Source organism: Rhinolophus ferrumequinum, chromosome 10 (assembly GCF_004115265.2).
Source record: "Rhinolophus ferrumequinum isolate MPI-CBG mRhiFer1 chromosome 10, mRhiFer1_v1.p, whole genome shotgun sequence".
Classification (NCBI taxonomy): domain Eukaryota; kingdom Metazoa; phylum Chordata; class Mammalia; order Chiroptera; family Rhinolophidae; genus Rhinolophus; species Rhinolophus ferrumequinum.
In genome coordinates this window covers 48,349,792-48,471,495 of record NC_046293.1, presented here as the reverse complement: position 1 = coordinate 48,471,495, position 121,704 = coordinate 48,349,792, and the positions used below count along the sequence as shown (strand labels likewise).

The following is a 121,704-nucleotide window of genomic DNA, read 5'->3' as shown; positions in this document are numbered from 1 at the left end:
CCTGCTTGGAGCTTCAGAGGCTGGGCCCCCTTTCTGTTGGCATTCTCACTAAAGCTGGGAACACTGGCCTGAAGAATCCTGCTCCTTAATCTCTCCTTTATTAACTGTTCTGGTAGAGGCAGGAGAGCGCACCACAACGTTAGCCAGAAGCGTGTAGGGGGCCCCTTCTTGGCTCCTTTTTCTATCCTCCACCCACCAATAGCCCCAGATAAGAGCAATGTTGCTTCCCTACAAGCAAAACTCAGCGCAGAACTTTCCAGGTCAGATTTCTGTGGGAATATGCTTACATCATGTGATTACCATCTTCTCCCTTCCCTCTCCAAACCTCCTCTTTCTGTGGTCCCTCAGCGCAGGAAGGGTCTGTGCATGACCCAGTGACTGATGGCATGGGCTTGGGAGACAGAACAAGGTTAAAGTCTCAACTCCACTCCTTCCTCCATATGACATACTGGGCAAGCTTCCTAACTGCTCTGTGCTTCACCCTCTTCATCCATAAAATGAAGATAATAACCACTTTGCAATTGACATGAAGATGAAATGGAATAATGAGTGCAAAACAGTATGCTAGGTCCACAATAAATACTCAGTAAATGGTAGCTAATAGTGTTAATGGAACCACCATATATCTATTAGGTTGGTGCAAAAGTAATTGTGGTTTAAAAGGTTAAAAATAATTGCAAAAACCGCAATTACTTTTGCACCAACCTAATAGTTGCTCAAATGAGACCGGTACCTTAGATAGCATTCGTCCCTTTTTTCTCTGTAGCCAACCTGACCTTATGTGCAACTAATTCTACTTCCTAAATACAGTTGAGATCTATTTCCTCCTCCCCATCCCTGCTGTAATACCTAAACATCTTTCCTACCAGCTTTTCTTTTCTACAGTTATAACCTTTAACTCTACTTACATATCCACCTTCTCCCTATTCCAACCGTTCTGCACATTTCCCAACAGTGTGAATTTTCTAAAATAGACACTTCCTTAATAAAGGTCTTTCAGGGGCGCCATGCAATTACTTTCAGGATTCAATCTCAATTCCTCAGCACAGCATCAAGACCCAGGGCCACATCTCACTGCTCTCACCACTCACCATACACTGTTTTCTCCCAGAACAATGTTCCTACAACAACCCTCATGTCCACGTGCCTGTGACACACTGTTCCGAGCACATGTTTCTTGTTCCTTTTTTCACGTATCCTGTAAGACTCAATGCCTAGAGTTCTTTTCCAAGAAGTCTTCTTGACTCCTCACTCACACATTATATACTATTTTGCTTTCTGTTTATAGGCATACCTCATTTTATTGTGCGTAGTTTTATTATACTTCACAGACACTGTGTGTTTTACCAGGTGAAGGTTTGTGGCAACCTTGCATAGAGTAAGTCTATCGTTGCTACTTTTCCAACAAGTTCAGGTGATGATTAGCATTTTTAGCAATAAAGTATTTTAATTAAGGCATGTACGTTGTTTTTCTAGACATAGTGCTACTGCACACTTAATAGACAACGGTATAATGCAAATGCACTTTTATATACACTGGGAAATCAAAAAGCTTGTGTGACTTGCTTTATTGTGATATTAGCTTTATTGTGTCAGTCTGGAATTGAACCCACAATATCTCCAAGGTATGCTATACTTCTCCATCTCTTTCTCTTTAGAAATGAACTTCTTGAGATGGCGTACCTTGTACCTTGCTGCATCCTGAATTGCAAGCCACAAACACAGATGTTGAATCAATTTATTCAGCAAACATTTACTGAGCACCAGTCTGTGCTGAGTCCTGGGCTCAGAGCTAGACACACGTTTGCGCTCTATCACCACACAGTTCCCTGTGGCTCTGTGACCCTTAGTGCCCCAGGAAAGCATGAGCAGGATTTGACTACCCAGTATCTCCCTCTTCAAAACTCCCACTCAAACTTCAGTAGCTTCCCATTGGTAGATACGATACAAACACTCATGTATAAATGTCATCTAGATTCATTCTCACGAAAACCCTGTAAGACATCATCTAAGTTTTACAAATAAGAAACCCAAAATTCTGGGAGATTTTTGTGGCTTGTCCAATGTCAACCAGCTGGTGACTGGCACGCCCAGGCAATAGGGGAGGCAATGTTGCAATGTAGCAGTTATAAGCTAACTTTTGGAGTGAGCCCAATGAGGGTTCAAATCCCAACCTATCCACATATGAGCTGTGCAGTCTTACAAAAATTACACCTCCTCAAGCCTCAGATTCTAGAGGGGAAAATAATACTTATCTATCTACTTCACAAGGTTGTGTGAAAACTAAATAAAAAATTGAATATAAGCTTGCAGTCCCAGAGCCTGGTAAGACCCCAGGAGGCAAAATCGTCTCAGAGCCCACATTTCTAATCACTGTGGTTCTTTCTGAGGAAGGTTTGGAACTGATAGGAGAAAAGTAGATTCTATCTGAAGTTGCACGGGGAACATGAGGCCCAAACAGAATGACCTTGTTTCTAGCAATCAAGAACACCAAGAAAATCGCCTGTGTGCCAACTATATTATAGATATTCCCTAGAGAATGCAGATCTTGTCAGCCATCAAATGTTGAGACTTCGTAAAATGTGAAAGTCCTTCAAAAACTACATACAGATGGTACTGTTTTCAATACTAAAAGTCTAAGTTGGGAACTTATGACACCAGTGAACTTGTCAAGTTATCTAAAAACCATTTCCTCTTCCATCACTTCTTTGGGTAGTAGAACCATGACTTTTTATTCTCTTGAACACCCACTAAAACCACTGTGTTGTTAATTCTGTCAGGTAGAGTGTTTTGGTCCCATTTGGTAAAAATATGATAATACACTTATAGGTATGGTATAATGGAACAACATTGTTTTTACCATTTATTATAATCTTGAAGCTGTGGACAATTGTAACAACAGTGGGCAATTACTAAGCTCATACTATGTGCTAGGTACTGGGTGTTTTTTGTTGTTGTTGTTGTTGTTTATTTTTTCACTTTTATTGAGGTATGATTGATAAATAAACATCACATATATTTAAGGTATACAACATGATGTTTTGATATATGTATACCTTGTGAAATGATTACCAAAATCAATCTAATTAACATACCCATCTCTTCACACAGTTACAATTTTATGTGTGTGGTGACATCACTCAAGATTTACTTTACTAAGAAATTTCAAGTATAAAATATATTATTAATTATAGTCGCTATGCTGTTCATTAGGTCTCCAGCTATTATATTAATCTTACAACTTAATGTTTGTACCCTTTGATCTGTTTTCCTCCACTTTCACCTCTGGTAACCACCATTCTAATCTCCGTTACTGTGATTTCAACTTTTTTCTTTCTTTTTTTAAGATTCCACATATAAGTGAGATCATGTCATACCTCCGTGTCTGCTTAGTTAACTTAGCATAGTGTTCTCCAGGTTCATCTATATTGTTGCAAATGGCAGGATTTCCTTCTTTCTTAAGGCTGAATAATTATTGATAAGTAAGGACTTATCATTTCCTTTTTGTTAATTGCTTTCTGGGTATTTTGCAGATCCTTGATTTTTTTCTTCCTTTCTTGCTGTCTTCTTTTGAGATTTGATGGTTTTCTGTAGTGATATGCTTTGATTCCTTTCTCTCTCTTTTTTTTATTTTATTACTTTTTTTTTTATTAGTTTCAGGTGTACAAGACAAAGTAATACTTAGACGTTTATCATTTATATCCCTCACACTGTGTGAACCTCCCTCCCCCATCCACTACCCCTCTGACATCGCACAGAGCCATTGCATTTCCACTGTCTCTATTCCTAATGCTGTACTCTGCTTCTTGTAACTATACACACACACACACACACACACACACACACACACACACACACACACACACACATATATATTTGGCATTCATTATTGTTCAGCTTCAGCTTCAGGTGTACAGTGCAGTGATCAGGCATCTACATCATCCCTGAGGTGGTCTCCTTAATGAGACAAGTGTCCACTGGATACCCTACAAAATCTTTATAACACTATTGATTACATTCCCCAAATTGATTTTCAAAATCCCATGGCCATCTTGTGGTTACTGACTGTTTTCTAATCCCCTCACCTTCCTCCTTATCCCCACCCCCCTCCCATCTAGCAACACTCAGTTTTCCCTCTATGTTTCCAAAACTGTTTCTGATTAGTTCATTCACTTATTCTTTTCTTTAGATTCCACATATAAGTGAGATCATATGGTATTTTTCTTTCTCTGTCTGACTTATTTCACTTAACATAATGTTCTCTAGGTCCATCCATATTGTTGCAAATGGTAAGATTTCTTTCTTCTTTGTGGCTGTGTAATACTCCATTGTATAAATGTACCACAGTTTCTTAATCCAGTCATCTATTGATGGGCATTTCGGTTGTTTCCATGTCTTGGCTATTGTGAATAGTGCTGCAATAAACACAGGAGTGCATAAAGATTTTTGAATTAGAGTTTTGGATTTCTCCAGATAAATACCTAGGAGTGGAATTGCTGGATCATAATGTAGTTCCATTTTCAGATTTTTAAGATACCTCCACGTGTTTTCCATAGTGGCTGCACCAATCTGCAATCCCATCAACAGTGCACAAGCGTTCCCTTTTCTCCACATCCGCGCCAGCACTTGTTGTTTGTTGATTTATTGATGATAACCATTTTGACTGGGGTGAGGTGGTATCTCATTGTGGTTTTTATTTACATTTCTCTGATGTTTAGTGAAGTTGAGCATTTCTTCATATGTCTGTTTGCCATCTGTATGTCCTTTTCAGAAAAATGTCTCTTCATGTCCTCTGCCAATTTTTTAATTGGGTTGTTTGCTTTTTTGGAGTTGAGTGAGTTTTTTATAAATTTGTGATATTAACCCCTTATCAGATATATCATTGGCAAATATCTTTTCCCATTCAGTAGGATCCCTTTTTGTTTTATTGATGGTTTCCTTTGCTGTGAAAAAACTTTTTAGTTTGATGTAATCCCACATGTTTATTTTTTCTCTTACTTCCCTCGCTCAATGGGATATATCAGTAAAAATCTTACTCCGGGTAATGTTTGTGAAGTTTCTTCCTATATTTTCTTCTAAGAATTTTATGGTTTCAGATCTTACATTTAAGTCTTTAAGCCATTTTGAATTTATTTTTGGATATGGTGTAAGGAGGTGGTCCAGCTTCATTTTTTTGCATGCGTCTGTCCAGGTTTCCCAGCACCATTTATTGATTAGACTGTCTTTACCCCACCATACATTCTTGCTTCCATTGTCGTAGATTAAATGGCCATATAGGTATGGATTTATTTCTGGACTCTCTATTCTGTTCCATTGATCTATGTGTCTGTTTTTATGGCAGTACCATGCTGTTTTTATTACCGTAGGCTTGTAGTATAATTTGGCATCCGGTATTGTTATACCTCCCACTTTGTTCTTATTTCTCAAGATTGCTGAGGCTATCCGGGGTCTTTTATGGTCCCACATAAATTTTAGGATTATATGTTCTATTTCTGTGAAAAACGTCGTTGGTAGTTTGATAGGAATTGCGTTGAATATGTATATTGCCTTAAGCAGTATGGACATTTTAACTATATTAATTCCATGAACATGGTATGTGTTTCCATCTATTTGTGTCTGCTTTCATTTCTTTTTTCAGTGTCTTATAATTTTCTGAGTACAGATCTTTTACTTCTTTGGTTAAATTTATTCCCAGGTATTTTATAGTCTTTGGAGCAATTGTAAATGGGATTGCTTTTTAAATTTCTCCTTCTGATGTTTTATTATTGGTATATACAAATGCAACTGATTTCTGAATATTAATTTTGTATCCTGCTACTTTACTAAATTCATCTATCAGCTCTAATAGTTTCTTGGTGGAGTCTTTAGGGTTCTCTATATATAGTATCATATCATCTGCATATAATGACAATTTTACTTCCTCCTTACCGATTTGGATGCCTTTTATTTCTTTTTCTTGTCTGATTGCTGTGGCTAGAACTTCCAGCACTATGTTAAATAGAAGTGGAGAAAGAGGGCAATCTTGCCTTGTTCCCGATCTTAAGGGAAATGATTTTAGCTTTTCCCCATTGAGTATGATGTTAGCTGTGGATTTATCATATATGGCCTTTATTATGTTGAGATATGATCCCTCTCTTCCCACTTTCTTAAGAGTTTTTATCATAAATGGCTGCTGGACTTTATCAAATACTTTTTCTGCATCTTCTGATATGATGTGATTTTTATTTTTCATTTTGTTAATGTGGTGTATCACATTAATTGATTTGCGGATGTTGAACCACCCTTGCATACCAGGGATGAATCCCACTTGATCATGTTGTATGAACTTTTTAATGTATTGCTGAATTCTATTGGCTAATATTTTGTTGAGGATTTTTGCATCTATGTGCATTAGCGATATCGGCCTGTAGTTTTCTTTTTTTGTGGTGTCTTTGTCTGATTTTGGGATCAGGGTGATAGTGACTTCATAAAAAGTGTTTGGGAGCCTTCCCTCCTTCTGGATTTTTTGGAAGTGCTTGAGGAGAATTAGTGATAATTCTTTTTTGAACGTTTTGTAAAATTCACCTGTAAAGCCATCTGGTCCAGGGCTTTTGTTTGTTGGGAGATTGTTGATTACTGATTCAATTTCCGTGGTGGTAATCAGTCTATTCAGGTTTTCTGTTTCTTCTTGAGTTAGCCTTGGAAGGTTGTACGCCTCTAGAAAATTGTCCATTTCTTCCAGATTGTCAAATTTGTTGGCATATATTTGCTCATAGTAATTTCTTAAAATTGTTTGTATTTCTGCGGTGTCTGTTGTCACTTCTCCTCTTTCATTTCTGATTTTATTAATTTGGGTCCTCTCCCTGTTTTTTTAAATGAGTCTGGCTAAAGGTTTGTCAATTTTGTTTATCTTCTCTAAGAACCAACTCTTGGATTCATTGACCTTTTGTATTGTTTTTCTGGTTTCTATTTCATTTATTTCCGCTCTGATCTTTATTATCTCCTTACTTGTACTCCCTTTGGGCTTATTTTGCTGTTCTTTTTCCAGATCCCTTAAGTGCGAAGATACACTGTTGATTAGTGATATTTCTTGTTTCTTTAGGTAGGCCTGCAATGCTATGAATTTCCCTCTTAGGACTGCTTTCGCGGCATCCCATAGATTTTGGGTCGTCGTGTTTTCATTTTTGTTTGTCTCGAGATATCTTTTGATTTCTTCCTGATCTTCTGGTTGACCCATTCATTATTCAGTAACATGTTATTCAGCCTCCCTGAATGGGTGTGTCTTCCAGTTTTTCTCCAGTAGTTCATTTCTAATTTCATAGCACTGTGGTCAGAGAAGACAATTGGTATGATTTCAATTTTCTTAAATTTATCAAGACTTGTTTTGTGGCCTAACATATGGTCTATCTTGAAAAATGTTCCATGTGCGCTTGAGAAGAACGTGTATTCTGCAGCATTGGGGTGAAATGTTCTGAAAATATCGATTAAATCCAAGTGGTCCAATGTATCACTTAAGGCTGTGGTTTCCATATTGATTTTCTGTCTGGAAGACCTGTCCCTTGTTGTCAGAGGTGTGTTGAAGTCCCCTACTATGATAATGTTACTGTTGGTCTCTGTCTTTATGTCAGTCAATATCTGTTTTATATATTTAGGTGTTCTTATGTTGGGTGCATAGATGTTTACTAGGGTTATGTCCTCTTGTCGGATCAATCCCTGTATTATTATATAGTGCCCATATTTGTCTTTTAATATGTTCTTCATTTTAAAGTCTATTTTGTCAGATATAAGTATTGCAACTCCAGCTTTTTTCTCATTTCCATTTGCATGAAATATCTTACTCCAACCCTTCACTTTCAGCCTGTGTGTGTCTTTTGATCTGAGGTGAGTCTCTTGTATACAGCATATACAAGGGTCTTGCTTTCTTATCCAGTCAGCCACCCTATGTCTCTTCACTGGAGCATTTAATCTGTTTACATTTAAAGTGATTATTGATAGGTACATAATTATTGCCATTTTAAAATTTGTAGTTAGATTGTTTTCATCTTTCTTCTATTTACAGAAGTCCTTTTAATATTTCTTGCAATGCTGGCTTTGTGGTAATAAATTTTTTTAGCTTATTCTTTTCTGGGAAGCTCTTTATCTCCCCATCAACTTTAAATGATAGCCTTGCTGGATAAAGCAATCTAGGTTGTAGGCCTTTGTTTTCCATCACTTTGAGTATCTCCTGCCACTCCCTTCTGGCCTTCAATGTTTCTGTAGAAAAGTCATTTGATAGTCTTATGGGAGTTCCCTTGTATGGAACCCTCTGTCTTTCTCTTGCTGCTTTTAGGATTCTCTCTTTGTCTTTAACCTTTGCCATTTTAACTATAATGTGTCTTGGTGTGGACCTGTTTGGGTTTATCCTGGTTGGAACCCTCTGCACTTCCTGGACTTGTATGCTGGTTTCCTTCATCAGGTTAGGGAAGTTTTCAGACATTATTACTTCAAATATGTTCTCAATCCCTTGCTTCCTCTCTTCACCTTCTGGTATTCCTATGATGCGCATGTTGTTGCGCTTGATGTTATCCCATAGGTCTCTTAAACCATCTTCATTGTTTTTTATTCTTTTTTCTTTCTGTTGTTCTGTTTGGGTGATCTCTGCTAACTTGTCTTCTAAGTCACTGATTCGATCCTCTGCTTCATCTAACCTGCTGTTAATTCCTTCAAGTGAGTTCTTTGTTTCAGTAATTGTGTTCTTTAGTTCTAATTGGTTGTTCATTATGATTTCTACATCCTTCTTTATGTCATCTCTAAGCTCCTTAAACATTCTTATCATCAGTGTTCTGAACTCTGTCTCTGATAGGTTGGTTACCTCTGTTTCATTTGGTTCCATTTCTGGAGGTTTCTTCTGTTCTTTTATTTGGGACATGTTTCTTTGTTTTCCCATTCTGGCTGACTCTCTGTGTTTGCTTTGATGTATTAGGTAGATCCCCTAGAGTTCTTAGTTCTTGCTGGATTACCTTATGTAGTATGTGCCTTTATATTTGACTTGCACTACTTCGTTCTTCTCCTCTGCGTGTGCTCCAAAGGTGACTCTGTGTTGTGTATATTGTCCTGTTAAAGAAGATCTTTAATTGCTTTTTGCTTGTGAGTAGGTGGGGTTAACTACTAGGCTGACTAGCTGTGAGACTTGGCTCTGCCCACTGCAGGGTGTTCTGCTGCGTGAGGGTTGACCACTTAAATGTGGTTTGGCCTCTATGGGGTCTTGTGCCTGTAGAGAATTCCCTCTGCGTGTGTCACTTGTAGGTCAATCCCGGCAGTACTCTGGTTTGGTCTAGAGTTGGCCTCTGGGTGTGTTGAATCTTGTGCCTCTTAAGCTGGGCCCTGGTAGGGCAATTTCAGAACAAAGCAAATCACCAAGCACAACAACAACAACAACAACAACAACAAAGAAAAAAATCAAATACATTCACATGTAAAAACAACCGACAACCCCTACTCAACAGAGGCAAAGATATCAAAGATATAAAGACAAAACAAAACAAAACAAAAAGCAGCATCAGTCTTGGCTTAAGCCCACCAAGTAATCTCCAGGTTGTCCTCTGCTATACCAAAGAGTGCCCTGCGTATTGTGCAGGCAGAGCTGGTCACCTGGTGCCCAGAGTGATGTTGGGACTGCAGATTTAGATGCGTGGGGCTGAGGGGTCTGGATGGTAGTTTCTACAAAGTCAGTGCAGTTTCTGCCCTTGCCTGCACATATGTGCACTGAGAGTAGCACCACCAGCCCTGTGTCCAGTTCTCCTGAGTCTTAGGGCACTTCTTCCGTGTGTGTGTGTGTGTGTGTGTGTGTGTGTGTGTGGTGCGAGGGAGATTTCTGAGCTGCATCTGCCACTTACTGCTGATCCCTGGGAGTGCCTCTGCAATTGTAATTGCCCTGCCCTAGACAGGCCAGAAAGGGTGGGGGCTGGGGATGGAGGGGTCTTCTCTCTCCCAGCCCAGCCATGTCACACTCTTCCTGCAGGCCAGAAAAGGTGGTGGCTGGGGGTGGAGGAGTCTCTTCTCTCCTAGTCCAGCAAAAATCACACTCTTCCCAGCCTCTTCCCTGGGTCAGAGCTGCACACCAGTCTTCCCAGAGCCTGAGCACTAAGGCTCCTCTGTAATCTGACACTACTCCTCAGTTCAGGGGCCAGTTTAAGTCTCTGGAAGGACAGGGGTAGGATTGGAAGGGGGGAGGGGCCCAGGTATGGAGTTTGTGTCCTTTGTCTGGCCTAGGGCCCAACAGGGGGTATCAGCTGAGGTTATTGCCTCAAATGCTGGATATGCTGCCCCCTCTGCGGGAGAGATCAGCTGTGGGATGCATGGAAAGAGCCCACCTCCTGGGTTTTGTGTTCTCTGTTCCGTCCTGGGATCCCCTGCGTCTCTGCAGCTGTGGATGCCGGCCGCGTTTCCACCACTGCAGATGCGGTCGTGTTTCCACAGCCACAGGTGCGGACTGCATTTCCACAGCCACAGATGCGGGCCGCGTCTCCACTCCGCTCCTTTCCCTCTTCCCCTGCTCGCCCAATTTGCCCACCTTCAAGTAATCCTTGCATGAGTCTCTTAGCTGTTCTGCGTGATGAACAGAGAGTCCTTTGATGGGTTACAAATGTCCCGTTTGTGATAAGATCCGGAGGAGAACTCAAAAAGTGCACCCCGCTGCTGCCATTCCTATGACGTCACAGCAGGTTGTTTTTTTTTAATATATTATTTCATTTAATAAAAGAACCCAGTGAGAGATCTGCAATTTAACGAGATTAAATTGCTTGATGTGGGTCCATATGCTGTGAGCGGCAGAGCAGGAAATCAAAACCTATCAGAAGCCAAGTTCTCTTCAGCCATTCTGTACAGACCACCTATTACATATAAGGCCTTGGACCATCAGGAAACCAGTAAGAGCAACACATCTCTTGTCCTCGAGGAGCTCACCATGGAGTTGCAACAGAAGTCCCATCTCAGACAAAAGAAGGGGAAATAAATACGTGAGTAGACTCAATGGACTAATCAGGCTAACTCTCATGCAAAGCTATGGGGCAAAGGAGAGTAAATCATTGCCTGAAATGAAGTATGAACATAGTAGGAAAGGAAAGCGGAGCCAGGTACTCGGGAAAGGCCATGTGAAAAGATGCCATCCGAGACGTAGGCCTCCACAGCCGTGTCTTAGTTCCACAGCCATTCTGCTATTCTCATTAGAATTTACATTCTATTTATAATTTTGAACTAAGTCCCAGCAACTGTTGTGACTTTATCTCGCAATCAGAGTAAGAGGACCTGGCTTGCCTTCCTCTTCTCATTTTTGCAAGGTTGCTTCCTTTTAAAAATTTACTTTCCCATCCTCTGCCTTTTACCCTCAACATAGTGTGACTGCCGCAGGACCACAGGTACACAGGTTCATAGCTCACCGAGTCTGAGCCACATAAACATTCCAAACAAAGGTGGGAAGTGATGGAAAAAGCTCCTGGCTTCTGAAGGAGTTGTCTTCCTTCTGAGGATGATAGGACTTCAAATCAGAGTGTGTCTTTTGGATTCGGACACCATATTATTTTGTGAAACTACATCTAAAAAGCATGTTTTATATCAAGACCAAGTTTTTAATAAAAGTGAAAGCATTCCATTTGCTACATTTGAAAGTGCCCCTTGAAACATCAACATGAGAGTGGCAGTTCCAACAATCGGCCAGCCCAGGACCACGCTGAGCACTTCCCTAAAGTCCCTCAAAGGTCCACAGACCCCAAAGAAGGAGTGCCTGGCCTCAGCATGCCCTGTACCACTTACTAAGCAGCTCCAAGCCTGGCACTAGTGGCAGCCGACCTCAGTTCCCACCATAACCACTCCCAGGCACCTCCAAGCCCAGCACAGGCAGCTACCAATCACAGGTCACTCTGTTGCTCCAACCAGGTAGCCCTGGGCCAGACACAGGCAGTGGCTGACCTGGGCCTGCTCCAGAGCCCCTCCCCTGAGTCCCCAGAACCAACATATCTGGTGGCCATCTTCAGAAAAACACCAACATTAAGCCGTAGGATTACATTTACTTTTGAGTTGGGTTTAACAAAATTTCACCTCATTGTTAGTTCTTGTGTTGATGGACTATTCAGATGGGTTAATGACGACCTGAAAATGTTTGGTATAAATATACAAATAATCACACTTGTATATAAACCTATATCACTTGTCCAAGATTTAAATTACTACATTTCTGTCAGATGGGTACTAAACTATTGGACTGATCACTTTGTAAAGTATATAAATGTCTAATTGCTATGCTGTACACCTGAAACTAATATAATATTGAATGTCAACTGCAATTGAAAAATAAATTTTAAAAAGATGTTTTTAATAATCATTACATTTCCTTGTGCTAATAGGTCTTCCTGGCTTTGTGGAGCTTTGAGTTACATAGCTTAAAAAACAAACCCTCAAAACTCAGACACAAGTATCCACCCGCTGGAGGTTTGCATATATTTGCAGGATACAGAGACAGCTTTTCTGAAATCCTATTCCCCTTTGCAGGGGACCCTCAAAGGGGACGTTCTCCGCCATAGAACGTGCCCGAAGCACCTGATAGTCAAAACTGTGCACTGCTTTCCTTGTCCTGTCTCTAGGCATCCCCTGCCAACAACTGTCCACTGCAGGGTTGCCAGAGCCGTTTCTCAATAATGCAAATCTGGGTGAGCCCCTTACTCCATCAGAACCTCTTCACCACTTACAACATCAAGTTCGAGCTCTGCCACCGTGTTTCAGCCTGAGTTTCACCGGCTTCCTCACGACCCCCATGCACCTCATGATTTCCAGCCTCCGGAACATCTCACCTCAACCCCACACACAAGCTCTTCCTCACCTGCCCCTCTCGTGACAGGGGCTGCGGCTCTGCATACAGTTGTTTTTCCCTTATGCTTGGGGGATACATTCCAAGACCTCCAGTGGATACCTGAAACCACGGAGAATACCGAACCCTATACAGACTGTGTTTTTTTCCTACACATACATGCCTATGATAAAGTCTCATTTATAAATCAGGCAATTTCACAGATGGAAGACCCGTTCTTATTATAGATCCCAGCAACCTGAGCATATGATTTTTTTTTTTCTTATTAACTTGAGAACTTTCATCTCTTCACCTAAAGGAAGCAGTTTATGTCTTCTCTTTGGCATATCCAAATCTCCAGCATCACTAGTCCTGTGCTTTGGGGCCAGTAAGTAAAATAAGGGTTATTTCAACACATGCACTGCGACACCTCAACAGTTGGAACTGATAACCAAGACGGCTACTCAGTGACTAATGGTCAGGGAGCGTGTACAGCATGGAGATGCTGGGCAAAAGGATGATTCACATCCCGTGTGGCATCGCGAGATTTCATCATGTTATTCAGGGCGGCACACAATTTACAACCTATGAATTATTTATTGCTGGAATTTACTATTTACTATTTGCAGACTGCAGATGACCCAGGGTATCTGAAACTGAGGAAAGGGAAATCACAGATAAGGGGGTACTTAGTCCTACAGGAAATATTTCTATTTGTCTCTTAAGACCAAATTCCACCATCAGTCTCTCTGAGACGGCTCTGTGTCACTCCTCCCCCAACATCCTTCCCCTGCAATTGCACCATTCTTTCTGCCTGTCCCATCTTATAACAGTTTGTACACTGAACTGTCACTACCTATTGACATGGCTGCCTCTCCTCCCACACCTGAACTCCCAGAAGGTATAATTATTTCTTCCCCAGCCCTTAACTCAATCAACAAAGTAGATTCTCAATAACTATTTGTTGAATAAATGAAAAAAATAGGTGAAATTCATCTTTTGCTTTCTTCTACCCTTCCCCCATCACCGGCTGCCTTTTCTCAGCCTTCCCTTTTCTTCCTTTCCCCCTGCGCCTACTTCTCTGCCATGGCCAACCTTCTCTTCAACCCTAGCTGTCCATTTTGTCTCCGCTACCAATATCAGAACTTGCACTCATTAAAGATTTTGATAAATTCATAAGGCTGACCATGTCAACCCTCTCATGGGGTTTTTATAATTTGCTGGGTGACAAATCTTGAGCCAAAGTAATAAATCTCTAACTGTGGGATTGTAGCATGATCAGAGGCTCTCACAGTCCCTGCACCCACACTGTGGCATTTTGTGTAAGAGTTGCCTTTACATGATTGTTAGAGGCACCAAATCTCTGTATACTCTTGGCTATGTGATGATCTAGGGCCCTAGGAAACCAGTGTGCCTCAAGCTGAATGGTCCAGCCATTCTTCTAGAACTACAGAATTATTGAGGCTGCTTGAAAAAATAAATCTTTCAGTTTTTTTAAAATAAGTTTCCATATTTAAAGGATAAGAAAGGCTTTAGCTACTAAAAGATTTAAACTCAGCAGATCTGATTTAAACACTAATTAATTTTATCTTTCTTATTTGGTGAACTATTTTACATGTAGTTATTTGTTAATGAGGGATGGGATTTTAAAACCCTAATAAGAACTGAGCAGAGAGAAACTTTCTCCCAATTATCTTTCAGCAGATAAGTTAAAGGATAAACAATAAGAAAGATGAGCTCAGAAAAGTAAGGGTTTAATAAACATCTTAGGTTGGTTTCCTAGGAATTCAGGAAGCTCCCTCTGAGTGTTTTGTGAGAGACCTTTTTAGGAAGATAAAGGATGGATGGTGAGTTCTACCATGCCTATACATCAAAAGAGGGCTTAAGCTATACGGAAGAGACACACACTCCCCCAATTTCTGTCCACTGGAGTATTTGTGTTAAACACAGATAAATAAGATTCTGCCTGCCAAACCATCCCCACGTCAGAATGGCTCCTCTGACCAAGGCCGTACTACCAAAGCAGAGAAGCCAGTTATAAATCATCCGGCCATCAGTCAGTGAAAGCTCTCAGTCTGCAGTCAGAACTGAAAATAAGGCAGTAAACGCAACATTCTAGAGGTTCTTGTTTTTCAGACATATAACAATATGATACGGTATCAAGGACTAGAAATCAAATAAGATCATGGGTGAAGAGATGCATTTAAAACCCCAAGATACTTTATAAATATCTGGTGGTAGAGTTACTATGATGGAGATATGTGATGCCACTTAACAGGTAGAGGTGATGGCTAAGTTGTCAAACATAGGACCCCACATTGATGGGCAAGTCAATAAAAGCCACTTCTCCCCTGCCCAACTTAAACAGGCTGTGAGCCAAGAAAACAATGCTATATTTGGTTTTCAGATGTTTGGGCCACCAGAAAAACCCATTTAAGACATCTGACTATAATATATGTTATACTAGATTATATATCGGTTTAGAATAGAAAATGGTTCTAAATTCCATCTCAGGCTCCCAAGAGCTTGTCTCCCCACCACTTTTAGTGAGGATGAGATTCCCTTGCTTCCTGACTCCCATCCCCCAGAGTGGAACAAAGGTCTGGCAGCAGAGACATATCTCCTGGGATCATTTAAGCCTGCTAAAGGGATGTGGAATTATTCAGTCTAATCCCCTGATGGAATATAGTGAAGACGGAAAGAACTCATGCATGTAAAGCCTGTGGCACAATAATTAGCATATATTAAGCCCTCAATATAAGTTGCTGTTAACAGTACTAATAGTATCTTGGAGCTGTTTAGTGGCAGGGCTGGGATTAGAACCCACGTCTCTACTCGCAATCTTCCCAATAAGACCAGAAGGCTCCCACTATGGAAAGACTATCTAGAGTGAGAGGCTTTGACAAATTGTTAAAAAGAGCCAATTATTTTCAGACAATTTATTGTATTGTAAATGCCACCATTTATATGCTCAGATAGTCCAGTTTAAGAATATCAACAGATAAAGTTTGATTTATTTTAGATTCCCAAATTATTTTTCCCATTTCTTTTCATAAAAAGGAGTCCAGACATAAAAAGCAAATGTGGTAAAGGAAATCCCTTAATGATTACTTTCATTAAAATTATGTTTGCTTGAGAATTAGACAATAAGCCTTCATATCTCAGGTCTCCAGCTGTACAATTTGACAATAACCCGCACCTACAGATATATTTTAGCAAAGATACTCCTACAAGATGCTCCAGGCTTTACAAAATGCCATGGCTGCTAGAAAACAGCTGGGAACCATGACCTCCTGAGCCTTATCCAAAAACAAAACAACCAAGAAAATTATTCTACCTCTTTCCCCCCCCAAAAAAAACCCAACAACGCCAACAAAAAAACAAACAGTAAGATATTTCTCTCCTAAAAGCAATGCAGGGCAAATCCAGCGTAGTTAATTTTACTTTATTCTGTGATCAAATAAATTGAATGGTTTGACTCTACTAGACCACAAAAGTAAGTGGCCCCATAACCTCTCTGCCTAAAGAACATGATTATGACTGGAAAGAAATCAAACACTGGACATTTAAATTTAAGTAACAATAATAACAATGACAGTGGTCACAATCACAAGGAGGGATTTTGTGAAAAAAGAGTTCCATGGTCAAAATAAGTTTCAAAAACTCTTACTCAAACAAAGTTAAACCAATAAAATTAACCAAGTTTTTTTACTGCAGTATCCTTCAAGGCCTCAGTTCCCTTATGTGAATTGTTTCTCCTACAAAGCAAAATAATGTGTAGCAATTGGCAAACTTATTTCTTTGCAGAGAATCAGCTGGAGCTGGTGTTCTACAGAATCCATTTTGGAATAGTCTGATTTAGGTTATAGACAGGTATTTAAAAGACCCATGTAATACTAGAGTAATCATAATGTACGCAATATATTCTTATATTAAATACTTACTACCTACAGTTGTATAATCTTAAAATATATATTGCTAACCATTATCCATGGGAATTGAATTTACATTGGCAGTGAAAAACAAACACCACTTTTTATCAGGAAGCTTGTTTGTCCCCTGCCTACATTTAATTTATTATTGACACTTTAACATTTGACACGGATAAAATAAACACTTTTTTCTTCTGCAGTCACTAACGTTCACTGCAATCCACGTTGCCCTTGCTGGATTAATATATAAGCATCAGTATGAATTTTTAAACATATTTTAAAAATTATTTTATTATAAAAGTGCTGGATGCTTATTATAGAAAATTTAGCACATTCAGAAAAGATTTTTTTAAAAGAAAACAGTAAATTAGTACCAGTAATTCCACAACCTAGGGATAAACTTTGGTATGTTTCCTTTGACAATTTTATCTCCTAATTTTTTTACATACTGAACATTTTCCCTTGACATTAAAAAATTTATTCAAAAGCATATTACCCATGGTTAAACACGGTAGATTGAAATCGTGTGTTCATCTTCTTTGCTTCCTATCAAAAACGGAAAAGTTACAAGAGAATTGAAGAGTAAGCAATATCATTTTTTTTCAACATGGGTATTTGGTGAAGGCATAGTAACTGCTTTAGCATAAGAGAAAAAGCTGAAATGAAACTAAGTGCCTACAGCTGGGGATTTTATCAAGCTACAAGTAAATCCACTCTAGAATCCTCCCCAAAGGAGTTTACAAAAATTGAAGGTGAGACATGTAGCTGAGCACAGGACAACTGGTTTCAAATATGAATTAGAAGAAGACACACAGGCCCCACTGTGCATAGACAAGGGACTTCCTTTCCCACCCCAAAGACAGAGGATTCATTCTCTGGAGAAAGTGAACCTGAGAACCTCCTAGATATGTGATTGCCCAGCCTGACAAAGGTCAGGAGAGGAGCCAAAGGTAATATAAGAGACTAAAAATGGGGGGAGGGGAGGTGTTGAGTAAAAGTCTATAAATGAAAGAGATGAGATTCCCCCCAGAACACTGGAAGCCAGGCTGACAAAAGCAGTAAAACAAAATGGAAAATCCTTCTATGAAGTAATAAAACTAAGCAAACCCATATGCTCAAAAAAGCCATAGGTACTAATATTCATGGGTCAACTAGCAGAGAAGTTAACTCTCATTTCTATCATCCTACAATGATGCCATGAACTTAGTTCCCAATCAACAGTGTAGTGCCTCACTCTTAAATATGAATGGAGAAACAAAATCTCCAGACATAGGAGGAAGGTTTCCAACATGAAAAACAGACATTAACAACTAGAACTTCATAGAACCTGGATTTCCGGTCAAGATGGCGCAGTAGGTAAACGCTGTACTCACCTCCTCTCACGACCACATCAATTACAACCAAACCACAGAATTCGAATTGAGAATTGCCTGAAGTTTAGCTGAACTTAAGCCCTACAACTACGGACATACAGAAGCCACCTTGAGACTGGTAGGAGGGGCAGAGACATGAAACAGACTGGTCCCACACCTGCGTGTGACCATTAAAAATCGGGAGGGATATCTCGGCTGTGGAGGTCCCTCCCCCACGAGGAGTGAGAAGTCTCAGCTCCTCCCCAGCCCAGGGTTTCAATACCAGGGAGAGAAGTCTGCATAACTTCTGGCAGTGAAAACCAGCAGATATTGTGACTGAATGAGATGGAGGGCAGCTGCACTCCCAGGTACCCATCATATAAGGGCCACACAAGGACTTACCTGCTGACGGAATCACTTGCTCTGAGCTCCAGTGCTGGGGCAGCAGTTCTAAAGGTACCAAGGACACATAGAGAGGAACTGAGTTGTCTGGCGTCAGATTAAGGCCTGGAGGGGCAGCTTTCTTCTGGACGGAGGAGCTGATGGAAGCCATTGCTTCTCTGTTGAGCCCTCCCACTTCTTGCGTACAGACGCACGCAGACGTCATATTTGCATTTCCATCAACAGCTTTCAGCTTTCGTCTGCCCCGCTCTAATGATTTCCTAAGACCACGCCCCACCCAACTTTCAGGCACACCCAAGTCACCTTAGTGGCTTTTCTGTATAAACAGCCTGCCTTGGTTCATGCTTCGGACATTCCTAAAATCTCTCAAAGGTTTACAAAACCCAAACAAGCAGTATCTGGCTTCAGCATGTCCCGTATCTCTGGCTGAGCAGCCTTAAGCCCGGAACTAGTGACAGCTGGCCTTGGTCTGCGGCTTGGCCTCTCAAGGTACCACCAAGCACAGTGCAGGCAGCACACATCTCTGTATTCCTTTGTGGCTCATGCCAGGTGGTCCCAGGTAGGGCACAGACTGCCGCTGAATTTGACCTGCAATGGGTCCCCTCCCAGGAGGCCCCAAGACTGGCAGGACCAGTAGCCAGCTTCAGAATGGGCTGGAGCATCACCCAGCTGCCTTCAAGGACAGCACACCCAAAAGGCAGACTGAGCAGGCACCAGAACCCTGCTAAAGCAAACGTTGCTCTGTAGGGTCAGCCCCTGCACAATAGCTCCTCCACTGTAATTATAGTCAGTCCTCACAACAAATGATCCTGAAGGGTATTGTGCTGAGTAAAGTATGTCAGACAGAGAAAGACAGATGCAATACGATTTTGCTTATATGTAGAATCTAAAGAACAAAATAAACGAACAAATAAAACAGAAACAAACTCATCGATTCAGACAACATTTTGATGGTTGCCAGGTGAGAGGGGTGTTGGGAATGAGTGAAAATTATTAAGAAGTACAAATTGGTTGTTACAAAGTAGTCATGGGGATGCAGGGTATAGCATAAGAAATATAGTCAATAATATTGTAATAACTATGTATGGTATCAGATGGGTACTAGATTTATTGGGGTGACAGATGGGAGGGGGCTTGGGGGACATGGTGGAAAAGGTGAAGGCATTCAGAAGTACAAATTGGTAGTCGAAAAATAGTCATGGGGATGTAAAGTAAAGCATAGGGAATATAGTCAATAATATGGTCATAACTATATGTAGTGCCAGGTGGGTACTAGACTAGTGAGGGGGATCACTTCTTAAATTATATAAATATGTAACCACTATGCTGTACACCTGAAATTAATATAAAATAATACTGAATGTCAACTGGAATTGAAAAGTTAAAAATGGGGGGGAAAGGTGAAGGGAAATAAAAAGTTCAAATTTCCAGGTATAAAACAAATAAGTCATGAGGATGTAATGTACAGCATAGGGAATATAATCAATAATATTGTGACAGCATGATGCAGTGTCAGATGGTTGCTGGACTTATCATGATGATCACTTCTTTAGGTATATAAATGTTGAACAACTATGATGTATACCTAAAACTAATATAACAGTGTATGTTAGCTATATTTTAATAAAAATATTTGAAAAAAATTTAATGGAACCCAACACATTTCAGGAAAGAGGATAAAACTATATACATAAGACATATACATAAGAGAAGATACTACAACCATGAAATAAGAAACAGGATCCGGGCCTGGGAGATAGGGAAGAGGAGGAAGGAAAAGTCAAAGAACAAGAAAAACATCATGGAAATTTTAAAATACCAAAGCAGAAAAAAGTCAATAGGAAGTTTGGAATATAATGAAAAAATGTCCCCGAGAGTAGATTAAAAGACAAAAACCGTAGGTAATTAAAAGAAAAGAGAACAAACTTAGAAGGATAAGCTAAGAGGTTCAATATATAACTAGTAGGAATACCTAAAAAAATGAGAGAAAACAGAACAAGGAATGTGTGTGAGAGAAGAAGAATTATATTTTTAGGTATACAGCTTTTTAATAAACTATTTTTAGAGCAGTATTATGTTATAATAATATTGAACAGAAAGTACAAAGTTCCCATAGACCCCCGAACCCCCACCCATGCACAGACTCCCCCACTATCAACATCCTTCAATACAGTGGTACATCTGTTAAAATCAGAAAGCCTATTTTGACACATCACTGTCACCCAAGGCCATAGTTTACATTAGGGGTCACTCTTGGTGTTGAACATTCAAGGATTATGACAAATGTGTAATAATAACATGTACCGTCCCCCCCCCCAACCCCATCACACAGAGTGGTGTCACTGCCTTAAAAAAAAACCCTCTATACTCCACCTTTCATCTTTCCATCCTCCCTAGCTCCTGGCAACTACCGACCCTTTTATTGTCTCCATAGTTTTGCTATGGGTTTTTTCACTTAGTGATTTGCTAATATTTTGTTGAACATTTTTGCATCTATGTTCATGAGTGATATTGGCCTGTAGTTTGCTTTTCTTGTGATGTCTTAGTCTGGTTTTGTTATGAGGGTAATGCTGGCCTCATAAGACAAGTTGGGAAGTATTCCCTCTGCTTCTATCTTCTGGAAGAGATTGTGGAGAATTTGTACAATTTCTTCCTTAAATGTTTGGTAGAATTCACCAGTGAACATATCTGGGCCTGGTGCCTTCCGTTTGGAAAGCTATTATTGATTCAATATCTTTAGTACATATAGGCTTAATCAAATAGTCTGTTTCCTCTTATATGAGTCTTGGTAGATTGAGTCTTTCAAGGAATTGGTCCAATTCATCTAGATTATCAAATTTATGGGTATAGAGTTATTCACAATATCCTTTATTATTCTTTTAATGTCCATTGGATCTACAGCAGTGTCCCTTCTTTCATTTCTGATATTAGTAAATTGTGTCTTCTTCTATTTTTTTTAGTTAGCCTTCTAGAGGCTTATCAATTATTTTCATCTTTTTAAAGACTCAGCTTTTCATTTCGTTGACTTCCTTTTGATTTCCTACTTGCAACTTCATTGATTTCTGCTCTTATTTTTATTATTTCTTTCCTTCTGCTTACTTTAGATTTAATTTGCTCTTCTTTTTCTAGTTTTTATGGTGGAAACTTAGATTAATGATTTTAGAATTTTCTTGTCTTCTAATATATGTATTCAATACTATAAATTTCCCTCTATGCACTGCTTTCTCTCCGTCCTACAAATTTTGATAAGTTGTCATTCATTTTCATTTAGTTCAAAATATTTTTTCATTTCTCTTGAAATTTCTCCTTGGATTCACATGTTATTTAGAAGTGTGTTGTTTAATCTCCAGGTTTTGGGGGTTTTCCAGATATCTTTCTAATGTTAGTTTCTAGTTTAATTCCATTGTGGTATGAGAGCAGACATTGTATGACTTCTATCATTTTAAATTTGGTAAAGTATGCATTATGGCCCCGAATGTCATCTATCTTGGTGAATGTTCCATGTGAACTTGAGAAGAATGTGATTTTGCTGTTGTTGGATGAAAGTCTATAAATGTAAATTATATCCAGTTGATTAATGGTGCTCTTAAGTTCAACTATGCCCTTATGATTTTCTGCCTGCTGGATCTGTCCATTTCTGTTAGAGGGGTGTTGAAGTCTCCAACTATGATAGTGAATTCATCCATTTCTCTTAGCAATTCTATCAGTTTTTGCCCAGCTATTTTGACACTTGTTAGGTTCATGTACAGTAAGGATTGTTATGTCATCTTGGAGAATTGATCCCTTTATCTTTATGTGATGTCATTCTTTAGCTCTGATGACTTTTCATGCTCTGAAGTCTGCTCTGCTAAAAGAGAATAGATATTATATGCAATTAACAAGTTAAGAAGTGGTAGTATAAGCCTATGTTATTTAGGGGAAGGAAGAAGGTAAATAACAAAATAAATACTTAAGACTTGGAAATTGTTGCTTCTGGAAAGCCAAACTGGGAATTAGGAGGGTTGAGTCAAGGGGCTGTTCTTTTTGTGATAGCTTTTTAGCACTATTTGACTTTTTGAAAATCATACACATGTATTAATTTTATTTTAAAAAAGGTAATATTTTAAAAACACATTCTATAGAATGGATGTACCATGATTTAATTAAATATTCATCTACTTTTGACTGTTTGAGTTGTTTCCAATTTCTTCATTGTCATAAATAATGCTGAGATGAACACCTGCATCCACATCTCAGAATCCATTTGGCAGGAATGATGTCCTAAGTCCCTACTAGCACAATGCACACACACACCAGGTCTGTCAGCAACCACTCAAAACCCTTCTCCAGAGAACGAAGTCAAAGTCTGCATTTTCTATACCCTTATTACAGGATCTAGAAATGGTTTCTTTCAAAAACATGGAAATATTATGGTTACCAGATGGGAGGGGTTTGGGGGCTGAATGAAAAAGGTGAAGGGATTAAGAAGTACAAATTAGTAGTCACAAAATAATCACAGGAACATAAAGTACAGTATAGGGAATATAGTCAATAATATTGTAATAATTATGTATGGTGCCAGATGGGTACTAGACTTATCGAAGGGATCACTTTATAGTTATATAAATCTCTAACCACTACATCGTACACCTGAAACTAATATAAAATAATATTGAATGTCAACTATAATAGAAAAATAAAAAAGAAACCCCCAAAGTATAGAAATATTTCGATTTTTTACCTATTTTTTTAATCACATAGAACCTTCAGAAATTCTTAACCCTTGCATTTTTCTTAATTTTTTTCTAAACTCTACAGATATCAACTGCTTATTTTTTAAAACAGCTTAGAAGTCTAAAACTAAAATGTAGGCAGCAATATTTAATTTTAATACTTCAGTCAAGAGGCCATTTTCTAAAATGATAACATTGGAAACCAAGAAGATTTTTTTGACAGACCCAGGGGTAAATTGTAACTTAGAGCCCCAATTTTATTCTTCAAAACGTGTAGATATAATTTGTCGGTCAAATATGGCACCTGGTACCAAAGATCAGATCGTACTTATGTTGACTCAAGCCCCAGACATCAAGAAAATTCATTCTCCTGCTCAGCCCCAAACTCTCTCGCTTTTAAGCCCGCTGACTATGAGAGTGAGGAAAGGGAGCAAGTTTTAGTACTAATACAGGGTTAAGTGCTTACTATGCCAAGCTAAGCACTTCAAATGCATTAGCTCAATCCTCAAGCAACCCTTTTAGATAAAATCTATTATTATCCCTAGTTTACAGAGAAGGAAAGTGAACTTTAGAGAGGCGATATGTGTTGTCCCAGGTCACATGCCTTGAAGTCGCAGAGCAGAGGTCTGAACCCACGGCTGACTCCAGCAGAGCCCAGCTCTGTTCAAGCACTGCCTTACTCAGTGGTGATTCTGGATCCACAGAAATGCAGGATAACAGGCAGCCTGGATCAAAGATAGCAAAGTTAGAGTGGAATCCCTCTACTTTTGGTGTTAAATATCACTTTACTGACAGGCAGGTAAATTACCTGAAATTAACATGACAATTGTCCTACATCTCAACCCAAAAGAGCTGCAGTGTCCATTACTATTCTTGGAGAAAAGCTGTATTCATGTATTGCATTCTGTACCAATGCCACCTGCTGAGTCATCTGCCTGTTTCCTGATCAACTCCTTTTGCTTTGAAGCCCAGCTCTTTCAACAGGGAACTGTAAGTACTTTGTTATCTAGCCCACTATTAAAATCAAACCTCTGCTATTACAAATTCAGATGGCTCCTCCACTCAAGGCTTCCTGTCTTTAGACAAAGGGGCTGATACTCCCTTTAAGAGCTCCCCCAGTGTCCTAAGCCACAGAGGGCCCCTGATTTTGGCCTCATCCCAGTTTTAAGGATTCTAAACTTACTACAGCAAAATAGAAAAAGGATGATAAATAGGTTTCCTCTCTTTACCGAAGTCAATTAGTGGACTCTACTGGAGTGCCATATTGAAAGAATTCTGAGATCTGTCGAGGCTCACTGGAAAAGAAGGTGATGTTTGGCTAGGGTGTCCCTGACATGGGACAGGAGACATGCGACACATGTAACAGGAACTTGCAATCCCTCATGGGATTGCTCAAGCACTCTAGTTATTTATTGCCTCATGAACTCTCGTGGTTCATAAGGAACACGTTAGCAAAGTGAGATAAAAGGAGCCTGGGTGTTATATGTCACCAACTTCTTTTAAACTTTAACTTTTATTCCCAAGGTAATGAATTCAAAAGTGAATCAAAAACCCTCTTCCAGGATGACTGAAAAGACTTTTCCACAGATAAAGGTCATTGCCACTTTTAGGGAAGACACAGGGCTGAACTCACTTGACTGCAGGGTGACAGCAGCCCCGAGTCAGCTGCAGAGCACATTACAAGTGAAGGAGGGTAATCAGTCAGCATTTTAGGATGTGATTATGACACTAAGCAGAGTGAGCTCCAGAGTCCAGAGTCCTGGCACATATATAATCAGGTCCACAACGTTCAGCAGAAGGAAACAGAACTGATGTGAAAGGCTGACAGACCTGGATTCTCACGCAGGCTCTTTCACTTATTAAACTACTTGTTACATAGTCATAGATTAGAAGACCCAATATTGTGAAGATGTGAATTCTCCCCAAATTAATCTATACAATCCAAATCAAAATCCCAGCATGTTTTTGACAAACTGATTCTAAAATGTATATGGATGGACTAGCAAAAGACCTATCATAGACAAAAAGTTTTGAAGAAATTCAAGACATAGGGTTGGGGCTGAAGGAGCAGGGAACTTCCCTAGCCAGATATGAGGACTTTTTATATCACAGGTGTGCTAATCCAGACAGTGTCATATTTGTGCACAATTAGAACAGACCCACACACGTGTGGAAGGCTGACACATTTAAGTTTATCCGTTCACTCATCAAATATGTATAGAATACCTATCATAGGTCAGGTAATGCTCTAGGAGAAGGAGTTAAGAAGTGAAAAGAGGCAAAAACAGATTTAAAAAAGTCTCCGATTTCATACAAATGTTGTTGTAATGTGGGATAACAACCAAGCTCTTTTCGTCCCAGCAGGACTCCTAACCCCTCCTTCTTTAACCCCCTATACCCAGCCAACCCACGTGACCTGCACTTTTCAGTTAGTGAGCCTGCTATGTCCAAACCCTTGACCGTGGCCACCCACCTGCGCCTTCCTCTTCTGTTCTAGCTGACTTGGTTTCTTGTCTTCTTTCTGACTCTCCGTCTAGATCTCAAAGTAAAAGCCCTTTCCTTTCTTACTGTTTGCACTCTCTTTACTATTTTTAGGGTGAAATTCCCACCAGTCCTCCTCAACCTCTCCCCTGCCACCTGTCTCCATATGGAGAAGCAGCAAATAGTAATAGACCTTCCAGAGGCCTTGGCATCAGATGGTCCTGGGCTCAGACTCCAACTTGCCCATGGACTTGGGCAAGTTATTGAATCTCTCTGAGCTTTGGTTCCCTCATCTGTACAACAGATATTTCAATAGCTACTTTTCAGGGCTTGGGGAGAAATGAATGTATACAGTATCAAATACCTAAATGATAGTAAATAAAAGGAATTTATTATTATTGCTGTTACTTTAATTATTATCATTTCAATCTGCTGGTGATCCCTTTCTGGACTTCCCCTCACTATGTTCCCGATCGTCATCCTCTCCCTTCTCTGTCCAGGGCATCGGAGCAGTGACCCACAACCCCAACTGCTGTTTCTTTTGGCCAAGTCCATTTGGTTACCAAAGAGAGCCTCTCTTCGTCCCATTCACTGGACCCATGGGTCACATTATTCACTGAAAGGCAATTGCAACCAAATGAGACTGGGAGACATTCACAGAACCAAGCCACTACCGTGTTTCCCCAAAAATAAGACCTAGCCAGATAATCAGCCCTAACGCGTCTTTTGAAGCAAACATTAATATAAGACCCGGTATTATATTTTACATTATATATTATATTATATTATAGACCAGGTCTTATAGTAAAATAAGACCCCGTCTTATATGAATTTTTACTCCAAAAGACTCATTAGAGCTGCTTGTCCGGCTAGGTCTTATTTTCGGGGAATCATGGTACCTCTCCTGACCAAAAGGAAAATGCAGAGGGTGTGGGGACAGAGCCCCAAAAAGCAGTTTCCAGGCTCTCGGCCTCACATAGAAAGGTGCTGGCTCAGGTAGTAAATGGCCATCGACTGCGATCAAATGGCCAGCAGCTGTGGCTAGTTGGCCGTCAGCTATAACCAGTGAGCCATTGGCCATGAATATAACTGCTGTGGCTAGGCTAGCAGAAAAAGGGGGAGCTAGCAAGAAGATGGTGGCTGAGTCTGCAAGCGGTGCAGTGAGGGTTGAGAATTGTGTTGCTCCTGGTTCCTGTGTCTCCAACCCAGCCGCCAGTGAGAGTATAGTGGTGTGACTCCCCTACCTATGGCTCCGTGGGTGTTCCTGTTTGGCCTCACCATGTCCTGCGTTCTTATGTGGGGAGTGGGAACAGAGACCCCGCCTGACACCCCGCACGACACTTGGCGTAGTCGGCAGGATTCCCTGCACTACACATGGCGCAGCGAGCAGGGTATGGTGTCGGCCAAAGCTCTCCGAAGGGCGGTGGAGCAGTTTGTGCCTATGAACACTCAGTTGCAGGAAGACCAGGAGGAGCAGCTGCTGGAGAGCTGGAACCCCGTGGAGGGGTGGGAAGACGTGGACGGTTCCCCAACCAGCAGAGGCCGGAGAAAGCGAAGGTTGTTGCGGTCCCGTGGGCTGGGAAGTGCTTGCTGAGGCAGCCCGGATGCAGGACTTGTAGTCCCAGGAGGAAAGGCTTGCTGAGTCCTCCGTGGGAGCTGAGGGTGAGGTCAAGGTCATCCCTCACCCCCAGGACAGCCCTGGCAATGACTATGGACTATGGGGAATTGCCTTCCATCCCTAATTTAATGGACAGCTTGACTGTTTGGGAACATACCACCATGTAGTGGAACTGGGGGATGTTTGCTTTTGTGTCTTGACCGGCCACCATTGAGAATATGTAAGCACCTTGACTGTGAGCCGCTGTTGTTCCAGCACGGTACCCTGAGAGGCCCAGAGAGAGTGGCAGTGCCCTGAGAGCCCTGGCTGAGTCCAGGAAGTCTGGTTGTGTCCAGAGAGAGTGGCAGTGCCCTGAGCGCCCTGGCTGTGTCCAGGAAGTCTGGCTGTGTCCAGAGAGAGTGGCAGTGCCCTGGGACCCCTGGCTGTGTCCAGGAAGTCTGGCTGTGTCCAGAGAGAGTGGCAATGCCCTGAGAGCCCTGGCTGAGTCCAGGAGGTCTGGCTGTGTCCAGAGAGAGTGGCAGTGCCCTGAGAGGCCCTCGTGTGCCCGGGTAGACTAGTGGTACCCTAAGAAGTCCAGGAAGTCTGGCTGTGCCCAGAAGTACTGGTGGTGCCCTGAGAAACCCTGGCTGTGCCCGGGGAGACTAGTGGTACCCTAAGAAGCCCAGGAAGTCTGGCTGTGCCCAGAAGTACTGGTGGTGCCCTGAGAAACCCTGGCTGTGTCCGGGGAGACTAGTGGTACCCTAAGAAGTCCAGGAAGTCTGGCTGTGCCCAGAAGTACTGGTGGTGCCCTGAGAAACCCTGGCTGTGCCCGGGGAGACTAGTGGTACCCTAAGAAGTCCAGGAAGTCTGGTTGTGCCCAGAAGTACTGGTGGTGCCCTGAGAAACCCTGGCTGTGCCCGGGGAGACTAGTGGTACCCTAAGAAGCCCAGGAAGTCTGGCTGTGCCCAGAAGTACTGGTGGTGCCCTGAGAAACCCTGGCTGTGCCCGGGGAGACTAGTGGTACCCTAAGAAGTCCAGGAAGTCTGGCTGTGCCCAGAAGTACTGGTGGTGCCCTGAGAAACCCTGGCTGTGACCAGAGAGCTTGGCTGTGTCCAGGAAATAGCATTCACCTCCAGGCTCCTCGCACAGGGCTCCTCGCGGAAGACGCTTGTCGCGTAGATTGTGAGGCGAGACCCTGTAGGGGTGGAGTGTGGGGACAGAGCCCCAAAAAGCAGTTTCCAGGCTCTCGGCCTCACATAGAAAGGTGCTGGCTCAGGTAGTAAATGGCCATCAACTGCGATCAAATGGCCAGCAGCTGTGGCTAGTTGGCCGTCAGCTGTAACCAGTGAGCCATTGGGCACTAATATAACTGCCGTGGCTAGGCTAGCAGGAAAAGGGGGAGCTAGCAAGAAGATGGTGGCTGAGCCTGCAAGCGGCACAGTGAGGGTTGAGAATTGTGTTGCTCCTGGTTCCTGTTTCTCCAACCCAGCCGCCAGTGAGAGTATAGTGGTGTGACTCCCCTACCTATGGCTCCGTGGGTGTTCCTTTTTGGCCTAGCCATATCCTGCGTTCTTGTGTGGGGAGTGGGACCAGAGACCCCGCCTGACACCCCGCACGACAGAGGGCTTTGCCACAACTGGGAGTGAGGACATCAGGTGCTTATCAGTTATTTCAAGGATGAGGTCCCACTGGGGAATCTTGTCCTCACTAACCTGCTGCCCTGATCCAATTCTCTAGAGAACTCAGTGCCCCGGGGAAGGATCCAGCACAGCTGCAGGCTGCACAGAACAGCTCTTCCGAAAACGGCCACCTCCTCCCTTGTCAGAACAGAGAGGAAAACCAGGCCTCCGGGGCTCTGGGCCAGAGGAATTTCAAAAGCCTTCTCTCTGTTGGGTCAGCCATTCCCCTGAGTCCAAAGACCTCCCCCTCCTGCTTTCCTCTGTCCTCTCTGAAGAGTCACAGCTCCTCGACAAGCTGGCTCGCACTGATTCTGCCCCCTTATCCACCCCAACCCCTCCCATCCCTACCCCCAGTCTTTTACTGGCTCTTCCCTGTGTATGAAAGAATCTAGCATAGCCCTTCTCATTCTGACCTACTGCCCTGATGGGCATGGATGGAGAGAGATCGCTTCACTGAGATTGCCTTGGTACCAGCTACATGTGGAGACAAAGGAGGAGGGACCACCCATTTTTCGGTCTTTTCAACTTCTCTGTGATTGGGCCCTTGTCATTAGGACTCAATTAGCAAAGCTGCTAGTAATACCATGATCAACTCTCGGGCAGACTATACTACATATGGCCACTCTCTTCCAGAAAACCTGCTCTGCCCATTGCCCGAAAGAGGCGGATCTAACCTCCCAGGTGACCCTAACTGCATGAGCCACAACTGATTAGATCATGACTGAACAGTTGATAAAAAGGAGCCAATGGATTGGCTAGGCAATGGCCTATGACACATGTGGCCCAGCTCAGACAAACTGGTCCAATCAGATTTCTCTCACCAATTATCTGTCAAGAGACACACAAACCTATTGCTATCAGTGGTGGATGGCAGGCCACTAAAGTCACACACAAGATGAGCAAGCAGAGTTACCTCACTAAGACAGAGGAGAAGAAAGCAGAAATATGGGCAGAGCACAGATAGAAAGGCCATGTGGAGACTGAGGGACAGAGAACCCTCAGTTTTGGGTCCCAGCTCCCAACAACACCTGTGAGCCTGATATGATCTTTGTCCTGTGAGATTCTTCTACAAACCCTCATTCAAGTCCCTTCTGATTGGAGCTAACTCCAACAAGGTTTTGTTATTTTGCAACCAAAACAATCTTGACTGAAACATAGTTTCCTCAAAATAGATGCCTATGTCTAAAAAAATTCTCCTAGACATGCCTTATTGTAGTTTGAGTCCCCTGTTAATTTGTCTAAAATCAACAGCATAGCTATCACCAAACTCTTTCTTTTGTGCCAGGCAGTGTGCTAAGGGCTTCTCACACATTATGTCATTTCTTCTCATAGTAGTCCTATGATGTGCTATTGTTATTCCTGTTTTACACGTAAGAAAACAGAGCGGTGAAGTAAAATCAACCAAGGTCATGCACTTTCCCCGTGGCAGCCCCAGCATCTAAGTCTAGTTGGTATGATTCCAAGTCTGTACTCCTATCCCTCCCCAGGATGTTGTCTCCTACGTAACCTGACAAAGCAGGAGGAGCCATGTCACTGCTACCTGCAGGCATGTGGTTACAAGCCTCCGGAAGCTCTCCTGGGAATAAATCCCAGTGCTGCAAGCCAACAGGGATGCCCAAGACGGGACTGAGAATTATGGAAACAACCACAGATATTGTTCACAACTTCCTGGTGTCCCACAGGTGGGTCCCAAAGTCATGTACAAGCCGCACCTCTGGCTCACGGCAGGCTTTTGAAAGGGAATGTGGAATTAAAAGCCTGCCATTAGGGAAGGCAGCTATGCCTGCAAAATTATAATCCCTACAGCACTGACGACCTTTTGAGGAACAATTTTCAAATAATACTGAGTAATAGAGAGATCAATTTTGTTTTTGTGTGTGTGTTTTTTTAATCTTCTCCAATTTATCCCCTATTAAACCTAAAAATCATTTAAAATGAACATTTTCTAAAATAATTTCCTGGGGAAGATTTCCATTGTTAGGCTTCTGTTTCACTGATATACAACCCATAACACTTGTTTATTCATGTAGAAAAAGATAAAAAATAAATGCAGGTTGACACTTTAATGAAGTATAAAAGGCAGCATAATATTTACCGAGATGTTTGAGTCCCAATTCTAATCAACCACTATTGATTGTTCCTTCAGAGTATCTTCTAGATAGAAATGGCATTAAATAAGGATGTTTTATTCAAAAAACATTTACCTTTTCAGGGCAGATAAATGACTGATATTGGGGTCAGTGCCTGGGAGGCAAGACAATGATAAAGGCAGATAGTAATTAAACGTGCCCTAGAAGTTGTTGTATCTCTAAACTAGAACTGTAATTACAGAGCTACTAAAGATGGGAAGGACTATGTAGTTAAGGCTTTGTCAGCACTTTCATTGTAAAACTTAGTGAGATTCGTCATTTTAGTTGTTCCCATTCTAGGCCAAAAACGGAAGACAGCTGTTTGTGCTCTAAAAACTGTTTTTTAAAGGATAGTTCTCTGTGTTTATCAAGTGTATTTTGCCACTGGGGAAATGTATTTTACAGCTTTTGCACTGTCAAAATGAAGTGAGTAGGAATGATTGCTTTAACTGTTATTCTTAGATAACGACAGGAAGCTTCAACACGTGGAAAAGCCATGCAGGCATGATACGAAATATCTGGGCACACAAATATTCCAATTTCCATCTCCTCCTGCAAAGAGGTATTCCTGATGGCACTGATAAGTCCCTAAATTCATTCTCTGGGCTGGAGAGACCTGCAGGACCATTTAGAAGCTGTTCTGTAAGGGCTGGTTACCCGTATCATGACTAGCCCACCACCCAAAAACAGAAAGCCAACTTCTTTTGTAAACTGTGCCTCTTAATGAATCAAATCTAAATCCAGGAGTTGTGACTGCACTACATGTATTCATCTTCCAAAGAAGAATTTGTTTCTACCAGTACATTAAGTATTTGCAGGCTAATACACTGAAAAGATTGAAGCTTAATTAAATTTTAAACACAGCCCATGTTTATCATTTGTTCTTAGTTCCAACTTGCCAAATTTCTCCAAGAGAGGTAATCTTTATCTCTCTTCTATGGATGTTTTGAAGACTGCCTTCATTTTTATTCTAAAGGCACCCAGTTATTTTGTCCCCAAATTCAATCAATGATCTAATAGGAAATCTAATGTGCTGCTTTGCAGAAGGGGTTTGGAAAAATCCATAAAACGACCCTGACTTTTTTTCCTTTGTTTCTATCATACATTATTACTTTGCAATTTTTGTTGTTGTCCTAAGGCCCTGACTCTTAGTAAAGTGAGGTAAGATCCAAAGACATAAAACATTAAATGACCAACACAAATCAGCATGCTAAAAGAAGTTGTCACAGATAGAGATGTGCCTGCCCTCAGATTCCCCCTTTGAGAAAGGACTCACCACCAAGCCTCAAGGACGAGGTGACCTGACAGCCTCCAGCTGTTAGCTCCTGCAGCTGTTAAGCAAAGGTCATGCTCTTCTCAGGAGGCCCCCGGCCAGCAACTGAGCAAGGCAGTAGTACGGGGCCTGGCCACGACCACGCAGTGAGTTTTCCTTTAACAGACCGTCTTCGCTCCGGAACTCTCCATTGGGTTGGCAGAGCCATGCAGTGTCCTGGCTGCCTGGGCCCAATCCTACCGTCCCTTCTTGCCCTGTCACAGTGCTCACTCCTCCACAAAAATCTGTCATCCTAACTACGTCTGAGAGACATAACCCAACTTGCAAAATTTTAACAGACATAAAGGAAGAGGTGGGGACTAGGACCCTCTGTGTTAGTGGAAGGGAGAGGGTCTTAGAAAGGGTATGAAAGTTCCACAAGGGAATTGTGATGATTAGTGTACGTACTTTAGATCCCACCTCCTGGGATGATCTCTGTGCTTGGAAAGCAGGGAGGATCAGGAATCAGTGTAGGCCCAGGCGGAAGGGCACCCAGGACCAAGAGCGTCGGCACTCTGTCAGCCCTCTACCGAGGGGTACGGCGCAGGGGGGAGGTGCCTCTCTTGCACTCAGAAAAGCTCACCTTGTGTCCTAGCTCCTCAAATGACCTGTGTGATGCTGGACAGGTCACTTCACCTCCCTGGACCCCCCTCATTCACTGGACATGATGCTCCCGGCCCACCTCACAGAGCCATTCTGTGGGATCCGGTGAGAGGGTGCATATGAAAGCACTTGGTGGGCTGAACGGCCCTAGGAAACTCTAAGGTATTATTACCATGCCACATCTGACAGGCTGGGAGGAAGACATACAGTGGTGACTGTGGGGCACCACTACCTTGTGCCCCAGAGGCTGAAGGTATACAGAGCCCATCCACCCCGTGAGGTCCGTTCCCCCGCTCCCCAGCATCACCACCCCAAGGTTCAGTACCCATGCGGAAGACATACTGAGCAAATCCCCACCTTTCCAGATGTATATTAGTCATTGTATTATTTTCTTCCTGGTATATTTATAATTTAATCTGGGGATCCTGGCACTAAATATACACTCAATAAATACGGTTGAATTGAATTGATCTTTAATGATTTATTCTATTGGTCTCTAGATGCTTTGTGACAGCTTTCACAAACTGATTTTTTATGAGACTATAACATCCTGTTCTTTACGTCAGAGTGAATGATTTAGCCCCTAGTTGTTAAGTAACACGTTAGCTCCTCCCTTCATAGGAGATACTGACTCGAATTCAATATCAATGTATCAGGGCTACATGAAAAGAAATATTTACAGACTTTAGCTTATCTTTAGTGAATTTTATCCTGAAAAAGTTACTAAAGACCCCGAGATATTTCTTATGATGTATAATTTTATAAACAATTGGTTCTGGAGATGGGAAGGGGGTAAATGTTGCCTTTTGCTTTGTTTTGCTTTTTCCTGTTCGGATCCCTTCCCCAAATTTCTTCTGATAATAACACTCCCTCTTTGTGAGGGAACCACTCTCCTTACCTCCACTTAGCTTGGGGGAGCTGCCAATCACAGTGACTGTGGCCCTGGCCTCAGGGTAAGCCCGCAGCCCAGAGCGGGGACAGCATGGTGCTCATTCACCCGCCTGGGTAACTGACCCAGGAAAGTCAATACAACCCAACCTCAGCTAATTGAAGTCATTTACAGATGGATCCTGGAAGAGCAGGGTTCTCTTCCTCTGTGGGGTCAAGCCTGGGCTTCTGTAAACTTGAGCTCTCTAAGGCCACATTCCTCCTTTTCCTCACCACACGGAGGTCTGTGTGCAATGGCAGAAATCAGATCAAATTCCAAAAGAAGCAAAACTGAGGGAGGGAGGATGGAAAAGAGAGGAGAAGAGAGAGATGATGAGAGGAAGAGAGGGAAGACGTGTTGGGGTGGGAAGGAAGAGGAGGGAGAGGAGGGGGAGGGGAAGGGGAAAGATTAAGGAGGGAGAGAAGGAGGAGGAAAGAGAAGAGGTTGTAGAGAGACAAAAGGAGGAGAAGAGAGAAGAGAAAGGGGGTAATAGAGAGAAGGGGGAGAAAAGAGGTGAGTGGGTTAGAGAGAGAGAGGAGAGAAAAGAGGAAAGAGAGGGGAAAAGAGGTAGAGATTACTGAGGACAACTAGATAAATATACTATGGACAAACTGAACTGTTTCAGCATTATCGTGCTGGCTTGCTTGCTAAACCCCCACAGAAAACATAACACACTTTTCTAGAGTAGAGGGTACAAAGAATCACAGAATAATTTTAGAATCCTGACCTTGAAAACTTTTGAAACACTATGTAAAACAGAGCAACATACTATTTTACCATTTTATATAACTTAATAGGTAATTAAGATTCCTCAGTCAGAAATTGTATCTTCTTAGTCCCTCGAGTGCCGTGGATATAGTACTCGATAAATACTGTTAAATTAATATAGGATATATGGACAGAATAAACACTGACATTTGGAAGGTCTTAAATTGCATCCTCAAGGATGCAGCTAAGACCCCTTTATAAAGTGAGAGGTAACATTTGCCTGTGGTTTTTCTCAGCCTCCTCTTTATGGACACTTTTATCCTTTTTTGGCACCTGCCTGGCCCCCCAGTGCTTTTCCCACTTCCCATAAAACAAAACCTGCTTTCACAGGACAATCCAACACTCCTGCTATAGATTTGTAAAGGGTCTGTAGAACTTAATGGTCTCTTCTTCACAGGACCCTTCTAAGGGCATTTTTAAGAGGAGACAAAGGAAGAAGAGCTTTAAAAATCACAAAATGAATGTTTAATTCTGGAATTTCTAGCCTAAGTGAGCCAGTGCTGGAAGCATTTGGGATGACGGCACAGAAAGGCAGGGGTCTCCTTGGATTCCTATGGTCACACAGGTGGTCATTTATGTGCTAGTTCTGGGTGACAGTGGCACAGTCAGGGTTCGGACTAAGAATTCTTGAAATCCTGACCACTGGTCCCCAGAAGTAAGCGTGTCTGTTTGAATCTGATTTCATTTGTTTATGTTTTGCATTTTTCCTGTAGGAAAACATGTAGTTATTTTGGCCATGTTGTACCCATGGAAATCACAGAATGTTTTCCAAAGCTTTTAATGTCCACCCTGGAAAGAACAAATTTATTACTAATCCACAGCCCCAGAGAGTTTCTCGAAACCTATAAACAAAATATTTCTTATACAAGGTGTGATAAGAAAAAAATGGTGAATGTTTAAATAAAAATAATTTATTACAGTAAAAGGCACATTGCCATTAATCCCCCTCAAAATAACCCCTCCCCCCCCCCGCTGTAAACACATGTATTCCATGTTCTTGCCACTTTCTGAAGCAGTTCTGGAAGTCCTCTTTCGTGAGTGTCTTTAGTTGTGCTGTCATGGCTGCCTTGATGTCCTGAATCATTTTGACTTTGGGGAAGAGCCAGAAGTCGCACGGGCCAGATCCAGTGAATAAGGTGGATGAAGACACACCGTCATGTTTTTATTTGACAGAAATTGCCATATACCAGAAGTGACGTGTGACTTGGAGCATTGTCACGATGGAAGATGAAATAAAGACACTCACAAAAGAGGACTTCCAGAACTGCTTCGGAAAGTGGCAAAAATGATGGGATAAATGTGTTCAATGCCGGGGGGAGTATTTTGAGGGGGATTAATGGCAATGTGTCTTTTACTGTAATAAACTTTTTTAATTTAAAAATTCACTGTGTTTGTTGATCACACCTTATATATAAACTAACACAGAGAGAAATGAAAATGGGGGGAGCAGTAACTAAAAATACTCTCACTAATGATCAATTTTAATCTTACTCTAGAATTCTTTCACTCTTTCTGCCTTGATTTACTGGTGAGTACAAACATGACTTTCTCTAAGAATTTCCAGGTACTTTCTCCATCAAGGCAATGTTCATCTTGCCTGCTCACTCTGATGGACTGTTAGTGGCTGACTGCAGCGATGCAATGACAAGGTTGTCAAAGTCATGTGAGAAAATGCACCATGATTATTATCGATGTCTGCCATGGGGGTGGAAGGAGAAAATGGTGGATCACATGCCATCAATTGTTTTTGCCACTGTGCGTTCATTCACTCTTCTCCTGGTAACTGAGCCTAGATTTCCCCTGGATGTACAGCCCGTCCTTCTAAGCCAGCCCATGTACATTGGGCTCAGAGTACAGAATAAGACCAGGACTAATCAGTATTTTCCATTCTCTGGATCATAATAATAGGCTTGTAAGTGGTCAAATGACCTGATCAAAGCCAATGAGACTTCAACAAGAGATGCTACAACAATGACTCACTTTTATAGTTCCTAGTAACTAGCCCGCAATCATGAAAGAAAAATGGAATCAACCCAGAAAAAGTGGCACTGAAACTCACTGTTTGAGAATATAATCAACCCATAGGAAGTAGAACCAAAATGGACAAGAGTGACTCTTCATGACCACATCACTGAGCCCTACGTAAGGCTGTGCTGGAAGTCATAGGTTTGCTTTGCTTAAGCTAGTTTGAGTTAGATATTCTAATACCTGCAACCAGAAGAATCCTAACTGATATAGCCACTAATGCTATTTCCTCCCCTGGCTATAACCTTTAATAAGTTCTAGAATTAGTTTACCATGAGGAAGACATCAAGCAAAAATTGAGGGTGAAGATTTTTCGGTAGAATGTCAGAGGTCTTTGGGGGGTCCTAACTGCCAGAGAACTTCCAAGCCGTCCATACAAGAGAAATATGAGCCTCAAGATCTTGACCTTATCGCCAGTCCACACTACTGGACATCCTCACTCCACTCTGAGAAATAAGAAGTGACTGACTGGACAGCACAAAAAGGAATCCCTAGAAAATGAGGATATCCCTCTGTCAAAGAACCTTGAGACAATCAATGAATATTTACTGAGCACCTGCCACTTACTAGGCCTAGTCAAGGAACTGAGTCTATCAGAGCTGACAATAAAATATAATCTCTGACACCAGGGAGTCCATGAGGAAGCACAGGACACTAACCTATATTAGCCACCTGATCAGCATTCCAGGTATGCCTGCTCCAGCCCTTGTGAGAAGAAGCAACGTGTTCAGATAATCAATCAAGTTTCCACATATATGGAAGGAAAGTGTGAACTAGAAATACTTTTGTTCTCCTAATAACTCATTTGAGCACCCACAGTACTCTGTAAGGAAAAATACATTGCTTCTTTGCCATTGCATCACCAGAAATTTCCCTTGCAAAAGTGGGGAGAGGTCCATGCGTGCTTTAGGTTTGCTTCAGTCTCACTAGTGGTTGTTCTCAAAGGTCCAAAATCAGAAGCTTTCCCTTAAAGAGACGATGAAGACCCTATATCTTTGTAGTGTCACCAATTAGGGGCCCCATCAAGACTCAGAGATTTTGGTGATCACTTTGTAGTGTATACAGATGTCAAATTATAACATTGCACATCTGAAACGTAATAGCGTTATATGCCAATCGTACTTCAATGAAAAACGTGTAAGAAATCACAGCTCTCTTTAATACTTCTCCCTTCACATTCCTATCTACTCTTCTGGATTCCCAAATATGTATCTCCATCCCTGATCGTTTCCTGACCACAAGTCCTGTAACCTTTACTGGACACCTCTACATGGCTGTAACACGAGTATTTCAAGTACGCCATGTCATAAACAAAGCTCACTATTTCTACCCCACACTGCTCTCCCCATCTCAACGACTGGCCCTGTTGCCTGTTGTTCAGAAAGAAGCCTGGCTTCACCTTCACTTTCACTCTTTATTCACCACTTCCCATTTCCCACCAGACAACACATCCTATGGTTCTCTTGTCTTCATTCACTTCTTTCCATTGGTACTAGCACCACTTTGGTTCAGTCCACTGCTCTCTCTCTCTCTCTCTCTCCCTCCCTCTCTCTCTCTCTGTCTGTCTGTCTCTCTCTCTGATTACTGTTATTCTCCTAACTAGTATCCTCACCTCTGGTCTTACCTGCTCTAGTCAAGTCCCCACAGTAATTTTTATAATTAAAAAATATGATCATGTATCCCCTATGTAAAACATTTTAATAAGACCTTATTATCCTCAAAATACAGCCTTTAACATAACTCATCATACCTTTCATTATCTGACCTCTGCTTACCTTTCTAGCTTCACAGAATGACAACTCTCCACCTTATTCTCCAAAATCCATACTATACTAATTGCAGTTCTCCGAATGAAAACTGCCCACTATTGTCTCTGTGATTTTGCACTTTCTGGTTGAAATGTTCTTTCATTGCCTTCTGTCTGTCCTCTTTCCCAACACCCTGTTCCTTCAGTTTCCTTCTTTTTTCTGCTTACTCTTCCAGGAAGTCTTCCCTGACATTGTATATTGTATTGGTGTCTCTGAAATGTACTCCCATAGAGTGCCTGATTGATCCCTAAACTGTAGCTCAAACCTATTGAAATAAATTATCTTCTAGACTTGAAACTCTTTGGGAGCCAGAACCATGACAAGCTTATTGTTGAGTTCCTGATGATTAATATAGAGGTTGACAGAGAATAGGACATCAAGAAAGATGAATGAAATCAGTGAACGAGTTAACAAGGACTCTTGAGTACCTGAGGGTTGAGGGCAAACACAGATTGGGATTTTGACAGCACAGGGCATTTTGGCTTCTATATTAACTCACTAAATATGTCTTATATGTGATTTCCCATTCATGACATTTCTATTCCAATGAACTTGTGGTAAGTGTCTGACAAGAGGGTTGGGCTATACTACTGAAGATGATATTCCTTGAAACCAATTACCTGGTATTGCAATAATTCTCCCTACAACTGTGTTAATTATAGCTACAGAGTATGTATAAGAAACCACCTGATATTTTTATTATATATATATACACACACACACACACACACACGTATATACATATATTACATATATACTATATACATACACACATATATATGCTTTTCCCCAAATCTTTGTATATACAAAGATTTGTATATACAAATATATATATATATATATATATATATATATATATATATATATATATATATATATACACTCACACATCTATATACATATATAGAGAGAGAGAGATAGATATTCAAAATATATCACATAGAACTTGGAAGCTATAATTTCTAAATTCAACACCTTTCACGGTGGTGGCTGCTCAGCTACAGGAAGTCACGTGTTCTCCCTCTCGGGGCCATGCCCACTGTGGTGGCAGGCCCCTAAAAGCCAGATCTGTGCCGTGTGATCCTGCCCCTCTCACCCCAGCTCTTTGATCCTGGTGGACACTGATCCACACTAGCTCATAAGACTCTTTCTCCCAAGAATTGAAATTTGGTGCTAAGCTAGTGTCCCTAGAGGTGAGTCACTTGACATGATTTGTAAATTTTCATGGTGCCTTCCCTTCCCAAAGCCTTCCTGTTCAACTCTTCCTTTGATCCTATGAGAATCTCAGGATCATTTTAATAATTTCTCTGTTTTTAAATCATTTTCTGTCACTTCTCAACAAAAGAAACGTTGTAACTAATGCAGCGACAATACTACTAAAAACTATCAATACTATACGTATTGGTTCAAATTTGTCGATGGCTACGTTCTCTGTTATTAAGGGCATTTTATTTCATGAATTATAGAATGCCTTATCAGATAAAAAGGAAATAATTTGCATCTTGTTAGAAGTCTAAATTTCAAAAAGAGACAACTTCATGAGAAAATCTTTCTCAACCATTTTTAAAGAAAAGACCTTATGCCCTGAAGCTTCACTTTCATGCTCTCCTCAAGACCCATGCTGTGGGATCTAATACAACCCTAACAAAAGAACGTGGCCTGAAAGGTCTACAGGACCTCTCACGCCCGTGGAGCAATTCCTAACATAGCAGCGCTAATGTAGAATCTAGTCCTAAGTTGAAAAACTACGGGGCAGGTCACCAGGTTCTTCCAGCAAGGACCAGCCGTATTTTGAATACCGACACAGTATAGAGTATAGAATCCTTTCTATCCTAGAAAATATTAAGGCAAATTCGGTTTTATAATTTAAAGCAGGCATTGAAAATCACAGTAATAAGCCAATAAGAAATATTTCTAAATTCTAAAGGAGTAATAAGTCTTTATCAGTTTATAATTCTATTCCGTATGCTGCTATCTATACCCTGATGCTGCTAATGCTAAAGGATTTTTAAGTGTTCTTCAAACTGACCTTTTTGCATCATCCCCCAAATCTCTAATTCATTGAAAAAGAGAAACTGAAATTCCAGATGTTTGAGTGCGTATGTTATTTTAAAAACAAATATTCCCTAAAAATCGTCCCTCTATTTCTTTTTAATATATTTGCAAGTAACAAGAGATTACGTTTTTATTAGATGCCTTCTTTGATAATTCAGGTTTTGGTTCAAAAATGCTTTGGACACTTAAAAGGTGATTAAATTGTACTGTGCAGCAGAAAATGACAAAAGGAACTTGACGCTCGCAGGTTGTGCGTGTTAGACTGGTGCTCAATTCATCCATTAAACTGTTCTGCACACAGTGGATGTAGCTTCATCACCGGCACCACCACCTGCCCAGCCTCCACCACGTCCACCTGTTGGCAGCTCTGAGGCCTCCCAGAGCAAGTGAACTTTTAACAGCACTCCATGGGATTAGCAGTAGAATATACATGTAGCCAAACAATCTCATCAAAGGTTTTAGAGAGGGGAATGGGTCTCCTTCTGGGTTAATGGTAGGAGTTCCACGGAAAGAGAATTTGCCATAGATTTCCCAAAGATGAGGATGCTCTTCCATTACCAGAGATCATGAATGCCCCCAAACTTTTGAAACATTAATGTCACTTAAATTTAGGGAAATGGGTGTTACCACAAAGTCCCAGCAAAGTGAGTCTCCTTCAGAGAACAGTGATGATGGCTAAAACCATGGTTTACATTCCATTTTCACAGTGAGATAGTGCAAGAATGCCAAAAATTCCACAGAGCCTTCTCAAGTAACAATCTTGTCCTTGAGAGAGCCCTGGGATTTTGAGTTGTGGAATTTTCCACCCATTTATTTATTCTTTTAGTTTCCATCTTCTTTGCCTTCAAGTGTCAATTGGCCCCTTCAGTCACAGCTGTACAAATGACGGGAGTTTTTAATTGGCATAAGACATATACGTTATTCATCTATTCAGTTTCATCTGAAGGAAATCCAATAAAGACACAGTTTTACTTTCCGATGAAATATTTAAAGCTACTTTTTCCCCACGAGAAATTGGGCTGAGAACTCCATCCATGAGCTATGTAAGTACCAAACTTCTGGCCTCTCAGAGCATTCTGAATTTGATTTTATTAAAATATAGGGCTGCTTTTTTCTTGTTATGCATCATAGAACTTATGTATAAATATGTAGCAAATTCAATGTTTTATTAGTTTGTGAAGCTTTGTATACCGTAATGATACCAAGAACACTCTGTGCTTTTCCTAGCAAATATTGACTTAAAAGGATACTTTGTTTACATTTGTGCTACATCCTTGATAGAATGCATGGACATATTGTGGGATTTGTTTTTCTGTAACTGTAAGTACAGTGAAGCAGAAAATTCAAGTGGTGATTACACATCAAGTAACTACCTTTGCCTCTGGTTATTGATTGAACTAGAACCTACATGAAGGTTAATATGACCCTCACTGAGCAGGCCCTTCTGCCACTGGAGGCAACGACCTGAGCCAAACTCAACAGGCACACACCTTTCTGTGCTGCAGAAGCCAGTGCTGCGTCACAAAAGTCTCATATGAAAAGAAGGAAGCCAGCGGTGTTAGCATTGGTACTGGGGTAGCCTTGTACATTTGTCACAATGAAAGGTTAATTAGATGATATAAGAGACAGTTCACCACCTGCTATGTAAAAGGGTTGTGGGAGACACTTATAGAGTAGCAGAGAGAAACATCCACCTGTGTCCCCATCTTCAACCCAGCTCTCCAGGACCGAAGAATTAAATCCTTGAATAGTAACCATCAACCACTAATGAAAAGAATGAGATGTGAGAGCCAAGCTTTCTGTCAGATGTTGAATTATGAAAGAAACAGTCATGGTTTTATAAGCAAAACAGAACTTTCTTAACATGTCACAGCCATCTCATCAACCAATGGTCTCTCATCATGAGCGATCGTGGTTATTTAGAGTCAGAAGCAAAATATGGAGAGATCTGTCTGCAGGCAAGTGGAGACAAGGCATAATGACGGAAGAGCTAGGCGTGCAAAGAACATGATGAAGTGGACATGCTTTAGTGCTTAGTTCATAAGGAAGAAAAATGCATCACCTCCTGCACAGATTTAACCCCTTCTGGCTCGATTGTCACATAAGCAATTATTTCTATTCCTTTCAGCGTCAATCCACTCTCGGTGGTTTGAACTTCTCTTTTGCCCCAATACTTGGGTTAATTTCAAAGTTTGGTAAAGGCACCTCGTAAAACTCTTTTACGCATAAAAAGGGGCAATTTTCAACATCTTTAATTGTTTTTTAAAACTAATAAGCTGAGTCAAGGTAGTTATAATTTGTGACAATTCAGTTCTGAGCTGCACTGACGTGCACCATTGAGCTCACAGGTAGCCATCTCAGATGACAGGTGGAGAGCATTTCTGGACATCACACGTTAGAGGTGGGAGGAAGTTGGCACTGCAGTAGCTGATGTTGAAATAGACCTTACATTCAAATGATACAGTGCACCCGGAGCACACTCCACCCGCGTCATGGATGTGAGGAGCCTTATCTCTTCTGCAAAGACTTGTACACAAAGTATGACGTTTATTTGGTGATTTCACCTTCCTATTTCCCCATTTCAGGTTGCCCTTATGTTCATTTTCACCTTATTTGTCTGTTTAAACATGTTGGGATACGGGAAAGAACTGTAAGATTTTGGACTTTATGTTCCTTAGAGGAGGACTTTGTATTACCTTTGAGGAAAGAGTTCACTAAAATGAATGTTTTAAGAAGTAAAATGGTAGAGAGGAGCAAAGGAGTGGTTATTTCCTTTTCCTGTTTTGAAGCTAAAGTGTTTTAAAGAGTTAGCATACCTGGTGTTTATATATAAATAAAAATGATAATGCTATATGACTTTTGTTTCTCGCTGGAAATGAGGTAAGGTAGAGGAGGAAAGGTAGAATAGGGTCTGAAGGATAGCCTGGGTCCACAGAACATGAGGTAGGCTGTGCAAGGACGTGGCAGACCACTAGACACGCAGAACTAGAGCAAACTCTCAAGATGACTGGTTCAACCCAATTGTTTTAGAACTGAGAAACTGAGGTTCAAGGAGGGAAGAATCTTTGCCCCAAGACAAAGAATTGAATCGCTAAGGTCATTATATTAAAATAATAACTGCAAATTCCTAATAAGAAAAACAAAAGTACAAATTTTACATATCGGCCATTTGCTAGCTGTGTTACCTGCAGCAAGTTACTTAACCTCTCTGTGCCTCAGTTTCATCATCTATAAAACTGAGATAATAATGGTGCCTACCACATAGGCTTGCTGGGAAAATCAAATCAGTTAGTACTTGTAAAGCACCTAGAAACAATAAGTATTTGATAAACATCAAATTATTGTTGTTATTATTATCATTATTATTGCTGCTACCATTGATAACTCAGTCAGGCCTTTCTCAAGTAAGTGAGGTTTTACTGATGAACTCAGCCTAATATGGATTGGCATGTCACAATGACATGGATGTCAACCCCTAAGGATACACTGGGGTGGAGCCTAGCTTCAGCTCAGAGCCAAAGTTGGGTGGTAGGAAGCGTCTCATCTCCATGACTAATAATCACTCATATTTAAAAACACTTAGGTAACAACATTCATGTAGCCTGAAAAATCCCTAAGGATGGAATTGAAAAACGCAACCTTTGTGGAGTCCCAGTTTTGATTTTCAGAAACCTTGACCAAGCCACGTCCTCCTACTGATGGTTTCCGTATCTGGTGTTAATAACAGTTTTCATCTGAATTGTTGTAAAGGTTAAATGTATTTGAAAGCATTTTACGACCTATACCTTGTACTAGAATTGTACATTCTTAAAAGCACAATGTATTTACAATTACAAAATGTTTCTCTCATTCTGAAATCACAGGGAAAAAAATCATTCTTACTTTCTTCCAAGGATTTACCACTGACCATGAAAATAGACTATGTAGTCAGAACAGTCATGGAAAATGTATCCAAAAGAAAGAACACTGAGCTGGGAAGCTCAGAGGGTTGGATTTTAGCCCCAGCTTTCCCATGGACACATCATAAAGCTCCAGGCAAGTCATTTAGACTTCCTGGCACCCAGTTTCCTTTCCTGTAAAACACAGGGTGCATTAGATGATTTCTCACCCTCTAATTCTATAATCCTAAATGTCATGCATACGTTTGCATGAATCCATGAGTCACTAAAACCTACAATGTTTCTGAAAATTATTTAATAAATAAAATATCTCATAAACAATTCTACAGATCTTGGAACTGCCTCTCAAAACATTGCATAATCATGTTTAGGCAAAGACTTCAAACCCAAGGAGAACATCTTGGAATGGCGCCTCTTTTCACCACCATTCACGATTCACAGAAGACAGGCTGTCAGTTCACGTGTTCACACTCTCTCTGCCCTAGAGGCTCAGAGCACTTGAATGTCTCTCATTAATTTTGGAGGGTGCTTCATAAACAGAAAACGGCATTGCCTCTTTCAAAATGAAAATAAAGCCTAAGAGCATGTTTTATTCCTATAACATTTTCTGCATCTCAAAATGCTTTGTTGACAGTTCTAGCTTCGCTTTTTTCCCCATTCTTCTTCTCATTTCTGATTTGATCAATGTAAAAACTTTGTGAAGTAGGCTGGGCCTAGGAATTATTGTGCCCATTTTACAGATGAATATCCTGGGGTAAAAGAAACAGAAAAATATGCTTCCACTTAGAGCTGATGGTCCTCACTCTTAGATCTCCTGACTCTCAAACAAAGCCTGACCTAGTAAAGGAGTCACCTGTAGTCCATCTGCCTGCAGATCAGGCCCTCGGCACAATGCCTGGCTCAGCTCCCCTCAAGAACAAAAGCTTGTTCCCTTCCCCACTACTGCCCAGGTCTCTGTCTGGGACTCGGTACAGAACTGAAGTGGTGCTCTGAATGCTTTAGCCCTTTTTAAGGACTTCAATGGAAAAATAAAATTGCCAGATACAAACAATGGACTTATTGATGACTGAATTAGACCCTGCTTCCCGTGCCTTGTGGTTCTTCCCCATAAATGTTTTTCCCGTAATTTAGTGACTGCTTTGGGAGAGTTGTCCAGAACTCTTTCATCAGGGTTATTTTTTCATCCTAAGATTCTGGCCATCTCTCTCAGTTTATTTTTAAAAAGTGGAATGGGTGGATCATGTCCTAGAGAGAAAGCTCCTACAAGGTCCTAAACATTTTCGAGCCAGGGGGATAATTAGGACGATTTGAGAATTATACCCCTCTCCATTAATTGACTGAGGAGTGGACCAACTTCAAATCACAATAACAGGATTCTGAAAACAAAGTGTAATTTTATATAACTCACTTCCCTGCCACTGTGGTAGAAATAGGGCTGTGATATGTTTGAAGAGCCTGCCCTGGGCTTGGTTGGCAACTGGAATCCAGCAGAACCAGCGGGTTGGGAACAAAAGATCACGCAGAGATTAGCACCACAAGAAACATGCCTACGTTTGCACAATATTCATGTTTCCCCCTCCATAATGGCTTAATTTCATTTATTCCCCAAACTGAATGGCAGAGACAGCTACTCATTGTGGGGCATATGGCTAATTGCTCCTTTTGTTGGTTCTGTAAGGCGAGCATTGTTGCTTTCCCTCTGGTTATGGAAGCAACAGAAACACAGCTCCCAATCTTTGACTCGTTTTTCACTTATGATGGAAGATACTGGCAGTCACCTGCATCACTTCACCTACTTCAGGTCCACAAATATTGAGAAACTACTGTGGACATGGCATCATGTTAGGTGCTTGAAATGAGCTACATCTGAGTAAGATACAGCCCATTTCCCAAAAAGTTACATTGAGTGAGTGAATACTGGGAAGAGATTTTTGGGGGCATTGGAGACCGGGAGTGTCATGCAGGAGACCCTGCTTGCTGCGCCATCTGTCGTGCGGGGCGGCCTGCGGGGTCTCTGGTCCCACTCCCCACACAAGAACGCAGGACATGGCGAGGCCAAAAAGGAACACCCACGGAGCCATAGGTAGGGGAGTCACACCACTATACTCTCACTGGCGGCTGGATTGGAGACACAGGAAGCAGGAGCCACACAATTCTCAACCCTCACTGCGCCGCTTGCAGGCTCAGCCACCATCTTCTTGCTAGCTCCCCCTTTTTCTGCTAGCCTAGCCACGGCAGTTATATTAGTGGCCAATGGCTCACTGGTTACAGCTGACGGCCAACTAGTCACAGCTGATGGCCATCACAGTCGATGGCCATTTACTACCTGAGCCAGCACCTTTCTATGTGAGGCCGAGAGCCTGGAAACTGCTTTTTGGGGCTCTGTCCCCACAGGGAAAGATGGCAGGTCTTCAAATTACTGTTTAGAATCAAAGGGTTTATAACAAAAGTGCACCTAATGATCAAACACACCATAGATATAAGACGAGGAACCATATCTCCCTGGAAATTTCCCTGCACCACACTGTGGTACTTCAAGAGAAGAAAAAAAAAAGACGAAACAAAAAGGAAAGAGAGGTAATTTGAAGATTCCAAAAAGATGTGGTTTGTAAATTGAGGGGATAAGAAATGGTTTCATGAAGTAAGTGTCATTTGGAAGTAAGTCCTAAAGGTTGAGTGCACTTTTAATAAACAGGTAAAATAATAACAAAAACATATATAATGCACACTTTTAAGTGGCATTATTACATATATCATCTTATTTTTGAAGACAAGAAGAGGAGGTCCCTCCAGGTAGGAAGCGCTCTGCAAGCACAGGCAGGGACTGGAAGCATCAGACATTTGCAGCAACTAGTAAATACTTTCTCATGTGCACAACACAACTTAAGTGAGCACCTACTATGCTGCATCTGTGAACTACAGGTGATACAAGGATTCTGGGGCACAGACATCTGTCTTCAGGTGTCATGCCGCCTGGAGAAGAGGCTGGAGACATAGGTAGCTCAGAAGTTATGTGTCAGATGGAAGTAGGAGATAAAGATGGGAGGCTATGCCAGAACCAGGTTAAACGGGTCTAAAACTAGGTTAATGTGTAGGACTTAACTCAGTGACAGTAGAAGATTATTAAAGATTTGGGGCTGAGGATATATGATCTAGGTTGAATACATGATTCACTTAGAGCAAATGAATAGGTTTCATTCAGCACAAGAAGAAATGAGGAAGAAAAACTGGCTAGAAGACAAATGCAAAAGTCCCAGGCAAGAGGTAATAGGGTTCTAAAGATGGTAGCACTAAAGAGGATTAAAGAGAATGAAGAGGGACTCAACTGAAATACACATTGTAGAACACTGACTTATTTGAAAGGACAAGCTGTCTGATATGGGCCATGCTGAGCTGGGATGCCAGCAGGATGTAGAGGGGGGGTGTTTAGCCCACAGCTGGACATGCGGGTATTCAGGTGCTGGCAAGAAAAATCCATGTTGGTGCTATCCACAAGGGGGTTGCTGTGAAGACCATGGGTCTGAACAAGACAGCAAGTGTAGCTATAGAAGGAGGAAGAAGAAAATATTCCTGGAGAATATTTACATTTGTAGGGTAGAAGTGGAGAGAGAAGCATGTGAAGAAGGCAGGAGAAAAGAGACAAGAGTTGAGGCTCAACAGTGCAGTGCTGGGGAACCCAGAGAAGAAGCCTGGAGGTGGAGACTGGGATGAGATGAGCCATTGAACCTAGTGCTTGGGCGGTCACTGGCTGCCTTTGAAAAAGAAACTTCAGGGAGGCCGAGAACAGAAAAGTCAGCACTTGAGAGTAAGGGGTGAGTGAGAGGACAGCAAGCAAGGAGGCTTTAGGGAGTTCGATGGAGGGATGTAGAACGAAGATGTAAATGAAGAAGGAAGGATTGACAGGGCAGGGGAGAAAGGAATCAGGTTTGCAGATAGAGGGGTTAATGTGGCAAGAAGGGCACGTACTCCCCAGCGACAAGTTCCAAGGAAGAAAGTATGGGAGTGGGTGGTGAAAATACAAAGGCTCTCTCCCGACACCATCTGGCCCACGCCTATGGGCACAATTACCACCTCTCCTTGGGATGACTCACACATTTCTATCTCCTGTTCTAACCTCTTCCTGAGCTCCTGATCTATATATAAAACAATCTACTAAACAACTCCTCTTAGGTGTCAGAAAGGCACCTCAAACTCAACCTGCCCAAATCAAATTCAGTAGCTTTTCCTCCAAATAATGTCATCTCCCACTGTTCCCTCCTCAAGACATGGTATCGGTATCATTATCTATCAAATTGCCAAAGTCAGAAAGTTAGGGCTTACCTCAGCATCTGTATTGCTCTCAAACCCCCACCACAACCCAAGGGTTTTAATTCACCTGCCAAACTCTGCCTATGCCCCTTCTAAGCTCTACAGTACAGCTAGAGTGACCGTTTCAGAATTCAAGTGTGACCATGTCCACTCCTGCTTAGAGCCCTCCAGCGTCTTCCTCTTGGCAGGGCCAAAGTGTGACAGGACCGTCCAGGCCCTCATCGCACACTCTCCCTGCACCTGCACCCTCCCTTTCCTTCCTCACATACTTCCTCATCTCTTCCACCTTTGTGCTCTACACATGCTGACCCACCTGCCCCGTACCCTCTTCCCACAGTTCTCTTCTCCTGGTTAACTTCTAGTTCATGCAAGATGGGAGACAGTATAGCAGGATGGCTTGGACTCCAGGCTTTGCAATCAAAATGAGTTCCACTCCCCCACTCCTAGGCTCACCAGCTGAAGGATGCTAAACGAATGACTTACTGTCTCCAAGCCTATGTTTCCTCACCTCTATGTTCACATGAGTCCATACCTCTTAGATAATTCATATAAGTCAGTCAAATTTGGGCCTGGCACGTAGTAACCACTTGGTAAATGTCAGCTATCTTGTATTTTTCTTCTTTCCAACCTTGGGTCAATCATCACTCCCTGGAGAAGCCTGCTGGACCAGGCTTCTGTCTAATCTCTGTCTAATCTCAGCCCCCTGCACTCTCCTTCCTTGCACCCATCACAGATTTAATTTTGCATTTACTATAGGATGTTTAGATCATGTCTGTGTTCTCCACTAGATTGAAGTTTTCTTGAGAGCGGGATTTTGCTCATCATATAGCCCACCCCCTAGCACAATGTCTGCCTGGAGTACACACTCCAGCGATATTTGTCCAATGGCTGAATGAACAAACAAGGAAACAGAGGCAGCCCAGCTGTGGTTAAAGTGTATAAGGGTTAGCATATCCAGCTTGTCCTCTATCCAACAACCCAGCGTTTTGTCATTTAGCCATTTCATTTTTTCTTTAGTGAGGGCCAGATTATCAGTGTGTCATCTCATCTATGGATACCAGTAAATTGTTATTAGGAATATTTATTCTTTAGAATCTAGATGAACTGGGATAAAATTCCTATGTATGCAGGCCTCATTGACCAAGGACATTTGGTAATCCATGGTTGAGCGGATGAAGATGATGATGGTATGATGATGACCTAGTAATTCATAAGTCTTATGAATGTTAGCACGTTAACATTGGACTAGTAAGTGGAAAGTACAGAACAGAAGCTCTTGAAGGTCAACTCAGGTGTCAGATGAGAAGCAGAGCCCACCTTCATTTTCCACGTCATAGACACACACACAGATGTCTAACTGGACCCCTCCCTGAAATGTGACCTTCCACAGTCTTCTGCCCATGAACTGTGAAGTGCTCGTGAGGCAGGCCACATGATTCCACATCCTCCCACCTACCACGTCACCTTCCCTCCAGCTCTCTTCCAAGGAGGACCGCTGACTAGGCTCACGTTTTATTCTAGGGAATGTTTTCTGAATCATTCTCTTGGCGTCTGCTAATGGGAAAATACTAAATCCATGGGAAATCCTATACAATTCTGGACTAACACGAGGAAAAGCAGATGAAAGATCCCTGTAACTCCCTGTGGATCACCTTTACCACATGCTGCAAACTCTTTGATTAACATCTGCCTTTGCTTCTAATAACAAACTGTTCTTTCTCCGGGTGAATCAGCTTGGGAGCTTCAGAAGGAATGAGTGAACAACAGCGTCTGTGCTGTCACTAGAATTTATACCATTACCAATGGCCTTTCTTTTATTGAGTGCCTAGGAGGGATCGCAAACCACAAAGCCCTAGGTGCTTTCCCTTTGCTGGTTATTAAATTGAGCAGTAGTTTCAGTACTTGGAGGGTAAAATTTAAAAGCTTTGTACTCTTCATAGAACAAGAAAGGAAAATTGAAGTCGTTTTAGCGCTCAGAGATTGTGGTATGTCCCTTGGTCTCCTATGACTGTTTATCTTAGGATCTCTACTTGGCCCCTGGCAGCCTGTTGCCTTAGTTGAAACAGTAAAACTTCGATTAACCATAATATGGTAATGTTGAGAAGAGCAATGAAAACCTTTTGCTTCCAGAACTTAGGGAACTTTTTTGGAGAAATCTATTATTGCCTGGCAATTCTATTATAAAAGCACATTAGGGTTTCAAAATGCAATGTGGCTAGTGGGGTAAAGGGCTTATGTAACATTAGAAGCAAAAAACTGATTGTAAAATTATGTCTATGCTGATTATCACTATATGAAAATTAGATAACATATTGACAGTAACTGGAAGGAAACATTAAAACAGCTGGTTTTTAGAACGGCAAGGTTAGAGATATGTTTTCTTTTTGTCTTGCTTGATTTCTGTTATTGTTGTTATAGGCTTACTTGTACAATACCAGATTGTCAGCAAAACATACATATTATACTGAAAATATTGTGGAAAACCATAATTCACTTGCGGTCCAGACATTAAAACTTATATTCCACCTTAAACGTGAATATGGAAAATATGGAGCTTTATCCTTATCTTTAAAAAGTATTACTTATTCTACAAAATAAAACAGAAAACAACTTCTAGCATAGTTCTTAAAAGTGACAGAAATGAATTTCGCTTCTCTCCTTTGGCATCACAACAGTCTCAAAAATTTTATTTTCTTCAATGAGAAATGATAAAACAAACTACTTCTTATTCATTTTTTTTCTCCTGATTATCTAGTAGACCAGAAAATCATTCTGGAAAAACTACCACACATTTAAGGAATCCTTAGTAGGTCCAGGTCAGAAAATGCTTGAGCACATATTTGCCGCCTCATGCCTATAAATGTTTAAAGAATGTTGGCTGGCCGCTGACAGCCAGATCTGAATCACTGAATTACATGTCTACAAATTCAACTCGGCAAATAACCACACAGTTTCCCCGTTTCTTCGCCTTCTGTTTATTCAGTGCTTCACCCACAGGGACCTGTTGCCTGTAAACAGCACAATACGGGATTCGGAAAAATCTCGTACTAAGTGGACACTTCCTTCTGTCCAGAAAGTTCCATTTAGTTTTTAATTAAATGATTCCTGTACGTAATAATTGGCTGCCTTTTCCCTCTGGAGCGCCATTAAGAGGTTAAGAGAGTCTGCGGCTAGTTTGGACTTTATCTGCTTTAGAACTCAGGCCTCTCCTTGTGTCTCTTGCATGCAATTCAATCCAACAAAAATGGATCCAGCTGAGTGACTTCCCAGAGCTGCTGGGTCAACAAGCTTTACCAGGAGGCTATGGAAACACCTTATTGGCAATGAATGCTGGGTCTCACCCATCGGTTAGTTAGCAAAGTTCATGATGGACTTCTAATCAGTTCAATCAGGAATCGGTCAGACTGTGTGTTCCTAAACTTCCTCCTCACGTGGTAAGCGTTACCAGCTGCAAAAATAAATAAGTATAACACTACAATAGTAAGCAATCAGCTGAGCAACAAATAAACTACTCGATACTGGTAAATTGATTGCCAGACTAAAGATAATGAACTTGATTCTGGAAGTAATGGGGACCACGCAATCATTTTTTAGGAGAACACGGATAATGTAACCTGGGTTTAAGATGAGAAGTAAACCTAGAGGTGAGAGGAAAATAAACTGGAGAGGGTAGAGGGATTGGCTGGAATCAGGGAACTAATAGGAAGCTATTGGAACAGTTGAATTGGCCCAAAGCAAGGCACAGACGATACACATGGAAATCGAATAGGTAATAGAGCCAAAATAGATAAAATGATACAACAAATTTGATGCCGCTTAATGAGGAAAAGCACAGTGTAAAGACAGAGTTAAGAACACATGAAAGTTTCTACCCTAGGTTATTGAGTTGGAGGTGATGCCATTAATATAACTGAAGAAGCAAGAGGAAAGATTTGGGAGAGGTGACAGTGAGTTGGTTTTAGATAAAAGAGTTAAAAGTGTCTGGGGGACATCCATGGGGAACACCTCAGCAGCCCATTAAGATATGCCAGGGCTAGAAAAAAATATTTAACAGTACAGAGTTTGAAATGAAACCTTGGCTCTGCCACTTAGGTTGAGAGGCCTTGGATAAGATATTTAAACTTCTGAGCCTCTAGTTTCTTTATCTTAAAGGGGAAGATAGTAATTACATAATAGGATTGCTGTGAATATTAAATACGAATCATGTATGGAAAGCACTTAGTGTCCTAAACATAGTAATAACTCAAAAAAATTATCGGTTCTTGGACCACTGCGACAATCTCTTCCTGTGCTCCCTGTTTCATCCTTTGCCTCTCTCAGTTCACCTCTGCATGGCAATCAGAGAGATCTTATTATAATAAAGATGAGATTCCCATCATTCTTCTATTTAAAAATCTCTAAGGACTTAGCATTACTATTCTGAAAACATTCCAATCTTGTTCTAGCCTCAGGGATTTTGCACATGCTGTTCCCTCTACCTGGAGTGCTCGTCTCCAAATTTCTCAAGGTTGGCTCTTTTTCATTCTTCTACTTTTAGCTTACATGATACCATCTCACTGAATCCTTTTGATGATTCTTTCTTCATCCACCCCAGGCACTCTCTATAAACTGTTACTTTGTTTTTATTTTGTCCATAGAAAATTAGCGTTTGAAATGAAAAACTCATGTATATAGTTACATTTTACATCTGTTCTCCCTCTTCAATTAGACTGTCAGATTCTTGACAGCATACCTGTCTTATTCCCCTCTATATCTCCAGTGCCTGGCACGTAGCAGAATCTCCATAAATAATTGTTGGATGAAGGAATGAAGGAATGTCTAAACATGGAAATACATGGATCCTTAAATATAAAGCATGCACTTCTTTCCCAGTAAAATGGAACGGTCTAACTCAGGAACACAATGCTATGACGATGAGTTACTCTAAGTGGACGTCTCACTGAGGTCAACCAATTAACCTCCCTGGCCCCCATTGTCCTTCTCATTATAAAAGAGCCAACAATTGCCACTATCCTGCTGAAGACGGATGTACTAAAGAATAAGCAAGATGAAATCTGGCCAGTTCCTGGAGCTTTACAGGAGGAAGACACTTTACTTAACTGCTCAACCCACCACAAAGATGACAGGCACGGGCCAAAACAGCATAATCAAATTCCCCAAAGTCGCATTCAATCACTGGCCTATAAATCCCCCCAGGGCTCCGAAACAATAGTCAATTTCCACCAAACTGCAGTGATGATGTAAACCCCAGGATCACAATTCAGTGTGGTAGTTCCAGAAATACTACGAAAAACAAGGCCACTCCCCAAATGGATCTGTGATCACAACGAGAATGCAAATGCCTTTTTCCAGAGTGTGGTCAGCACCGCAGGTCCCAGGCCCCTGGCTTCCCTGTCTCTCTGGACGCCACCAATCAACGCCCCTTCCATACACAGGAGCCAACTGCTAGAGCATTCGGTCAGCATCCCCAGGAGGCTCAGTCTCAGAAAACCTTTTTGAGATCTATACTAACCAAATTGAGGAAAATAGCTTAGTCTTTAGCTTCATTACAAGGCCCAGCAAATGGAAGCTGGCTTTCGAAGTGCGGGGCAATGACTCAGTTCAGGACAACTGCAACTTTAGCAGCATCCCTCTCCAGGTACACACTCATCTCTATTAGCACGAGGAAATGGGGATGCTCAGCGTACCTGGTATAGGGATTAAAATGGATTTTTTACTTAGGTGACACAGGATTTTTTCCTTGACTTTGTCACTTCTCGGTGTGTGACTTTGGGCAAATTATTCTGAACTCTCAGGGGCTTCCGTTTTTAATTTGTAAAACAAGGATAATAATGACTACCTTAGTGGGTTGTGATAAAGGAGGTAGAGTAAGATGCTAAACACATGCAGCGAATGCTAGCTATTAACATTAATCAATAGTTAATAAGCAAGGGTCAACAACATCTGCATCCAAGTTATTTCTTTTTCAATCGTTCAGCAAATATTTATTGAGCATCTACTTGAGGCTCAGCATTGTGCTAGGTGCTAGGGCTGCAACAATGAACTTGGTAGACTGATCCCTGTCCTCATGCAGTCAACAGCTTTTCAATAGGTAATTATGGTGGCGTAATAAATACTACAATGGGGAGAGTTCCGGGTGCCCTGAGAACACTGGAAGGGACATCAAACACGGGCCGGGGAGTCATGGAAGTCTTCTTGGAGGATGTGATGCGTAGCTATATCTGAAGGATGTCATCCAAAGGTCAGAGAGAATGGAACAAAGAAAATGTTATGCAGAAGAAACACTATTCACAGATGCTCACAAAACAGAGAGCAAAGCATTTTCAAGTTGCTGAAAACAGGCTTGAGCAAGGCCCATAGGCTTGGAGGAAGGGTCCTTGTAAGTCTTTGTTAAAGAGTTTGTGCTTTAATCTGAAAGCCATCAGGAACACAGTAGGATTTTAAGCCAAAAAGTGGCCGGGTTGTATTCGTGTTTTAGAATGATCACTCTGGCTGCCATGTGAAGAATATATTAAGCAAAGAAACCATTATGAGCCTATGAATTAAGAAAATATCCCATAAGGATGTGGAGAAGTAGACATATTCTAGAGCTATTTAGAAGGGACAATGACAGAACTTGGCCATTGATAGAAAGGTAGAGTGAGGGAGAGGGCGGTGAGGGGAGGAAGACGAATGCCAGCTTAAATGGCGGCGCCATCCACTGAGAGAGGGAGCACAGAGGAGGAACAGTTTTAAATGTTCAGTATGGAACAAGCTGAGTTGAAATGCTTGTGGAACGTTTGGGTGGAAATAGTCCCAACAGGTTGATTAATCAGGCCTGAATCAACATCATCACAGCAGCTTCCTCAGTACTTACTGACTGCCATTACCATCCAGCCACACACGACTTCTCTTCCCCAAGTTCAATACACCAAGTTTATTTGTGCCTCTAGGCCTTTGCACCTGTTGTTCTCTCTACCGGGGATCCTCTTCCCTCAGATGGCCAAATGTGTGGCCCCTTGTAATTCAGATGTCAGCTCACACATTATCTCCACAGAGGGGTATTCCCTGGCCCCCTAACCAAAGCGTCACTCTTAATTACCCTACATAGCATGTGCACTGCCCTTCTCACTATAAGAAATTATCTTTTTCTTTTCTTCATTTACTTTTTTCTTATTTGTCAACCACACTCCAGAACAGTGTTCTCAAATGCCATAGCCAGTCTATATGTGGCTTTGTAAATTTAAATAAATTAAAATTAAATAAGATTGCAAAACTCAGTTCCTCTGTTGCACTAACCACATTTCAAGAGCTGAAGAGCCATGGGTGGCTAGCATATTGGGCAGCACAGCTATAGAACATTTCCATCACTGCAGAAAATTCTAATGGACGGCTCCGCTCTAAAAAGAAAGTTCCATGCCACAGACACGTTTATATCCCCAGAGCCTAGAAAAATGTTTTCCAACCATAGACCACATTTTATTTGTGGATTGGGAAATTTAGTAGATTCTGACCAGTATAAGTTTTAGTGAAATAGAAAGGAAAATAACAAAGCATATCCTATTATACATGTGGAGAATAAGAATTTCTTAAGGGAAATGTATTCATATGCATGTGTGTCCTAGGTAGCATTATCAATTGTACTTCTTGTATGTCACCGTCAAAATAAAATTGTACACAGTACTCATAATATTGTATGGGATCAAAAACATTTTAATAAGTGAAATATTTTACAGAGTTTATCTAATTTAATATACTCCCAACTACACCCCTGTGAGGTGGGAATTATTATGCTTATTTTAAAGATGAGAAAACTAAGGTTATGAGAGTTAAGCGATTTGTCCAGATGACGAAATTTAAAAGGGATGGAATTAAGAGTCAAGTCGAGGTCTGGCTGATTCAGGCTACTATGTTCTTTTTTTTTTTTTTTTTTTTTTTTTTTTTTAAGATATTATGATCTTAACCATGGACGGATTGTTTTTAAAGAGTTGGTTGTGTTATTGTGGCTGGCCCACATAATGTGATGAGAGATGAGGAGATTGGAGAGAACTGTGAGAAAATCCAGCATTGGGCTATGGGCATAGGAGGAAAAGTCTCGAAAACAGAGAGGAAGGGCCATAGAGGAGCCTCAAGAAGGAAAGGGAACATGTCAGGAGAAGGAAGGAAGTAGTCGATGCTATAAAGCAGTCCAAACTTCAAGGAAAATAAAGGCTAGAAATTTCAATAAATTTAGCATTGAGGAGGTTGTTAAAATCTTTGGCAAGAGTAGTTTCAGTGAAGTGATAGGCTCAGAACCTACCCCTGAAGGCTGAAGGCGAAATGGGAGGAGAATGTTAACAGCCTCCAAAAACTTCAACTGTGAATGGGAGGCAACGGTGCAGCCAAAGCAGAGCTTCTGCTTATTTACTTATTCATTCATTTATTTATTTTCAAAATATAATAGGACATTCTGAGCACAATTATACATTGATGCAAATGGAGGGACTGACATAAAGAGAGAGGATAGTTAAAAGAAGAGAGTTCCTGAGCAGATGGGAGGTTAGAAACTCCAGGTAAGAGATGGAGAAATGGCCCTGGATAAAGGGAGGACTGCCTCGTCCTGTTTACGCAGGAGGAAAGGGAGGGAAGAGAAATGCAGAGAGAAAAATTAGAAGCAGTATGTTGCAGGAGCACTTCTCCAATGGTTTCTTTCTTTCTCTGGGAAGAAGGAGAGACCTTGTGCTATGAATGGAGAGCAGAATGGAGTGGAAAAGGTATTTTTAAAAAAATAAACGACAGGGCTTTCTCTACATTCAGATGTGCGTAAATTCTCTAAAACCTGTTCATAGCTCCCCTAAATAGCTTCCCTCCACCACAGTGCACAGAAGGAGTAGAAACACAAAATTTTGATAGAAGTGCACTCCAATTAGGTAAAACAGGAAGGTGGAGCTGACCCAGAAAGCAGGATTGGGGAGCAGCACGGAGGGGCCCAGTGAAAGCTGGAGCCTATGAACTTTCAGTGACAGCAGTCAGCAAACTTCCTGGAAATGCCTGGATAATCTCTTACCCTAATTGGGCTGTTTAATACATCAGACCTTAAGCAATAAGAACCTGACTGCATTCTTCCTATGAACACTAAAAGCTGAAAGGAACAACCAACCAGCCAAGAGAAGAAAATATAATAACAGTAGTCATTTTTGTGGGACTGATCAGTCCCTCAAGCACATAAAAATCTAAACTAACGTGATAGCCTTTTTGTACCCTCCTTTGTGCCTTATGCATTGATTAACAGTTCCCAATTTTGTACTTACAGATGCATAATATAATGTTAACATTACAAGGTTTAGTTGAAGTTAGATGAACATAAACCCTCTGTACTATAACAACTAAGTTCAGTGTACCTTCTGAGCAGGGAAAAACCTAGTTCTTCCCTACTGTGTGTTTCTTTCTTGCCTGTCCCCTTTACTATTCACACAGCGCAATTCAGTTCTGGTCACCAAGTGCGTGGAGGCTTTTTACCAAGCAGTTCTCCACGACACCAACTGGGTGTCCTACAATTTAACCCAAACCTGACACTATTTACCCGGAGATAGCATCAGATTCCACAGCTTTAGGGCTCACCAGACTGTCCCCCACTTTAGATGTCAGTCAAAAGTCCATGTTGTCACCTGTCCTTCTGAAATTGAGTTCAATTAATTTGCTAAAGTGGCTTACAGAACTCATAAAAACAGTTTGTTTCTATTTATTGGTTTATTATAAAAGGATATACTAAGAGATACAGATGAGGATCCAGATGGAAGAGATCCATAAGGCAAGGTATGTGAGAAGGGGCACAGAGCCTCCCTGCATCACGGCATTCGACTCTCCACACACTGGACACTCTCCAAACCCAGTACTACTGGGATTTTGCAGAGGCTCGATCAACTATTAACCCCATTTCCATCCCTTCTCCCCACTCTGGAGGATGGTAGGGAGGGGCTGAGAATTCCCAGCTTCTAATCATGACTTGGTCTTTCTGGTAACCAGACCCCATCCAGGAGCCCACCTCTTAGTCACCTCATTTAGAACGACAGATGTTCCTAGTGCTCTTATCACTTAGGAACTTAGAATGGTTTTAGGAGCCCATGTCAGGGACAGGGTCAAAGACAAATATTAGAAAAAGAGATGCTCCTAGTGCTCTTATCACTCAGGAAATTACAAGGGTCTTAGGAGCTTTGTGCCAGGACCTGGAGGCAGACACCAATATAAATTTTTTTCTAAATCTCACATCCTCATAAACCTATTCAGAGTTGTCCTAACTCAAGTTTTAAAAATTTCCTCCATCATTGTGTGGTGACGTAATAGGAATACAAAATATTGAAATGAATTCCGTTCCCAATGGTAAAAACAACCCTTGTTGTTTCCCTTTATCTAAAATGTTTTTCTGTTCCCTTTACACCACCACCTTCATAGTCTCTCACCCCAGCTCCTTCTCTTCCAGTGAGTCAATATTCTCCTCTTCCCAGAAGACTCTTGGCATTCCCTCTGCAGAGCCTCCCGTGTCTCTACTGCAGACACACGGCAATGGAAAGGCACACTGCTCTGTGCCCTCCACAGCCCGGCACAGTTCTGCAAGGGCTCCATAGTGCAGCCATACCCTGCCTAGCCCGGGGCTGCCCACAACATAGAGCTCAATAAGGATGCAAAGGCCCTCATAACTTTCTGGGGGGAAAGTTGGATCCCTACCTCACACCACACACCCACAGAAAGAATTCCAGATAGATCAAGATTTAAATGAGAAAAATGAAACCATAAAAGAACAAGAGGGGAACATCAGAATATATTTTAATAACCTCAAAGTGGAGAAGGCATTTCTAACTTTTGCCATAAAATCTAGAAGCCACAAAAGCAATGATTGATGGATTCAGCTACATTAAAATTGTTAAATTTCTGTATATCTCAATATACAATGGGCAAGATCAAAAGAAATTTTACTTTACATCACAGACTAAGAACTAATTTCTTCCAAGAATAAAGAGCTCTTAGAAGTCAATTAGAAGAAAAAATGTAAAGGCAAAGTATAGGAACATACAGTCCATAGAAAAGGAAAAACAAATGACTTAGATGTATGAAAAGGTGTACTATACCATTCATAATAAAAAGATGGAAATTTAAGCTACAATTAGAGACCAGATTTCAACAATCAGATTGGAAAAGATCGAAATATTTGAAAATACTATGTTGGCAAGTATTTTCAGAAACCGGCACATTTCTGCATTGCTGGTGAGAATATAAATTAGCATAACCTCTTGCAAGGCAATTTGACAATAAATAATCACTAAAATTGAAAGTATACATGTTGTTCGAACCAGCAGTTAACTTGTGGATATTTATCCCATAAATATATTCCCACAGGTGAAAATACATCTTTGTTTGTGTGGGGACAGAGCCAGGAGTGCCGTTTCCAGGCTCTCGGCCTCATCTGGAAAGGTGCTCACTCAGATAGTAAATGGCCATCAACTATGATTGGATAGCCATCAACTGTGGCTAGTTGGCGGTCAGCTGTCACCGGTGAGCCATTGGCCACTAATGCAACTGCCATGGCTACACTAGCAGCAAATGGGGGCTAGCAAGAAGATGGTGGCTGAGCTAGCAAGAGCGGATTGCAGTTAGCATGGAGGATTGCAGCTAGCAAGTGGGGTTGGTTGGCAGAGAGAAGTGGATGGCAGGTTGAGGATAGTGTGGCTCCTGCTTCCTGTGTCTCCAACCCAGGTGCCAGTGAGACTATAGTGGTATGACTCCCCTATCTATGGGTCCGTGAGTGTTCCTTTTTGGCCTCACCACATCCTGCGTTCTCATGTGGGGAGCAGGACCAGAGACCCTGCATGACTCCCTGCATTGACAGTTTGTAATAGCAAAAGATTGAAAACAATCTAGATGACCTTCCATGGAAGATTGAGACAATGTTATTATGTATTGAGAGGGTTAGATCTCCAAGATATCGTTAAGTGGAAAATAGTATGGTTTAGACAGTATATAGAGTATGCTACCATATATATAGAAAGAAAAAATATATACACATGCATATACACACACACATACATGTATATGTTTGTAAATACGTAACATACCCTAGAAATACATATGCAAGAAACCAGTAAGTGATTTGGAGAGGAATTTGATGGGTGGAAGACAAGAGAAGATTTGCTACTCAACATACTCTATGTAGACCATTTTACATTGTTAACAGACACTAACAAGTTTAAAAATATCAATGTCCAGCAAATTAAACAAGGATACCACCAATTCTCGTAAGCATATACTTAGACAATATTAAAAACTATAGGAAGTCTAATCAGTGACCAGTTGGAATCACCTCTGAAAGATTAGAAACCAAAACATGGAACTCTGAAGTTCTCTAAATCTGAATTCTGGCTGAACATTACAGCTTAACTTTCTGTGGGCACAGAGAACACACACACATGCAGGGGCCGATAGCCCACTGCTCCTGGTGAGTAGAATAGAACCATTCAAATAGCCAATGTATGGATCAAGGATGCTTTCTTGCCAGACACCATTATGTGACTCTGGCTTAGCTCCAGTCTCAATTGAAAGTTAATTTTTAAATAATTTGGATTGATATAATCACAAAAATTTAAATAATCAAAGAAAAAAATTCCCAAATTGTCCTGAGTCAATCTAGAGGAGCACTTCTTCTGGCCCCACTCAGGGAGAAGCCAAATGTCCTCTGAGTTAAATTTGAGCCTGATTAAAACCTTGCTCCCAGGGTTGTACTTAGGTCCTGTGGCGGACTGGTTGTCACCAAAGAAATCTGGCCCGTTATGTAGATGAGAAGGATTAATGTGATTCCCAAGTAAACCTAACAGTGAAATTCAACCATAGTTACTCAAGTTGATGAATGATTTGAAGTACTGGTCCCTTGTTGTAAAACACAGTCGACTGTTTATAAGACAGGGAAGCATTTTCGTTTCTTACATTTTCTCCTCCCGCATTTCTGAGCAGTTACACTAGGAAGTGGCTGTTTTCCCTGGCAGCTGGGCTCCATATCTCCACTACTGGAGAAGCGATTCCCTGTGCTACAAACACCTGGACATCTGACTCATTCCAAAAAAAAAACAACAAAAAAAAACCTTCTATTTGGTAAGAGAATTTAAAGAACATACTTTAGATCATGCATTAAACACTAGTGTTAATAGCCAGAAAGGCACGAGTAGAACACAGGTGGGTTGATGAACTTACATCCAAACTTATTTTGATAAAATTAGGTACCTTGGACTCTAGGTCTTGTAGGAATAATGAGACTATGGGCCCAGCATCCGGCACACACGTGAGTGTCAGGAACTTTCTATTTCCATTATAACTCTAATAATTTATCTGACTGTGTAGGTAGGACATGTCTTCTCTCTGCTTTCTCATCTGAAAAATAAGCCTGGCCTAGAATATTAGGGTTGTGGGCAAACTCAGTTTACTGTGCCTAACACCAAACAAGCTTTGGACGGAGTAGCTCATAAAATAAATATCTCTTAAAAATTACAGGCAAAAATGAGAAAGTGGAAAATATATAGTTTCATTTATCACAAAATTTTGTGGCTCTAAAAGATATCTATTCAACTATACCCACAAATACATATGTAGTAATTTTTCCTAATTTGCTTGCACATTTCCATTCTTTTCTAACAGAAAACAGAAAAAAAAAATTATCTGTGGATATTTCCCAAAGTGGATGCATTTTTTCTTGCATGGGCATACAGCCAATGAAGATTAAACTGGGGAGGGAGGGAATCGATATGACGCTGGGCAAGCCCATTAACCCCTGAGGATGCCAGTTTCCTCCTCTGTAAAATAAGAAAACGGGACAGGTAAGTGCTTCTCAAACCATAGTGGATTTTGGAATCACCTGGGGTTGCTGGTGTCTTGGCCAATGGATAGAGTCTATGCATCTGTATTTTTTTTTACAATCTCCCCGTGAGATTCTGATGCATACCCGTTAGAGAATCTCTAAACCCAATGATTTCTAAAGTCATTTCTGGCTCTAACAATCATCAACCATTTTTAAAACATACCTGCTCTGCATATATAGATAATTTCATAAAAATGCAAAACTGTAGTCACACAGTTTGGGGACTTTTTTTCCCCTTTCCTTTTGTTGTGTGGGTTTCCCTTCTGCTGCTCATCCCTTTCTGCCCACAGTAGTCACCCTCCTCCCACAGGACCCCATGGGAAGTGATCTTAATAAGGCAAGCAGAGGCCTGCCTGATCCCTTATTCTAGATTTGGGATACAAACCTCAAATGTACTTTTTTAAATATCTAACTGAAAATATCAATTATGTACCAATTCTCTGTCTCCTCTCACTCTGTCTCCCTTGCCATCATCCAAATAACGTCACGTAAACAGCAATTTCTCCTGCACAGTCACTACCACTCTGCCTCTGCCTCTCCAGGTTTCAGCTCAGTGCTTGGCAGGCACTTGGTATTATTTGTTGACTAACTGGCTTTGGAAAGAGAAATTTCAATCCTCGTCCCTGATTATTTTGTGACTCTTAGTGATTGTCCTTACTGAACAGATGGGAGTAAAAATGTCAGACATGAATGAAGACTGCAGAAGAGCCAGAAAGCCAGAACCCAGAGTCTCCCGTGATTCCCTCTCCCTCAATTCACAGGCAAAGGAGACTCTGAAACTGGACATTGTGTATATAAAATGAATAAGAAAAAATAATGGCTCCCGTCAAAAGAGGTAAATAGAGTTCTACAAAGATCATACCCAAATCTAAATGAATACCACATAGAATCTCATAAAAGATTTTTACATTCAATTTCATTTGATTACATTTTGTTATGTTTGTACATTTGGCAAGAAATTAATAAATATTGTACTGATGGATGGAAATCTTCATGAGACTGAAATATGATGAGTTTGCTTATAGAACCAAAACTTTTCCTTTGGTTATATCTCTATGGATGGGATGTTGATATGTGATTTATATCCTATATCCAAATTACATCCTATATTTTTCCACCTCTCCCCCACAATGCATTAGTTGTCCCTCTCCATGTTCTACTTTGTGTCCACTCAAATCACCTTGATTTATAAAACCAGGCACAGAAGTAGAAGTAACACTACATTGCCCATCTCTGAGGTGCCAGGAAGGATTGTGCCAAAACCACTAGGACAATGGATTGTGTTGCCTACCTTGGCAAAACAAACCCATGTATAATGGCCCTCCTTCTCAGTCACTCCTCCATTGCTGTTAATGTATAGTGCAAATTTAATTAAGAATCCAGCAAAAGAGCATGGCTGGTGACATGCCCTCAAATCCCTAAAAAATCGATAGAGTCCAAACATTGACCTGTTCTTGAGGACACTTCTGATGTGTCATGCATGCTGGTTAGCTCTCTACAGAAAAGACTTTGATTTGCTGGGTTGTCAGGCAAACCTGACACAAGCATTACAATAAACTTTAATCATCACGGCACTATGAAGTCAGCTCTCTGGACAATCTTCGGACATAATCCAGAACTCCTCAGAACCACATTTTCATGCAACGACCTTCCCACACCTAAGAGCAGTGGTGACCACGTCCAGAATTGAGGTAGGAAGAGTCAGTGGAAGTGCCACAGGAAGGGGACTCATCTATAGCCCTTCCTTAGGTTCCTTTGGTGGTTTATGTCGATTTCTGCTCCTGTTCTTGAGATTCTTCATATAAAATAGCTAACAGTATTGCTTCCTTTACTCTAGGCACACAGTGAACCACACTATTCTCAGATCCTATTATAAATGGGTGTGTATGCACTCTCTACTCCCTTTCGAGGGGCAGGGCTTAGTGAGAAGTGTAAATCTTGGATGTAAATATGTCTGAAATGTTTAAAATGCTAATCCATATTGTTTAGGCAAATTTTCCATAGAGTTGTTCAGTGAATATAGAAATGTGCTTAATCCAAGACAAAGCAAGGAAGTCAAGCAGTTACTGCACGTGAGATCTAAACATAAACAGCGAGATTCTATTCTCATTGGCCTCTAGATATGGAGAAATAAATATGATGGAAACTAATATACACCAATTTTTTAAAGTTCCATAAAACACATCAATACCTGGAACTTCAAAAAACAAACACTAATTATGACTTTTATTAAAATAAACATTAGCTATAATATGCTCTATTAACATGAATTTATATACATGGGCTCCAATCCTTCCATCAAATCACTGTTCATTCTGCTGCTCAAACCCAAAACTTAATAGTCTCCTTGGCTCCTCAATCCTATATCCAACCCACCATTAGCTCTAACACAAATTATATCCTATATGTTTCTACCTCTCCCCTGTTTCCCGTCCACCACTCTAGTCTGAGCCAAAATCATTTCCCTCTTGGACCCCCGCAATAGCTGTCAAAATTTGTTTCTCTGCTTCCCTTCTTGCCTTCCTCAACGCCATTCTCCAAGAGTGGCCAGGACAATCATGACATAACTCAGATTTCCCAGGGCTTTTCCTTGCACTCAGGATAAAATTCAGACTCCTTAGCCGGGCCCCTCACAATCAAGCCCATGTCAATATCTCCAGCTCCGTCACTTATCACCCTCACACGCCCTCAGTGCCCGCCGGTAATTTTGGCTTTCATTCTGACTCTTCAACCCATCAAGCTCATTCCCACCCTTCTCTCTTCCACCAGCTCTTGGAGGCGCAGGATCCTACCCATTACTCATTTTCCCAGGTCTCAACTCAATGTCAGCACCACTTCTTGATCACTCTTTCTAAAGTACCTTTTCTTAACCATTCTTCCTAAAGTTTCTAAAATTCTCTTTTACACCATCCTGATTATTTCCTCCATAGTAGGAATCATTCCTTTGACTGTCCTTGGCTGGAGACAACTGCCTCACCCGTTGCTACCTTGCTACCCCCTTCCTGGGGTAAGTCTGTATCCCCGATTGGTCCAGGCAACAGTACAAAGGAGAGCCCGTTCTCGACAATGAAGGCATCTCTGAAAAAGCAGCCCAGGCTCAGAGTTCCCATGGAGTTGGCTGAGACTTCCCCTGAGAACACTGCAGCCCCGCTTCCCTCTCTGCCCAGTCCTGCATCTGCCCCTTTCTATCCACAGAGAGGTGAGCCTGAGAGCAATACGCCCCAATAACTTCCTACACATTAATGGTTTTCTGGTGCAGCTTCGTGGTATCCCAGTGGATAACAGAAGTGCTCGAGATCTGTCTTGCAGGTAGAGCCAACAGGATTTGCCAGTGGATACAGTGTAGACTGTGAGAAGGAGGAGGCAATGATAACACCAAGATTTTTACTTCAGCAACTGAAAGAACCAAGTTGCCATTTACTGCCATGGGTAACTCTGCAGGAAGGACATGTTGGGTAGGACTCATTGTTTGATTCTGTTCCATTTATGATGCCCATGAGGATAGGATGTCAAGAAGAGCTACGAGTAAGCACTTGGATATAAGGGCCTGGAGTTCAGGGGAGAGGTACGGGCACAAAGAGAAGTGTGGGAATTGTCAGCATGTGGATGATAAAGACTTGCAACTGGAGGAGAACACCTTTAGATCAAAAAATACATCCATTTTAATTTTGGCCAACTTTCCCAAAGTAGCCTTTCTCCATTATTGTTACAGTATTTTAATTTTGAAATTTGTTATGAGATTTGCTTTGCCACTAATTAGGTATTCCATCTTAAACAAGTAATTTAATTAACTTTCTGGGCTCTGGGTTTCTTCATCTGACATGTGATAAATAGCAATTATAAACTCCAACTTCAGGGGTTAATCTGAGGATCAAATGAGAAGATAGATAGGAAGCCACTTAAACATTTCCCTAATAAGACATTCTATTTCTGTTAATTTTTTTTTTTTTACAAATGTACTCTCATTGTTCTTAGAAATAAAAATAAGAAAAGAATTAAACATCCATTGAATTTCATATGGCAGAAATAACAAAAAAATTATCCAAAGGAAAATACAAGTAAGTGAAATAACATTTAAAAAAATGGAAATAAACACTTTAGAAAACATTAAAATTTTGGAGTAGATAAAACTCAACTTTTTAATAAGCCAAAAAATACAGACACTTAGCAAATTAGTGAAAAACCAAAGATGAGCTTACATGTAAAATGACAATTGAATAAAATACAAAAGATTTTTAATAAAAGTGAATATTTATCAAAAATAAATATGCTAATATATTTAATAAACTTCATTAAGATGATAATTTTTCTTCTTAAAAAGAAATTAATTGGAGATCCTGCATACCTAAACAAGATATCATCATGTGTTGTCATTTTTGTTCCATACCACTACTTTTTAAACTAGGGAATAGAATTTTAATTGTCTATGGAAATACCTTTTAAAGAATATTTTTTTAATGGGAAAATATCAAAAGAATAACTTAAAATATAGGGCAGTCCCACTTGTCTGTTTCCCTGTTTCAATTATGCTGTCTAGATGCACCTCATCCTGCCCCACCCATTGCATTCTTGCTGGGGTGGGTGCTCCACAAACTCTCTTACTGGTTGTCTTGGCTCTTTTCAAATGGAGAATATGACTCTGGGGATTGAGCAAGCAGATTGGGGTACAATTTTTGTTGTTGTTGCTGTTCTCAACCTATTAAGATATTATTAGAGTTGACTGGGGCCATTTCATTCTGGAATAATGCACTGTCTTGGCCATGACAAGTCAAGGAAAAAGAGGATTCTGATCATTATCAATAGTTCTTCAAAAAGTGGAAGTCTATTTGGTGGAAACCTTCAGTTGCCATTTCCTAACAGAGTCTATTTCTCCTGAACTTGCCTCTCAATCTTGGTGTATCCCTTGAGGACCAGTCCTCTCCTTTTCTCAGAACTGCACTCAGCTCCTGTGTATCACTCTCGTACCCTACCTGCCCATGGAAGAAAGTCGGGGTTCATGCAGGCTCTGTCCTAATGCACTTCCATTGGGGAGAAACAATATTGGACTATGTATTAATCACCACAGGCTCTCATAAAATACCATAGACCGAGTGGCTTAAACAACAGAGATTTATTTTCTTATAGTTCTGGAGGCTGGAAGTCCAAGAACAGGGTGCCAACATGGACAGTTTCTGGTGAGAGCCCTCATCCTGGCAGCTGCCATCTTGCTGTGTGCTCATATGATCTACTCTTTGTGATTATGCAGGGAGAGAGAAAGAGAGAGTGCTCTGTGTCTCTTCTTATAAGGACACTAATCCTATCATGTCAGGGCCCCACCCATATGACTTCCTTTAATTTTAATTGCCTACTTATAAGCCCTATCTCCAAATATAGTCACATCGGGAGTTTGGACTTCAACATATGAAATTGGCAGGGGGGTGGGGGGGGTGGGGAGGGGAGAACACAGTTCAGTCCATAGTGGACTATGAGAAAACTCTAAAGCTACTCTCAGAAATGAGTGTTCTGAGATTTTATTTAATCCAAATAAAGTTATTTTACTTTCTATTCTTTCTTCCATCTGTGGGATCTTTCTCACTAAACTGGGATGAGGGTATGCAGTATTCTCCTCTCAAAAAGCAGTAGTATTTTAGACATAAAATGACTTTCAAATTCAGAGAAAGATACCCTTCAAACTATGAACAGTGGTTACTTCTCAGATGGAATTGGTAGGAGAGTTGTGGATGGGGGCAGGGGGCGTAATCTGATGTTTCTCATTCTATATACTTTATGAGGGTTTTTATATTATGAAAATAGACATGCATTCCTTTGCAATTGAAAAGAAAAATAAAGTATAAATATAAAAAAATAAGTTGAACTAGAGAGCTGAAATTTAACGATATTTGTTGTGAATATCAAGGCTAAGGAAAGAAACGTTGCCTGCTTTTTGGCATGTTTTTAAAGCAACTCTAAATCAGACTTCTGAATTTTCCTGCTTGTTTTCCCCTTTAATCTTTGTATGATTTAAAAGCTGAAAAGAGATTCCTTAAGAATTTTAATAAACTATTATTTACTCATAAACAAAGTTTTAAATTTTTGGAAATAAGCTTGCCTTATTTTTTTAGTGTAGCTCCTATCTGTGTATTATTTTAAAGAATCTCATAAAAACTTGCCATGGTTTTTAAGAACACCTATTTAAAATAACATTTTAGTTCTTATAGCTAGTTTATGTTATTCCACATCATTGAATGTGACATGAAAATGACTAACGACGAGGGGTAGGTTGGTTAATATTTCATTTGGCTCATCCATGAAATTGCAGTCAGGTGACGCTCACTGTCACCATGGAATAACTCATTTTTCTGGGTTGGTCAGCAGTCATTTTCCATATCTGTAACAGGGGCACTGTGAGGAGTCAGGAACATTTTTCCTCAGTAGAGTATGTACTTGAAAAACTCTACTCAAGAGAGCCTTACACATAGTAGGCATTCAGTAAATATTTACTAAATAAAACATAATTGGTAAAAATTACTGACCAAACTCACAGACATATGACATCTTTTAGGAATTAAACTTCTAAAAATTATGACAGTTCAAAGATAGTAATTCAGAAAGCCACACTTATTCTCAATTGTACTTTTTTTCACTGAATTCAAGAAGAATTAAGAGGATGGAAACTAGCTCTTAGTTTATCAGAGTAGAAGAAAAAGAACCAGAAACATTTTAACAGGCACCAAATCAAATAACTGCTTTTTTAACTGAATCAAACAGTTTGGGGGTTATTTAAATGACTTACTATCTTTTAAACCTCCACAGTTACACACTGAACAAAATCTAGCCTGTCCTTAGAATAAATAATAGATTGCATTTACCCCATGAACTCAGCCTACTTTCTCCCAGTGTATTTTTGGACTGCACAGGAAACACTCAAGACTAAGGAAGTTGGAATGTGACTGAACTTTTACCTGTAATGATACCAGTGACACTGACATTTGTCACCAGTGACGTGGGGACAGAGCTGACAGGAACTCTGCTAGATAACTGAATGGCTTTTTTTTCATTTGACCTGCTATCTATCCCTGTAGTTTTTCAATGTCCTATAATTAATTTGGACACCATTGATTTTAAAACAGGGCATACCACACTTTATATTTACAATCTAATAATTCTTAAAAGAAATCACAACAATGCTATCAATGCTAGTTTTGTTATCCTTGACTGAAATCCAAACAGATTAACAACACGACAGTATAACAAAATTGTCCTCAATATATGCAGCTAGACCATTCTTTGTGCATTGACGTGATGCCTCCCTGTGCGAGGTATCTTATTAGGATAACCTCAGTAAAATGTCTGAATTATTCAAATGTCTGGTCATGTAACAGAAAACAATTAACCAACATTTTGGTCACTGATAGGTAACAGTGCCACATAATTATGCTTTGCAATTCTTTCACACTCAGCCATTAAATAAATGTTGGATAATTTTGGACCCAGTGCATAGAAAATCTTATATAATACCTGCTTCCTTCATAGTTGTAAACCAACGAAGATGACATCATCTTCCTTTCCTCTTATTTAATTATATGAATCAGAATCAGGCTTTTAATTTACACCAGGTAATCAATATCCAAAGGTTCCTACAGATATTTTATATATCTTAACTGAAAAATACAAATTCATTCTATTACCCTAAAATTCCAGAGAGGATTCTGGGGTAGCAAACACCACGTATTGCTGAGGACACCTCCCAAACTGCTTCACTCCCTTCCCAATGCCACTACTCTAGTGGCCCAAGCTGCTGTCATCGCTCATCTAAATTATTGGAACTGTCCACTGACTGCTCATCTCACCGTCCTCTAATGCGTTCTCTGTTTCACCAGAGAGAAACAGAGTCTGAAAGGCAAGTCTGATAATGCCTCTCCCGAAGGGAAAATCCTTCAATAGATTCCTATTGCTCTAATATAGAATTCTGACTCTTGAAGATGATCTAAAAATGATTGGACTCCTACTGCCTTCTCCAGTCTTCTGCCTTATCTTATTGTCAAACCATGGAGTGTTCTCACTTACTATAGCATTCACTAAAGAGAGTGTATGTTCAGATAGCAGCTAGATTTTGTAATAATAAAGAGATGGCTACTTTTCCATTATTATATGAGAAAAATCCATCGTTATGAAACTTATCAGTCCCTAACCAATCAATCACTTTGGAGAAAGGGACATGAATGTGGGAAACAGGAGTAATATTTTAAGTAACTAGATGATTTTATAATATAACAGCTACAACTTTTTTAGTTTTCAGTATTGCCAGACATATATATGTGCTTCACATATGTTAAATCTCATCTAATTCTCCCACTAGCCCTTTGAGGTAGGTAACATACCATGTCTATTCTAGAGAGGAGATAACTGAGTACTGTTATAGGAGAAGTTATAAAGACAAAACCACATCTCCCAGATTCCCTGGCAGCTAGGGTTCTGGAAGCAAATTGGGTTCTAAAAGATGGCTACACACACAATGAGACAGGAAGATACAGGTAGTAGAAGTGAAGCAGTAATCACCTTGTTATGCCTTCCTGACTATTTCTGCTGGCAAGTAAGTTAAGGATCCTTGGCTCTATGTTCCAGTGTCCATTCTATAGATACCTTGGTGTCCAGAAGCTGTGACACCAATAGTAGCAGCAAGTTCTTGATCCTGGCAGAGTTCCGTTGCTGGCCTCAGAGGTAGTAACTTCCCAGTGGGGAAGTTGTATAAAGTTTTGTGGTCATTCCTGGACAACTTTGGAACCACCTAGAACCTGCTTCTTCAACCCTCCTAATGCTTTTGCAAGTGCCTAATCCTCTGTATTATAAATCCCTTCCGTTGAAAATAAAGTGGTTTCTCTTTTCTTGTATTGAATTTGACAATGTGCAAAAGCCTATGTGTTCATCAGACTACAGGTTAAGCCACTGAAACAAAGACACACAAAAAATAAAGTGGTTTAAATAACACCAAAGTTTCATTTTCCTCCGTGTAACAGTCTAGAAGTGTATGATATCACACAGGTGGGCTGGCTCTACGGTCATCAATACATAGCTTTTCTCTATGATCCCAAAAAGCTCTAGTTTTTGGCTATTTCTCAGCCAGGGGAGGTGGCAGTGAAGAGAGAGAGTAAATACCCAGTGATTTTCAAACACATGCAAAACTCCTTTTACATATCATTGGCTAGAAATGAGTCACATAGCAACACCTTGTCAAAAATAAGTCTAAGGGAATAAAATCTCTAGGTAGGGAACCATGTGCCTTGCTAATACTTGGACAGGTGGTGAGGGACTGTACGGGCGGTGGCAGGGGGGATCTGGATATTTTGTAGAAAAAGAAAGAAAAAATGGTTATTAGGGTAACTTATCAGTCTCTGCCATGTCTACCTCTCTGCTCAATATCCATGCACACTCTTCTTTCTGTACATAGACCACATTCACCCTTCCTATCCATCCTTAAGTAGGATTCTAATCTATAGGCTCCCATGCAAAAGTAACAATAGCCAAAGATGTCTCTGGTCACAGCTCTTGAGCTAAGTCTCATCTTTTATTTATCAGCCTTTTCCTCTCTCCTTCAATTTAATATTGGCTACATTTCGTAGCGGCCGTCTGAAACAATTGGGAAGACGATGTCTTTAATCCAGTCTGTGCCCTGGACTGACTTCCATTGTCTGGCCAAGGAGAACACTTAATAAAAGGCCCATGAGAAAGAACTCTATTGTCAAATTTATCTATGGCTGTGTGAGGCTACAAACAGATTTTCCAACCTTGCATGGCCCGAACTTCTAAGTTCCGAGTCATATTAGATTGCTAACCATAAGAAAACCTCCCCTATCAGAGCTATATTCCTTCCTATCTCTGCTTACCGACCAATAATTACATGACTTCCTTTTCCTCTTGTCATACATTATTAACAGTAGAGAGGACTAGCCAACATATATACCTGTATTCTGAGTTGTTCTTCTTGAGCTAAAGGGTCAGTAAGCACATGGGCTGTCTTCCAACTTATGGTAGGTAACTCTTTCAGCAAATGACATGTCACAGAATAACAAGTGTGACCAATGTTCCTAGCTAAAATACTGTGTCCATGTCACTCTTTGCCTATTGCTGTCCAATGCCAACAAAATTTAGGTTTTTGTTATGGTGACATCTCACTTTTGCCACCAATTTCTGTATTAATTAACATATATGCTAAGGTCTCCTTTTTTTAAAATCCCCCCAAATACAATGTCTTCATAGCATAGGAGTTGTTTCTCTTTCCTCCAGCAGCGCAAAGGCCAAGCAGGGAAACTCTGCTACCAACATGGGACTTTCCTCTTTGGGCTCCTCTTAGCTGTTCTAGTGTTATTGTTTCCCAGCCAGCAGAAAGTGTTTTTTAAAAGTAATATTCAGAAGGTGCCACATCACTTCTCAACAGCAAGAACTTAGTTTTGTAGCTACGGAAAATGCTGTGAAATATTATCTAGAGACAATATTTGTCTAGAGACAATATTTGTCTAGAGACAATAGTCTGAATACTAGTGCCTTGCTAGTACTCAGGAATTCCATTATTAGAAGAAACAGAGGAAAAGGGACCCTACCACCATGAGGACGAGAGGAGTACAACTGCCTGACACCAGATCTGCAAGTCAAAACTACTTCCAAAACTGTCTTCCAATACCTGTAAAGAATGTTAAGGCTCTTATTATTGCTCTTTACTCTAAAGGTACATAGTCTCCAGAATAAGAAAAGTTGTGATGCTTTGTTTCTCATCTTGTTTTAACTTACTTAATCATTCATTTATTCATTTATGCTAGCAGCCATCATCTATTGAATACCTACTACGTGCCAGACATTTAGTTAAACAGTAGGAATACAAAGATAACTAAGACAGAATCATCAGGAATCTTTACTCAAGATAATCTATTTATTTGTATTACCTACTTAGAAAATTCATCATCTCTTCTGAACATACCATAAAACCAAAAATTTGTTTAAAAAAGTAAATTCAAGGGAAGCACACAAGAGAATTTCTTTTTCATTTGACTCAATTTTGTATTATTTACATCAATTGGCCTAACTAAAATTTTCAATTTAGTGTAAAATGATTCATTTAAGGTACAAAAATCTTGGCAATAAAGGACATGTTTCAACTCAATTACACCTACACACTCTTACTAATCAACTGCTGTATTGATAGCAGCTTTACATCATGAAAATAAAACTGCCATATGACTTTTTCTCATCCACTTAGGGCCCCCCAAGTTGGAATCCTTCTTGTGGATCTAAGCCAACACCAAAATATTCCCCAAAAGAAGCGAGTCACAATTGAGCATGTATCGTTGGATTCCCTTTATACCTGAAGTACAAAAACAGAAGAAAGCTAATCTATGCCATTACAAATGAGGACAGAGGTAACCCTTTTGGGGACATGCAGGACACTCTGGAATGAAGATAATGTTCTGTGTCCGTGTCAGGGTGCTGATTACATGGGCGCGTTCAATTTGGAAATCTCACTCAACACTCCATACCAAAATTTCTGGTAGCAAGTTTTCACCCTTCCTATCACTGAGAAGGCATCTAGAGAGCCCTGTGGGGTGCTGAGCACGGTACCAGCACTGTGAAAGTTCCCAGCAACATATCATACATGTACTACTTTCCTACTTCTCATCAAAATGAGAAAGCTGTGATGTGGGGAAATAGAGAATCAGGGGCTCTGGCCCTGTATACCGATGAACAAGTCTCTGGGCCTCCCTTTTCTGAGCTATATCTGAATCCTAAGGCTCTTAGATCCATGATTCTCTCTTGGTCAAACAGTCATGGCTGCCATTTTCCTCTTTTGATCTAAAGCAGCTTTTTTGACACTCAGAATATCAAATTAGGTTGACATCAAAAAAACGATGATTATGTCATAACATATCTACATAGCTCCTTGCAAAGGCAGAACCGTATGGCTAGAAAAGCCTGGGACCAGGCACCCTTGACTCCTAGTTTAGGGTCAATGCCCAATCACTAGCTTGCTGCATGGCCTTAGGCAAAGCCCTTCATTTTTCTGGACCTGAGTTTTGTCATTTGTAAGTCAAGGGGCTGGACTAGATAATCCCAAAAACGCCTTTGGGGTCTAAAGTTTAGTTTCTGAGTTAACCTGGTCAAAACTAAGGACCAAGACTGGTTTTATGACGCAAGCCCAGTTTTCTTTCTACAGATATGTATGTTAAAAAGCAAACTAAGTTCAGATTTTAAAATTCTTGGTGCTCAGTATGGGCTGGACACTGACCTCACCCACGTGAGGGAGATATGTTATCCCTGCTTTTCAGGTGAGGAAATGGCCCATCAGAAACTCCAGTGACTCGCCCCAGTGTGTGCACCTGGCTGGTGCAGAGAGAGGATGGAAGGCCGAGTCCTGCAGACTCCGAGTCCTTTCTCTCCCCACAGGGGCTTGTAACATGCCCTAATATCAACAAATAAACCAAAAATAAATCCAATCCCAAAAAGCAAAAATAGTCTTTCTTTTTCTAGTTTCTTCCAGTTGAGACAGAAAAAACAAGAATTGGGAGTTTCATTAGTAAGGATATATAAGGTCTTGCAATGGCTCCAAAAGCCCAGGATGTTTTGATACTTGATATACACAGCTTTGTTTGTACTATAGCTCATATTTTATCTGCAAGATATAAATTCTTTGGGGCATAACAATGCTATGAACCCAGAGTCAAAGATCAATAAGGATTTTTCTTTTCTTTTCTTTTTCTTTTTGTTTTTTCTTTTCTTCGTGAAGTAGAAAGGCTTGCAGGTAGACCAATCAACCTGACATGACATCCCTGTAAGGAGTCAGCTGTAATATTAGGGGCTGGCCTCTTTGAAAAGAACTCCAGGATGCAAAGGAAAAGAACTCTGGGGTGAGGATCTGTGAAGAACACTTAGCAAAGTTAGAAATATTTTTAATGTTGTTTCAACCTGGCTGATGATTGTTTTAGAACAAGTCTCCTGTGGTGGCCTGGCACTTGATCTGCAGAATTCCTTAAAAGACACTGGGCCCAGCAGGCAGTAACATATCATATGCCTGGGAAGATACAAAATGTCCTGGATGTTGCCATAACTCTCAAGGACTTATTAGAGTTCACTTAAGTATTTCTAAAAATACCACGGGAGAGCCTTCCTGGGCTTGTTTCCTTTAGACACCAGACCATCAATTAATAGGCGAGAAACAACTATTATAAGATAGCTTTAAGAAGAAATATACAATATTTAATTAGTCCTTATTGTGTGGTTTTTCCGTGTTGAATCTCCCATTCAGTTTTTATCCCCAAACTCTACCCTGAATACTGAGGTTTGGGGTTAACACTATATATAATAGGACTATTTTCTAAATCAAACATTACGAGCCTATTTGTTTTCTCCTGTAGTTGTAAATGTATGAATATGCTCCCATTAAAGCTGTGTTCTCATGTATCTCCCCGACCCGCCGCCCGGCCGGGCACTGTGACCTTACTGAATGCCAGATAATGTCCCTTGGAAACTGCTTATGTCCCATAGCACTTTCTAGTGTTCCATGTATCATTTGTGAAACATATTTTTAGAATCTGTTATGCCAGAGGCCAGGAGTTACAGATATAGCATTAAACACATTGGACATAATCCTGTCCCCACGGAACTGACCACCAAAAATGGATATGACCAGGAACTCTGGGGTACCAAAGGGGAGGAAATTAGGGGGTCCTGTGAAGGTTTTCTGGAAGAAGTTCCCTCTAGACTGAGATAGTAAGGGCCAGTAGGAATTTGCCTACGAAAAAGAAGCATGCCAGCAGGGATGGGTGTGTGGGGAGGGGAAGAACAGGAGAAACAGAACTTCTCTGGCACAAGAGGCCAGGTGGCCTAACTGAGCTTTCAGTGTGACCCGAATGTTCATTTGCCGGTGACAGCCTGGGCTAAAATACGAATTAAGTCTAGAGTAAATGCCCTGAGGACACTGTGCTGAGCTAGACTCTGCCTGCAGATTTCCCAGTCGCTGTCCCACATCCCAAGAAATCTCCGCCACGAACAGGAAGCTAAATTCTACTCAGTGCTCTATCTCTTTTTCTAATTTTTTTTTTACTCTTTTTATTATTGTTATTAGTTTCAAGTGTACAAAACAATGTAATAGTGAGACATTTACCCCCTCACAGAGTGATAACCCTCCTCCCCCAATCTTCTACCCCTCTGACATTGTATACAGCTGTTACAGTTCCACTGACTCTATTCCCTATGCTGTACTCCACATCCCGTGACTATATATGTATATTAAATTATAGTTGACATTCATTATTATTCAGCTTCAGCTTCAGGTGTACACTGCAGTGGTCAGGCATCTACACCGTCCATGAAGTGGTCTCCCTAATGAGACAAGTGTCCATCAAATACCCGATAAAATCTTTACAGCATTATTGATTATATTCCCCAACTGTCTTTCGTATCCCCGTGGCGATTTTGTGGTTACTGATTGTGCTTTCTAATCCCCTCACCTTCTCCCTCATCCCCACCCACCTCCCACCTAGCAACCCTTAAGTTTTTCTCTATATCTCTGAGACCGTTTCTGATCAGTTTGTTCATTTATTCTATTCTTTAGATTCCACATATAAGTGAGATCATATCTATCTCTTATCAGCATGTAGAGGTCACACTTTTATTTGGTGTTCCCAGAATGTATCTCTACAGCCTGTTCATCTGCAAGCTTACGTTTGGGGAGCACTCACCACACGATGGTCAACCCAGTGTGTGTGGTAAACAGTCACATCAAGACCTGAGCCAGGTTCTGTCCTAAGCCTTTTACATATATCTGTGAACTGTTTTTCTTTTAATTCTTACAACCTTTCGGTGCGGCAGTATGCACTATAATCCATGTTCTACAGATGAGGAAACTGAAGCACAGAGAGGCTGAGTGACTTACCCAGGGTCACACAGTTAGTTGCGCAGGAGCAGCATTTGAACCCAGACAGCCCAGCTGCAGCCTTGGCTCTTAGGCCCTACTTTCTATACCACTCTATTCCAGCACAATGATGAGCACCCCAAGCCTCTCCTCCCTCCAGGAGCTCTCACTGTCCGGAGGAAGGTAAACGTAAACACCTACTAAGAGTACAAGGGCTCATACTCTACAAATATGAGTCATGTGACTGCAACTCAAAAAACAAACTTCAGGAGGCACAGTCCACATCATGTATACAAAACTGAATATATTCTGCAGAAGAGAAATGGTTACCGCTTAGTGCGTGCCACTCAAGTATCTGACACTTCATGTAGATGATTTCATTGCCTTCTCATAACAATTACGCAAGGGAGATAGCATCACCTCTTTTTATAAAGAGGAAACTGAGGTTACAAAAAGTTGTTTAACCAGGTGCAGCTGGTGAAGCAGAGGTTCTTTCCCTATTCATGTGGCCTCCTTAAAACACAGTGCTTTAACCTTACTCCTAAAAGTTGGCATCTATTTCAAGTAACTTCTCTTTGATGCAGAGAGTAAGGGGAAGTGCTTCAGTTTGGACAGTTACCAAATTCGCTTCCCAAACTGCAATGAGAAGCTGGTGCAAACACACCAAAGCATGGAGCTCAGAGCAGCCTGACTGCTTAGACAAAGAACTGCAGTATCAGAATATTTCACCCGAAGCCCACAGGAGCACAGGGAGGGCCCTATAAGGTAACTGGGCACCATGTTGGAATTCTAGATCTCACTGGGGCAGGGGAGGTGATTGAAGAGCACTGTAAACCAGAAGAGGGAAAAAGAGGAAGGGGAGGGGAGGAAAAAGAGGAAGGGGAGAGAGGGAAACAGAGGGGATGGATCAGACATCACAGCACAATTAAAGCTTTAATCCTTCCATCAAGACTTCCTGCAACAGCAAAGGTCAATCCAACCTCTGCTCTGGCTGCAAAGTGTCCTGGAAAAGAAAAGCAACCTATGGAGCAAGAGTTTATATCCAAGATTTCAGGAGCAGAAAGTACATTTTAGCCGTGAAGTACAAAACACATTGTTTTGAAGAACAGGAAAAGGACGAAAAATATAACATATACTACAATTTTATAATAATTTCCTCCCTCCTCCAATCCCCCAACTATGTGAAATAATCCCAGTTGTACTAATTAAATCCACAGTCATAAAACCTGACGATCGGTTGGTGTTAAGGTTTTACTCTGTGGGAGACAGAAAGGGGTAAGGTATTGGACTTTCCAATGAATAGTAAAGAATATAGAGGCAATAAAACGAACCTGGTGTTTGGGTATCAATAGTAGCAATGACTCAAATAAGAGTATAACAAAGGAAGGGATGTGAGGCTGAGTCAAAAAAGTCCTGACTTCTGAAAAACAAAGGAAGTGAATGTTGTTCCTCTGGCCAGTGAGTGCAGACAGCATGCAAGGGGCCTGGTGGCAGGCCGCTTCCCCTTGGGGCTACTCGGGGGATTAGGTAAATATAAACGTCTTCAATAACCCAAGATGTGAGAAATTGAAAGCATAGCAAGCTGGAGTAGTCATCAAATGGTATATTTAGGAGAGCTTATTTTGCAAGCTAGAATTACGGAACAGTAAGACGTGGTCAAAGTATTCAAGGAAGAGTTTCTATGATTGGGAGGGAGTTGTAATCTATGACAAAGAACCAGAAGAGACCATCATTCTCCAAAGATCAGGCAATAATTTTAATAAATTGGCTCGTGCACCATTGCCCCAACAGCCAGTTTCTATATCAAGACTAGTTCAAGATTTCAACAAAAGGAAGTGGTTTACAAAAGAAATACCAAGAACCCAGAAGTGTTTAATGGGGGCGGGGAAAGGAAAAGCTTGCTCTTGTATACCATTCAGGCTACACATGTCTTTCAAGGGTAGGACCTTGAAAAACAGCCATTGCTGCAAAATCCCTATCCTCACGGATTCTTTATGGCCTTGAGATACTGTGAAGTCCTTTATTTCACTGGAGCCTCATAGTTACCTACTTAGGCAGAGCAAGAATTATGCTCATTTTGTAGACAGGGAAACCAAGGCTTAGGAAGGTTAAACATATCAATAGGTTCACACAGCTAATAAGCGCAGGACTGAGATATGAACCCTGTTTAAATCAAAGCCCATGTTTTTGTTTCTAGGCCAGACACACCTCAAAAAATAAAATCTGAGCCAAAGACATTAACAAATTAAAATGATTTCAACTTTCTTGACCAGCTCCGTCAAACCTGTCTCCTAAATTGCCTCAATTCTTAGTTACTGTAGTTTTCTTCACCTCCTGGGATGCACTTCTCACTTCTTTGCAGCTGAAAGTTGTCCCATCTTCCAGATGGAGCTTTCCTGAAGACTCCACACACATTGCCTCTGCCTTTCAGTTGAAAGCAATATACACATCTCTTTCCACAGCCTGTCAAATTTTGCTATTTAATCTTTCTTCTGTATATGACTGGCCTTACCCATAAGACTATGCTCTTGGGTGGAAGAACCACACATGATTCCCCACTGTGAGCCATCTGCTTTACCTACCACAATGCCACACACTGTGCTTCACACAGAAAACACTAAATACAAATTAAATTGCAAAGAATCAGTTATTCTCTGACTGGTTCTATTCTTCCATGATGAATTGCTTCTTGGCATTTTATAATTTGGGCACTACAATAATTTGTATGATATAGTGTAGGAAATGTATCAATTTCAAAACTATGATGTTTCAGTTGCATGAGGTTCAACTTGCTGACGGCTTTGATCAAAAATTTTGTCTTAATATAAATGATAAACGTCTAAGTATTACTTTGTCTTGTGCACCTGAAACTAATAAAAAAAAAAATTTTGTCTTAAGTTTATTTGCTATTTTCCCAGTCTTCTCCTCTCTCATGGAGAAGAGTGGAAATACAGTGATAGTAAAATAATTTTGAAAACAACAGCTAATATTAATTAAGTGTTTATCATGTGCCAGACACTTGCTAAATATTTATATTTGTTATTTCATTTAATGCTCATAATCACTCTCCTCAATTTACAGATGAGGAAGTTGAGGCACAGAGAAGTGAAACAACTTGCCAAAGGTCACACATCAAGTAAGTGGCAGATTCAAATCCCCCCACCACCCCGCAAGAAGCTACATTTTAAATTAATCATTTGGTATAGTTACAAAAAACAATTATTCTGTAGTCTGTTTTTAATGGTGATTGAGATATAATCACGTGACATGGCTTTCATACTTTAATTTTCACAAAAGCACTTTGATATGGGTAATACTGTTCTTCTAGAGCCAGCATTTAATAAACTCTATAATTTTCGAACACTGCTTATGCTGAAGCCCCCCTGCCTCAGTTTCCTCTTTTCTAAAATGAGAACGTGAATGGTTATTGTGAGAATTAAACTAGTTTATTCGTGGAAAACACTTGTAATGAGTTCCAAGTGCCCACAGCAGGGCTTTGCTGTTGTAAGCGATTGTCACTGACGCTGCTGCTGGTGGCCTGCCTTCCCTGCATGGTCAATCACCTGCCTTGGAGAGGTTCATTTATTACCAAACGAAGGCATATTCATGCCTACGTCTCACCAGTGCTCAGGGTGTGCTTTGAAACAAATTGCTTTACCAAATATAAAACAAATATGCCTAAATAAAAATCCATGCCCTTATAAAATATAAATGCACTTAGAATGGTGACTGGCACCTATTATTAGGTCATTGAATATTTGACGATAAATGTGTAAATAAATGAATAGGGGGCCAAATAAAGGAATGAATGATCGAAAGCTCAAACAAGAAAGTGAAGGACCAATAAACAAAATTATGAAGTTTAAATTGGTCTTCAGAACCTGTGAATAAATGAATCAAAAGAAGAATAAAATGGAAAGCACCCTTTTTTACCCCAAGAATTGCATTTCACTTAATTCACTGTAAGCCACGTCTGTATTGAAATGGTATGAAATACTTTCCAAAAATAAATAATATGAAGTCACATAAAAAGGTAACAAAGTCTATATTCAATTATAGGAGAAACTTATTGAGACCTCACTTAAAAATGAGGAAGTCTATGGTCAGTTTTCTATTTCATCCTTAGTTTCCCACGCTTTTCAAAGAGCCATATTATAACTCTTTCTCAAATATTCGCAAGGAAGTACTGTGATTGTGAAAATAGATATTTCAAATACCTAAGCTAAATATTTACATTTTGCCTTTTTAGTTAAATAATTGACTTTGTTCTTTAGCATTTAGGTCAAAATACCTAAATATTTTAAAACACCAATAACAAGACTAGTTTTTCACCAGTCTAAACTTACTGTTTTGAGCAAAAGCTTCACAAAAAGGAATTGGGCAATTAAAAAATGGTAACGCACACACACCCTGAAAATAAGAAAGAAACGGAGGGGAGGGTGTTGGCCATTTATTCTTTTTCCGCACAAAAATACATCTCTTCCACTTGCCTATGTTTCCATAGTTAAGACTTGCTGAGCATTTACATACACTTACATCATTGTAACAATGACCTTAATTTTCTGACTTTGCATAGGATTGATTTCAAAGGAGTTCTTGGACTGTCATGCATTAGTTTATTCATTTTCATTGCCTCCCTGTAATAAGCATGTGACTAGCAGCTTATCTTTAATATACAAAATTAAAACTGGAGGTACTGGGAGTTGAAAGGACTTGCCCAAATGAGACAAAGTCTCACAACTATTAACTTCCGAAACTTGGCTTAGGACTCCTGTCTTCTTTAACATAGTAGGTATTTTCCCACTAGATTAGTCACCCTCTACATAAATTTGAACAGTCATGGTAGACAACTGGGCAGGATAGACCGACTACCTGGGCAAATCCCAAGGGTTTTGGAGGCTGGGTTAACAACCTGAGCTCGCAGTGGCTCTGAGACTGGGAAGAAACGGAAGCAAGGCTGACAGAACTGTGCATGTATTTTGTGACATGCAGTGAGCAACATGTAAATGACTGTTAACAGATAAGCAAAACGAAGTTGTGTAAGAAAAGGTGAAAAACAGGAGGAAACCTCTTTCCTCACTGGTTTCCCTTGAAACTCGCACTGCTCTAGCTCTGAGCTTTGTGTCTGCGCCTTCACACCCACCCCCATCTCAGGGCTCCCATGTGTTGTGGGAGCTGCTCTTGCAGACGCTGGAAGACCAGGCTCTCCAGCAACCAGCTCGGGGCATGTGGCTTTGTATGCGGAGACTGCAAAGGGGTATGTCCAGTTGCACTGAACCAATCACATTTATGACATTGGAATGTCACAGTCTTCAGGAATGAAGCCATTCAAAGGCCCTTTGCTGCAAAAGTCACAAGATGGCATTTGGATTCCCACGGTCACCTCTTGCAAACCTGACTTGAGCTGCCAGGACTGAGTCACTTTCTTTCCACTGTGGGTCACATTACTTATGGCAGGTTCCACCTGTTTCAATATTTGGTTGATGACAAAAGTGACTCTTGAGAGCTGAGTGACAGGGGCAGTTGAGCAGGTTTCCAAACCAATTGTGGGAGAGGCCAAGATACTCCGTCCCCTACAAAAGGAATTATGAAGACAACTAGGCCAAAAAAGGGTGGTGTTCCAATGGATACCTTTGTCTAAAGCTCTTTCTTGGGATTAACCAGTGAGGCATCAGTTTGAACAGGAGCAGAAAAGGGAGTAAGCTTAAATTACAACAGATAAGATATCGGTCAGCTATATTAAATACCTCCCGGATACCTTAAAGCTAACAAGGGAGGAGAAAGAATAGACTACGTCGTAGATCTCTACAGTAGATACCTGGAAGCAAGATCCATCACAAGACTTGGTAATACAACTGACCCTCGAACAACACGGGTTTGAACTGCACAGGTCCACTTATATGCAGATTTTTTTTTCAATAAATATCTACAATTCTATAAATGTATTTCTTATAATTTTCTTAATAATGTTGTATTTTATCTAGCTTCCTTTATTATAAGAATACAGTATATAATACCTATAACATGCAAAATATGTGTTAAACGACTATGTTATCGGTAAGGCTTTCGGTCGACAATAGGCTATTAGTAGCTAAATTTTGGGGAGTTATAAATTACACACAGACTAGGGGATTAGCACCCCTAGTCCCCACTTGGTTCAAGGGTCAACTGTACTAGAATTCTCTAGAAGGAAACAGGTGTCTGCCAAATGAAGCAACTTTGAGAAAAGAGGAGAGAGGGTGGCTGGTTAGCTCAATTGGCTAGAGAGTGATGCTGGTAGCATCAAGGTTGCCGGTTTGATCCCCGCATGGGCCACTATGAGCTGTGCCCTCCTTAAAAAAGAGAGAGAGAGAGAGAGAGAGAGAGAGAGAGAGAGAGAGAGAGAGAGAGCAAATCCTTCTTTCCCATCTTGAAATACTCTTCCCTGAGATCCCCTCACCCTTGCCCTCCATGCAAAGCCCACCATCACCCAGTGTATAAATTAAATGCTGTACTTCTGAATGTAATGCCAGGAATAGATTTCTCCCAGCACAGCTTTTCACTACATTCAACTTCTCAAAAGACCTGTTTCCAACCATCTCTTACCAATGAATGAAGTGATTAATAACTACTTAAGCGATGGAGAGAATTCTATCAGTTCTCCTCTATTTTAATCTTCGAAATCCAAGAAATGATGGTCAGCTCTCATAGAAACAGAACAATGCCAAGGTGTGGTAAATAAGTATTTAAAGAGAAGCTCAAAAGAGCTGGGGTTTTATTTTGCTTTTGCCATTTGCTATCTGTGTGACCTTATGTTAGTAACTGAGACGCTTTCGACCTGCTCTCTTCCTCATAAAACCTGCTAATGTCTTCCTCATGATGAATTTCAAATAACTAGGGATCCAACACTCAACATACAGTCTTTCTTCCTCCTGCACCTGGTCACTCATGCCTAAAGGTTTCATGTATTTTCCTAAGTACATTGTGTTTCTGGAACGTGTGTATTCTGATCATTGGAATCCTAGACAAACACCATCAAGTTCAAAGCCAGCCTTTTACAAGTACTTATATAATGTTAATAGCATTCACCTCTCCCTGAAATCTCTCTCTCACTAAAAGAATGTATTGAACAAGAATAATTTGTGATTAATTATTTCAATTTAGGAATTGTCAGTGCGTTCAATTATAATGTAGATTTGGGGTAATTGTGTATCATGTCTGAATAATCTGTCGTTTTCTTGATGCCTTTCTTCAACTGCTACAAACACAAATATCGTCATGACGTTAAAACGTCAGTAGTTAAACCAGAACGTTAAAGGCCATCTCAATTCAGCATTTCCCTGGTTGAGAAAGATGTTACAGCTGGGTTTTCGTTAGATGATATTTATGGACTTTTTATGGTCCTTAAACCTCATCATATTCTTACAAAGTTTTCACCTTCTATAAAACTGGGAGAACCATAACAAATATATTTAGCAAGGATGGATGCAGGTGTTGCTGTATCTCCTTGTCACATGGGAGAAATGGCGCAGGAAAATGAACAATTTTACTATAAATTACAAATATAGATTTCTGAGACTTATAAAGATTTCCTGAATCCCAGGCCTGGACAGATGACTCTCTCCCTTCTTTTACTGTGACACCAATGCCCGAAGGGATCTAGCAGCCTTTCCCCTGCCTCACAAGAATCAGCATTGGAGAAGTCGTAGTGTTTGTCCCTCAGCCCCTTACGTTTTACAGATAACACTCTGAGGCCCACAGGATCATATAGCTAAGCTAAGCCCCAGGTGAAGGCAAATTCTCATCTTCTAAAAGAAATGTTAGGTTCCTCCCTCCCTCCCAATGAAAATAAAAAGATCAAATGTCAAAATGAACAGGTACGTAGGTGAGAACAAGCCTTAGCACTTTAATCTTAGACTTTAAGATTAGGCAGACTCTACTTTTTACGACCTGTGTGACCCTGAGCGTCTGTGTCCTCTGTAAAACTGAAAAATTCCTCAGAGGTGTTTTATGAGAATTAAGTGAGATAGGGCTCATTTTTTAAAAAATAGTGTGGTATCTGGATACAGGGAGGAGCTCAATAAATGGTAGCCATGACTACTAATGACTGAATTGCGATGGGAGCAGAAGGAAGTACTTACACGGCCCTTTTCTCATTCTTCCATCTGATAACCTCACAGTGCTCACCTCGGGCCACCTGTGCCACATCAATGGGGAGGATTATTGATAAGTTCCAAGGAGCCTAGCAAGGCCTCACTTAGTGGCTTCCAACTGTAGGACTTCCTCACTCCCTCATTTTCTTGCTTTCTCAGGCTGACTCTCGCAGTAAACCATGGCTTTTAAATTCCTTACAGTCTATGAGTCATCCACCAGTCCAAACTTGTGCACACTGCTGCAAGAAAATAATTCAGAAACTTGCCTAATAAGTATTTAGTTAACAACAAGATATCAGACTAAGATGAGAATTGATAAACTAAAACACAAATAGAAGTGTCTGGAGAGCTTGAGAGCTTCCCCAACACACCCTTTATCCACTGTCTCTATAATTCATTTAATCCATAACAATATGAGGCATTCAGTGAAAAGCAACACGGGATCCCTGTCCTCATGAGCTCTCCTGGAGGAGGCAGGACAAATACTGGTAAACGCGCAGTGGCAGACGTGGAAACACAAAGGCAGTTTGGGCTATATAAAGACAGGCACGTCAGTGTGCAGGAGGGAGGACAGCTATAAGACACAGGGCTTAGCAGAATGACCGTCAAAAGTGAAGCAAGATAGCACCTGCTTGGAAAGGCTTCAAGGAAAAGAGTTCTGAAGGCCAGTGGGGTGATGGGCTATTTCAGAGTTGACAAGACAGAGCAAAGCGGAGAAAGGAGGAGCTAGCAGAGCACAAGAGTGAAGGAATTTGCAAACTTCTCCAGAACACTTTGGAACCCACATAGTCAAAGAGAACCAGAGAGCTGAGTACATCTGATTAGAAGGCAGAGTAAATTATGTTGCTCGTTCCTCCCTCTTATGTTTATCTGTATTAATCAGGTAAGGAATCAGCTTTCTACTTACATTTACCACAAGTGGGGATATGAAGGCCCCAAACCCAAAGCCAAACAATAACTTCAAAACCCCAGAAGTGAATTATTGGCCTCATATAGATCACTGAAAGGTACAGACATCCAAGAGTAATGGTAGAACTTTTTTTTTGCAACTCTTAAAAAGTAAGAAGAGCCAGAGAACTACCTACAGTTTGAAAAATTAAATTTTTGTAAATGTTTTTGTTAATATGTCTTGCCACATAGGATTGCAAGCTTTTCGTGACTAGAAAGTTTGTATTTTTGCTTTTTTGGACAATGATATCTAATACAGCAGCACCGTGTTGTCAGTGATATGTTGTTATAAATACTTGTTGACTAAGCCTGGCATGTTTCTTACTCAGGTTATAAGAGTCACATGCATATCCCTTTAGAGAAACCTTGATTCGATCCTCCACAAAGGCCACGTGGGTAACAATTTATAGAGTCAAATAATAAGTCTCCCTTAACAAGCACATTCAGTGGGACAGGAAGTATTCTAGTGCTTTCCTCATCATTTCCAATCCTTGATGAGTAAGGAATCCCACCTCATGATAAAGCAGATGTCATTACAGATGAGAAAACAGGGGCTTAGAGTAGAAAAGCAATGTTCCCAAGTTACATAATTAATGTCACTGAAAGGAGACGACAGTCCAGCTCTCTCTAACTCCACACTGTGGTGGTGGGGGTCTTACTCAAGTATCAGACACATTACACACAGACTCTCTTAAATATAGACCTTAAAAAAAATTTAAAAATACCTCTCTTTGTAGACCTTTGAATAGATTTTCAAACAGAAAATTAAATACCCAGTAAATAAGCCCCAACATTCGCTACACAAGACTGGGACCGTATTGTTAAGCCAATTTAGAGCCCTTTTCCCAAGCAGCTATGGGAAGGAGGTCAGATTTCTTCAGGCTCCCCAACACCTCCATCCATGTGCCAGGAGCTGGCTGCTGAGGTCTAACACCAGCCAGGTTGAAAATAATTGCAGTCTGAGGTCTCATTCCATTGCCACTGACAGCCAAAATAAATCTTACTAGGAAGGTAATGTCAAAGGGAACAATCCACGATGTCCTGCAGACACGTGCCACTCAGAAGGATGGCTCTCGCACAGCCACGGCCCTGCCCACCCTCGGGCCCAGGCTCGGCTTGCAATGGGAAGTGCCTGTGGGTGGAGAGGAGCTGCGAACTTCAACAGCAGCCTGGACTCCCGCAGCACGCTGGCTCCGTGTTCCTGGGGAGGGTGCCCTGGCCGGGCTGCAGGAATAACATCAGCCTCTACGGAGGCAGCGGGTAAAGGCCAGGGTATTCAAATTGTTGTTTCTGGATCAGTTAACAAGTCTGGGGCTCGGGAGACATGAGGCCGTGCCAGGACTGAAAGAGGCCCTTGTTGAAACGGAGCTGCCTCTCTTCTTTCCCGCACCACTTGGAGCGTGACGCCCAGTGCTTCTGCACCCCACTCATTGTCTTATCTGAACCCCAGAAAAACGACAGCCACCATCTTGAGAATCCACTGCAATAACAACACCCCGGAGATAACATTTTCAGCTCAGTTGGACACCCCAAGCACTGCCTGAGGAACTAGTTAAGTAAGAAAGTGTAGGTGAGGAGCTGGGTGCATGAGGTGTGACGTGCTACAGAAATGTGACTTTATTATTTGAGACTGATAAGAGACTGGCCAGGAGATACAGTACAGCCTAGACAAAACCATAGTGATGCTCATCACAATAAAAAGAAAGAAATTAAACATCTAGAAGAAAGAAAAAAAAACACCTGGCCTTGCTTAAACAAGGGACAGCTGTGGAATTCAAATCAATTTTATTTTCCGACCCAGAAAATGTTTATGAGACTGCAAATTTATTTAGGGCTCCAATATCATTCTACAGCCCTTCTTTCCAAAATCCCTTCTTCTATTACTATATTACTACATTTAAAAAATATTAACTACTCATCTTTCTGAATCTCTCCCTCTCTCCTAGCTTGAATCTCCAGGGAAAAGAATAATAATAAAATAAAATACAAAGGAGAGGACAATTCTTTTTAAAGAGGCAGAGGACCTGCAATGTCTTTATCTCTGCATTCTGATTTCAGAATTCCCTCCTGAGGACACGGTTTCTTTCTAAACCACCTTTCTGAGCCTGTGCTCAGTGGGCCCTTGTGAGTACCCCTCAGCTGCGGAACACGCTGATTTTCATGATCCACAGTCTCCCCTTTGCACTCCATTTGCATTGCTTTTTTTTTCATGGCCCCGTTACTTTTTGCCTTTCTGAAGGAGCTGGCAGTTACTGCTCTCCCTGACTCAAGGCTCACCATCTCTCCAGGCCACCATTTATGTGCTACCCAAATAGTACTCTAAATTTTAAATCTCTTCATGTTCTCCTTCTTAACATTTTTCAGCGGCTCCCCATTACCTAGAGCAGAGGTTCTTAACGTTTCTGGACATCTGATTAGAGCCTTGATTACTTTTTTCTACCCCTTGAAAGCAAATCCCCCAGAAATAATAATAAATCCTGAGTTGAGAATCCTTGGTGTAGAGCAGAGGTCTCCAAAGGGGTGTGCATGCACCCCACGGGTATGTTATGTTATCCATGGTGGTACAAAAAAAGAAATATTAGAACTTGCATTTTTATATAGTCTTAATAATTTTAACAAAACTAAAATGAATATAATTGGAAAGTAATTTAAATGTACTAATATTGAAAGTATGGAATAATACCAGTGCCCTCACCCTGTCCGTCTTTCACCTAACACACCTCAGATTCTCTAAAGGAAGAAAGGGGGTTCCACAAACGAGGGGCCATCGTGGCATCCTCACTCATTTCTTCACCTTCAGTATATTGGAATGAATTGCATTCTACATGCCAAAGGAAGCCATCAATGGATAATGTTATAAAATGGGTATCCACTGCAATAACAACACCCCGGAGATAACATTTTCAGCTCAGTTAAATCCTTTACAATTGTTTTAAGTTAAATGAAAAACTGTTTACACCCATACCAGTTTGTTAGTTATTTTGCGTCAAAATACTTGGAAGAGCTGTCCAACTAAAAGATGACGCCTACATTTTTCATGTACAAAAGACAAGACTCCCAAGTTGTCTGACCTTTGCTGTGACAACTAGTGGCTGCCAGAATTATGCAGATATTTTCAGGATAGTACATACGCTTAATATGTCTCTTTAAGATAAAGATGACATTTTAATGGTGAATGCGAAAGTAACTGCTTTTCTATGTTGACAATGGGTGTGTGGTGGGCCGCCTCTGAGGTTGCCCCTCCACCTCCCTCCCGTCCCCTCTTCCTGGCATCCATGCTTGTGTGTAATTCCCTCCACAAAGTGTGGGCTGGACTTAGGACTCACTTCTAACAAATAAAATATACTGAAAGTTACTTCTGACTTTATGTTACAAAACAACTGTGATTTTCATCTTACTTGCCCCCTCTCTCTCTCTCTCTCTCTATGGAGAAGCCCTCTGACAGGGAACTACTGTCTCTGGTCAACAGTCATGTGAGTGAACTTGGAAGCAGATTCTCCCCTAACCCACCTGGAGCTGACTGGCGGACTGGCCAACAGCTCAAGGGTAGCACTGAGACAAAAGAACATAGCTAAGCCACTCCTGGATTCCTGACCCACAGAAACTATAATAAATATCTGCTGTTTTAAGCCACTAATTTGGGGGATCATTTGTTACACAGCAAGAAATAACTCATACAATTGAGGAAATATTTCCCCATCATTAATGAGCTGATGGCTAAAAATAATGCAAATGGGTTTCATTTAAAAAAAAAAAAAAAAAAAAGCTCTCCCATCCGAACATTAAAAAATATATTAGAAGCAGATTTTCCTAGCCTATTTTAAAATATTCCAGATAAAGACTATCCATGGGTGTGAACCAACTGCAATAAATAGAAAAATGCAACACGTTCCAAACAGTTTACAAGAATGATAGATTGACATCAGGAGAGATGGAAAGTTATTAATTCAGTTTCCAGAAAAACCTAAGCATAGTGCTTGAAAGATTAAAAAAAATAGCATCCTGATGTGGTTAATTCTGCCAATAAACACTTCTTCAATTGGAACTCTATCTCTTTGTGAAGTATCTTGTTTTGATTAAAACTACAAATCAAAATAAACTGAACTTAGAACCAATCCTTTTAATTACCCTATCGCAAAGTATTAAACCAAAGTTCATAAAAATATATAACATTCTCAAACAATGATATTTTTGTAGGAGCAAAAATACAGGTATATCTTTAAATATTGTCTCTATAACCTTATATGTGTGTATTTTAAGTAAGAGATATAATATACTAGTATGACAGTACATCTATATAATCACATAAATTATTAAATACCTACATATTTGAAGAGCACATGCTCAAGTTATTTTTACTGTTAGGTGTATGCAACTGAAAACATTTATATACCCCTGACCTCAAAGATAAGTCCAAATGCTTTTCCTTAATTTGTCCACCTTCCCCCTTTCTTTCTAGCCGTGCACTTACAGCCACTTACAATCTCAAAACACTCTTGAGTGCTCTTACTAGAAGCAGATCCTCTCCAGAAGGCCTTCCAACAGCACCCCTACCCTCCCACACCCCCATCCCCGCCAGCGCCCCCGACAGTGTCCACTGAAGAATTCCTACTTATGTTTCAATGCTCTGCTTACTTGTCAACAATTTTATGACCTTTCGCCCTCTCTTTCACCTCCCTCCTCCTCTCAATGCTCTCACAGAACCTTTTGAACTCCTTTATTATACCCTGCTATGGTATATTTTAAGGATTTGTTTATTTTTTGTCTACCTTTACCAAACTGAGGGTTTTCTACAAAATTTACTCAGTAGCAAATAGTCAGTAAACATCTGTTGAATAGATGAATGTCTAAATAAATTCTTTTTTTTCAGATCATTTTTCTCTATGGCTAAAAGTATAATAAGTTGAGAAGGGAATCTCTCTTCATCTCATCCTGGCCAGATGTCTGTATACGATACCATCACGATTTAATTTAATAAATTTTTTTCAAAATATTTAAAAAATTGATTTAAGTACCAGATTCAGCAATTCTGAGCAGATTATTATTATTATTATTATTATTTTTCTTTTTACAATATTGTCCAGAGGTAAGGAGCCAGATTGCCTCAGGTTAAATCCATCTCTGCCACTTGGACACATTAAATATCTTCATTGTATCTCAGGTTCCTCATCTAGTAAGTGGGGAAAATAATAATCGATGCAAATAGGTGTGTCACAGAGTCAAAGATCAATAACAGTTGGCTATTACCCTGTTGCTTTGTCAAAAATATTAAGCAAATCATTAATAAGTGCTCAATAAGCTTTCAGACTAGACCTCCCCCCAACTCCGTACCTCCAGTGACTACACACATGCACCCAAAGATAGAAGAGCCTTAAGGCCAGGGGCTCTGTCTACCTTGATTTTCATTGCTGTAGCCCCAGTGACTGGAATATAGCAGGTGCTCAGTATTGGTTGATTTATTGCAAAATTCCCCATACATTCCTGCCTTGTACAGATTTGAATTCACATTGTGGTTCAGATTACCCTTTTGAAAGCATTCTCAGGGTATTTACTGTCAAAAGCAGGATGTGGAAAAACAGTTAATGTAGCTGATGTTGCAGGAAAAGATGAGAAAGAGACATGGGAGGAAATTAAAGTTCAGTAGGGACCAAAAATCTATGGGTAATTTAACGGGAAATGATTCACAAATGAAGTATTTACAAACAAGTACAAAATGTTCCAGTGAAGTTCAAAAAGTAAAGAAGGTTTATTTAAAAACAAACAAACAAATAACAAAACCTTGGCAAATTCTAATATAGAATAAAAACTTTTAAAAATAAATCAGTTCTATTGTCAGAATATTGTCAATGACAAGTGTCTAACACAAGGTCTGCTGGCGTGAGAAAGGATTTTGTGGGCTCACATAAATGACAAATGTAGAAGTTTGTCTGAGGAACTTATAAGCTGTATGGGGTGGGGTAGCATCAGTCTATCTACCCCTTTATCTATATATCCATCCATCCACCATTCTGACTCCTGATCTATTTCTCTAACTTTTGGTTTTCTCTTACTGCAGGCAAGTTTTCTCCATTTGGCAGAGAAAAAAAATGCACAAGGCCATTAAAAAATCCAGGCATACATCATCCCAGTTCATTGGCTAGAGGTGGAAAGTTTCTTCTTCCTCTTGGGTCTGTACAGGGTGGGAACGGATGCTGGATAAGCTGAACAGTATCTACCCACCACATCCAGAAAAGGAAAAGCACTCTGAATTCTACTACTCCTCTAGCACACAAACAACTTTCCCTCTTCACATCCCTTTCTAGTGCTAGTGAATAACTTTTATAGAGTGTCCTGGGACATATTTTTTCATTTGACATATTGTCAGAAGCATTTTACCTGTTGCTACATAGAGTTTATAATTATCAGTTTTAAGTGTCTGTGTAACATTTAGTTAAGCTATTAGTCATTATGCAACAAGTTACTTATCATTTCCCTAATGATTAATAATGCAATTTCCAGATGCTGCTATATTTAAAAATATAGTAATTATCTCTTTTTACTTATAACATGTCACTTTTTTAAAAAATAGAAGTATTTCCTTAAGATAATTTCCAGAAATTGGGTTAATGAATGAAATGCTAAAAACATTTACATAGATCTAGTTCTTAAGATACATAACCAAATATATATTTAAAAAGATGTACCACAGAATAATGGTTACCAAGGGAGGATGAAGAGGGAGAAGAGGGTCAAATATATGGTGACAGGAGACCAGACTTCAGGTGGTGAGCTCACAGTGGAGAATACAGCTGCTGTGTTATAAAGTTGTAGGCCTGAAACTTATGTTATTAGCCAAAGTTATCCCAATAAGCTTAATCTTTAAAAACGTTGCACCAATTTTTAGTGTCTCCATTAATGGATACATGTCACAGCATCACCTTGTCTTCATCAGCACTGAGTATTACGTGCAGATAAACTTTTATGACCATGTTTCCCCGAAACTAAGACCTAGCCAGACAATCAGCTCTAATGCGTCTTTTGGAGCAAAAATTAATGTAAGACCCAGTATTATATTTTATATATATTATATTATATTATATTATCCTGGTCTTGTAGTAATATAAGACCAGGTATTATATTAATTTTTGCTCCAAAAGACGCAATAGAGCTGATTGTCCGGCTAGGTCTTATTTTTGGGGAAACATGGTAAGTCAGGCTCCCTAAACATTCTCACCAGTTCACAATGTCCTCATTAATCCTACTACATTTATAGCCCGACTCTCTCACCTGAGAAAACCTATATGAGATTCTTAGCACAGTTCCTAGCACATAATGGGCACTCACTAAAAGTTAGATAAATCTGTAACAGAATCTCATGTCCTGATTTATGTTTCTAGGGAGACTACCATTTGAAATGTTGGCTTTGATCATACAACGTATAGAACAAACGTAAGCAAAAACATATCTGCAGGGTCATTTCTACAAAAAAATTATACAGAAGAAGGACTTACCCTTTTATCTCCTTTGAGCTTCTCACCCATTTTGGCAATCACACAAATAAATCTGAAGGAGCTAGTCTCACAGAGGCATAATGCACTTATCGTTGATCCTCTTCTAAGAATATATTTTTTTAAAAGATAAAGCAAGCCCACCATTGCTGAACAGTGTGGTACAAAACCCTGGATGCCTGTCAGAATGACTTGTAGAAGGTTTTAAAATGGAGATATCCAGATCCCATTCCAAATCTTCCAATTTAGAATCCCCACAAATAGGTATCAGTAACTTTTTAAATTTCCACAGGTGATTGTGACACAGTCAGGATTTGGGAACCAAATAAATCAACCAGTACGGAGGTATTAGTATTGTCAGTTATTCTTAAATTGAAAACAAACTTTATTAGTCATTTTTTCTTATCCCTTTCCACTGTCTCATGCTTCCATGTGGAGAAGGTTCCATACAGGAATGCGCCCCACTCTCTCTAAGTGCGCTTCATGCAGCCCCTCTGCCCATCCTCTATGGGGCAGCCTCCTACCCCATTCTAGTCTCCCACAGAACTGTAGTTCCTTAGGCTGCCAGTGGCTGCAACTGGGGGCAACTGCCCCTTGCCGACTGAAGAAATAGCAGGTGCTCTGGACTGACAGATCCATGCCCCATTCTCCAGAATCCACAGGACACCTGGGTCCCTCTCTCAATCTCCTAGTTCCCAACTCAGCCAGGAGAAAGGGTGCTATTTCCTGGGCTCCCTCAAGCCCCAAAAGTAGTTGTCTACTTATGCATCTTATTCTCCAAAAAGACCACTTGCTTGTTGAGGGCAAGTTCATATATCTCCCTCTGTGGTTTGGAAAGCACAGAGCCTGCCACCGAACAGACATGAGGTAAGTATGTGATGAGCAGAGCGTGAGGGGAGAACTGACATCCACTCCACAACTACTCTGTGCCAAACACCACGTGAAGCTTTCAGTTACGTTATCTCATGCTACCCATATCACACCCGTGGCGTAGGGTTTAATATTTCCAATTTGCAGGCAAGGATAGAAATTATCATCAAATGAAGTTCATTCTGTCAGACGGTATTTATAGGTGGAAACTTTAAAGAGTGAGAATGCATTCCCCTTTTTCTACCAGCTGCCTAGATCATTTATTCTAAGCACACAGCTAAAAGTCCACGAATCCCTTGTACGACATGTACGTCGTTATCTAGAGATAAATCCTCTCAGTTGGAAATTATCAGACTGAGGAGGTCTAACCCACACAAGTGTCCTTTCTCTCTGCATTGTTCATCATCATGAGATCTTGATATTACAAATAGGATTGCATGCCATTTGGGCTGGGCAATTAAGGTTTCCCTAAGGGCCAAGGCAGAGTAATTTTCAGGTAATGAGCTTTAATGTCCAAGGAAGGAGACATCCTGAGTCACCTTCTGAGCCTGTGCCATGGATCTGCTGTAACAGTGTCCGTAGTTCTAGAACCTTACCTAATTGATCTTGTGACTTGAAACTGAATCCTTTTCAGGGCTTCTTCCAAAGTGGTTTTCACGCTCCTGAACGGTACTCTGCTACAGCTGCACTTATCCAGACAGTCAAAGACAAAGGAAAGGACAATTCCCTGCTTCTGCCTTCATTAGCAAACTTTCAAGTCACCCTGAGCCGCCTTTACCCTTAAGGGCTGAGTGCAGCACAGGCAAACTTTTCCCAGCCTGAAAAAATCCTGAGGGTGAGATGCAGAGGAAACGGAGATCCTTCCACAGACTCAGGGATCTGAGCCTTTAGTGCTCCAAGGCCTGAGCCACCACCCTGAGGAAGTAACCTGAGTCATACAAACCCTTGTACACACCACCAGAGCGAGAATCTGGATCAGTGTGCAATATCAGTGTGCAAAGTGTAGTAAAATTCATTAAGCCAGACCCCATTGATTCAAAATTTGAAATTATAAAACCTGAAAGCTGGCACTCTCTCCTTTTACAGATGTGGAAACAGAGGCTCAGAGAGGCTACCTGACTTGCCAGAAATCACCCAGCTGTCAAGTAACAGAACTGTGATTCTATTTTCTCTCTATAGACAGAAAGACACGTGGTTTTCCTACTTAAAAAGAGATCATTAGGCATGAAGAAGTAAGAGGTAGAATTAAAAGTTCACTCTTCAATTTACCAACTGTGTAATCTAGGAAAAGTTAGTTGACTTCTGTGAACTTCAAATTGTTCCTTCTATAAAATGGACCTACTCAAAAGGTTATCAGCTTTAAGTGAAATGATACAGGTAAACTAGCAGAAACTTACGTTTTCACTAAATGTCACTTCCTTTCCTTGAAACAGCTATAGTAAGTTAACCATCATTCTTATACATTCATTAAAGGGTCCTTCAAGGACCCTTACTTAATGTTTTGTTGGTCTGTTATTGTGTTTATCTATTGGTTTCATTATTTATTTTCTGCCTCCTCCCATGAGGAGATAAGCTCAAAGAGGATAAGTCTATTTCAGTCCTGTTCCCCTTTTTGTCCCCAGTTCCTAGTACAGGACCCAACCCATAGTGACAACCAGAAAAAAACTGGCAAATGACATGAGAGAAATACAAACTTCATAGGGAGAAGTGAAACTGCTTTTCCTCACCACTATTTTCTTAAGAAAAAGTAATATTTTACTAATTCTTTTATCTTAAATCTGTCCTATGTAAAGAATACAATTATATGTATATTTTAATATATATATATACATATATATATATATCTCCAATAGTGTATACAAATGTAGTTATAATATATATATACTAATAAATGTATACTAATAAAATATATGTGTAATATGCAATACATGTAATATATTATATATGTAATAAACTACATTTAGATATTATAAGGATACATAATAAACATTCATGACCCATTTTACTATCCTATGGTTCTTCCAAATATTGTTATGGCCACATCAAACTGATTGAAATATAGTCTCTTAGATCTGCAGATGTTAGTTATAATAATACTTCAAAAGAAACCAATGGCATAAGTGCCAGACGAACAATGGTTTGAAATTTTCCCATTATGAGTGTTCCAGTCTAAGTGGAAGAAATTCAGTTAGAAGTGCCTATGCTTGATTTAATACTCTGCTGTCACCATTTCGAGAAATTCTTAATAGTTTTGAACAAATGGCTCACATTTTTGTTTTGCACTGGCTACAAATTATGTAGCCAGTCCTATGCTCTCATAAAGAGCCTGTGATCACGGTCCTTGATACTCTGTACTTTTATTAATTGATTGGTTGAATGATTGTCTTCCCCTCTGGTCTGTGGGTTCCTTGAAAGCAGGAACAATGACTAAGTCATCATTGTATTTCTGCGTCTACTACCCAACAAATATCTGAGGAATAAATGATTATCAGGCATGGGGTAGTTTCAGAAAATTTCCAATTTTGTGCATTTTTCTTTCTCCTGCAGAAAAAACAAACAAACACTCAATCTTGCTATATCGTTCTTCCTGTGCTCTTTGCCAGATGTTGGAAGTAAACTATGAGCAAAGTCCCATCTTAGACCACTGCGACTTTGCCCAGAGGGGCCTGAGACTCCAGCTGGAATCTCACCTCCTTAGGACCTGTCCCTCAGACTCACTTTTTTTCCTCCCATACAATATAGAAAATCATATGCAGGAGGTCATTAATGTTTACTGCCAAAAGCACAGGAATAGAGATAAATGCAAATTACCAGCTCCAGGAAAAGGAAAAATTAGAAAATTACAGAGCACGTTTTTATGATCCTGTACAGGAATTAAAGAGCTATTATCCATTAATAAGGTCATTCTGATGCACACCAAGGACTAAATACAGATAAACTTCAACAAGTCATAAAAGGACCTATATCTCTCTATATACTCATCTTTGAATAAAAATAAACTGGAATATGTGCCACTTGTGTTAAAAAAAAATTCTGGGCAGTTAACCAAAAAACAGTTTGGGAGAAATTATTGTAACGTCAGCATTGCTTATACGCGCATATGAATCACAGGCTTGGGGACAAACATTCCTGACTTCGAATGCCCACTTTGCTATTAACTAGCTGTGAGACCTTGGGCCATTTACTTAAACCAATTTCCTCTTTTTTTAAGTATGGATAATAATGTCTGCCTCCTCAGGCTTGTTAAGGAGAATAATGAGAAGATATGTGTAGGGCACTTAGCACAGAGCCTGGAAAGCACGGAAGCCTCCAGAGCAGCACTCACATCCTTCCAGCGGCCCAAACCCAAACAGCCCGACATTCCCTCCTGTCCCGCTGCCCATTCATATGCTATGGCTTTTGTCCCCTCCTTCAAATTAATCTTGAGGTACAGATTGGGTTAATTCACAATCCACAATAGTCAGTAAAATATTATTAAAAAGAAATACCCTCAATCCTTGGGTTTCTGTGGAACCATTCCTTCAGGAACAGAGAACTTTATGGACTTTGAAAAGATAAGAATGAACATACATCACAGATGCCCTCTCTGATATCAGTAAGCTACTCAAACAGAATCCTTGATTTGTTTTACTGAAAGAAAAAAATGGTGTAAATTTAGCAAAAAACTTTTACTGAAAAAAAAATGTCTGATAAGAGACACCTTATGTACAACATGAACTTCCTAGACTCAACCCAAGGGAAGTGCTCTCTGTGCCGTTTTTCCTCTCCAGGGACCCTCAATGTTCTTCATAAATATTTGACAAGAAAAAAACACAATTCTAAAGCTACAAAATTCTAACTATCTTCAAATATGTGTATCTTATGTTTACTGCTGTTTAATTTTGCATGACTTCACTGTCTGACTATTCAGGGAGAAACATTGGTGTCTTAAAGCATCGACGACCAGGTATGACCCGTCTTGATCAAAATAGCCAAATAAGTACCAAATCGTGACTTTGCACAGAGTAATGTAGGTAAGGAAAGTAATGATAGTTATTTAACAACAGCAGAATTTGCTGCTAAATGAAGTTTAATTATCAACCAATATCGACTGTGTACCTACTCTGTACAGACTAAATTTCGTGTTACAGTGATATCAAAATCTGAGACCACAAAAGCCCAGCTAAATACTATTTTGCTAAACTCTAGAGAGTCCAAAGCCTGCAAAGTACAGTGATTCAAGAGATTAGAGAGAAAAAAGCATCAAATTTAAAGTCAAAGGACTTGAGTTCTGGTACAAACTCTCAGTGACAGAAGGCCTTGAACAAATCATTTAACCTCTCTCTGAGCCCTTAATTTTCTCAGCTATTAAAATTGAAATAAATGTTATATTTCCCTTATTCATTTCAGTAGGTTGGGGTGCTTGAGTGAAACCTTGCATAGGAAAGGATTTTATAAAACATTATATAAATAGGAAGTGATTGTGTTTGAAACTGCTTGAGTGAACTGAAGTCTTGAGTCGTGTTCAAGTGCCATATTAGGGCCTTAGGGGATTCACTGATGGACTATTGCCGTGTCCAACACAGTATGCACAATATGAGTATATACACACCGGGACATTTTTCTGAGTTCAGGGGCCATAGTTTCCATGGGATTCCCCAAACAATCTGTGTTTCCTCTCTTCCTCCTCACCTCCCCCCCAAAATTAAGTGCAATCATTCTAAAAAGTTTTGGTATCTTAATTGAACTGCATATCATAATCTTTTGTAACAGCCACTTCTAATGTACAGATTTATAAGTTTAGATTTTCACTTTGGGACTTTTTTTCAAAGAGGTATCACGTACATTTGGCAAATTTTAAGGTTAGGAGGAAAACTTGACTCTACACTGGTTGGTCCCAATGCTTCCATGCAAAGAGAAATGGGATTAAATGGTTTCTTAATATCCCTTCCCATTTTAAGGACTTAGTTACCTTGTTTACCACTATTTAAAGTGACCCCTTGTGAACCATCTTGGAAATAGCCTTGGTCCTAAAATAATGACATAATACAAACTTTTATTTATGATGTTCACCACTATGTTGTTTATAACATGAAAATACTTGAAGGAATAGAATCCTAAATATTCAGCAATAGTATATCCTAGGATGGAATACTATGCACACATTTTTAAATTATGCTTTCAAAGGATTTTAACATGGTAAATATTAATAGCAGTAAAGTAAGCTTAATACAAAGGGAAGAAAATTATATATAAAGTATAATTATGTTATAAAATTACATGTAATATATATAAAATATACTATGTACTTTACTACATATTTCACATACTACATATTTTACTACAACTAACCTTAAGGTATGTATACCAAAACATTAATAGTGATTATTTCTAGATGGTGGGATTATGGATTTTTTTTTATCTTATTTTATTTACCCTTATTTTATTTTTGTTGTTTTGTTTTCTCTTTTTCAGTTGTTGCTGTTGTCCTATTTTTTGCAACAAAAATACTTTTATTTCTAATTATAAAAATAACTGTAAAATATTTAGATAGTACAGAAAGACACCAATTAAAAAGCAAAAATCACTCACGATCCCACTACTGGAAGATACCACTATTAACATTGTGATGTAATCCTTCTGAATTTATTTCTACATGTCCCCCTACACACACACACACACACACACACACACACACTGCAAAAAGAGAATCATATATATATGTTCTTTGAAGTCTTTTTTTTTTCCAACTAATAGACTTCTTTCCTAGAGCAGTTTTAGGTTTACAGAAACATTGAACAGAAAGTACAGAGTGTTCATATACACTAATTCCCTCACCCATCCACCCATTCCCCCTATAATTAAGGTCTTGTACTGGTGTGGTACATTTGTTACAATTGATGAACCAGTATTGATATATTATTACCTAAAGTTCACCTTAGGATTCACTCTTCTGTGCGTTTCACCAAATAGACAATGTCATGTGTCCACGAGTAGAGTACCACACAGAACAGTTTCCCTGTCCTAAAAGTTCCTTGTGCTCCACCTATTCATCTCTCCCTCACGTCGCCCCAACCCCTGGCAACCACTGATCTTGTTACTGTCTCCATGGTTTTGCCTTTTCCAGAATGTCATACAGTTGGAATCATATATAGTATGTGGCCTTTCAGACTGTCTCCCACTTAGCAATATGCATTTAAGGTTCTTCCACGTCTTTTCTGTCTTTTCCTGATGCAATAGTTCATTTCTTTTTATTGCTGAATAATATTCCATTGTCTGCATGTACCATAATTTACTTATCCATTCACCTACTAAAGGATTGTTTGCTTCCAATTTTGGGCAATTAGGAAAAAAGCTGCTATAAATATTAATGTGCAGGTTTTTGTATGAACATAAGTTTTCAACTTCTTTGGGTAAATACTTAGAAGTGTGAGTGCTTGATCATATGGTAAGACTATGTTTGGCTTCCTAAGAAACTGTCACACTGTCTTCCAAAATGACTGTTTTTAATTAACAATTTCTTATAGACATTTTTCCATATAAATAAATAATAACTGCATACCCTGTTTCCCCCAAAATAAGACCTAGCCGGACAATTAGCTCCAATGCGTCTTTTGGAGCAAAAATTAACATAAGACCCGGGATTATATTATATTTATTATATTATATTGTATTATATCATATCATATTACATTATAAGACTTGGTCTTATATTATAGTAAAATAAGACCAGGTCTGTATATACTGTAGCTTATTTAACCATTCCCGTATTAATGAGAATCAAGGTCATTTACAGTTTTTTACTATTGCAAACATTGCTGAGATAAACATCCTCATACACAATCTTGATCACTAGTCCAAGTACAATTATACCTGGGGGGAAAATCTGAAAAAAAAGACATGAACATATTTAGCTTTGATGAAAAGCTTTACAAATTTACACTCCCATTAGTAGTAAATGAGAATGCCAGATCCCTTTGCCTCTCATAATTAGTCCTCTTCAACCTTATCAACCCAAGAGGGACAAAACTGCATCTCAATGGGGCTTCAGTTTACCTTTCTTTGATTCCTCAAGAGGTTAAATGTCATTTCACTTTTATTGGCTATCTGTATTTCGCAACAGTTTGTTGTGAATTTTGTTCATATTCTTTTTATTTTTGTTATTGGAGAATGTAAGAGAACTTTTTTATTTGCTTTCTAATACTCTTTATATAACTTTCTTTCTGGTTTCTAATAGGCAGTTTATTAGCATGTGTACTATCAATTCAACAGCTCTTGAGGACAAAGGGAAAGAGACATTACCACATTAAATATATACACTAACTTTAGAAAGGGTAAAAATGCGAATAAGGAAATCTAGTGTTTCTGTGATATATGCTGTTTTGCAAAAAAAATTTAACTTTTGTGGGAGGTAATTTTGGTATTTTAGTTGTTGTTGTTGTTGTTAGCTTTTGCCACGTAAATTATTTTACGGTCAAATTTGTGGACTGTTTCATTTGTGTTTTCTAGTTTTGTTATCATGTTTTAACAGGCCTGCTCTAGTCTAAGAGCATAAAAATATTTACTTAAATATTCACCTAGCAGTTTAATGTGTTTTTTAACATTAAAATCTTTTATGCATTTGTAATTTTTGTCTACATAGGGAAGGATCTTAATTTATGTTTTTCCAAATGGCTACCAAGTTGCCCCAGCACCATTTATAAACAGTCCATCTTTTGGGCCACTTTATCACATGCTAAATCTTCATATGTATTTAGGCTAATCTCTACACACTATTTCGTTCCATTTTTCTGTGGCTCTTTGGACCTAAGACTACAATTTCAAATTAATTACTGTAGCTTTTAACATCCCAGATAACCTCATGACTCGCCTCAGGCAGGTCTTTAGTCAAATACCACCTTCTCTGTGAGATCTCTCCTGAGCACCCTGTTTACATTTGTAACTTTCATCTACCCCACCTTTGCCTTGCACCCTGCCACTGTCTAGTTCATTCTTTACTTTATTCTTCTCTTTCACGTCACCATCTGACATCATATATATTTTACTTATTTATTTGCATATTGCCTGTATCTCTAAACTAGTTTCCATGAACAGGGATTTGGGATTTGGGTCTGTTTTATTCACTCTTGTATCCACAGAGCGTAGAACACTGCCAAGCACAAAACAGATCCTCAAAAATATTTGTTGAATGAATGACTATCTGGTAGAGAAAATCATCCTACCTATAGCCATCACATTTTTTTCAAGAATTTACCAGTTCTTTTTACACAACCATCCTTCGATGAAATATAGAATTAATGTGACCAATTCAAAAAAATTCATGGGATTTTGATATGACTAATGTTGAATAAAGAGATTATTTTAGGAAAAATTGATAACTTTATAGTATTCCATTACTTTCCAAGTAAGAACGAGTTATTTTTCTATTTTTTAAGTCTTCTTTTGTGTCCCTCAGTATAGTTTAATGATTTTCTTCATAAAGGCCCTACCTATTTTATATTATGATTGTTCTTAATCATTTTGTGGGTTTTTTTTAATATATATAAGAAATCTATGGAGTTTTGTGTATTTACTTTTAACCTGTCTTCTTACTAAACTCTTTTATTGTTTCTTAAATTATTGCAATTGACTTTCTAGTTTTGCCAAATAGACAATCGTATCACCTGCAGATAGTGATAATTTTGCCATCTCCTTTCCAAACGTGTACATCTCTAGTTCATTTTCTCCTTTCATCCATTAGCACAATCAAGTTTTCCAACAGGTCCCTCTTTTAACCCACTCTTGAATTTCTTGAAATTAATTTCATTTTTATAGTCAAAGAGAAAAGTCATAAAACATTTTTAAATCTTTAGGCAAGTATAATATGCCAGAAATTTTAATTTAGGTTAATCAAAATATGATAGAATTAGGTGTATCAAAAATAATACAATTGACATCAGTTGTACGCAATTGATACAAAGGTCACTTTGAGAAAAAATTAATTTTTTTCCCTTTGCTGGCAGATTGTTGATGTAAAATTCATTAAAAGAAAAGAAGATTGAAATTGGTTTATGTTTAGGATGCTAATAAGTCATTGAATCAACTACTGTTGAATCTAATTATTTTTTAAACATAAAACTATGTTTCTCCATTAAAAGTTAGAAAATATTACATCTACATATTTCCTTTATATTACTTTCTGTTTATCAATGACTTGTGCAAACATTGAAATTGCTAAAGATTTAATTTGCATATCCAACCACATTGCAATAAGGCTACACGAGTAAAATTTTACACCATATCTGTAAACTAGGATTTTGGGGGGAGTTACATTTGCCCTAAAAAAATAAAAACAAAGATCAAGAGCAATGATATGGTGCCCATTTTTGCAGCTGAAGAAAATGGGCACTATATCACTGGACAGCCCCAAGTGTCTTACTCATGCTCACATAGTAGGTCGTGGAGCCCATACTCAATCTTGGGTTTCCTGCTACACATCAAATATTCTTTCCACAGTGCTCTGCCTTTTATTTGTCTTCATCTACGTAATTAGAAATACTGAAATGTGTTTTCTCACCTACCTAGAAAATTTCCTCAATTGTTACCTTTGCATATTATTTTAGGAAATTATTTCTTATAAAATTCACAATATGGCTTTTGATTTCATGGCACCCTTTTCCTAGAGGTTCAGATAATTAATGTATGTTTGAAAAGAGTAAATTCTTACAACAGTCCTGTGTGTGGGGAAGCAGAAATGATGAGTCTCCTATGATATAAACCAACATTGTAATCGTTAAAAAACAGATGCACTCATTCATAAGTGTCACAAAACACTCCAAACTGAATAGGAAGGAATATCTGAGTGGAACTGATAACAGCCAAGCCTGAAGAGGAAGCACAACAGCCCATTACAACCTATTGAAAAGTTCCACTGAAAAAAAAATGACATAGGGCAGGAAATTCCTGACTAGCAGTGTAATCTCTTACATAAATGTGTTGGCAGATAAATGGATTTTCATGATTTTGCTTACACCCGCTGCTCATTGCCCCTGTAGATGTGTCACCCTGTAAATATATTATAACTTCACTCTGATTCTATTTAATGGTATGATTCAATAAATTCTAGGTTCATCTTAATCCCCTCAAAATACTCTTGGCTCTTTGCCCAAAAGTGGGGGAAGGAGTGAGTAACTAAAATACCAAAGAAACTTGCTATAAGTTAGTCCCAGCAAAAGTATTATACTGAGGATTCAATATAGTAATACCCTAATTTACCATTGTTGTATATAAGGAATTAGGCAGTAGAAATTTTAAAGTAGCAATTTAAGGCTACGGCTATAAAACTATAAACATGGCACTTAGAGTAAAGAGCTAAAAAAAAAAATAAAGTATATATGTATTGAACCTCATGCACATGTTAAATATTGACCTACACATTTGACTTATTTCATTTTTACAGCAATACTACAAAATAACTATTATGCTCATTCCACAGATCAGAAAACTGAGTTTCTAAAAGATGAAGTTATACAATCCATGCCCTCCCACTTCCTAGGCAGACCTAGATTTAGTCATTCCTAGCTCTACCACTTTCTGCCAACAGACGCAACCCCGGGGCAAGTAACTGAACCTCTGAGGGCCTCACTTTCCTCACTGGTAAAATGAGTGATAATGTACCAGTTCACCACCTCACAAGGTTACCACAAACACATTTGATAAACTGCAAAACAAAACATTGGCGGTTACTACTATTAACACAAACAAACAATAATTAAACGAATAAGAGAAAGTGATGGGAACTGATTTCCAAACTTTTCTCGGACACTTTGTTTTCAAATGTTTGATTACGCAATACTGAGCTGTGTTTTCCAGGCAAGGTCTTTGGGGTTGAGTGTCAATGAATCATTTCCTTTACATTCAGATGAAAGATCTGCCTGGGTGTGTCAGGTTCCCACCCAGTCTTATCTTAACAATCCATATGTTGCAGGTAATCAAGCAACTAGTATTGTTAATCACTTCACTTATAGGAGTCTAAGATTCCCTCTCTGCAGATATTTCCAGCACAAAGACAGGGACTGTTGGCCATTGACCTGCTGACACTGGACCTACAATGACAAGTTTTATGCCAGGAAAGTGAGAAGCAAGAGGAGGAAATCCAGTGTTTTCAATTTTTCTTATCACCTAAACTCAATTTTCAAATAAAATCTTATGTGGATATACAACATAAAAAACAGATAATAAAAGCAATATTTTATTAGAATATTTTATCATTCAAATCTGTTACATGTATTTATTATTTGTTGATGATTGAATTAATGTGACCAATTCAAATCTAAAGATTTAAAAAGATTAATAAATGAGAACAATGAATGTTAAGGAACACAAAAAGTTTAAAATCGACGGTTATTCATGATAGCAATATAAATCTTAACCTCAGTATCCAAATATTTTATTTTGTTGTTTTGTTTTCACTAAATTGAAGTAAGTCTGATTCACAAGCAATTGCATATGAGGCACTTGTTGTTAGTTGATTGTTTTGTTTTTATGGTGACTATAGATTTGGATGTTTTGTGTTCATATCGAACAGCTTATGTTGCTTTTCAGTTAAGCAGTTAGCCAGAGAGACTTCGTTCGAAAATGTGCACATAAGTTAACCTAGCCATACAACTTAACATCACCATAATTTAATATTGTTCTGGGAGTCTACACAGATACAGTGATTGCTTAACTGGAAAACTCAAGAGAATCCACTGAAAAACTACTATAAACAATGAAGAAATCCAGTATGGTAAAATATATACATATATATGTATATATTTATATTTATATATATATATTTATATTTATATATTAATATATATAATATGGAAAAATCAATAGTCTTCATACATAGAAACAACCAGAAGATATAATAGAAGGAATTACTCTACCAAAAAGACAAAAATTTCTTAAAACAAATGGAAAGGCATATCATGTTTTTGGTTTAAATGACTCAGCACCTTAACATGTCAATTCTTTCCAAGTTAATTTATAAGTATTGAGCATCCAACTCCCAAATTTATTAGTAGAATTTTTTCTTCAAACTACAGAAGTTGATTTTAAAGTTCCTATATAAAATGAAATAAGGAGTAAGAGCCAGGAAAAATCATCTAGGGAAAAGTGAAAAGAAGAATGAGGAAGGACTCATCAGACCAATTATTAAAACTGGAGGGAGAGAAGGAAGGAAAAAAGGGAGGGAGGAAATGTAAACCTATATAATTGCTTCTGTCTGCATTGAACATGTCAGAAGAAATTGACTATATTGGTTGGCGCTGTGGAACGAATAAAATACATTTTGTCTTGTTTTTAAATTTTACATCATATGCAAGTATAACCCATTCAAAAATTTTAAAATAAAATAATTTTAATCTATAGATGTCAATTGCATAAAGAATAGTAATTTTCTGCTCTATAAAAATTAAGGAAAGCATATCGATTGCATTTAAATACTATCTGGCATCCATTTATGTATATTAGGTTTATAATCTTAATCAGGGATTAGCTAATACCTCTGTAATAGAAAATAGCTTATAATGTATATTTTGAAAACTTCATCCTAGGATATAGGACAGTCAAGTACAGTCATTTAATAAAAAAATCCATAATATTCAATCATTTAATAAAAAAAAGAAAAAGAGAAAGAAAAAAATGAAAGGAAGGAAGAAAAGAAAGAAGGAAGGAAAGGAACCAATTTCTAGAACTCCTCCCTAAGAAACACATTTAAATACAATTTTTAATACAAGTATATTACTTTTCCCATCTTTTGCACCTCACTGGTATACAAATGTCTTGCTATAAATTTACTGGAATAAATGAGCGATTATCTAACAAATAGTTCTTAGTCCTAAATTTCAGCAGAATTTCAATGATACCAGGAGGTATAAAATCGACTAAAGCCCCTAATATTATCCCTGCTACATAGAGGGGAGTAAGAGTTGGTAATCACCAGGTACAAAGTTTCAGTAATACGGGATGAGTAAGCTCTCGAGATCTGCTGTCTAACTAACACTGTGCTTATAGTTAACAATACTGTATTGTACACTTTAAATTCTAGGAGGGTAGATCTCATATTAGGTGCTCTTACCACAGTAAAATAAAAATAAAAGCTAGCCTCACTCTCAGACTCAGGGCTGTGCACATGCTGAGAGCGAGTCCAGCTGAAGGAACAGGGGGCTGGTGTGTCTGTAAAATAATTAAAGTACACTTATCCACATATACATTTACCTGTACATAGACTATCTGGAGGAATACAGTAGTCCTTCCTTATCCTCAGGGCATACATTCCAAGATCCCCAGTGCATGCCTGAAACCACGGATAGTACCAGATCCTATATGTACTCTGCTTTTTCTATACACACATACCTCTGATGAAGTTTACAGCTTCTCTTTGGCATACCCAAATCGCCAGCATCACTATTCTTGTACTTTGGGGCAATTATTAAGTAAAATAAGGGTTACTTGAATGCAAGCACTGCACTACCGCAACAAACAACCTGATAACCCAGACAGCCACTAATTGAGTAATGGCAGGTGGTATATACAGGGCCGATACGCTGGACAAAGGGATGATTCACGTCCAAGGTGGAACAGAGAGAATCGACAGATTTCATCACGCTGCTAATTTACTAAGCACAATTTAAAACTTATGAATTATTTCTGAAATTTTCCATTTACTATTTTCAGACCTTTGTTGACCATGGGTAACAAACTGCAGAAAGCAAAACCACAGATCAGGGGGCGCTACTGTACTCAAGAAACTGGGAACGCAGGTCACTTTTGCCAAAAAGGACAGGAGACCACCTGGAGAACTGGAGTCAGAAGGACACGTTCACTCTGTAATATTTTTGCATTATTTTAATGTTTTGCCATGTATAGCATTACTTTTGTAAAAACTTATAAGTAAAAATACTATGTTTAAAAATGCACACATCTAGCGGATTAAGAAGATTTAAGTGTAGATTGACTATCTATTAACCTCCTGCTAACAATGACTTACTCCTCTACCCCAATTCTTAACTTTTGGGGACTCATAGATCTTTGAAAATTTGATAAAAACTAAAATTCCCCATGAACACTAGATTTAACGCTGTTACACTGTAACATCTGTCTGCGAGATTTTTCCCAACCTAAATCTATTCAAGATATTACCAGATAAATCCAACGTGTGAGACCCTTGTCAATATAACCAGTCTAAACTCTTCAAAGATTCAGTGTCATGAAAAAAAGCAAACATAAAGGTATAAATCCAAAGAGATGAAGAGACACAACAACTAAACGCAATGTGTAAAACTTTGATCAAATCATGAGTTTGGGAGGAAAAACAAAATCTATAAAAGATATATTTGGGACAACTAGGGAAATTTGAATATGGATTCTATATTAGATAATATTGTGCAATTATTGTTTATTTTAAGGTTGTGATCCTGCCTATTAAACAACTGAGGGGTGAAATGTCATGAGGTCTGCCACTTGCTTTTATAGTTCAAAATAATATACATAGTTCAAATGCATGTGACAAAATGTTAACAATTGGTAAATCTATGTAAAGGGTACATGGGTACTCGATGTACTATTTTTTTCTAACTTCTCTGTGAGTCTGAAATTTTTCAAAATAAAAAATTGAAAGGAAAAAATTCCCTCTACCCTGCTATAAGTCACAGCAGAACCATCACATTTCCCCCTCCCTCCCACTTAGCCATTAGGGTTTCCATCTCCATTTTTCCTGCCAAAATGGATTGTTAGAACTGCTCAAGAAATCTAGCACTTGATTTGTTTTTTCCAAAATATTATGAAGTATAGACAGTGGGTCAACCTCAGCCCACGTCTCTTTTGTCTTTGTCTCCCTTGGCAAACCAGTGAGCTTGGTGAGGTCAGGAACTATGCTTTAATCATCTTTTTAACCGTGTTGAAACACTATAAGAGGAGACCATACCCATGACCTGAACTGAAGTTTTGGACTAGTTCACTGATCTTTAGTACCTACCGTGTTTCCCTGAAAATAAGACTTAGCCGGACAATCAGCTTTAATGCATCTTTCGGAGCAAAAGTTAATATAAGACCCGGTTTTATTTTAATATAAGACTGGGTCTTTAATAATAATATAATATAATGTAAAATAAAATAATATAATACAATACAATATAATATAATACCTGGTCTTATATTAATTTTTGCTCCAAAAGACGCATTAGAGCTGATTGTCCAGCTAGGTCTTATTTTCAGGCAAATAGGATATTGTGTTACATTTTAGCAAAGTGGGTAACAGATTTCTTGGGAGGATAAAAAAAATCACTGAAATAAAATTCTAGGGTTGCCTCTCCTATGAGTATGATAAAAAGAACTTTGCATATAGTAGCTTTGTGCCACATTAGCAAAGAGTATGGAAATTCAAAGCATGCCTGAAGCAGAATAAAGTTAAGGTTTTCCCTGCCATCTGTGCATGCTGCTGGCTTTATCAGACTTCCACCTGTTAGCTTTTTATTCTCTAATATTATGCTGACAGCATTTTCTGTGATGATGGAGCTGCAGAGCCTGTCACTGGCAACATAGCACCATCTTACTTTAGAGTAAATAAAACTATTTCAAACAAACTGGAAATTTAATGAAAGAAAGTATCACAGATGGAACACACTGGGAACAGGAGGAGGATGCTGCATTGCTCATCGTCCCCACGGTCCAGGAATGTAGCCGACTCTGAAATGCTGGCAGTGGACTTGATCTAACTATCACTGTGTGTGCAGAACAAGCCAACTGAACTGTATTCATCTTTGAGAATAAGAAGAAGCTTCTGTACTCTCTGTTACAACAAAAATCAAATCTACTCTGGGGCGACCGGATGACTCAGTTGGTTAGAGCGTGAACTCTCAACAACAGGGTTGCCAGTTCAATTCCCACATGGGATGGTGGGCTGCGCCGCCTGCAACTGAGATTGAAAATGGCGACCGGACTTGGAGCTGAGCTTCACCTTCCACTACTAGATTGAAGGACAACGACTTGGAGCTGATGGCCCTGGAGAAACACATTGTTCCCCAATGTTCCCCAATTAAAACAAAATTATTAAAAAAGAAAAATCAAATCTACCCATCGCAATCAGAGTTTCACTTCTTTAAAAATATTTCCTCTTAACTTTACTCATTCTCCATTATTTTTGCTTCTCCCTTTTCCTGTGCCTTCTTTTCTCTTCAGAGATACCTCTAGAAAGAAAACATGGCCCTCAACCATTCCACACCAATTCTACAGAACTCTCTGAAATACTTATTTTCTTTACAGTAAGGTTTAGGAGACCCAATGCAGCCTCTTTATCAAAGTCACAATGGTTGGTGAAAACAAAACTAAATTTAAATAAAAGTATTGCTAGAAGTGTCATGAATGGCAAAAGTAGGTCTGGGACATTTTTCTTTCTAGAGTGAAAGTGCCTAGGGCTAACACTATGGTGCCTGCCTTTAGGACACTGCCTATTCTTTTTACAACTTAGTTATTTCCTACTTCCTGTTCTCCTTCTTTCTTTCTATCAGTCCAGGAAGACATCATCAGAGGAGAATGAAAGAAGAAAAAAAGGTTTATGAAAACAGAAAATTAAAGCCATTTCTTTCAAAGCAGCGCACAGACAAGAGCCTGACCGTTGAAATCACAGGGAGAATTACCTTTACCCATGCAGTAAGTCTACTCCAACCTAGCTCTGGACAAAATATGTATCATCCCCCCAAACCGATGTATGACCTCTTGCTCAATTACCCAGTTACAAGTTGATCCTACCTCCTGCACTTCCTCTCCCAATCATCGCTATCCATTGTTCTGGGCCGGGGAGATCAGATATTCGGATGTACCATCTCCACCCACCTGCTGATGCCAAAACTCTTGACCTGGCTAAAAGAAAAAAATGGTGACACACTTTTCACTGCCTACATAGTTTCAGCCCCTACCTCTTTCTAATTCGCGAGTCCAGTGAAATCCATTCTCTTGATTAAGCTTTAAAAAAATAATGAAGATGTGTGTTTGTAGCTGGGGTAATGGTAGAGCACACTGGCCGAACACAGGGGTTGGGAACTGGGAGAAGTAACTGGTGATGTAAAATATGTTCCCTGTCCTAGCCTCTTTGTCTTCAGGTTCTTTCTTCTGCATCTTTCTTCCCTCTCCCTTTTTTTCTCATCCTATGCTGGTGTCAATTAGTGACTGTCAAAAGCACCCAACTTGCTAAAATTATTTTTGTCTGCTAGAGTCAAGCCTATAAGCTCCCTTCTCCTTTTCACTTGCTTGTCAGATTAATGGTCAACAAGAAGGTTTAGCCCAAATTAGTACCTAGTGGTTCACTAGCTCTGCCTGCTCTGATGCTTACTGAGCAGAGCTCTGTACCAGGTGCGGTGCAAGCAGAGAGGGAAGCCATGTCCTTGCCTGCAAAAAATCTATGATCCAACAGGGGAAAACAAACCTGAAAATCTAACTCTAATACAAGGGAGAATCCCCAAGATGGAAACACGAAGGAAAAAACAACTAAATACCAATGAATGGTGATTTCGCTGATTTCCACCAAGAGCTTATACTATAGAAATTTGTTTTCTAAAAACAGTTAAAACGATGAGTACAAAATCAAGTTTTATCAGATGTCACTCAGAGAAATCTTCGACCTGAAACAGCAGTCTCCTCCCAAATCTTGGCAAGGGGTGGGGAGTTACACCATAACAAATGCTTATTCTTTAGCAGAAAAGGAACTGAATAGATAAAAGAGCAGAGTACCTGCTTATAGGTGTTTGTTTTTGCCTGTGATGACTCTTACTGAAGAATAGCACTTATTTTGCCTTTCCTGGAAGATCCTACAAAGGAAGCTGTGCAAATTGACTAGGGTTGTGCCCACAAGCCAAACATCCAGGTCTATACAACCTAAGGGGCAGGGGTTGGGGGAGTGGGGACTATCTGACTGGTAGGTTATTCCCTTCCCTTCTTTTAGTTATCCGGGGAATTAAGCAAATTCAGAGACAGTGAGACTGTGCGTGACCTAATTAAGTATCTTTCTCCAGTTGGTCAATCATGACAATGGAAAGGGCACCATCATTGGGAGAAGGCAGAAAGCAGCAGGGACAAGAGTGTTGATTAGAGGCAGTGCGAGGCGCCAGAGGCCCCAGCTATAAATAACTGCTTTTCCCCACACCTCTGTCACCTCTTCCCAAAGTTAGAGTCCGATTCTTGGCCAAAGACTGAACCTCACTCCCACACCCTCCTTCCCACAAAGCAAGGTTCCCTAATGCAACCTACAGGTGTTAATGACCAGCAGCTGCCTCCTTGCTCGATTCCTGCCTTCCATTTCCCAGATTTTTGAACCTCTGAGCCCGCACTTCTTCATCTGAAAAATGGGGACAATGATGATCATAATAACTAGCAATCATAAAATTGGCATTGTGCTAAGTGCTTTAACATGCATTCGTCATTTAATCGCCAGGAAAAACTGTCAAGGCAGTACCAATAATAATCAGATTATTATTGACAGTTTTTGTAAGTTTTGTTAAGTATTGTTGTAACAATAATACTTCCTCCTTTACTGATGAAGAAATTGCAATTCTGAGAGGAGTTCATTAACTTACCCAAGGTCTAACCTCTCTGCCTAAACTCTTGGCCCCTTATACTATTGGCATCATACCTGTGTAAACAGGGTAGTGAAAGCGTTAACATCAATGTATATCGACACCAATTAATGCTATCGTCATTATTTTTGGTGCTGTTGCAGTTGATGGTGATGTTGGTTTTGGTGCTTTTCTCTCTCCCCAGATGCTGGGAGTTCTGGCGTCTCTTCAGCACAAATCAGCAGCCTACGTAACTGGCAAGTCTAAACCAATGCCTCGGGGACATCTTTGAGCACCAAATAGCAAAACCGATATACCTTCTAGATATTTCATTGCTAAAATATACCTGTTGAGGATGAATGGAGGTCAAGAGGCAAGGAAATGGGACTCAGTAGTAGTATTTCAACTTACTACCTAAATGGTCTCCAATGCTTCGGTTTAAAAGTTCAGATGACAAAAGGTAAGGCAGATTGTTCCTACATGGTTCACTTAGTTTCCTAAATTAAATTATGTGTCATATGCTAACTTTTCACTATCCAAACTGCACATTTGCTCTAATCTTATCCTTTAATTCATTTTTTATTGTCATGAATTAACTATGATAAATGTTTAGACCTCTGACATGCTAAGATACCAATCCAATTAAACACAGCAAGCATTTGGCATACACCTGGAGACTTCCCTAAGTAAAACAAAATTATTATTACATTTCATCACTTCCCATTGCCAAGTAATGTCGCCACATCAAAGAGGGTCATTTTCAAGCGACACATCTATTTATAATGTCATGCTCACTGTCTTCCTTCCTCTGGCACATTGTCCGTGACCTTGACTGTTTTAGGACTAATAAAATAGTGCCATCAACATATGTTTATGAAGCTCTAGACATCTTGTAAGAGATTTCATAGTTATTAAAAGTGATAAAGAGTGACAAGGACAGTTCTGTACTATAATACTGCCTGTCAAGAGAAAAATGTCACCCTCACCGTAAAGTACCCGGAGGCATAATTAGGAAGTGAAAAGGAATGATTTCCTCAGCTCCGTAATGAGAGGGCTGGAGTAAAACACAGCAGCAGCGGAAGATGCCTTCTCTCCAATATGCCTGAGTGGAACCGCAGTCCACACCAGAGGGTCCGGGTAATCGTGATGATCCCACATCCAAAATGTGGAGCACCAAAGAATATGCAGGCTAGTAGCACTCATGAAGAGGGGCCAGCAGGAATTTCTGGGAGGAGATGAGATGTTTCTGAACTTTCTGACTTTTCCTAATAACATCAATATGAAAATTAACTAATGAATACCGTCCGGGCACCTACTAAGAACATTAAAGGAATTTAATTAAACTTCACAGTTCCTGAATGCTCGAGCCCATAAACACAAATATACCCCACAGAGCTATAAATAAATCCCGCCTCAAGGTCTCCTTCCTGTTCACATATTTCTCCTGGTAGGACCTCCTTCCTTTTATCCTAACCTTTATCCTTGTCATTCCTGTCTGTCAGGGACAGGAGGTCAAGAAAGACACAACCTGGGCTTCAGATTCCTGCTCAGTTAACTGCCGCCCTGAAAATAGTCTGCTTTCCTAGGACCAAAGAAAAGATGTCCCTAAAGCCCACCATTAAATCTGGGCAGTGCTTCACAGCTCTCTCTGTAAAATGGAGGAATTTCGTGTATCCCCAAACACTGTAGGATTCTGGGATGCATGGCTACAGACGAGAAGAGTCTCAGCATCAGCCCCACACAGCTTGGGTCCCCGGGCCCTTCTCATGGGGGGTGAGGTGTGGGGGCAGAGCCTGGGCTCAGAAGTGAGAGGTCGGTGGGTAGAAGCGGAGGCGCAGCTGCAAACGTCTGGGACCCTCTCCTCAGGGTCAGCAGTGGCTTCAAAGATGGAGCAGCTTCTTCTCAAGTGACTTTTTTCACCTTACAGAAAAATCACATCTTTCTCACTTTTACCATCCATCTTATTGACCTGTCAGCCCCAATTCCTGTATCGCAGCCCCTCCACTGCGCAGATGCGTAACCTCTCTGGGCCTCAGTTTAGCATTTGTAAAAGGAGAGTAGTAATGCTATCTATTGCTGTTACAAGGATTAAATTGGTTAATGTACCGAAGGTGCTTAAAATAGTCCCCGAGAACGTTGTAAATACCAGGTATTTGCTATGGTTTGTATTATTATTATTGGTGGTGGTGGTAGTAAGAGTAAGAATAGTAGTAGTAAGAGGAGGAGGAGGAGTAGCAGTAGTAGTGTCACCAACACAAGCGATCCCAACACTGGTATCTTTCCCGCCCTCATATTAAGTTTAGAGTGAATAGCTCAGGTCCCCACTTGAAGAGTCTGTGCTATGGGACAGACTTAGGACCAAGCCTGCTGCCAGTGCTCTGGGGACTTTACCAGAAGGTGTTCATTTGCTCTTGATACAAGGCACTGCATGTTGAAAGTGTCCTTGCCACTTTTATCGTATTAATAACTAAAAGATGAGACGAGAGAATTATAAACAAGTCAGTGATTTGATTCCATAGGTTTACGTCATGACTGAAATAGCCAAGGTCCCAAACAACGGGATAAAGGAAGACAGCAGCTCCATGATACCAAGCCCAAACTTTCTCCAGCTTCTCTGGAATGTGTGCTTTTGGGGATTTTAGAGTCCTACATAGTACCTGTGTTTGATAGATTAATTCTTTCCTGACAAAATTTTGTATTTTGAGTAACACCCCAGTTTATGGATTGAATCAAGGTGACAACCCCAAATGGCAAGAAAATAATGGTCTGAAATAATTCCCAAACCCAAACCTTTTCTCTCAGAACGAGATTTAGAGCTGTGGCAGGTAGATCGGCACATGGCTGCTACTTCTGCCCACAGTATCTAGTAACACTCAAGGGCCGCGGTTTTGAAATATTTTTACCTAAGATTTTAAAAATAATTGATCCAATCATTTAAATTCTTTTTTGCCCATCCAATATTTGAAATCTTTATAAGTTCTAAAATGATGATGTGCCAATCAACTGAAGGTTTTATTTTACGGGATCTTATAATTTCAACACATGTCATGAACTAATTTATCCTTGTTCACCTTCAACCTAGAGGGATATCCTGGCATGAGTTAAAAGTAAGTGGGTCAAAAATCACTGACATAGACTGATTTAGTTCACATTGTATACATTCTTCAGGGGAGGGGGCAGAAATGAGTAACTGAACAATCAGGATGCTATTACAATATACAATTTCTTTAAAAATTAAATATTTCCTTACCTTGGGGTGGTCAGAAGACAGTCTCCCTAGTGGTAGCTTCAGCCAAAGGTAGTTTTATTCTCAACCCATCATCCCATTTGCAGGGGTCCAGACAACTGCTTGTGGATAGTAAGGGAGGATCATGTCCTACGACTAGCTGAAAGCAACACACCCAAACCCAGAAGACTGTACAATTGGTTCTTCACTCAAGTCCAAATGATGTAATCCATCTCATACAGTGATGTAATCCACCCTGTACAACATTCAAAGTGTGGTGAGGAATTGAAAGTGGCATCGTAGTCTAGTTAACTCATTCCTGGGCACTATGGGAGTAGGACTCAATCCCTTACTTTGGGGAACCCCGTAAGTACACCCCATTAGTGGTCAGTGAGTGGCTCTCCCTTGCCATTCTCCCAAACGTTCTCTCCCTTTCTTACAGATCCTCTCTTCCTGAGTCTCCACGCCTGTGGTGCCCTTCCCATCAGATTGGGAAGAGTCAGAGGTCGGTGGGTGGAAGCGGGAGGGGAAGACTCCCTCACGATAATCTAGTCTCTAGGTGAGAGTCTTCCTTGCAAAGGTTAATCTCCTGTTAGCACAGTTTTACTACCTTATTAAGCTAAAAGAGAGCAATCCTTCTCCCTAGCTTTGAGTTATATTTCAAAACGCTGCCTTTAATTACCACTGTACCCTAGATAAAGTAAGTTCCCCAACTCTCTCTGTCCCATTAATAAGATTTATTTTATTCTTGGCATTTAATATCAGGTAAAATCTGTATGAACATCCTTACATATTAATTGTCTCTCTCGTCATCTTCCCACAACCCCCAACCCCACTAGGATGTAAGTTCCATGGGAACATGAGCATCACCCGTCTTAGGATAGTCACTGCTTCATATCCAATTCCTATGAAGGTGCTTCGCACAAGGTAGTGAGTTCTAGTTCTGCATTTCTAATTGTTTATTGGTTTATTACATGTACAGCTCAATTACCACTTGACAAAAACTGAATTCTGGAAGGATGTTCCCAGAACACCCGCTCTTCCTCCTATGTTTTTTAACCTCTACATTTCTCCCCAGCTAGAAGATTTAGTCATTCCAGAATTTACTTCCCCCTCTTCTCCTTTCTCAAATTCCCCACATTCCTAGCCTCTTTTACCATTTTCCTCCTCCTTCCCCTGTGCCTGTCTTATGCCCCCACCCCATCTAACTGGCTTCCAACTCAAGCCAATTCTTCCTCCTCAATTATCCCTCCTTCCCATCTGTAAGTGTTACCACTGCTGGGGAGCCACTGGAGTTAGCAGCTGTCATCCCTGGACATGATACCATTGTATCTCATGATTCATTCAGTGCTTGTTAGGCCTTTTTAGGCTCTCACACTTTCTCGAGAATCTGATAAAACTCACGGGCCCAAGAAAATCACATTCTCTCAAAGTTTTACATAGAATGTCAGTACTCTGTATTTTAAACCCTTTAATATGCATCATGGTTATTTTGGTTTTATTTATTTACACACCTGTCTCTCTTGGTAGAATAAGCAACTCTAAGAAAAGCTTGTATCATGTTTTATCTTTTTTCCTTTAACACTGTTGTGCGTAGTACAAAGGGCTAAAAAATGCCAGTGGGACTGTCTAGTATAATCTTTAGGTATTAGGTGAATACTGCACCTTCTAAATATCATCATTTGAGCAACAATCTCACAATTTCTGCCATATCTGTTACAATTTGCCCTATTAGTTACTTATGTACTTACCATCTGTGGTAGATCGTTTGCAAAATTATTGCCAGACTCCTCCCATCTCTGATTACATGTGCCACTAACCTCCAGAAAAGATGTAAAGTCTATTTCTCCTCCCCTTGAATCTAGACTTGTCCTATCACTGGCTTGGACCAACAAAATATGTCAGGAGTAATACTTTGTGACTTCCAGGTCTATGCCTTAAGAGACTTTGTAGCTTTCTTTTTCACTCTCTTGGGCTTGATCCAGGATGAAAAAAGCCCAGGCCAGACTACTGAATGATGAGAGACCAGGTGGAGAGAGACAAGCTAAGCCAACTGCACTCACTCCAGCTACTCCAACTGGGCTGCCAGACATATGAATCCAAGCCATCTTGGACCCTCCAGCCCCAGCCAAGTTCTCAAGTCACAGAAATATCCTCAGCAGGTATCACATGGAGAAGAATTGCCCAACTAAGCACAGACGACCCACAGAATCCTAATAAGTCATTGTTTTTAAGCCACTATATTTTGAGGGTAGTTACATAGCAATACAAAACTGCTGCACTGCTTTTCTCTAAATCAACAGTTTGTTTTTAATTTAAGTATATATTAAAAGAACATTTCTGTCATTTCCATAAATAAGAAATTAGTATCACTTTCCACAAAACTACACACAATAAAAGGAAAACAAAGCAATGTGTTCACTTCTAGCCAGATACTGCTGCCTACAGAAGCCTCTATATTAGTTCCAAAGGAAGATCTCCAAATATCGGAGAGTTATTAAAGATACACCAGAAGTGAACTGGAACTCTCCCCTTTGTATAAGCGGGTCTGATAGAAAATGAAATGAAAAAACATGTTCACTCTGAAATGAGATATTATTTAATGCTCTGTCTATCAACAAAAATCATTGTCTTGCAGTAAATAATGATACTGGTGGTAAACAGCTATGGCAAACACTGTGAAGAAGTTATTTAAATGACTGACATTTGGAAGATGTTGTATTAACTGAACACTAAACAGTGAGACAGGCAGCAAGCAGGTAGTCAACACTTTCAGTGTCTTCTACACAACAACACAATGCTAAACATAGAGGGGTTTGAATAAAAGATAAAACATAAATGCAATCCTGTCTTAGAAATGGTTATATTCTAGTGGAGGAGACAGAAATGTAAATATATAGTTATAACACATTAACCACGGTAAATGTAACTGTGTTAGATTTAAACGATAAAGCCCATGGACTCAGACTGCAAATCGCTGACATTTTGTATAAAAGTTTGAGGGCAGATGGCCATTTCTGGGCCCATAACTTTCATCAGCTTCTCAGAGGAGTCCAGGGGAACACATGTCATAATTTAGGAAACACTGGATTCGATAATATATAGCATTATGGTTGATTCAATTGTTTCTACCTCTGTTTCCAATGGCCTGGAAGTTCTTTTTTAGTTTCTAATTTTGAAATCAAAACTCTGATTTTTCTCTTTCTCTTCATGGTTTTATACCTTTCTCATATAACTATACAAAAGTTCTCTTAAACTCCCTGATGACTAGACTCCCTAAAGATCTCTACCACAACTCAAGTTCTTTGAAGCTACAGACGTGTTATATAACTTCCTGCCTTCTATTATCAACAAGCATCTGTTAAATGAAGACTACCCCTCCTAGAACTCCTGCGGGAAGCATTTCCTGCTGTCCAGGACTGATTAAAAAATGTGTTTTCGATTGCTCAGACTGTGAACCCTGAATGTGTATTTAATATGAAATGTGTGCATAAAATAGTTGCGGAGGAGGAAAGCACCAAGTTCTTCCTGCAATGTGTTCTACGTGTATATTCAAAAATGTCCGCCTGGACTGGCATTTGATATCCATGTCTGTTTAGGTCAATGTTGAATATTTTAAACGGTGTGGGGACTGTGTTTATTGACATGCTACATAAAGCAGCCATTGCAGTGTTATTCACACATGGGACCTCGGGGCCTCTCCCAGGCATGAGAGAGCTGCTGTTGGTATCCGTACTTTTCTCAGTGTTTCTTCTTTTATCCTATTCCTTCAATGTAGCAATTTTGTCTCTCTCTGGAATTTAAACTCAGTGAAAAATACGGACCTCTAAAATTTTAGTGCTTTTATCAGAATTTTAAAAAATTTCTCTTAGCCATGTTGAGCTGAAGTCTCCTCTGTTCAAAGTTCTTGAAGGTTTGACATTTAAGTGTATTCTAAAATAGTTTTTGCATGAAAAACCAAGAAAGGGAGGATTGTGGTTTGTACTTTGGCATGGATTTTTATATGAGTGGGACAGACCCAGAGTAGTGGTGTTGAAGCTGTCGGCAGGATTTACTGGCACTGATTGGGGCAGGACTGGCCCAGTGTCCAAACAAGTACATAATTCATGGGACTAATTCTAGCTTTTGCCCAGTCCTCCATCTCCACTCCCCCACGATCAACATATATGGAAATGTTAGTGAAGCCATCATCTCATTCTCTTTGACATGATTGATTCTGCTCATACCCATGCCTGAGCTTTTCCAAGGAAAAGGCCTGCAAGGCAAGATGTTGCAAAGGGCAGCAAATCAAAGTGAGAACCTCTGCAAAACTTTTTATAAGGAGATAGAATGAAACATTTTTCATTCCAAGATGTTTTCTAGTGGATATGCTTTGAGCCATAGGAGCATAACTGCTATGGCTCTAAATCTATTTTATGTGTATATGTACATACAAAGGTCTGACAATTAAGTTTGTGAACTCATCCTAGAAAAAGTGGTACATACCTCATTGCTGAATATCACTACGGTCACCTTCAAAGTACTCTCCTTGGGAAGCTATGCACCGATACCAGCACCTAGTCCACCCTTCAAAGCAATTTTGGAACTCTTTTTCTGGAACGGCCATCAGAGCAGTCATTGTATTACCCTTAGTGTCCTGAATGTCATCAAAATATCTTCCTTTCAATATTTCCTTTACCTTTAGGTAAAGAAAGAAGTCATTGGGAGCCAGATCAGGTGAGTAGGGAGGGTGTTCCAATACAGTTATTTGTTTACTGGCTAAAAACTCCCTCACAGACAGGGCCGTGTGAGCTACAGTTTAAGAGTTGCTGTCCTTCTCCTGCTCTTGTCTATGTAGGAGGCCACCACAGGGATGGTGTGTGAATGCACAATCCCTCCAGGCGCACAGGGGTGTCTTCACAAAGTGGAGGGGATTTCCAGGTGCGTGCAAGGTACAGATGGCCATGAATTGTTGGCAAAAATTTC

At 40.0% G+C, this 121,704-nt stretch overlaps 1 long non-coding RNA gene across 2 annotated transcripts; it reads left to right on the top strand.

Moving 5' to 3' along the window:
- The first annotated feature begins 41,427 nt into the window (after positions 1-41,427).
- LOC117027976 (uncharacterized) lies at positions 41,428-117,165 on the top strand. Of its 2 annotated transcripts, XR_004424047.1 has the most exons (6): positions 41,428-41,625; positions 80,607-80,661; positions 108,643-108,794; positions 111,474-111,615; positions 113,719-113,973; positions 116,847-117,165. It is a non-coding gene; the product is annotated as an uncharacterized LOC117027976 (long non-coding RNA). The 2 variants fall into 2 exon arrangements; XR_004424046.1 differs by lacking the exon at positions 111,474-111,615.
- Positions 117,166-121,704: the final 4,539 nt, after the last annotated feature.